This window comes from Mchenga conophoros, linkage group LG9, assembly GCF_057382185.1.
Source record: "Mchenga conophoros isolate Kocher_MC1m ecotype Shallow Benthic linkage group LG9, M_conophoros_male_GT1.1, whole genome shotgun sequence".
In the NCBI taxonomy this organism is placed as follows: domain Eukaryota; kingdom Metazoa; phylum Chordata; class Actinopteri; order Cichliformes; family Cichlidae; genus Mchenga; species Mchenga conophoros.
Genome location: NC_140534.1, coordinates 14,851,394 through 14,995,572, shown reverse-complemented (window position 1 = coordinate 14,995,572; position 144,179 = coordinate 14,851,394). Strand labels below are relative to the sequence as shown.

At 41.3% G+C, this 144,179-nt stretch overlaps 7 protein-coding genes, 1 long non-coding RNA gene and 3 pseudogenes across 11 annotated transcripts in view; 10 read left to right on the top strand and 1 right to left on the bottom strand.

Annotated features, from left to right (window-relative positions):
- The window catches only part of LOC146567058 (uncharacterized), a 21,227-nt gene extending 6,315 nt beyond the window's left edge, over positions 1-14,912 (top strand). Inside the window, exons 1-4 of one of the 2 annotated variants that reach the window (XM_085286612.1) lie at positions 3,661-3,739; positions 4,733-4,838; positions 10,950-11,546; positions 11,872-14,912. In XM_085286612.1, the coding sequence (XP_085142738.1) occupies positions 4,821-4,838; positions 10,950-11,546; positions 11,872-12,564 (1,308 nt within the window). In that variant the 5' untranslated portion in view covers positions 3,661-3,739; positions 4,733-4,820 and the 3' untranslated portion in view covers positions 12,565-14,912. Of the gene's footprint in view, positions 1-3,660; positions 3,740-4,732; positions 4,839-10,949; positions 11,547-11,871 lie in introns of those variants that run through there. The other variant, XM_085286611.1, reaches the window with a different exon arrangement.
- LOC146567057 (uncharacterized) lies at positions 14,548-17,849 on the top strand (annotated as a pseudogene).
- A 5,883-nt stretch (positions 17,850-23,732) lies between these two features.
- Positions 23,733-41,181, top strand: LOC146567056 (uncharacterized). Of its 2 annotated transcripts, none has more exons than XM_085286605.1 (4): positions 23,733-23,841; positions 34,526-34,631; positions 36,031-36,627; positions 36,956-41,181. In XM_085286605.1, the coding sequence occupies exons 2-4, from the start codon at positions 34,614-34,616 to the stop codon at positions 37,643-37,645; spliced, it is 1,305 nt and encodes a 434-aa protein (XP_085142731.1). In that variant the 5' UTR covers positions 23,733-23,841; positions 34,526-34,613; the 3' UTR covers positions 37,646-41,181. The 2 variants fall into 2 exon arrangements, with proteins under 2 accessions (XP_085142731.1, XP_085142730.1); XM_085286604.1 differs by having other exon boundaries at positions 36,953-41,181.
- Positions 40,503-48,518, top strand: LOC146567055 (uncharacterized; annotated as a pseudogene).
- A 1,102-nt stretch (positions 48,519-49,620) lies between these two features.
- LOC146567054 (uncharacterized) lies at positions 49,621-50,417 on the bottom strand. The gene is made up of 3 exons (XR_014893865.1): positions 50,231-50,417; positions 49,999-50,115; positions 49,621-49,775 (listed from the first exon to the last, which is right to left on the bottom strand). It is a non-coding gene; the product is annotated as an uncharacterized LOC146567054 (long non-coding RNA).
- Positions 50,418-55,240: 4,823 nt separating this feature from the next.
- LOC146567053 (uncharacterized) lies at positions 55,241-76,928 on the top strand. The gene is made up of 4 exons (XM_085286603.1): positions 55,241-55,343; positions 68,496-68,598; positions 74,713-75,309; positions 75,635-76,928. The coding sequence occupies exons 2-4, from the start codon at positions 68,581-68,583 to the stop codon at positions 76,325-76,327; spliced, it is 1,308 nt and encodes a 435-aa protein (XP_085142729.1). The 5' UTR covers positions 55,241-55,343; positions 68,496-68,580; the 3' UTR covers positions 76,328-76,928.
- A 2,939-nt stretch (positions 76,929-79,867) lies between these two features.
- On the top strand, positions 79,868-86,344 carry LOC146567052 (uncharacterized). The gene is made up of 2 exons (XM_085287822.1): positions 79,868-80,234; positions 83,294-86,344. The coding sequence occupies exons 1-2, from the start codon at positions 79,868-79,870 to the stop codon at positions 85,339-85,341; spliced, it is 2,415 nt and encodes an 804-aa protein (XP_085143948.1). The 3' UTR covers positions 85,342-86,344.
- A 6,286-nt stretch (positions 86,345-92,630) lies between these two features.
- On the top strand, positions 92,631-112,607 carry LOC146567050 (uncharacterized). Its single transcript, XM_085286665.1, has 4 exons — positions 92,631-92,721; positions 95,904-96,009; positions 107,073-107,669; positions 107,995-112,607. Exons 2-4 carry the CDS (start codon positions 95,992-95,994, stop codon positions 108,685-108,687), a joined length of 1,308 nt encoding a protein of 435 aa, XP_085142791.1. The 5' UTR covers positions 92,631-92,721; positions 95,904-95,991; the 3' UTR covers positions 108,688-112,607.
- On the top strand, positions 96,874-100,590 carry LOC146567051 (uncharacterized; annotated as a pseudogene). Its single transcript, XR_014893861.1, has 5 exons — positions 96,874-98,549; positions 98,884-98,975; positions 99,354-99,548; positions 99,637-99,713; positions 99,970-100,590. The product of XR_014893861.1 is annotated as an uncharacterized LOC146567051 (transcript).
- Positions 112,608-118,451: 5,844 nt separating the features above from the next.
- LOC146567049 (uncharacterized) lies at positions 118,452-139,143 on the top strand. The gene is made up of 4 exons (XM_085286606.1): positions 118,452-118,554; positions 129,185-129,287; positions 135,357-135,953; positions 136,279-139,143. Exons 2-4 carry the CDS (start codon positions 129,270-129,272, stop codon positions 136,969-136,971), a joined length of 1,308 nt encoding a protein of 435 aa, XP_085142732.1. The 5' UTR covers positions 118,452-118,554; positions 129,185-129,269; the 3' UTR covers positions 136,972-139,143.
- A 2,923-nt stretch (positions 139,144-142,066) lies between these two features.
- LOC146567048 (zinc finger MYM-type protein 1-like) lies at positions 142,067-143,335 on the top strand. Its single transcript, XM_085285838.1, has one exon. The coding sequence runs from the start codon at positions 142,067-142,069 to the stop codon at positions 143,291-143,293; it is 1,227 nt and encodes a 408-aa protein (XP_085141964.1). The 3' UTR covers positions 143,294-143,335.
- The last annotated feature ends 844 nt before the right edge of the window (positions 143,336-144,179 follow it).

The following is a 144,179-nucleotide window of genomic DNA, read 5'->3' as shown; positions in this document are numbered from 1 at the left end:
CACGCATTGACTCTGTCGGCTATGTTTTGCCATGCATGCTCCCTTTGTTTTGCAGCTGAGGCTGTGTTACTTTTTTCCTGCAAAATTTGCATGTTATCGGCATATGCTGCCATCAGAATTTCGGCCTCAAGCGCTGTAAGGTACGTTGACCGCGCCTTCTTTCCCTCCGTCTCCATGGTGACTCGCTTAATCTGTGCTCCACTAATCAGGGCTTTATGTATCCTCGTGCGCGCGCTTAACTCGAGGTTAAAGCAACTCCGCGTTGATTGAACTAATTGTTATCAGCCTTTCTGAAACCGAATATTCCGAGTTGGACAGTTCGGGGTTACTCAACCCTGAGTATCGTTTTTCACTCTGAGTTTTCTAAACCGGCTTCCTGAAATAGGGCCCTGATTTTGAACTGTTGTAGTCCTGTTTTAATTCCGGATCAGTTCTGGGTCTGGTTGAATTGGGGTTTAGTCCCTGTGTCTTGATACAGGCCCGACTTTGTTCTGCCTTGCTGCTTAATTAAAAAAACTAGTTTAAGGTGTCCTGCATAGAATAGCATCTGGCTGCAGTTTAAAGACTTTTTTTGTCTCGGTCTCGGTCTTGGTCTTGGTCTCGTCTTGTCTCGGTCTTGGTCTTGGTCTCGTCTTGACTCGGTCTCGGTCTTGGTCTCGTCTCAACTTGTTCTTGGTCTTGTCTTGGTCTCGATACCCTCTGGTCTTGGTCTTGTCTTGGTCTCGATACCCCCCTGGTCTTGGTCTTGTCTTGGTCTCGGATTAGGCGGTCTTGACTACAAGTCTAGTTACACATAAGGATGAGCCTCTGTTCTGGTGAAAGGTCAGAAGTGCAACGGGTGAGATGAGAGAGCATTTAAGGGCGAGACACACATACAGTTAGTGAGCGTTAGTAGGCAAGAGGTGACATACACATATACGCACACACATTAGTTAGACTCATTTATAGGTGAGAAGTTGGTCATGTTTGTCTCTGGAAAGAGGAACAGTTTCTTGTTGTCTCTGCAAGAAAGAGGAACAGCGTCTGGCAGGATGTGGGGCTCGTGTTCCAGACGAGATAGAAGACAACGTTCTTTTAAACCGTGTTAAAAGTCATTGTGCTTTTGATTTGACGTATGTATATATTCTGTCTGTGACGTATGAAGGGGCGTCATTAATTCAAACCCTGATGCTATAAAAATCTGTGTATGCTTTGATTAAGTCGGAGAACCGTTCCTGTCTGCGAACAGGCACTGGTCTTCCCACGCGTGTATTCATTAAAATCAATTGTTTTGACCAAGATCTTCTGGACCATGGTTGTTTGTACTCTCCTTCATCAATATTTGAACCTTAACACTTCTTTAAAAATCTCAGTTTTCAGTTAACGAAAACGCAGTTTACGTGTGGACAAAAGGTGCAAACACAAGTTAGGTGAGCGTGCAACGTAAAGTTTGAATTGAGTGCGAATTGAAGCGGGTGCTCTCCAATCATTAAAAGTAACAAAGTCATTGAACACATTTATACAGTTACCTTTACGTTTATCAATCATATATCACAGATTTACAATTTTTTGTAGTACTATGCTAAAAAGCAACTACAGAGCGAAAGTCTGGGTCAAGCGCCGAGGCGATGGCAAGAACAAAGGAATCCTCGACGCGTTAAAGCTAGCTTTGTAAGGGATTATAACAGCAAAGTATGAAACGAAAATGTTTTCTTTGTTGATAGACTTTGTTTGCAGTGCAATTTATTTGTTGCCAGATTGTAAGATGAAAGTAGACACAGTTTCAGGCTCCCACATTTTGTCCGAAACTGTACATTAACGAGTTTTTTTTTTTCCTTTTTTTTCTTTCTTTTTTTTGCTGTTATTCAAATGCAACCGTGGAAATAACGAATAGAAAAAAATTCATTCATTCTTACCTTATACTAATCGTGGTGCAGGCCAGTGCAGTGCATGAACTGATGCCTTCTCCGGTCAATTCCGCTGAGAGTAAATCTAATGTCCTCCTCTACTGTACAAGACAATGGTTACCTGGAGGGATGTACCAATGTGATAGGGGTGCTGCAGAATAGTCCAAGTGATCGCTGCTTTAATTTCCCGGTCAACTATACATAAATTGCATGTCGACACGATTTTTTAAAGCTGGTGCACTAGACCAAAAGTCATTGATAACAAAAGAACAATAAATCTACTTTCTCCGGTACTTTATACGCGCTCAGTTGCAATGCAATTTAACGCTCAACTACAGATCGATGGCTTTTTGATGGTGGCCAGCGCCGAATGATGGTCAACTATAAATAGATGTTTTCTCGACGTTGTTGTTGTCACCTGGTCGACTACAAATAGATCAAATATCAATGACAAAAAAACAACGGTAAATCAACTTCATTACAAGGGCAAACCTGGTAGGGTCCGTCAGACCGGTGACAGCCATCCAGGGAACCTGTTTCAGTTGCCGAAGATTCCGCGAATTCGCTCCACCGCAGCGAAGATGAGGTAAGAGAAGGCGGTAATGCTGAATCTCTTCAGCCAAGCCGACAACAGGTACCAGCCAGGTGCCAATAGGTTCCAGGAAGCGACAGGAGACAAAACGCCAGTGCAAAGGTCTGAATTCAGTCAGAGTGCATTCGGAAACTAATCTGTTACTGCCAGATGAAAGAGCCAAATATGATTTCAGTTTCACGAGTAGCCCGCTACGTTTTCCCCGACGTTTAAAGCGCTTCCTCTTATGAGATGTGGTAGGGGTGTAATCCAGGTGATGCGGTACTCCAGATAGTAGCAGAGGTAGAAAAAAGTCCTGTCCATCAGCGTTAGTCCTTCCCAAATTCTCTGTGGCAAATCGAATATTTAACAGAGCTTCACGATCGTAGGTCAATAGAGAGTCAGCGTTGTTCAATAAAAGTGACGAAAACAATAGAAACACGCAGAGCAAAAGTGGATCCGACAACCGTGGACGGCGAGCCATGCACACCGGCACCATCTTACACGGAAGAATATATATATTTCGAGATGATGGCAGCAGCAGCAGCCGTTCTTCTCAGCATGAGTAGCTTAATGTTGTTCGAGTGTAATTTACGTTGAGTAGGCTAACCACGTTATTACATTAATGCATGTAAGGTGAACTAGCAAACATCATCATAGCTACATGCGGCTGTCTTCTTGTTTGATGGCAGATACTCCCTTCACCCTGGCCAAAAAGGCTAAAATGACCAAAGAAAAAGTGGAAAACAGTTAAACATGAGAGGTTTTTGGACAAAGTTTGTGTGTTTGTTTTTTTTTTTTGTTTTTTGTTTTTTTGTTTTTTTTCCTTCATTGTTTAAGCACTGCTTCCAGCCAAGAGTGATACCATATATGCCTCATAGCTGTAGAAAAGGCTAAAATTGTTATCTTTTTACAAAAAACAGCTGAACATGAGAGGTTTTTGGACCAATTTTGTGTTCTCCATTCTTTAAGCACCGGTTTGAGCACCGTTTAAGCACCGGCACGGTTTCAAAAGTACCGGTTTGGCACCGGTATCGGATAAAACCTAAACGATACCCATCCCTAGTGTTGAGCGCTCAGTGCATCTGCGTTCGACTACTACGCCTAGGCTGCACTGTCGAGTGCAGATCCACTGAGCGTAGCGCAAGCTAGCAAGACAGAAGCTAAGCTCGTTGCAACATGGCAACTGCCTCAATGCTACCCGAAATTGAAGCTCCCCCACCCTCATTCAGATCTGGCGTTTGGAACTCTTTTGGTTTTCATGTGACGTATGACCCTGAAGGTAAGCGCGTCATGGACAAAAGTAAAACAGTATGTCGGCTGTGCCACGCAATGCTCAATTGGTGGGAACTAGTGTGTTAGCGCAGTTAGCTTGTTAATGTGTTGACGCCGTCCAGCCCCACGCACGGGGCGATCCGCAGTAACTCGTTAAGGGAGATTTGTGGCGTTAACGTCATTTTAACGAGATTAACGCTGACAGCACTAGTGGGAACACAACGAATATGACTGCACATTTATGCCGACATCATCCTAGTGCAAAGACAAGTGGAAGCAGACAAAAACAACAAGCACGCATGCCACAAACTTTACAGAGTGATTTAGACAGCTGTTAGCACATGATTCTCCTTATAGGGACCTGATATGTTTAATATGCTGCTGAGAATATAGCCAGAAGAAGAGTATAGTATAGCTTTTATTTTGGAAAGAGCCATTTCTCTGTAATAAACTCTCTTTCCAAAGATGAGTGATTCCTCAATCAGATTTATTTATTTATTCTTTGTTGTTTCAGCAACATTAAATTTAAAAACTGTACTTTTGAGTTAAAATATATATTTATAATTTTGATAAATGACAAATTAAAAAGGCATGAAAATTTTTGTCTCTAAAAAAATATTGAACCGTGACACCAAAGTATCGAACCGACTGAACTGTGAATTTTGTGTATCGTTGCACTCCTAGTGTGAGGTAAAAGTGCTACAATGAAAAACATTTCAAGAAAATGTAAAATAAATGTATTCCAGGATAAAACTCAGCTGTCTTTGTCTTGTGCAAATCGTTGTGTCGGCCCACTGGGCATTTGATTCCAATAACAGGCCTCAGTCTCTCCTGCTACTGGTCTGCCATACTGCTAAATTTGGTATCGGTGCTCAAACCTTTTGTGTCTGTTTGCACACCTCGGGAAGCAAAAATTTGTTTTTTTGTCAGATGAACATATGAGACACTTTGACTCTTCAGTGCAGTGTGGAGCCTAACAAAGATCTGCTTTGTGTCCCAGCTGATCAGCAGGAGGAGAAGAGTCTGACGGAGCAGCAGAGGAACATTTTCAGCTACTTGGACTCAGCTCAGCCACTACAGAGAAAACAATGAGCTCAACACAGAAGGTGACAGACAGAGCAGGGCGATATGACCAAAAATATTTATCACGATATACATTTGAAAATTTGCGATAACAATACAACTGACGATATAATTGACACTAGACAAAATACTTTACAACTCCACAACTTTATTAAAAATCCCATCAATGTATTTTCACTTAAACAAGCAGCTGTTTTTTATGTGCATTAAAGTTATATAAAAATTTAACAGTGCAAATACAAATGCCTTGGAGCAAATGTCGGCCAATTTCCTCTGGAAAATCCTTTTGGTTAAACTGTCAGCAAGCAATTTGCATTTGCACTGTTAAATTTTTATATAACTTTAATGCACATAAAAAAAACAGCTGCTTGTTTAAGTGAAAATATATTGATGGGATTTTTTGCACTAATAAAGTTGTGGAGTTGTAAAGTATTTTGTCTCGCGTCAATTATATCGTCAGTTATATCGTTATCACAAATTTTCAAATGTATATCGTGATAAATATTTTTGGTCATATCGCCCTGCTCTACTTTCATGTGTTACTGTTTAGGCTTAAATAGGTTTGATGTTTGGTGCCTTTTTCTTAATGTAAAAAAACCCTCAGGTTACAATCAGACATTTTTCTTCACTGAACCAAGCTGGTCATTTTACCAGCTCAGCTCTAATTCATATGACAGATAATTTATGGTATAAACATCTAGATGATGGGAAAGTGGTATTCTTGGACTTTAGTGCTGCATTTGATTTGATAAATGATGATCTTTTGATTGATAAACTAAAATGTTATGGATTTTCACCAGCTGCTTTGTGCTGGATGAAAAGTTATTTGGACAGAAGATAGCAGAAGGTTTATTGTAATGGTTATTTCTCAGTTATGAACTGCGGTTTACCCCAAGGCAGCTGCCTCGCTCCACTTCTCTATTCAGTTTTCACTGACGATCTGCAATATGTCTTGGCTTAATCTTGGGTATGCCAAAGATTCCACCTTGTTTTATTCAGCCAGTGACAATTCTGAACTGATCAGCGGGTCACAACAAAATTTGCTGAATGTGTTTGACTGGATAAGTAAAAACAACATGATTTTAAATGTATTTAAATCCAAATCTATGTTAATTACAGTGGGGCAAAAAAGTATTTAGTCAGCCACCGATTGTGCAAGTTCCCCCACCTAAAATGATGACAGAGGTCAGTAATTTGCACCAGAGGTACACTTCAACTGTGAGAGACAGAATGTGAAAAAAAAATCCATGAATTCACATGGTAGGATTTGTAAAGAATTTATTCGTAAATCAGGGTGGAAAATAAGTATTTGGTCACCTCAAACATGGAAAATCTCTGGCTCTCACAGACCTGTAACGTCTTCTGTAAGACGCTTTTCTGTCCACCACTCGTTACCTGTATGAATGGCACCTGTTTGAACTCATCATCTGTATAAAAGACACCTGTCCACAGCCTCAAACAGTCAGACTCCAAACTCCGCCATGGCCAAGACCAAAGAGCTTTCGAAGGACACCAGGAAAAGTATTGTAGACCTGCACCAGACTGGGAAGAGTGAATCTACAATAGGCAAGCAGCTTGGTGTGAAAAAATCAACTGTGGGAGCAATCATCAGAAAATGGAAGACATCAATCAATCAATCAATCAATCTTTATTTATAAAGCACTTTTCATACAAAAAAAATGTAGCACAAAGTGCTTTACATAGTTAAAAGCAGCCCACCCCACCCTCCAACTCACTCCCCACACTCTCAATACACATATATCCCCCCCCCCCCCCCCCCCCAAACACACACACATACACACACACGCGCACACTTAAAGAGTAAAAATTGGGCTGGGCTCGCATGAGCCAAGTGAGGAAACATTATAACAGAGAGCCATCTGCACCGGGAGCCGGTCACAGACCGCAGCCTCCAGGCTGGGCACACAGCAGGAGGGAGGCCAAGGAGCCCCCCAGCCAGGCTGAGAGGACCCCCAGAGACCCAGCAGCCACGGTCAATCACAGCCCCGGTGCAGAGAGCGCCCTCCGAGGAAACACTGGAGATATGACACAATACGATATATTCAGGGTAAAATGATAAAATAAATAAGAACAGGATACAATATAAATATAAATAGAGTAAGAAGATTAAAAAATGAATAAGAATAAAATCAAAAAATATTAGGTAAATCCTAAATTAATAATAGAATAACAGGATAGAATAAATAAGCATAAAATAAATAAACGCTAAGTAAAAGCTAAATTAAAAAGGTGGGTCTTGAGCCTGTTCTTAAAAACATGTACGTTCTCTGCGGCCCTGAGCTCCTCCGGCAGGCTGTTCCACAGACGAGGACCATACCACTGAAAAGCTGCCTCTCCGTGAGTATGTGTCCTGACTTTAGGGACAATCAAAAGGCCAGTACCAGAGGACCTCAGGGTCCGCGAGGGTTCGTATGGTAAAAGCAGATCTGAGAGATAAGAAGGCCCAAGACCATTAAGACATTTAAAAACCAATAAAAGAACTTTAAAATCGATCCTGAAACACACGGGGAGCCAGTGCAGCGATTCTAAAACCGGTGTAATGTGGGCCCGCCCTCTGGTCTTCGTCAGCACACGAGCTGCCGAGTTTTGCAAAAGTTGTAAAGTTGAAATATTCTTCTTAGGAAGACCAGAGAGCAGGGCATTACAGTAATCAATGCGACTGGTAATGAAAGCATGCATCAGCATCTCCGTGTTGGCCCGAGAGAGAATAGGGCGGACTCTGGCTATATTTTTTAGATGATAAAATCCAATTTTGGTTACATGTTTAACATGTGGGATAAAACCAAGCTCGGAGTCGAAAATAACACCCAGGTTTTTCACTTGTAGCGAAGGACATAGTGAAAATGCCTCTAATTTAGACAAGAGTTTCTCTCTCTGAGCCTCAGGACCGACGATTAAAACTTCAGTCTTGTCCTGGTTAAGCTGTAAAAAGTTTTCTGCCATCCAAGATCGTATATTTAAGATACAGTTAAAAAGGGCATCCATTGGTCTGGTGTCATCAGGAGACACGGAGATGTACAGCTGCGTGTCATCAGCGTAACTGGAAGTTCACTCCATGCCTCCTGATGACACTGCCGAGAGGGAGCATATACAAATTAAAAAGTACAGGGCCTAGAACCGACCCTTGAGGCACACCACATGTCATTTTATGGATCTTAGAGGAGCATGTATCCATACTCACCATAAAAGATCTGTCAGAGAGATAGGAAGTGAACCAGTTGTGTACAGCACCAGAGAGGCCCACCATGTGTTTCAATCTGTTTAAAAGAATAGCGTGGACATACAAGACCACTGATAACCTCCCACGATCTGGGGCTCCACGCAAGATCTCATCCCGTGGGGTCAAAATGATCATGAGAACGGTGAGCAAAGATCCCAGAACCACACGGGGGGACCTGGTGAATGACCTGCAGAGAGCTGGGACCAAAGTAACAAAGGTCACCATCAGTAACACACTACAACGGCAGGGAATCAAATCCCGCAGTGCCAGACGTGTTCCGCTGCTGAAGCCAGTGCATGTCCAGGCCCGTGTGAAGTTTGCCAGAGAGCACATGGATGATACAGCAGAGGATTGGGAGAATGTCATGTGGTCAGATGAAACCAAAGTAGAACTTTTTGGTATAAACTCAACTCGTCGTGTTTGGAGGACGAAGAATACTGAGTTGCATCCCAAAAACACCATACCTACTGTGAAGCATGGGGGTGGAAACATCATGCTATGGGGCTGTTTTTCTGCCAAGGGGACAGGACGACTGATCCGTGTTAAGGACAGAATGAATGGGGCCATGTATCGTGAGATTTTGAGCCAAAACCTCCTTCCATCAGTGAGAACTTTGAAGATGAAACGAGGCTGGGTCTTCCAACATGACAATGATCCAAAACACACCGCCCGGGCAACAAAGGAGTGGCTCCGTAAGAAGCATTTGAAAGTCCTGGAGTGGCCTAGCCAGTCTCCAGACCTCAACCCCATAGAAAATCTGTGGCGGGAGTTGAAAGTCCGTGTTGCTCGGCGACAGCCCCAAAACATCACTGCTCTCGAGAAGATCTGCATGGAGGAATGGGCCAAAATACCAGCTACTGTGTGTGCAAACCTGGTAAAGACCTATAGTAAACGTTTGACCTCTGTTATTGCCAACAAAGGTTATGTTAGAAAGTATTGAGTTGTATTTTTGTTATTGACCAAATACTTATTTTCCACCCTGATTTACGAATAAATTCTTTACAAATCCTACCATGTGGATTCATGGATTTTTTTTTTTTCCACATTCTGTCTCTCACAGTTGAAGTGTACCTCTGGTGCAAATTACTGACCTCTGTCATCATTTTAAGTGGGGGAACTTGCACAATCGGTGGCTGACTAAATACTTTTTTGCCCCACTGTAGAAGCAGATTAGTCAACAGCCCACAACTGAGTCTTTCCATAGCCAGTGTTAGAAATCGTCACCCAGATGAAACTACTCGGCATTACCATAAATCACCACCTTTCATGGTCTCAGCACATCAATTGTTTTTAAGAAAATGGGACAAGGCATAGCTATGGCTATGAAATGCTCTTTCTGTATCACTTCAATTATGAAAGATGTCATTAATGCACTAGTAATGTCTCATCTGGAGTATTGTTCAATCATTTGGTCAGCAGCTAATAAGACAGATCTTAACAGACTTCAGTTAGTCCAGAATAAAGCGTCCAGATTAGTGTTAAGATGTTCATACTATACTAATATTGATAAAATGCATAATCAACTTTCTTGGCTTCCTGTACAGACTAAAATATTCTATGGCTTACTTGTATTTATAAAGAAAGAAATTCTGTTAAACACACCACATTTATTTCTGCTCATCTGCAGTATCCAGATGAAATACATAATCATATTACACAGTTTTCAACAAACTGCAATTTAGTAAATGCTCGAGTTAAAAGTAACTTTTTGTAAAACTGTTACATTTAGAGCAACGTTTAAGTGGAATAAATTGCCTTATAAAATTAGAGAATTATTCAAACTATTCAAAACTTCAATGAACACTTAACTATGGAAGCCCGTTTCCGCCACTAAAAAAAAAAAAGGATCCATAACTCGAAATTTCGAGTTAGTGATGCCAATCAGTAATCTATGTGAATGACGTCATTTCCTCGTTACCCGGAAGCTGAAGCCCTCAGCTACAAATGCTACAACTAAGCTAACGGTATTACATCCAGTCGTGAATGCACAGATTGCTGAGTGTTTTCAGCCTGGCTTCACAAATGATGAAATCCCTGTGTTATTAGCTGAATCACATGGTGTTACTATCAGCAAACGTACTCGCGAAAGCGCCAATTTGTTGGGATCCGTTTTTGAGTGCACGTTCCTCTGCCATGTGCTTCCGGGTAACAAGAAAGCGACTTCATTCACCTATATTTTTGATTGGCAGAGCTAACTCGAAATTTCGAGTTATATTTCTCAAAAATTCAACTTATGGATACTAGCTGTTTTCTTTTTATTTAGTGGCGGAAACGGGCTTCCATACTTAAGATGATTTGTTTTTGAAATTTGTGTAATGTGCCTGAATGTTATTGATATTATTATTATTGATTGCTTATATTTTAACAATTGTGAAACCTCACTGTGGATGTAAGAGCCAAATCATGTGGATATCTTGAATCCACTTTATTGTATAATATTTTATGTGATAGTATTTGACGGAAGATGAGCAACATCTGTTGTGGAAGCTAATGGGGTTCTTTTTAAATAAACAAATAAACAAACATACGATTTAATATCACTGAATAATTATGTATAAATCTATAAAAATTAAAGAAATATGTAATAGGAAATGCACACATTTTTATATTATAAAATAATATAAAAGTGTGTGTGTGTGTGTGTGTGTGTGTGTACAATCAGGAGGGATGGGCATGATTTTAGTGTTTAAACAGTCATGAATTATTTTTAACAGCAGGTTGGATGTAATGTGTTAGAACTACCAGCAGGTGGGGATAAGAGACCTTTAAGGTGTTTGGTGCCACACTCCACCTTCAGGTTTAAAACTAGTGTTAATGGAGGGAGTTTGAAGGTTGAGTTTGTTCCACGACTGCATTTCACTCACTGCCTCTGTTTGTATCTCTGTCACTGCAGGACCAACATGGAGCGAGAAGTCAGCGCTCTCAGGAGGCCGACAAACCTCACAGAAGAAAGAGAGAGAAAACACACACCTGTGACGAGTGTGGGAAGGGTTTTATTTCCAAGTGTCATCTAAAACAGCATCAGGTCATCCACACTGGAGAGAGACCGTTCAGCTGTGACTTGTGTGGAAAGTCTTTTTCCTGGAAGGGTGCTCTAAAAAACCACCAACTCATCCACAGTGGAGTTAAAGCATACAGCTGTGATCAGTGTGGCAGAGCTTTTACTCAAATTGGCCACTTACAGAGTCATCTAGTTAGCCACTCTGGAATTAAGGCATACAGCTGTGACATCTGTGGAAAAACTTTCAGCCAGAGAGGGTACCGAAATAGACACCTACGCATTCACACCAGACATGATGTGTACTGCTGTGAACAGTGTGGCAAATACTTTACAACAGATGCACAGTTACAACAACACATGTTTATCCACACTGAGGAGAGACCTTATAAATGTGACCTGTGTGAGAAGACTTTTAAATCTCCACATTACCTGAGACGACACCAACTGATCCACACCAGAAAGAGACTCTACAAGTGCAGTTACTGTGAGGTATGTATTTATATTGTTATCTTGTCATTTTAGCCTGACTGTTTGGAACAACTCTGCTCATTAAACTGTGTTAGCATGTTAGCAATTCTACTGCATGGAAAAGCAGCTCTGAGTGATTATTCAGATTTTCATGTCAGTTGTGATTTTAGTATTACTGTAGTATTATGGTGGTAGTATTGTAGTTATTGCAGCCCAGTAAACTGAGTGTGTTAACTGAAACAGTCAAATGTAATTGGACGTCTGCAGAGATGCTCTTTATTTCAGGCGACGTTCAGGATAAAAATGTTGAAGGACTGACTTACACTGTCTTTGTGTCTTTGTTTAGAAGCAGAGTGACACAGATGGATCCAGTTCTCAACCCTGTCATCACTGTGGTGGTGGGAAAGACTTTCGTTGTGACCTTTGTGGAAAAACTTTCAGTCAGCAAAAGACCCTAAAAATACATCAACGTAGACACACTGGAGACAAACTGAAATACTGCAAAGAATGTGGGATAAGCTTCACCACATCAACTGACTTAAAACGACATGAACTGATTCACAGTGGGGTTAAAAAGCACCTCTGTGATCAGTGTGGGTCATCCTTCACCACTACAAATAAGCTTAAAAGACACAAACGAGTCCACACAGGAGAGAAACCATACAAGTGCAGACACTGTGACAAAAGCTTCTCAGATTCAGGTAATCGTAACAATCATGAACGTACACACATGGAAGGAAACTACAGCTGTGACCAGTGTGACAAGAGCTTCAGGAATCTCAGTTCATACTCCACACACAAACGATCCCACGTTACTAATAAACTGTTTCACTGTTACCAATGTGCCAAAACATTCACCTCATTGTCTGCTCTGTGCAAACATCAGCGTGATCACTCAGGGCTGAAATCACTCCCATCACTGGATCACAGTGAATCTGAAGAGACAGAAAGATCCTCTGGTTTCAGTGTCAGACTCAAAAAGCTTGAGATCAGGCTCCACAGAGTTCAGATAGAATCATTTAAACTTGTGTTGAACTGAACTGGTTGCTGGGCTGAACTTCTGCATTACCAATGCAAACTGAATAATACAGAAGATAAAAGAAGAGACTTTGATCAGTTAATAAAGCTCATGATCTTGATTCATTGTGGCTGCTACACAGATACTTCTGGGTCACTTCTCTCAGTTAGGAACCTTCCTCACCAAAACTGACTGTTGGACCACACCCCTGTTTTCATGAGAAGTTGTTTCAGCCATGATTTCTCTTCCTGTATTTCAGAGTAAAGACTGAAGTGACAAATGGAAACATGTTTAAAAAACGCAATGTGAGAGAGACGTTGAGGTCCCTGGAAGTTACCCTGGGTTTTTCTGTCACCCTGCTAGATGTTACACACCTTGTCATTGGACTGATTTCTACTGCTGGACTACTCCTGGGGAGAGTAACAATACTCTTACTAATTAGCTCCCTTTCACACCTTTGGGGATATTTATTTTTGTGCTTGCAGCGCTGTGAGCCAGAACAGCGAGAGAAAAACCTGCAACAGCGACGAGCCGAATGCTTAAGTGAATCCCAGCAGCTGCACATGTGCTACGCTGATTTAGAAGATATCTTTGCTCTTCATAATTCATAACTTCATAATTACACAGGGTGTAATTATGAAGTTATTGAGCAGCACATACTTTACGACCTGCTTAAGTTCGAGGTCACAGCGTCTGTAGAGCAGCTGGAACATAATGAAGTCTACAAGGTTAAAGTTTTATCTTCACTTGTTGTTCTCTCTGCTGCTTGGTTTGATGGATCTGAGAGCTTTTGTTTTTATTACTGTTATTATAATTATCATTAATATTTTACTCTTTAAAAGCTTTAAAATAGTGTTTGTGTTTTGAAAAGTTGATTTAAGAATTGAACAGAAACATCTGTCATAAAAATCGCCCAAAGGCACGGAGACAAACTCAAAGGATGCAACCTGTAACTTTCTCTTCCTTCATGTCAGCACCATCATCGATTATTTATAGTAAATGCATATAGCAACAGTAACACTTTAGTTTGGATTTCATAATTTCTGTAACTGGAAAATATTATTTTGTTTAAAGACAGAAGATACTGGGTAGTTGCAACATTAAAGTGAAATATTTAATAGTCTAATAACAGATTAAATGCTGTGTTGAGGCTGTCGTTTCAGGAGGAGAGAAGCTGCAGAGAGGCGTGTAAGACTGCAACTCTGCTTCCTGGTCCCAGCTCTGGATAGTCATATTTTAGGGGGTTTAATAAATGTGTCCATATTTCTAGAAATGAGAGCTGCTCCATCCAAAGTGGGATGGATGCCGTCTCTCCTAACAAGACCAGGTTTCCTCCAGAAGATTTGCCAATTATCTATGAAGCCCACATCGTTTCTTGGACACCACTCAGACAACCAGCAACTTAAGGAGAACATGTGGCTAAACATGTCACTCCTGGTCTGTATCCCAATTCAGGGTCTGCCGCGTTTTAAGGCCGATTACGTCACAGCAACGCGACGAAGGCTGTCCCAATTTCGAAGGCTGCTCGAAATGTGGCCCTCAAATGTGTCCTTCATTTCCCTGAATTCTAAGGATGTGTCGGTGTAGACTTCGTGGCCCAACATATCCCAGATTGCATAGCGCGGCTGTGGGTGTGGATAATTTTGCCGAAAAAAACGGTGGAAGCGGAGCAGCCAAAGAGTAAACGTTTAAAAGTAAGTACTGTTATGATGTCTCAACAGGACCTGGAAAAACTAGTCCATGCATTCATTTTTAGTAGGCTTGATTATTGTAACAGCATCTTTACAGGTCTACCTAAAAAATCAGTCAGACAACTGCAGCTCATTCAGAACTCTGCTGCTCGAGTCCTCACTAAGACCAAACAAGTGGACCACACCAGTCCAGCTCTGAGGTCTTTACTCTGGCTGCCTGTCCATCAGAGGATAGACTTTGAAGTTCTGATGCTGGTCTATAAAGCTCTGAATGGTTTAGGACCAAGATACATCAGTGACCTCCTGACCCAGTATGAACCTTCCAGATCCCTCAGGTCACCTGAATCCGTTTTTTTTATCAGTTCCCAGAGTCAGAACCAGACACGGAGAAGCTGCATTCAGATTTTATGCTCCATATATCTGGAACAAACTCCCAGAAACCTCAGATCAGCTGAAACACTCAGTTTATTTAAATCCAGGTTGAAGACTCACCTGTTCTCAGCTGCATTTGAATTACATTTTGAATTGCATTTGAATTGCATTTGAACTACACCTCTTATAAGGTGTAGTTACACACCTTATAAGAGAAGCACATGAGAAGAGAGGCGACCTAGCTGTATTGTGGCTGGACCTAACTAATGCGTATGGGTCGATCCCACACAAACTGGTTGAGCATGCTTTGCACCTCCACCATGTCCCCAGCAAGATCAAGGACCTAATCCTGGACTATTACGCCAATTTCAGGCTTAGGGTCACTTCTAGGGCAGTTACTTCAGACTGGCACCGACTCCAAAAAGGTATAATAACAGGCTGTACCATCTCAGTTACGCTCTTTGCCCTGGCAATGAACATGGTGGTAAAGGCTGCGGAGGTGGAGTGCAGAGGGCCGTTAACAAGGTCAGGTGTTCGTCAGCCCCCTATCAGAGCCTATATGGATGACCTCACCATTACAACATCATCAGTTCCCGGGTGTAGGTGGATCTTGCAAGGTCTTGAGAGACTCATCTCATGGGCAAGGATGAGTTTTAAACCTTCCAAGTCAAGATCGATGGTACTGAAGAAGGGCAAGGTGACGGACAAGTTCCGGTTCTCAATTTCAGGAACCATTATTCCATCCATAACGGAACAACCAGTTAAGAGCTTGGGGAAACGCTTTGACTCCAGCCTGAAAGACTCTACTGCTATTCAGAAGGCAAATGAGGAGCTGGGAGCGTGGCTTATTAAGGTGGATAAGTCCGGCTTGCCTGGAAGATTTAAAGCCTGGATCTACCAGCATTCCATCCTGCCCCGAATCCTGTGGCCCTTGCTTGTCTATACAGTTCCAATAACTACTGTGGAATCCCTTGAAAGAAAGATCAGTGGCTTTCTTCGTAAGTGGCTGGGACTTCCCCGCAGTCTCACCAGCACTGCCTTGTATGGGACAAGCAACAGCGTGCAGTTACCCTTCAGTGGTCTCACAGAAGAGTTCAAGGTGGCTCGCACACGAGAAGCCCTACAGTACAGAGATTCTAAAGACTGCAAGGTGGCATCAGCAGGCATTGAGGTAAGGACAGGAAGAAAGTGGAAGGCTGAGAAGGCAGTTGAGGTGGCGGAGTCACGCCTAAGGCAGAAAACACTAATGGGGGTCTTAGCAACAGGGGGAGCAGGCTTGGGGTACGTCCCAAAGGCCCAGGTCAGCAGGGCACAGGGAAAGGAGAGACACCAGCTACTCCAGGAAGAGGTCCGAGCAGGTGTGGAGGAGGAGCAAGTAAGCAGAGCTGTAGGCCTTGAGCGGCAGGGAGCATGGACAAGGTGGGAGGGCACCTTGCAGCGCAAGGTCACCTGGGCAAACATCATGCAGGCAGACTTCCACCGGATCCGATTCCTAGTGCAGGCAGTATACGACACTCTGCCAAGCCCAGCAAACCTCCATCTGTGGGGAAAGCGCGAGACACCTGCCTGTCCCCTGTGCTCTGGAAGAGGGACCCTAGAACACTTCCTTAGCAGCTGCCCAAGGGCCCTGGCCGATGGTCGGTATCGTTGGCGGCACGACCAGGTGCTCAGAGTAGTTGCTGAAAAGATTGCCTCAGCAATCAGCACCAGCAAGCATCATCATGCTCCGAGGAAGGCAATCTCTTTTATTAAGGCTGGAGAGAAACCCCAGGTGCACCCACATTTGACAACTGGCCTTCTCAACACAGCCTCTGATTGGCAGCTACAGGCTGACCTGGGTAAACAACTAAAGTTCCCTCAGAACATTGCAAAAACATCACTCCGGCCAGACTTGATAATTATTTCTGAGGCCTCAAATCATGCTGATCATGCTGGAACTCACAGTGCCCTGGGAAGAGCGGATTGAGGAGGCTAATGAAAGGAAACGAGGAAAGTACCAGGAACTAGTGCAAGAGTGCAGGGGAAGGGGCTGGAAGACTTTCTATGAGCCCATAGAAGTGGGTTGTAGGGGCTTTGCAGGACGATCACTCTGCAAAGTCCTAGGCCGGCTGGGCGTGGCTGGGGCAGCCAAGAAGAGGGCCATCCAGGCTGTGAGTGAAGCGGCAGAGAAAGCCACAAGGTGGCTGTGGATTAAGAGGGCTGATCCGTGGGTAGCTACTGGTACGCAAGTCGGGGCCTGATCACCCCCGGCTGGGTCGCCTGGGCGAGGGTGTATGATGTTGTGAGACCCGAAACACCTGATGACCCTAGGATACATCACTGAAGATGCGTACCAGTGCATCCAGGAGATGTGTCTTTATAGTTAAACTCTGGCTGAGCCAGTGACGCCTAGGAAGAGTCTAGGTGACAACCAAGAAAGTTTGGTGACGACTGGAGAGACAGATGACAGCTCGGAAAGACGGCTCCAGGGGCAGGGTGGGCTAGCATCCCGGTCTGCAGTTTTCGCGAGAAAGCACCCAAAAAGCTATGGAAAGCCCTAAAGAAAGATACCCCCAGGAGACCCCGAGAGGGGGGGGGGATGAGGTCTCCAATCGGACGGACTTAAGGTTAACGACTAATGCAATGGAAAGGACTACGAGTAAGACATGTATCTGCGGCAAGCTGTGCAAGAACCAGCGTGGCCTAAATGTCCATCAGGCTAGAATGAAATGTTTGGAGCGGGAGAGTGAGGTGCAACGCACAGGTCCTGAACCTGGTGAGACGCAGGAGGAGCCCGGCCAGGAGGCACCCCACAGAGCCCAGTCCCTCCATGCACAGGACTCTTCCAATCCAAGCAGTGTAGTTCCACAACAGCGGATTAAGTGGCCCCCAGCCAGCAGCCAGAGCGAGTGGCAGAAGTTTGATGAGGATGTCTCCAACATCATACAAGCTGTGGCCAAAAGAGAGAGACCCAAAACACCTGATGACCCTAGGATACATCACTGAAGATGCGTACCAGTGCATCCAGGAGATGTGTCTTTATAGAATAAAGCACCAAATCCACACTTTTAAGCTTAAATTCTTTTTAATCAATTTTAAATCATGCTTTTTATTTTTGTTTTTTAATGTCTCTGTAAAGCACTTTGAATGACCTTGTTGTTGAATTGTGCTATATAAATAAACTCGCCTTACTGAATACTATGTCACTTATTTATGTGCAAATGTTTAATAATGAAGAACATTAAAGCATTACTGTTGGCCACATGTCGGCAGAGTTATGTGACATTAGTGATGTTTGTACTGACTTGGTTTTAAAGCCTTTAAAATATTCGCTGTTCAATAGTCGACCTTAATCTTACAGAGAATGTGATGATTTTATGGATAATTAAAGTCAGTCATATATCCACAAACACAACAAGCTGAAAGTCAGTGATGCTGCTCGGTTTGCAGTCCTGAATATCACGGCACAAGCAGGATTCACTGCACTGTTAATGTTAGCTATGTTATATTGCTGCCTCTGTTCGGTGGTGTCGAGCCAAACGGACTTTAACGTGTGTTTGAACGAGCTGACGGTTCACTCGTTAAGCTGAAAGAAAGATGCCTCCGTGCAAGCTTGAACATGTTGCGTGTGCCGTCGGAACTGGATTTCAGTCTAAACTGGTGTCCGTGTTGGTCCTGCAGAGAATCAGAGTTGGAAAAGTTGTTAATGTAGCAAAAAACAAAATGTAATGCATTTTGTTCATAATCTCTTTAAAGTCATGATCTTTTTTTTTATCGCTGTCACTGGAGTGGGTAAATGAGTCTGCAAAGTTAAAAAAACAGATTTACATTTATTGTTTATTACTTTTATCGTCATCATCCCATTTATACACATTTAAGAAATAACGTGTAAAATAACCTTTTGTTTGCATTTGGAGACTCGGCGTTTGAACCATCCCAGATATCTGCACCAGGGAACCAACTTCTCAAGCCGGTAAAAAGGTCAAGGACACAGTTACACGATCGCTAAACTAACCTGTTTTTGAATAAAAGAAAACCATATAAGCATGATCCCTGGAATCTCGGTTTAAAAAAAGAGAAGCACTACAAATTACTTTTCTTATGTTTAGTATACAGGAGTTGCTGCTCACACTCTGAGTTGCACTAGTGTGTCTGTCAGACGCCCGCACGCGCAGTCACGCCGGACACTTCCTGACCTTATTTCCACGAGCCCTCGACTCAGCTGCAAAGTTCTTACGGGGTCAGTTTCATCAGAATTATCTGCCATCATTCAGACATAAGTTGAGCAATGGTTTAACCAATTTTTTCCATCAAGCCATGAAGGGATGCCGGAATTAAACAGAACATAGGATGTAAGTTAAGGAAATATAAGTTTGACCTTGGAGCACATCTCCTTCAGCGTTCACAATAATGGATTGCATTTCTCTCAGTCAACTGACTGTTTAGGGGGGAAAGCGGCTAATAGTTAGTGGGCTCTGTGTTTGTTGTTTTTTAATCACACTAGGAGTGAACAAAAGCAGAAAACAACCCTGTAAAGATGCAGACTGTGATAGTCTGGTTTATACCACAAATCTTACCAGCTGTAACTGAGTTTTTTGTGGTTTAAGTTATAAGTACGTGTCAAGACTTCTGTCTCGCAGCAACATTGCCGATGTGATCCTTCTTTTTTGTTCCCTATTAATGATCTACGGTAATATGTGATATTGCCCCCATAAAATAATAAGGCTTTAATGAAATCATTGTGATACAGAGATTTGGATTCTTGTGCGTGCAATGTGCATGAAGTAGATAAACAAGAAATTTAGTCAAGATTGGATGTACTTCTGTGTTTACCAACTGCTCCAAACTGACTTTATGCTTCATACGTGTCAACTCAGGGAACTCCTGTTGTGACCTCCCCTCTGTGAGCACACACGCACACACACGCACGCACGCATGCACGCACACACACACATGCACACACACACATGCACACACAGAAAGAGAGAAACAGAGATCATTAATGCAGAGGATTGCAGCAGTTCTTGTATTTTCACTCTCTGCTGGATTTTAGATGAACAGTCACATAAATCTCGCTCCAAATTATTTGAAAAAAACATCAAAGTATCACAGTATCGTGTTTTTTTGTTAGGGTCAAACTTCTCTTTGGGTAAAAATTAAGCCAACATCCAAGTGTCAAAGGTCGGTTCCAGGATGAAGGTCAAAGGGAAAGTCCCTGAGACGCTTCCGGTTATGTTTCCATCCGGCGTAGTCATCTGACGGGTCCGTGCTATATCGCCCTTCCTGACCCGGACTGGTATAACGTTTTGTAGAAAAGTTTGATCGATTCGCATGTCTGTCTGTGCTGTGCTTTACAAACACTCTTAAAGAAAAACAAACATCAGCCAAACACACGGTTCATCCTGATTGTCAGGTGTCGGCCATCCAGATTCCAGAGGTGCTGTGAAAGGTCATAAAGTTAACACTGTGCTGTAAAAAGAAGGCTGGAGTGCACAGAAACTGGTAGAGATGCAGGTATCTGGTCGTCCTGGGTTCCACAGACTATAAGCTAAAAAGAATAAACACATTAAGTTGCTGCACATTTGTAGAATAACATTTGAGATTACTTTAAAAATATTTTTTTATTACATTAAATGTAAACAGTCAAATGGAAGTCTTTGTAAAGTTATTTCATGATATTTATATTATGAAAAGCAGATTTTTGACAATTTAAGGTTTTTACATTTTTAGATAAAATAAACACAAAAAAACAAATAACAAGAACACAAAGCTGGCAAACCCAACCAAAACTGACCAAAATACTGAAAATACTCCCACACGACAGAACCTTTCCTCTGCCTCTCTGGCTCCATATCTCTCAATAGAACGATCTGTGGTTTGCTATCTCTCACCATCAGAACACTCCACAAATCCTGCGAATGACTCACTTCCTTATAAACAGTGTTGGCGAGTTATTTTGAAAAAGTAATTAATTATAGTTACTAGATACTTCTTCAAATAAGTCACTTAGTTAGTAACTGAGTTACAAGATTCTGAAAGTAATGAATTACTTGAAAAGTAACTATAGCGTTACTTTAAAAAAACGTTTAACCCTCTGGGCTCCAGGGGATAATTGGCCAATTTTAACTACTTTTGATTTTACCTCCATATTTCACCTTTACAAACGATTTACTTTGCCTTGTTTGGCATCATTCTTTTCAGCACAACCTCACATGTCTGAATTTACAGTCATGTTCTCATTTTGACATACTGTACTGACACAATTGATCTAAAATCAGACAAAAACATAAAATCCGAGTAGAAAAAGTTATATATTTTACTGTAACAACCACAAACATGTTTAATGAATCACATTTCATAATTTTACATGCAAATATTAATTGACAATTTTAAAATCATATGCAAAAGTTTTGCAAACAACAAAGTTTTTGCAGCCATTTACCTTTTACCCCTTTTTTATAACCATTTCAAACAATTTACAGAACAATCAGCTGTTCTGCATTCAATAAGATGCCACACAAATTATTTGTGCCACTCCAAATATTTCTGTCCACTATAAAGGAAAACATCACAGCCTGATACCTGCAGGTCTGACAGCAGCAGGTGTATCACTGCTGTTTCTACCTGGAGACAGCAGTCGCTACTACTAGACACTACCTTTGTTCAATAATTAGACACAATAACAGTACTTTCATTACAGCAAATATATATGGTTACAATAATAAATCTGAAAATGATAAATTACTTGACTCCTTAGAAGAAATAATGAATAACTCCTTACTAAAAGATAAAATGGTTAGAATGCAGATTAATAAATTAATGGCTCATTATGGAATAAAGCTAACAGAGAGAAGTCCTTTTGTACCAATTGGGAACTTTTTAAATTTGAAGCATGCAAATTCTTGAGAAGATATGGGAGTCAAATTATTAAATCAAGGAAAGCTGAAGAGGAAGAAGTGATCAGCAAAACTGCCTCTTATTACCAGAAATCCCCAGAAGAAATCTCAGAGGAAGATAAATTAACTTTACTAGACCTTCAAAATAAATTGGACGGTTTATATCAGAATCAGAATCAGAATCAGAATCAGAATACTTTATTGATCCCTGGGGGAAATTATTTTTTGTTACAGTGCTCCATTTTAAACCAATATTAAAACAATATATACGCTAATATATATCGATGCAAGGCTGAGGGTGCTTTTGTAAGATCCAGGAAGAGGTGGCTGGAGGAGGGAGAACAAAATTCTGCTTTTTCAGGCTTGAAAAATACAGATCCAAAACCAACTAAATATTAATGGCACTGTCTCTGACAATCCTAGAGAAATTTCACATTTCTGTGCCAAATTCTATACTAAACTGTACAACTCAAACTATGATGAGGATGTCTCAACACTGTTTCTCAATAATATTAAAAACCTAAAAACTATTGTTGTGGAAGATAGAAGTCTCTGTGACAGCCCTCTGACTGTGGAGGAAGTTTGTAATTCTATTTCTGCACTTAAGGCCAACAAATCTCCTGGCACAGATGGTTTAACTGCAGAGTTTTATAAATCATTTTCTAATCTCCTGGCTCCGTTCTTACTGCAGGTTTTCATAGAAAGTATGGAGAATAACACCCTCCCTCCTACTCTTACTCAGGGTCTCATAACACTTATTCCAAAGCCAAACAAAGACTTACTTCTTATTGATAGTTGGAGACCCATCTGTCTGCTCAATAATGACTATGAGATTATGGTTTTAGTACTTGCTAACAGAATTAAAGAGTTTTTGGATACAATTATCGATGAGACACAATCAGGCTTTATGAGAAATAGACACATTTCTAATAACATTAGACTGGTTTTGGATCTACACTCAACAAAAATATAAATGCAACACCTTTGTTACTGCTCCCATTCCCCATGGGATGGACGTAGAGACCTAAAATTCATTCCAGATACACAATATAACCATCCCTCCCAAACAGTGGTCACAAATCAGTCCAAATGTGTGGTAGTGGGCACATCTGCTATATTGAGATAATCCATCCCACCTCACAGGTGTGCCACATCAGGATGCTGATCTGACATCATGAGTAGTGCACAGGTGTACCTCAGACTGCCCACAACAAAAGGCCACCCTGGAATGTGCAGTTTTTTGCGCTATTGGGGGTCTGGGGACCCAGAACCGGTCAGTATCTGGTGTGACCACCATTTGCCTCATGCAGTGCAACACATCGTCGCATGGAGTCTATCAGATTGTCAATTGTGGCCTGTGGAATGTTGGTCCACTCCACTTCAATGGCTGTGCGAGGTTGTTGGATATTCGTGGGAACTGGTACACGCTGTCGTGAAAATTAGTAAAGACATCGACCGCATGCTCTTTAATTTTATATGGAAAAACCATAAGCAGGTCCTCTTAGCGTGGACCCTCATTTATAAACACAACTTCTCACCACACATATAACTCATCTGGAACAACAGAGATATTTTATTTCAAAACAAATCACTTTTCCTGGAAACTTAGGTCCAAAATGGGATCCTATTGGTGGCTCAGCTGGTTAATAAAGAGGGAGTACGACTTACTTACAATGAATTCCTTACACTATATAATTTCCCGTAAGTGTTTGGGAATTCTCCATGGTGCTTGGTGCCATACCCTCAGGTACTTTAATGTTATATAAAAACACTGACAGTTCAATATCTACCTCTGTCACTCTCCCTGATCCAGCTGAGTCAGCAGTGGGAAAAATCTGCTTTTCACAGGAACTTGGTAACAGCAATAAGAGAATACGTAGTTTATTCCAAGAAGATATCGTGTCTCTCCCATATATATAATATCTTACTGGAACCGACATGTTCCAGATATCACCTGGAAGACCGTCTGGATGATCCCATAAATATCTAATTGTAAACAAGGTGAAGGAAATCTCATGTAAAATTCTTCATAAATGTTACCCAGCCAGTCACTATATGGTAACATTTAAAAGAGACTCACGTACTCATATAATTATCTTTTTTTACCCCTGGTTTTGTATGTTCATGTTCTGTTCTTTCTTAAACTTCATGTGTTTGTATGTTGTATACTTATTGTGTGTTCAATAAAGTTCAGTAAAAAAGTACGTTCTAAATGACGCTTCAGACGTCACTAATCACGTGACTCTGGCCAAACGAATCAAGCCTCGACACGGTGCTTCTGAAGCAGTATGTTGATCTTTTTCACACACGCACCGGAGCGTCAGCTTCAAGCGGACCATTGCTACCTCTAACATCTAAAGGTAAGTGTCAAGGTAACTTTGAACTGAGTTCAGTCAATCTCGAGTTTTTCGAAGTTTTCTGAATGAAGTTTTCTGTTGCTCTCTGTGAGAGGAGACCGTTAAAGGCGAGGCTCTCCAGAGTGTAGCAAAACAGGAAACCTCAGCTGTGTGTGTGTAAGTGTGCAAACGAATATATTAGAAGTGCAAGTGAGCCACGAGTATAGAAAGGTCAAGTTTCGTGATTTGTTTTTCTCACCACTGATCACGCGCTCAACACTCTACACATACTTGCATCACACGCGCGCTCTCAAGCATCGGTATAGGGCTTTGAAGCTGACGTCACGCCGCAATGCATTGTGGGAGCGGATCTAGAAGGGTGGCAAGTGCCACCCTAAAATGATCCCTTGCCACCCCAAGTGCCACCCCAGTTTTGCATATGAAAGTGTTGTTTATTAAAATAAGATAGCATTAACAGTTTGAGCGTAGTTACAGTCAGCTGTGAATATAAATGTTAAAACTGAATATATTGCATAGCGTCCCCCCCCCCCCCCCCTCCATCAGTAACAAATGGTTCAGCCCATAGCAGGACCATACTCCAGGATGCGGATGGATGATGTGCGTCCTGCGCCACCCATACGATCTGGGGCGTATCGGAGCCATTTTTGGACTGCTTGTGCAAAGACAAACTCGGACATAGAGTTTGCCCCTAACTGCTGCGTCAGGCCATCTAGGACAAAAATACACACACAAACAAAAAAAGTGAATTAGAGCACATGAATAAGCTCTTGTTAACTGTCTTCAGCGGGGAGAAAGTATGTAAACTCCTAGGCTGATAAACATGAAAGTTACCAGGCGTAAATCTGCAAACTGCCGCATTTGATTCCCAAAGAGCTATGAGCGGAAAAAGTGATAAGTCTTAGCATGGTGTGTCGTGTATCCTTTAAAACAAAATAAACATGGGGGTCTTCGGGCTGTACAAACTACAACCTGAGGACTAAACAAGCTGAAGACCAAAGACTCCATCTCCAGATTAACCGGACATGAAAGTCTTGTTATTAAGAAAGACAAAGTAATATAGCAAAAACTGGACAGGAAATGTGAAACACACCCAGCAGATCAATTGATCCCTTTATTGTTCACTTTAGGCTCATAAAACTACAATAAACGGTAAAACTTACAGCGCTGTGCAGATGCATGTTTGGTATCTTTAAATGCCCTTTTTTGCTTTGTCTGGTCCTTGGTTTTTTTCCCTGCCCAGTTGAGTACCGAGGCTCGTTTGTAATGGCATAAGCCATTACACAGCGGACTCGCACCTCCAGTGTGGTCCCTCCAATCAAGGCAAAGCATCTCACCTATAGACACATTTTAAGAGATGTAATTAGCGTGTCTCGTGTCTTAAATGTGTATGCAAGTGCTTGTGTGTATAATCAACATGCCGTCGTTATGTATTTAAATCACATCTGACAGCTATTACACTTTATAGTTACAAAGTGTACATAACCTTTATATACTTACCATTGCCTTATTTGCCTCTTGTGATCTAAGAGCTGCCTCTGCATTGTTTAGCTCCTCAATGTTGTGCAAGGGCAAATCCAGAGGCAGTACCCCAGCATCTACCGATTCATTGCAGCAGGGATGGCGGATGGCTCTGACCTCCTCACGGAGTTCATTAACTGCTCTGGTCCGGTCTGACAGCATAGTTAACATCTTTTGTGAGGTCGCATCTGTTTCAAAGAACAATTCTAGAAAGATTAATGGCTTAAGCAGTGAGAGGCGAAAAACTAATATATCCATAAATGATGGTGTAACATTCTGCATTCAAGTATAAGTTGTTCTAACTGCTAAAAGTGTTTGCTAGTTTTTGCCTGTCACATATATTTGATATTTGTATATGTAGCTGCCATCACCAGTGTGTGAATTGTGTGTGAATGGGTGGATGACTGAATGTGTAAAGCGCTTTGGGGTCCTTAGGGACTAGTTAAAGCGCTGTACAAATACAGGCCATTTACCATTTATACCATGTAAAATCTGAAATTCCAAGATTTTCAAACTTGCCTTGTAATAGTGGCCTCACAGAGTCTCTGGACTCTACAGAAAAAAATCACAACAAGATGACATTCAGGAGTATAAATTTGTGCTTTGAAGATAAGAGCACAATGACATTGTGATTCAGCTTTAAAACAATTTGAAAAGCATACCATCTATAGGGAAGTCCTCGACATCAGACTCTGCATGCTGGGGAGATCGCAAAGCTGTGTCATTTTGTGTGTCCTGCCAGAGTGGCGAAAGGTGCCGGAAGCTGGGCGGGGCATTATGATGCTCGCTGTCAGTGGGCTGGGGGGAAGACTGCGGAGTGGTGAGGGCTGTTTAGAAAAAGTTAATTTTTGTTAAGTGGATGGTAGTTACCAAATCAGCTCTGAAAAAAAGAGGAAAAATAGGGCACAATGTCAATAAGGAGGGAAAACTAGATACAAAGACGGCTCATAGAAGCTGAACCGAGTCCTATGTGTGAAGGGACAGTAACTGCGTGTGCATATGTAAACATTTAAACACTGAAGATAGTAAAATTAACAGTATTTTGTCTAAGTCTGCCATTGTAGGAATTCATGGCACCAAGACAAAAACGTGGCGCACAGTGTGACGTCAAAATAGGCGCACACCTTTGACGCTGCGTTTTCTCCGTTTTCCTCGTCCACACGTAAATGCTAAAACGGAGTTTTCGAAAATATCCACCCTAGCAGGCTTCTGTGGAGATCAGGGAAATTATTTTACTGCTATTGTTAAATAATCATCATCATTACCATTGCATTAATAATATAATTTACAGTATTGATATTGCATTCAGATGTTTAAACAGTGTGTGTGTCTTTCAGAAAGACTAAGTTGCAGGCTGACAGGAAGTTGCAGGCTTTGCAGAAATGAAACAAGTTATTCTGAGGAGCTGGTTAGACGAGGCTATTTGAATTACTAGGTTATTCAAATTGTCTGGTATACTTTTATATTCTTTTATTAAGCTTTTAGTAGAGGTTCTTGATTAGAACATTTATTCAATATAGTACATATAGTTTCAGTTAGGTTGTTACACATAGAGTTGGATGTCTCGAGACCACTTTTACGTGGTCTTGGTCTCGTCTTGGTCTCGGCGGACTTTTGTCTTGGTCTTGGTCTCGCTGTTTCGGTCTTGCGTTCTCAAATCGACATAGTGTTCGGAAGATTTGGAGTCAACCATCAGCGGAGTAGGGGGGGTGGCTTACTGGGCTTAAGCCCGTGTCATTTTTTCAGAAGCATGGGGTCTTTTGGAGTGTAATTTTTTTAGTTAGATGCCTGACTGACAACTGTATAAAACAAAAACAACACACGAAGCACAGAGCGCACCGTCGTAAATTCCCCCTAATTTTGGTATGATCCGAGCTCAGGCACTAGGCGACTGAGCACAGCACCCATGTGAGCGAGGGGGGAGAAGCTGCTGCCTGCGAGTTTGCTGCAGACAGAGGAGAGCAAATCATTCGTACTGAACTAATAATGTAAATATGACGGTGCATCACAAAAGATTGATATCAAACTGATCACTTGGTTGCGTTACTTGCTCTTCGAGTGAATCAACAAATGGATAAATAAAAAGCCGAACAGCAATGCTGATTTTTTAGAGAGTCTTAGCTTACATTTCATATTTTCAGTTGTTTCCCTCCACGGCTAAACAAACTCTCTAAATCGGTTTCAATTGTGTACTGATGTACACAACAATGGACATAAGGAGCTTCTTTCAAAGAAAAAACTCAGGTAGATGTTATTTTATATATTGTGCTTTGGATGTTGTTCAGTATATCTATGCAAAACGAGGAATTTCAATACACAGCAGTATATTCACAGTTGAAACCAGATATTTACATACACTTTATGGAGAAAACATAAAAACTTTTTTTACTGTTAAACATCAATTTAGAGTAAACTTTTGTTTTAGATAAATAAATGTTGAAATATCTTTTGAATTAGTTAAATGTCAGAATAAAAAGAGGGAGCTGTCTATTTTAATCACTTTCATGAAATTTAGGAGTACATATACACTAAGTTTATTGTTAATTAATAAGAAAACTCCAGACGATTCGATTCTGAGCTGAAGAAGCTTCTGATAGGTTAGTAGAGTCCATGTGAGTAAATTGGTGGCACAGCTGTGGATGCATATAAGGCAAAACACAGAGCCTGTTTCTGTGACATGGGAAAATCAAGAGATGTCAACCAAAACACCAGGAAAAGAACTGTGGAGCTCCATAAGTGTGGCTCAATTTTGAATACAATTTGGTGCCATTTGCAATTAAGAAATACAGATAGTTTCTCTCTTTACTCTTAAAGTTAACAAATATGTTTTTTATATTTATCAATCTAAAAAAATAAACATTTAGTCTGATTTGATGTTACAATTAAAAACGTGTTTGTGTTTTTATCTGAAGAGTACATAAATATGTGGTTTCAACTGTATATTTTATGATGTTGGTGTTTGGCTTGTCAGCACAAAGAGGGAGAGAGAGGAGCAGAGAGGGAGAGAGAGGAGCAGAGAGGGAGAGAGAGGAGCAGAGAGGGAGAGAGAGGAGCAGAGAGGGAGAGAGAGGAACAGAGAGGGAGAGAGCAGAATGAGGACAGAACAGAGATGGAACAAGAGCAGGTGAGACACATGTTAGTCAAATGGTTGTTTGCCAAAACTCATCAGAACATGTATCTAGTACCTAGTGTTTCTTTTTAGATACCATTTGTTACTTTTCAAATTCTATATTTATTAAGTTATGCAGCTTGTTTGCACAACAAGGCTAAATAATTATATAAACTTTTCTCAATCTAAATATTGTACTTTGGTAGAATTAAAAAATAAGTGTAGTGCAGGTCTATGATGATTTTTAGTGCTACTATCATCTAGTTCTGATTCTGGTTCTGTCTTGGTTAAGTCCTCAGTAGTCCTGGGCCCTATTTCAGGAAGCCGGTTTAGTGCAAACTCTGAGTAAGTATACCCTGAGTTAACGAAAACTCTGGGTTATCGGTTTCACAAAGCGAGTTTAGATTAATCCTGAGTGAGTTACTATGACGACACACTCCGTGAAGCTAACCTGCCCCCTAGCAGGTTTACTTCAACTAACCCTGACGTTCTCCGCCTCTGTGTCGGAAACCTGACTGTAGGAAGTGTCAGACATGGCGTGCTCCTTCCTTGAAGAGCCAGTAGATGTTGAAGCCCAAATTCTCCGCAGAGCTCTCCGCTGGGAGAGAGTGATCAGAGCGCGTTTGGACATTTTATCATTTCCTGATGATTTTCTGTGTGAACGTCACCGTTTCTCAGCACAATCTATAATTCATTTGAATAACATCCTCAGGCCTAATATTGCTCATGTGACACATCGCGGACATTCTCTCAGTTCTGTACATATTATTTGTATTGCACTTCGGTTTTTTGCAAACGGGAGCTTTCTGTATAATATTGGTGATGCTGAGCACGTTTCCAAGGCTACAGTCTGTCGGGCAGTCAGGAATGTTACAGTTGCACTGAAACGTCTCCTGTACTTGTTTGTGGTGTTCCCATTATCACAAATGTGGAAGCCAACTGCTCAGCCTCTGTGAGTGGTGGTGGTGGAGGACCCCCACCTGTTTTTCGGGCCTCCGCTTTTTTTCTGTTGGCTATAACGGGTCACATTTGAGCATACAGAGTAATCAAATATGTACTTGTAATGTGCTCAGATAATTTCAATAAGTGCTTACAGAAAGAAAATTAATGTAGCCTCTAACTGCAATTGATTTACATCGGACAAACAGACCAAGCACTATGGCTCATAATACAATTACACCTTACCTGTTTGGACTATATTTTTATATTTCATTTTTACTTGCTGCCAGGCACGTTTGGGGCCTGTTGGGTTGCACCTGCGCTCACATCACATCACAAAATAAAATGTATGAGATAAAAAATAAAATAAAATATAATAAAATAACGTGTTAAATGGGTGGAAATCCCTAGATCAATGTTTAAATTAACACTCACGCATTGACTCTGTCGGCTATGTTTTGCCATGCATGCTCCCTTTGTTTTGCAGCTGAGGCTGTGTTACTTTTTTCCTGCAAAATTTGCATGTTATCGGCATATGCTGCCATCAGAATTTCGGCCTCAAGCGCTGTAAGGTACGTTGACCGCGCCTTCTTTCCCTCCGTCTCCATGGTGACTCGCTTAATCTGTGCTCCACTAATCAGGGCTTTATGTATCCTCGTGCGCGCGCTTAACTCGAGGTTAAAGCAACTCCGCGTTGATTGAACTAATTGTTATCAGCCTTTCTGAAACCGAATATTCCGAGTTGGACAGTTCGGGGTTACTCAACCCTGAGTATCGTTTTTCACTCTGAGTTTTCTAAACCGGCTTCCTGAAATAGGGCCCTGATTTTGAACTGTTGTAGTCCTGTTTTAATTCCAGATCAGTTCTGGGTCTGGTTGAATTGGGGTTTAGTCCCTGTGTCTTGTTACAGGCCCGACTTTGTTCTGCCTTGCTGCTTAATTAAAAAAACTAGTTTAAGGTGTCCTGCATAGAATAGCATCTGGCTGCAGTTTAAAGACTTTTTTTGTCTCGGTCTTGGTCTCGTCTTGACTCGGTCTCGGTCTTGGTCTCGTCTCAACTTGTTCTTGGTCTTGTCTTGGTCTCGATACCCTCTGGTCTTGGTCTTGTCTTGGTCTCGATACCCCCCTGGTCTTGGTCTTGTCTTGGCCTCGGATTAGGCGGTCTTGACTACAAGTCTAGTTACACATAAGGATGAGCCTCTGTTCTGGTGAAAGGTCAGAAGTGCAACGGGTGAGATGAGAGAGCATTTAAGGGCGAGACACACATACAGTTAGTGAGCGTTAGTAGGCAAGAGGTGACATACACATATACGCACACACATTAGTTAGACTCATTTATAGGTGAGAAGTTGGTCATGTTTGTCTCTGGAAAGAGGAACAGTTTCTTGTTGTCTCTGCAAGAAAGAGGAACAGCGTCTGGCAGGATGTGGGGCTCGTGTTCCAGACGAGATAGAAGACAACGTTCTTTTAAACCGTGTTAAAAGTCATTGTGCTTTTGATTTGACGTATGTATATATTCTGTCTGTGACGTATGAAGGGGCGTCATTAATTCAAACCCCGATGCTATAAAAATCTGTGTATGCTTTGATTAAGTCGGAGAACCGTTCCTGTCTGCGAACAGGCACTGGTCTTCCCACGCGTGTATTCATTAAAATCAATTGTTTTGACCAAGATCTTCTGGACCATGGTTGTTTGTACTCTCCTTCATCAATATTTGAACCTTAACACTTCTTTAAAAATCTCAGTTTTCAGTTAACGAAAACGCAGTTTACGTGTGGACAAAAGGTGCAAACACAAGTTAGGTGAGCGTGCAACGTAAAGTTTGAATTGAGTGCGAATTGAAGCGGGTGCTCTCCAATCATTAAAAGTAACAAAGTCATTGAACACATTTATACAGTTACCTTTACGTTTATCAATTATATATCACAGATTTAATTTTTTTGTAGTACTATGCTAAAAAGCAACTACAGAGCGAAAGTCTGGGTCAAGCGCCGAGGCGATGGCAAGAACAAAGGAATCCTCGACGCGTTAAAGCTAGCTTTGTAAGGGATTATAACAGCAAAGTATGAAACGAAAATGTTTTCTTTGTTGATAGACTTTGTTTGCAGTGCAATTTATTTGTTGCCAGATTGTAAGATGAAAGTAGACACAGTTTCAGGCTCCCACATTTTGTCCGAAACTGTACATTAACGAGTTTTTTTTTCCTTTTTTTTCTTTCTTTTTTTTGCTGTTATTCAAATGCAACCGTGGAAATAACGAATAGAAAAAAATTCATTCATTCTTACCTTATACTAATCGTGGTGCAGGCCAGTGCAGTACATGAACTGATGCCTTCTCCGGTCAATTCCGCTGAGAGTAAATCTAATGTCCTCCTCTACTGTACAAGACAATGGTTACCTGGAGGGATGTACCAATGTGATAGGGGTGCTGCAGAATAGTCCAAGTGATCGCTGCTTTAATTTCCCGGTCAACTATACATAAATTGCATGTCGACACGATTTTTTAAAGCTGGTGCACTAGACCAAAAGTCATTGATAACAAAAGAACAATAAATCTACTTTCTCCGGTACTTTATACGCGCTCAGTTGCAATGCAATTTAACGCTCAACTACAGATCGATGGCTTTTTGATGGTGGCCAGCGCCGAATGATGGTCAACTATAAATAGATGTTTTCTCGACGTTGTTGTTGTCACCTGGTCGACTACAAATAGATCAAATATCAATGACAAAAAAACAACGGTAAATCAACTTCATTACAAGGGCAAACCTGGTAGGGTCCGTCAGACCGGTGACAGCCATCCAGGGAACCTGTTTCAGTTGCCGAAGATTCCGCGAATTCGCTCCACCGCAGCGAAGATGAGGTAAGAGAAGGCGGGAATGCTGAATCTCTTCAGCCAAGCCGACAACAGGTACCAGCCAGGTGCCAATAGGTTCCAGGAAGCGACAGGAGACAAAACGCCAGTGCAAAGGTCTGAATTCAGTCAGAGTGCATTCGGAAACTAATCTGTTACTGCCAGATGAAAGAGCCAAATATGATTTCAGTTTCACGAGTAGCCCGCTACGTTTTCCCCGACGTTTAAAGCGCTTCCTCTTATGAGATGTGGTAGGGGTGTAATCCAGGTGATGCGGTACTCCAGATAGTAGCAGAGGTAGAAAAAAGTCCTGTCCATCAGCGTTAGTCCTTCCCAAATTCTCTGTGGCAAATCGAATATTTAACAGAGCTTCACGATCGTAGGTCAATAGAGAGTCAGCGTTGTTCAATAAAAGTGACGAAAACAATAGAAACACGCAGAGCAAAAGTGGATCCGACAACCGTGGACGGCGAGCCATGCACACCGGCACCATCTTACACGGAAGAATATATATATTTCGAGATGATGGCAGCAGCAGCAGCCGTTCTTCTCAGCATGAGTAGCTTAATGTTGTTCGTGTGTAATTCACGTTGAGTAGGCTAACCACGTTATTACATTAATGCATGTAAGGTGAACTAGCAAACATCATCATAGCTACATGCGGCTGTCTTCTTGTTTGATGGCAGATACTCCCTTCACCCTGGCCAAAAAGGCTAAAATGACCAAAGAAAAAATGGAAAACAGTTAAACATGAGAGGTTTTTGGACAAAGTTTGTGTGTTTGTTTTTTTTTTTGTTTTTTGTTTTTTTGTTTTTTTTCCTTCATTGTTTAAGCACTGCTTCCAGCCAAGAGTGATACCATATATGCCTCATAGCTGTAGAAAAGGCTAAAATTGTTATCTTTTTACAAAAAACAGCTGAACATGAGAGGTTTTTGGACCAATTTTGTGTTCTCCATTCTTTAAGCACCGGTTTGAGCACCGTTTAAGCACCGGCACGGTTTCAAAAGTACCGGTTTGGCACCGGTATCGGATAAAACCTAAACGATACCCATCCCTAGTGTTGAGCGCTCAGTGCATCTGCGTTCGACTACTACGCCTAGGCTGCACTGTCGAGTGCAGATCCACTGAGCGTAGCGCAAGCTAGCAAGACAGAAGCTAAGCTCGTTGCAACATGGCAACTGCCTCAATGCTACCCGAAATTGAAGCTCCCCCACCCTCATTCAGATCTGGTGTTTGGAACTGTCTTGATTTTCATGTGAAGCATGACCCTGATGGTAAGCGCGTCATGGACAAAAGTAAAACAGTATGTCGGCTGTGCCACGGAATGCTCAATTGGTGGGAACTAGTGTGTTAGCGCAGTTAGCTTGTTAATGTGTTGACGCCGTCCAGCCCCACGCACGGGGCGATCCATGGTAACTCGTTAAGGGAGATTTGTGGCGTTAACGTCATTTTAACGAGATTAACGCTGACAGCACTAGTGGGAACACAACGAATATGACTGCACATTTATGCCGACATCATCCTAGTGCAAAGACAAGTGGAAGCAGACAAAAACAACAAGCACGCATGCCACAAACTTTACAGAGTGATTTAGACAGCTGTTAGCACATGATTCTCCTTATAGGGACCTGATATGTTTAATATGCTGCTGAGAATATAGCCAGAAGAAGAGTATAGTATAGCTTTTATTTTGGAAAGAGCCATTTCTCTGTAATAAAAACTCTCTTTCCAAAGATGAGTGATTCCTCAATCAGATTTATTTATTTATTTTTTGTTGTTTCAGCAACATTAAATTTAAAAACTGTACTTTTGAGTTAAAATATATATTTATAATTTTAATAAATGACAAATTAAAAAGGCATGAAAATTTTTGTCTCTAAAAAAATATTGAACCGTGACACCAAAGTATCGAACCGACTGAACTGTGAATTTTGTGTATCGTTGCACTCCTAGTGTGAGGTAAAAGTGCTACAATGAAAAACATTTCAAGAAAATGTAAAATAAATGTATTCCAGGATAAAACACAGCTGTCTTTGTCTTGTGCAAATCGTTGTGTCGGCTCACTGGGCATTTGATTCCAATAACAGGCCTCAGTCTCTCCTGCTACTGGTCTGCATACTGCTAAATTTGGTATCGGTGCTCAAACCTTTTGTGTCTGTTTGCCCACCTCGGGAAGCAAAAATTTGTTTTTTTGTCAGATGAACATATGAGACACTTTGACTCTTCAGTGCAGTGTGGAGCCTAACAAAGATCTGTTTTGTGTCCCAGCTGATCAGCAGGAGGAGAAGAGTCTGACGGAGCAGCAGAGGAACATTTTCAGCTACTTGGACTCAGCTCAGCCACTACAGAGGAAACAATGAGCTCAACACAGAAGGTGACAGACAGAGCAGGGCGATATGACCAAAAATATTTATCACGATATACATTTGAAAATTTGCGATAACAATACAACTGACGATATAATTGACACTAGACAAAATACTTTACAACTGCACAACTTTATTAGTGCAAAAAAACCCATCAATGTATTTTTACTTAAACAAGCAGCTGTTTTTTATGTGTATTAAAGTTATATAAAAATGTAACAGTGCAAATACAAATGCCTTGGAGCAAATGTCAGCCAATTTCCTCTGGAAAATCCTTTTGGTTAAACTCTCAGCAAGCAATTTGCATTTACACTGTTAAATTTCGAGTTAGCGCTGCCAATCAGTAATCTATGTGAATGACGTCATTTCCTCGTTACCCGGAAGCTGAAGCCCTCAGCTACAAATGCTACAACTAAGCTAACGGTAGTACATCCAGTCGTGAATGCACAGATTGCTGAGTGTTTTCAGCCTGGCTTCACAAATGATGAAATCCCTGTGTTATTAGCTGAATCACATGGTGTTACTATCAGCAAACGTACTCGCGAAAGCGCCAATTTGTTGGGATCCGTTTTTGAGTGCACGTTCCTCTGCCATGTGCTTCCAGGTAACAAGAAAGCGACCTCATTCACCTATATTTTTGATTGGCAGAGCTAACTCGAAGTTTCGAGTTATATTTCTCAAAATTTCAACTTATGGATACTAGCTGTTTTGTTTTTATTTAGTGGCGGAAACGGGCTTCCATACTTAAAAGCCGATTCACAGAGCTTTTAGTTGTTGTAAATATTGTAAGAGATGATTTGTTTTTGAAATTTGTGTAATGTGCCTGAATGTTATTGATATTATTATTATTATTATTATTATTATTATTATTATTATTGATTGCTTATATTTTAACAATTGTGAAACCTCACTGTGGATGTAAGAGCCAAATTATGCGGATATCTTGAATCCACTTTATTGTATAATATTTTATGTGATAGTATTTGACGGAAGATGAGCAACATCTGTTGTGGAAGCTAATGGGGTTCTTTTTAAATAAACAAAAATACGATTTAATATCACTGAATAATTATGTATAAATCTATAAAAATTAAAGAAATATGTAATAGGAAACTACACTATAATATAAATTATAAAATAATATAAAAGTGTGTGTGCATGTGCGCGTGCAATCAGGAGGGATGGGCATGATTTTAGTGTTTGAACAGTCATGAATTATTTTTAACAGCAGGTTGGATGTAATGTGTTAGAACTACCAGCAGGTGGGGATAAGAGACCTTTAAGGTGTTTGGTGCCACACTCCACCTTCAGGTTTAAAACTAGTGTTAATGGAGGGAGTTTGAAGGTTGAGTTTGTTCCACGACTGCATTTCACTCACTGCCTCTGTTTGTATCTCTGTCACTGCAGGACCAACATGGAGCGAGAAGTCAGCGCTCTCAGGAGGCCGACAAACCTCACAGAAGAAAGGGAGAGAAAAAACACACCTGTGACGAGTGTGGGATGGGTTTTACTGAGAAGGGTAATCTAAAACAGCATCAGCTCATCCACACTGGAGAGAGACCGTTCAGCTGTGACTTGTGTGGAAAGTCTTTTTCCTGGAAGGAATCCCTAAAACAACACCATCTCATCCACAGTGGAGTTAAAGCGTACAGCTGTGATCAGTGTGGCAGAGCTTTTACTCACAGTAGCCACTTACAGAGGCATCTAGTTACCCACTCTGGAATTAAGGCATACAGCTGTGACATCTGTGGAAAAACTTTCAGCCACATAGAGACCCGAAATACACACATACGCATTCACACCAGACATGATGTGTACTGCTGTGAACAGTGTGGCAAAGAGTTTACAACAGGCTCACAGTTACAACAACACATGTTTATCCACACTGAGGAGAGACGTTATAAATGTGACCTGTGTGAGAAGACTTTTAAAGCTCCACATTACCTGAGACGACACCAACAGATCCACACCAGAAAGAGACTCTACAAGTGCAGTTACTGTGAGGTATGTATTTATATTGTTATCTTGTCATTTTAGCCTGACTGTTTGGAACAACTCTGCTCATTAAACTGTGTTAGCATGTTAGCAATTCTACTGCATGGAAAAGCAGCTCTGAGTGATTATTCAGATTTTCATGTCAGTTATGATTTTAGTATTACTGTAGTATTATGGTGGTAGTATTGTAGTTATTGCAGCCCAGTAAACTGAGTGTGTTAACTGAAACAGTCAAATGTAATTGGACGTCTGCAGAGATGCTCTTTATTTCAGGCGACGTTCAGGATAAAAGTGTTGAAGGACTGACTTACACTGTCTTTGTGTCTTTGTTTAGAAGCAGAGCGACACAGATGGATCCAGTTCTCAACCCTGTCATCACTGTGGTGGTGGGAAAGATTTTCGTTGTGACCTTTGTGGAAAAACTTTCAGTCAGCAAGCCACCCTAAAAAGACATCAACGTAGACACACTGGAGACAAACTGCAATACTGCAAAGAATGTGGGAGTAGCTTCCCCACATCAACTGAGTTAAAACAACATGAACTGATTCACAGTGGGGTTAAAAAGCACCTCTGTGATCAGTGTGGGTCATCCTTCACCACTGCATGGGAGCTTAAATCACACAAACGAGTCCACACAGGAGAGAAACCATACAAGTGCAGACACTGTGACAAAAGCTTCTCACAGTCAAATGGTCGTAACAATCATGAACGTACACACATGGAAGGAAACTACAGCTGTGACCAGTGTGACAAGAGCTTCAGGAATCTCAGTTCATACTCCAAACACAAACGATCCCACGTTACTAATAAACTGTTTCACTGTTACCAATGTGCCCAAACATTCACCTCATTGTCTGCTCTGTGCAAACATCAGCGTGATCACTCAGGGCTGAAATCACTCCCATCACTGGATCACAGTGAATCTGAAGAGACAGAAAGATCCTCTGGTTTCAGTGTCAGACTCAAAAAGCTTGAGATCAGGCTCCACAGAGTTCAGATAGAATCATTTGAACTTGTGTTGAACTGAACTGGTTGCTGGGCTGAACTTCTACATAATACAGATTTACATGAGATCTTATTTTCTGTCGTTTTACTGAGTCAGTTTTGTCCTTTTTTCTCTGTCCAGGGGCCCGTTCTTCGTACGTCGCTCACTACATCCAAGATCAAATGACACATCCAAGACCAAACCATCGCGCTAACCGTGAGCTCGCTAATCCGGTTCCCCGAACACACCTGCCGTTGACGATTAGTACAGCTGGACGCAGTAATGTGACATCACTGGGTGTCGTAAAAGGGGCTACGCATCGATAGTAGAAACATTGATCGGCAACCCCCTGATTGGTCAGCGAAAATGTCGAAGGAGCGCGCTCAGTATTGTTCGGCAGCAGAGCAAGAACTCTTGATTGAGGGATTTCAGGAGTTTCAGAGTTTAATTAAAACGCAAGGGAACACTGCAAAGGCTGCAAAAGCAAGGAGAGAGGGCTGGCAGAAGGTTGCTGACAAATTAAACTCGTAGGTGATTTAATAATAATAATAATAATAGATTGGATTTATATAGCGCTTTCCAAGGCACCCAAAGCGCTTTACAATGCCACTATTCAGTCACTCTCACATTCACACACTGGTGGAGCAGCTACGGTTGTAGCCACAGCTGCCCTGGGGCAGACTGACAGAAGCCAGGCTGCCATATCGCGCCATCGGCCCCTCCGGCCAACACCAGTAGGCGGTAGGGTAGATCTATCATATGACACTATATTATCCAATATTATATGGCATTATATTGTATTATAATATGTTATATTATATCCCCTTACACATTAGAGCCACAACAGGACCCACTAGAACATGGGAACAAATAAAAGTGAAATACAGGAGTATTCTACAGAATGGTAATATTTATCTCTTATATTGCTTTTCGTCTCTTGGAAAGAGACCCTGTAATAGTCTGTTAGTTTGTTCATAACAGCAACCAAGAAAAGGGCAGAGCAAAAAAAAGACAGGTGGTGGTCCTGCACCCCCTTGTCAACAAGTTGGTTAGGTAAATAATACCCTCACGGGAATATCGATATCTCTCAATGAGCACAGTGTCACGCTGAGCTGAAGGATCCTGTCTGTCCCGCAATATACGCTGAATTCTGAGGACTCTCCTTATCAATCTTGCACCTTCCTCAATGGGTTGGTTGCGTATACGGACAGGACATGGCTGCGACAGGCTTCCCAAATCCACCTTCGCTTTTATAGCCGTGGTCTCTCATCTTGATTACACGGAGTGATTTACAATTACTACTGTGAAATATGAATTACATCTGTAATAATCACATACACGTAATAGAATGTTAATAGTACATTTCCCTTTTTTAGGAAATGACCTGTATGTATCTGTGTGAAATCAATAAAAGGATCAAGTGCTGCATTGTCTTTAGTTACATTGATGTTATTTATTTATGGTGAAACAGTGGTGGAATATCGCTGTTGCTTTCGTATAAATGAAGCGGACATACCTGCATGGCCGCGATCTAATCCTGTTTACATAAAGTAAACCTGCTCCCGAGCAGGTTTATGCTTACGGCCCTGCTGCTATGACAGCAAGTCCCGGATGAGCTTCGGGGAACCGAACGATCCAGGATCACGTGAAATCGTCAACAATCAAATCCAGCTAACTTACTTAGCGAGGTACGAAGAACGGACCCCTGGTTTTGCTCGTCTGTAAATAATTGAAACTCAGTCAAATAGTTCATTGTTCTCCAGCAAAACGTTTTGGAAACTCATGTTTAACCTTTCAAACTCTGACATGTTTTAGCACACAAGGCTTCATCGGGGAGTTCACTCATGATTGGACCATGAGAATAAAGGTTTTTAGTTCTTTCAAAGAGAGTCTTGGAGGTGTTCGATGTTTCTGTTTTTTCTACATATAGGAAGAAACTATTTTTCTAGCTTTGTGTAGTGTGGAAGTTTTTAATGTTTCTTTCATCTGTGATGTTCTTGAATGTGTTGACATGAAGATGGTACAAATAAACTGTCCTTTTAGCTTTAGCTCCTAATTTATTCATTATTTATGGATGTAGCACAGCAGCAGTGTCTTGATTAACACATGGAGGGCTCGGGATCTGATGGTGTCATCTCTCTAATTTGCCCACTGCGTAAATCTCACTCTTTGCCAAGAAATTGAAATAAATCTTGTTTCCCTGCTGGATAGTGATCCACTGTAACTCTGCTCCTCCTTCCTGTTTAGGATTTCTGTGGCTGAAGTAAAATTCCCTCCATCCATCACTTATCCCAGCTAACCCAAAGTAAAAGAAAGTTTTGCTCATCGTAAAAAAGCATTACAATAATGGGCATTACCAATGCAAACTGAATAATACAGAAGATGAAAGAAGAGACTTGGATCAGTTAATAAAGCTCATGATCTTGATTCATTGTGGCTGCTACACAGATACTTCTGGGTCACTTCTCTCAGTTAGGAACCTTCCTCACCAGTGGCGTCGTTAGGCCTATTTTAGGGGTGCTGAAGCCTCCCTAAAATATTCTTAAGCCCCCCTAAATAATTTGGCGGGGTTTTTTTGTTTTTTTTTTAAACTTATTCGATTTTTGTTTTTTTACAGAACTTGCAGACAAATTCAATATAAAGATGCAGGAATATGAGTCTAAAGAAATAATAATATAAACCTGTCGCTATTCACACAAATATGATCATAACTCGGTTGGTCCCTTTCGCTTTACATTGTTAAGGTAGCGTCAGTGCTTCGTTATCCAATCCGTTCCAGTTGTTCACAGGGGACATCCACATGACTGAAAATCCAGTCCTCGTTTTCACTGCTACTTTACACTCCGCTCGTATACACCTGCGGACACACTAGCGTACATGTGGCAAACGGCAAGAAATCATGGATATACGCAAGTTTTTCAAGAAAGTAAGTCTTCATCACTGGCTGGTAGTAACAATTAGTTAGCTCCAGCTAACAGCGGAGTCCCATGTAAATAATGAACCAGGTGCTCCCCATTTTGATAAATAAAAACCTGGCTAGCACACTAAGTTAAATTCTTAGCATAATGTTAATTTCTGTCACTCGTTTTTGTTAGGTATTTTGATACCATAGTAGCATTTACAGGATATTGTTTTATACAGGAAAACTGTTACTCAATAAGGCCCAACTACTAGTTGTTTTTCTCTTTCTCTGTGACCCAAGAATTAATGTGTAGGACTCACAAGCTGGTACCCCAAGGTCGAAAACACCACAGAGATGAGACCACTTCCTTACTCCCATCCTCCCTTTTTCTTTATCTCCTGGAAAAGGCTCGTTAAAGGCTAGGTGGTTTGTTTCAGAATTCACTAATGAAAGAACTCTGTATTTTATGTCTAGGAGTGTATTTTGCTGGGATGATCATAAATTGTAGCTGAGCTGATAAACTACACACAGGATACTTCTTTGTTCACAAGGCAGGAAGACGTTTCCTTATTTGGTCTGTACCGGTTTGAACTGGGAAAGCTGACACACGAACCTTTTTTCATCTATATAAACTGCTGTGTATCAAATAAACCTTTGAGTCGATTTGGGAAGACAACCTGAAGCAGTCTGTGTTTCCTTGTTCTCCCAAGCTGCTCCCGACGTCGTAACTAACCCAGCTGAATGGCATACCTGAGTGTTACTTTAAATAATTAGGAATCTTAGAAGGAAAGGACAGAACTCTGCTTATCGCTCACGCCACGGAGGAAACCCGGGAAGGCAATTTCCTTCAGTTTTAGCTCTGAAAAATCGAGCTGTGGTATGGTTATCATCAGTGGAAATAATAATAATCACTCCATCCCCATTAACCTGTAGGAGTCAGGGCAGAGGAGCACAGAGAGGCAGAGGGGAGAGACGTCTGCTGGAGAGGTGAGTCAAAGGATGGAGTCATTTGTGATGCAGACAGTCTGATTAGAATTTTATGGGACTCAATATGGATATGAAATATGAAACATTTCAGTCACGGTACAACATATAAGACCTGTTTAACTTGAGCTTTTATTTAGGAGAGTCAAGGTTAGAAAGTGGAGAGAGCAAAGAGAGAGAGATATATATAAGTCAAATTAGCCTGACTCACATATTTTTGAGGGTTCTATTTTAATATTACTTCAATTCAAGTAATTTAGTAATATTTTTCAGGGCTTTAAATTGCAACCATTTTAGTCACATGCGTGCTCAAAATATAATGTTTGTAACTTCAAAATATTTGGGAGCAACAAATTACTGTGGAGCGGGAGCAGAAGTCATGATATTAGCAATTTACATTACAATTCAGTATGTTTTAATGTATCTTGAAGGGTGAGGCAGAAGGGGAGGCTGAGGGAGAAAAAGGTCAACAGGCAAGTTCAAGTCAGAGAGAGCAAGGAGAGACAGAGGAGCTGCAGCAAATGGATCGAGAGGCAGAGGAAGATCAAGTTATTACAGAGAGAGGAGAGCAAACAGGCCAAGAGAGGGAAAATGATGAAGCAGCTGCAGCAACTCATTCTACTACAGGGTTTGATTTAGGTGACAAAGACACAGGGCCCAGACAGGTGAAGCTGAAGAGCTATCCAGCTGATACTTTTGGTACACAGAAGCGGGCATTTAACCACAGCTGGTTTGAAAAGCACAACTGGTTAGAATATTCAGTCAACCAGAATGCAGCTTTCTGCTTCCCATGTAGAGTGTTTGGCAAAAACATCAAACATGATAGTTTGGTCAGTAGCGGTTGCAAGAACTGGAAGAAAGCTTTAGTCATCTTTGGCAAGCATGAGATGGCACAAACACATAAGGACAGTGTTGTTACATGGAAAAGCTACCAGGGAACTAGCAAACAGGGAAACGTTGCACAGGTGATAGCAACTGCAAATGTGAGTGAGATAGTCGAAAGAAGAGAGTATCTCAGACGAATTGTTGCAGTCACCTCTATGTTAGGGAGACAGGGACTCCCTTTTCGTGGCCATGATGAAGGTGAAGACAGCCCAAACAGAGGGAATTTTCTTGCGTGCATGGAGCTTTTGAAGGAGTTTGATGCTTTTCTTCAAAAACATAATCCCCCATCAAATGCACAGTATATCTCACCAACATCCCAGAATGACATGATTGGAGGTGTACAAGCACATTTTAGAAGGCTTCATCCTGAGGCTATCTATGTGCATTGTTATGCTCATCAACTCAACCTGGTTTTGTGCAATACTTGCAAGGCTGTCCCAGAGGCTGTGGAGCTTTTCAGCTTGTTGGAGTGTGTGTATTCTTTCTTCAGCACCTCCCTAGTCAATCATCATAAGTTCATGGAGACTCAGGCAAAGCTTGGATTGACAAAAACTGAGCTTGTGCAACTTTCAAACACTCGCTGGGCATGTCAGTTGCGATCAATCAGTGCAGTTCTTGAGACATTGCCTGCCATTTTGGAGTGCCTATCTGCAATTGGATCCCCCATAGCTGTTGGTCTCAGAGCAAAGCTCTACAAGTTCTCAGCAGTCTATGCACTACTGATGTTTTAGTCGATTCTGTCTGTAACCGAAGGACTCCACAAATTCCTGCAGAAAGAGACTTTAGACCTGGCAGAAGCGTTTATCTGCAAACAAGCTGTGTGTGACACAATTAAGGGAAAACACTCAGATGCATTTGCTACAGAGCTGTATGAGAAAACCAAGGCCCTGTGTAACACCCACAGTATCCCTGAACCAGGTGCCAAGACAAGGCACAAACAGAGGAAAATGGAGGATTTTGTCCTGGAGGCAACTGTGGGTTCACGCACTGAATTGAACAACTCAGACACATTGAAAAGAGAGTTACTTTTCCCTTGTGTGGATCGGATGGTTGGCGAGCTTGATCAAAGATTTTGCAGTGTAGATGCAGGGCTGCTAAAAGGTGTCCAGGCATGTAGTCCTGAATCTGAGAACTTCTTGAGTGAACCACACTTGAATGAACTTGCAAAGCACTACAGACTTGACCTGAAAAAAGAGGAGGTTCTGGTGGCCAGAAACTTTCTTACCCGGAAAACAGAGGCTGGATGTCCACCCAAAAATATGTTGTCTGTGTACAACCTCCTTGATTCAGACATGTTTCCCTCTCTGAAGGCAACCATCCAAGTTGCCCTAACAGTGCCTGTCAGCAGCTGCTCGTGCGAACGGTCCTTTAGTGCACTGCGTCGGCTGCACTCCTGGCTGCGTCAAACAATGGGTCAGAAAAGACTTCACAGTCTTGCAGTCATGTCTATTGAAAAAGACACGATTCAGCATCTGAGTCACAACAGAGTGATTGACCGATTTGCCACTCTTAAAAACAGACGTCATTCTTTGATGCTTCCACCCACCAAGTAACTGGTGATTGCAGCCAGAAAAATGTACTTTTTTATTTTCAGTTTTTTTTCTTGTTATTGATGCGGCAAACACATTTCCTCTGTTTTTTTGTTGTACTGTATTATAAAGCAGACTGAAATAAAACAATAGATCTATTGGTGGCCTAGGATGTTTAATCTGTCCAAAAAAGTAGGAAAACAATTTCTCAGTCTTTGTTTTCTGTTTGTGAAATTTTGTGCTCATTCACTACGTTCGTTCATGTCGTGTACATCTCTTGGGGGTTAAGCCCCCCCTGTCCTTAAAACCTAGTGACGCCCCTGTTCCTCACCAAAACTGACTGTTGGACCACACCCCTGGTTTCATGAGAAGTTGTTTCAGCCATGATTTCTCTTCCTGTATTTCAGAGTAAAGACTGAAGTGACAAATGGAAACATGTTTAAAAAACGCAATGTGAGAGAGACGTTGAGGTCCTTAGAAGTTACCCTGGGTTTTTCTGTCACCCTGCTAGATGTTACACACCTTGTCATTGGACTGATTTCTACTGCTGGACTACTCCTGGGGAGAGTAACAATACTCTTACTAATTAGCTCCCTTTCACACCTTTGGGGATATTTATTTTTGTGCTTGCAGCGCTGTGAGCCAGAACAGCGAGAGAAAAACCTGCAACAGCGACGAGCCGAATGCTTAAGTGAATCCCAGCAGCTGCACATGTGCTACGCTGATTTAGAGGATATCTTTGCTCTTCATAATTCATAACTTCATAATTACACAGGGTGTAATTATGAAGTTATTGAGCAGCACATACTTTACGACCTGCTTAAGTTCGAGGTCACAGCGTCTGTAGAGCAGCTGGAACATAATGAAGTCTACAAGGTTAAAGTTTTATCTTCACTTGTTGTTCTCTCTGCTGCTTGGTTTGATGGATCTGAGAGCTTTTGTTTTTATTACTGTTATTATAATTATCATTAATATTTTACTCTTTAAAAGCTTTAAAATAGTGTTTGTGTTTTGAAAAGTTGATTTAAGAATTGAACAGAAACATCTGTCATAAAAATCGCCCAAAGGCACAGAGACAAACTCAAAGGATGCAACCTGTAACTTTCTCTTCCTTCATGTCAGCACCATCATCGATTATTTATAGTAAATGCATATAGCAACAGTAACACTTTAGTTTGGATTTCATAATTTCTGTAACTGGAAAATATTATTTTGTTTAAAGACAGAAGTGAGTGCGTAGTTGCAACATTAAAGTGAAATATTTAATAGTCTAATAACAGATTATGTGTTGAAGCTGTCGTTTCAGGAGGAGAGAAGCTGCAGAGAGGCGTGTAAGACTGCAACTCTGCTTCCTGGTCCCAGCTCTGGATAGTCATATTTTAGGGGGTTTAATAAATGTGTCCATATTTCTAGAAATGAGAGCTGCTCCATCCAAAGTGGGATGGATGCCGTCTCTCCTAACAAGACCAGGTTTCCTCCAGAAGATTTGCCAATTATCTATGAAGTCCACATCGTTTCTTGGACACCACTCAGACAACCAGCAACTTAAGGAGAACATGTGGCTAAACATGTCACTCCTGGTCTGTATCCCAATTCAGGGTCTGCAGCCTTAAAGGCCGCGTTTTAAGGCCGATTACGTCACAGCAACGCGACGAAGGCTGTCCCAATTCGAAGGCTGCTCGAAATGCGGCCCTCAAATGTGTCCTTCATTTCCCTGAATTCTAAGGATGTGTCGGTGTAGACTTCGTGGCCCAACATATCCCAGATTGCATAGCACGGCGGTGGGTGTGGATAATTTTGCCGAAAAAAACGGTGGAAGCGGAGCAGCCAAAGTGTAAACGTTTAAAAGTAAGTACTGTTATGATGTCTCAACAGGACCTGGAAAAACTAGTCCATGCATTCATTTTTAGTAGGCTTGATTATTGTAACAGCATCTTTACAGGTCTACCTAAAAAAATCAGTCAGACAACTGCAGCTCATTCAGAACTCTGCTGCTCGAGTCCTCACTAAGACCAAACAAGTGGACCACACCAGTCCAGCTCTGAGGTCTTTACTCTGGCTGCCTGTCCGTCAGAGGATAGACTTTGAAGTTCTGATGCTGGTCTATAAAGCTCTGAATGGTTTAGGACCAAGATACATCAGTGACCTCCTGACCCAGTATGAACCTTCCAGATCCCTCAGGTCACCTGAATCCGTTTTTTTTATCAGTTCCCAGAGTCAGAACCAGACACGGAGAAGCTGCATTCAGATTTTATGCTCCATATATCTGGAACAAACTCCCAGAAACCTCAGATCAGCTGAAACACTCAGTTTATTTAAATCCAGGTTGAAGACTCACCTGTTCTCAGCTGCATTTGAATTACATTTTGAATTGCATTTGAATTGCATTTGAACTACACCTCTTATAAGGTGTAGTTACACACCTTATAAGAGAAGCACATGAGAAGAGAGGCGACCTAGCTGTATTGTGGCTGGACCTAACTAATGCGTATGGGTCGATCCCACACAAACTGGTTGAGCATGCTTTGCACCTCCACCATGTCCCCAGCAAGATCAAGGACCTAATCCTGGACTATTACGCCAATTTCAGGCTTAGGGTCACTTCTAGGGCAGTTACTTCAGACTGGCACCGACTCCAAAAAGGTATAATAACAGGCTGTACCATCTCAGTTACGCTCTTTGCCCTGGCAATGAACATGGTGGTAAAGGCTGCGGAGGTGGAGTGCAGAGGGCCGTTAACAAGGTCAGGTGTTCGTCAGCCCCCTATCAGAGCCTATATGGATGACCTCACCATTACAACATCATCAGTTCCCGGGTGTAGGTGGATCTTGCAAGGTCTTGAGAGACTCATCTCATGGGCAAGGATGAGTTTTAAACCTTCCAAGTCAAGATCGATGGTACTGAAGAAGGGCAAGGTGACGGACAAGTTCCGGTTCTCAATTTCAGGAACCATTATTCCATCCATAACGGAACAACCAGTTAAGAGCTTGGGGAAACGCTTTGACTCCAGCCTGAAAGACTCTACTGCTATTCAGAAGGCAAATGAGGAGCTGGGAGCGTGGCTTATTAAGGTGGATAAGTCCGGCTTGCCTGGAAGATTTAAAGCCTGGATCTACCAGCATTCCATCCTGCCCCGAATCCTGTGGCCCTTGCTTGTCTATACAGTTCCAATAACTACTGTGGAATCCCTTGAAAGAAAGATCAGTGGCTTTCTTCGTAAGTGGCTGGGACTTCCCCGCAGTCTCACCAGCGCTGCCTTGTATGGGACAAGCAACAGCGTGCAGTTACCCTTCAGTGGTCTCACAGAAGAGTTCAAGGTGGCTCGCACACGAGAAGCCCTACAGTACAGAGATTCTAAAGACTGCAAGGTGGCATCAGCAGGCATTGAGGTAAGGACAGGAAGAAAGTGGAAGGCTGAGAAGGCAGTTGAGGTGGCGGAGTCACGCCTAAGGCAGAAAACACTAATGGGGGTCTTAGCAACAGGGGGAGCAGGCTTGGGGTACGTCCCAAAGGCCCAGGTCAGCAGGGCACAGGGAAAGGAGAGACACCAGCTACTCCAGGAAGAGGTCCGAGCAGGTGTGGAGGAGGAGCGAGTAAGCAGAGCTGTAGGCCTTGAGCGGCAGGGAGCATGGACAAGGTGGGAGGGCACCTTGCAGCGCAAGGTCACCTGGGCAAACATCATGCAGGCAGACTTCCACCGGATCCGATTCCTAGTGCAGGCAGTATACGACACTCTGCCAAGCCCAGCAAACCTCCATCTGTGGGGAAAGCGCGAGACACCTGCCTGTCCCCTGTGCTCTGGAAGAGGGACCCTAGAACACCTCCTTAGCAGCTGCCCAAGGGCCCTGGCCGATGGTCGGTATCGTTGGCGGCACGACCAGGTGCTCAGAGTAGTTGCTGAAAAGATTGCCTCAGCAATCAGCACCAGCAAGCATCATCATGCTCCGAGGAAGGCAATCTCTTTTATTAAGGCTGGAGAGAAACCCCAGGTGCGCCCACATTTGACAACTGGCCTTCTCAACACAGCCTCTGATTGGCAGCTACAGGCTGACCTGGGTAAACAACTAAAGTTCCCTCAGAACATTGCGAAAACATCACTCCGGCCAGACTTGATAATTATTTCTGAGGCCTCAAATCATGCTGATCATGCTGGAACTCACAGTGCCCTGGGAAGAGCGGATTGAGGAGGCTAATGAAAGGAAACGAGGAAAGTACCAGGAACTAGTGCAAGAGTGCAGGGGAAGGGGCTGGAAGACTTTCTATGAGCCCATAGAAGTGGGTTGTAGGGGCTTTGCAGGACGATCACTCTGCAAAGTCCTAGGCCGGCTGGGCGTGGCTGGGGCAGCCAAGAAGAGGGCCATCCAGGCTGTGAGTGAAGCGGCAGAGAAAGCCACAAGGTGGCTGTGGATTAAGAGGGCTGATCCGTGGGTAGCTACTGGTACGCAAGTCGGGGCCTGATCACCCCCGGCTGGGTCGCCTGGGCGAGGGTGTATGATGTTGTGAGACCCGAAACACCTGATGACCCTAGGATACATCACTGAAGATGCATACCAGTGCATCCAGGAGATGTGTCTTTATAGTTAAACTCTGGCTGAGCCAGTGATGCCTAGGAAGAGTCTAGGTGACAACCAAGAAAGTTTGGTGACGACTGGAGAGACAGATGACAGCTCGGAAAGACGGCTCCAGGGGCAGGGTGGGCTAGCATCCCGGTCTGCAGTTTTCGCGAGAAAGCACCCAAAAAGCTATGGAAAGCCCTAAAGAAAGATACCCCCAGGAGACCCCGAGAGGGGGGGAGGATGAGGTCTCCAATCGGACGGACTTAAGGTTAACGACTAATGCAATGGAAAGGACTACGAGTAAGACATGTATCTGCGGCAAGCTGTGCAAGAACCAGCGTGGCCTAAATGTCCATCAGGCTAGAATGAAATGTTTGGAGCGGGAGAGTGAGGTGCAACGCACAGGTCCTGAACCTGGTGAGACGCAGGAGGAGCCCGGCCAGGAGGCACCCCACAGAGCCCAGTCCCTCCATGCACAGGACTCCTCCAATCCAAGCAGTGTAGTTCCACAACAGCGGATTAAGTGGCCCCCAGCCAGCAGCCAGAGCGAGTGGCAGAAGTTTGATGAGGATGTCTCCAACATCATACAAGCTGTGGCCAAAAGAGAGAGACCCGAAACACCTGATGACCCTAGGATACATCACTGAAGATGCGTACCAGTGCATCCAGGAGATGTGTCTTTATAGAATAAAGCACCAAATCCACACTTTTAAGCTTAAATTCTTTTTAATCAATTTTAAATCATGCTTTTTATTTTTGTTTTTTAATGTCTCTGTAAAGCACTTTGAATGACCTTGTTGTTGAATTGTGCTATATAAATAAACTCGCCTTACTGAATACTATGTCACTTATTTATGTGCAAATGTTTAATAATGAAGAACATTAAAGCATTACTGTTGGCCACATGTCGGCAAAGTTATGTGACATTAGTGATGTTTGTACTGACTTGGTTTTAAAGCCTTTAAAATATTCGCTGTTCAATAGTCGACCTTAATCTTACAGAGAATGTGATGATTTTATGGATAATTAAAGTCAGTCATATATCCACAAACACAACAAGCTGAAAGTCAGTGATGCTGCTCGGTTTGCAGTCCTGAATATCACGGCACAAGCAGGATTCACTGCACTGTTAATGTTAGCTATGTTATATTGCTGCTTCTGTTCGGTGGTGTCGAGCCAAACGGACTTTAACGTGTGTTTGAACGAGCTGACGGTTCACTCGTTAAGCTGAAAGAAAGATGCCTCCGTGCAAGCTTGAACATGTTGCGTGTGCCGTCGGAACTGGATTTCAGTCTAAACTGGTGTCCGTGTTGGTCCTGCAGAGAATCAGAGTTGGAAAAGTTGTTAATGTAGCAAAAAACAAAATGTAATGCATTTTGTTCATAATCTCTTTAAAGTCATGATCTTTTTTTTTATCGCTGTCACTGGAGTGGGTAAATGAGTCTGCAAAGTTAAAAAAACAGATTTACATTTATTGTTTATTACTTTTATCGTCATCATCCCATTTATACACATTTAAGAAATAACGTGTAAAATAACCTTTTGTTTGCATTTGGAGACTCGGCGTTTGAACCATCCCAGATATCTGCACCAGGGAACCAACTTCTCAAGCCGGTAAAAAGGTCAAGGACACAGTTACACGATCGCTAAACTAACCTGTTTTTGAATAAAAGAAAACCATATAAGCATGATCCCTGGAATCTCGGTTTAAAAAAAGAGAAGCACTACAAATTACTTTTCTTATGTTTAGTATACAGGAGTTGCTGCTCACACTCTGAGTTGCACTAGTGTGTCTGTCAGACGCCCGCACGCGCAGTCACGCCGGACACTTCCTGACCTTATTTCCACGAGCCCTCGACTCAGCTGCAAAGTTCTTACGGGGTCAGTTTCATCAGAATTATCTGCCATCATTCAGACATAAGTTGAGCAATGGTTTAACCAATTTTTTCCATCAAGCCATGAAGGGAATTAAACAGAACATAGGATGTAAGTTAAGGAAATATAAGTTTGACCTTGGAGCACATCTCCTTCAGCGTTCACAATAATGGATTGCGTTTCTCTCAGTCAACTGACTGTTTAGGGGGGAAAGCGGCTAATAGTTAGTGGGCTCTGTGTTTGTTGTTTTTTAATCACACTAGGAGTGAACAAAAGCAGAAAACAACCCTGTAAAGATGCAGACTGTGATAGTCTGGTTTATACCACAAATCTTACCAGCTGTAACTGAGTTTTTTGTGGTTTAAGTTATAAGTACGTGTCAAGACTTCTGTCTCCCAGCAACATTGCCGATGTGATCCTTCTTTTTTGTTCCCTATTAATGATCTACGGTAATATGTGATATTGCCGCCATAAAATAATAAGGCTTTAATGAAATCATTGTGATACAGAGATTTGGATTCTTGTGCGTGCAATGTGCATGAAGTAGATAAACAAGAAATTTAGTCAAGATTGGATGTACTTCTGTGTTTACCAACTGCTCCAAACTGACTTTATGCTTCATACGTGTCAACTCAGGGAACTCCTGTTGTGACCTCCCCTCTGTGAGCACACACGCACACACACGCACGCACGCACGCACGCACACACACACATGCACACACACACATGCACACACAGAAAGAGAGAAACAGAGATCATTAATGCAGAGGATTGCAGCAGCTCTTGTATTTTCACTCTCTGCTGGATTTTAGATGAACAGTCACATAAATCTCGCTCCAAATTATTTGAAAAAAACATCAAAGTATCACAGTATCGTGTTTTTTTGTTAGGGTCAAACTTCTCTTTGGGTAAAAATTAAGCCAACATCCAAGTGTCAAAGGTCGGTTCCAGGATGAAGGTCAAAGGGAAAGTCCCTGGGACGCTTCCGGTTATGTTTCCATCCGGCGTAGTCATCTGACGGGTCCGTGCTATATCGCCCTTCCTGACCCGGACTGGTATAACGTTTTGTAGAAAAGTTTGATCGATTCGCATGTCTGTCTGTGCTGTGCTTTACAAACACTCTTAAAGAAAAACAAACATCAGCCAAACACACGGTTCATCCTGATTGTCAGGTGTCGGCCATCCAGATTCCAGAGGTGCTGTGAAAGGTCATAAAGTTAACACTGTGCTGTAAAAAGAAGGCTGGAGTGCACAGAAACTGGTAGAGATGCAGGTATCTGGTCGTCCTGGGTTCCACAGACTATAAGCTAAAAAGAATAAACACATTAAGTTGCTGCACATTTGTAGAATAACATTTGAGATTACTTTAAAAATATTTTTTTATTACATTAAATGTAAACAGTCAAATGGAAGTCTTTGTAAAGTTATTTCATGATATTTATATTATGAAAAGCAGAGTTTTGACAATTTAAGGTTTTTACATTTTTAGATAAAATAAACACAAAAAAACAAATAACAAGAACACAAAGCTGGCAAACCCAACCAAAACTGACCAAAATCTACTGAAAATACTCCCACATGACAGAACCTCTCCTCTGCCTCTCTGGCTCCATATCTCTCAATAGAACGATCTGTGGTTTGCTATCTCTCACCATCAGAACACTCCACAAATCCTGCGAATGACTCACTTCCTTATAAACAGTGTTGGCAAGTTATTTTGAAAAAGTAATTAATTATAGTTACTAGATACTTCTTCAAATAAGTCACTTAGTTAGTAACTGAGTTACAAGATTCTGAAAGTAATGAATTACTTGAAAAGTAACTATAGCGTTACTTTAAAAAAACGTTTAACCCTCTGGGCTCCAGGGGATAATTGGCCAATTTTAACTACTTTTGATTTTACCTCCATATTTCACCTTTACAAACGATTTACTTTGCCTTGTTTGGCATCATTCTTTTCAGCACAACCTCACATGTCTGAATTTACAGTCATGTTCTCATTTTGACATACTGTACTGACACAATTGATCTAAAATCAGACAAAAACATAAAATCCGAGTAGAAAAAGTTATATATTTTACTGTAACAACCACAAACATGTTTAATGAATCACATTTCATAATTTTACATGCAAATATTAATTGACAATTTTAAAATCATATGCAAAAGTTTTGCAAACAACAAAGTTTTTGCAGCCATTTACCTTTTACCCCTTTTTTATAACCATTTCAAACAATTTACAGAACAATCAGCTGTTCTGCATTCAATAAGATGCCACACAAATTATTTGTGCCACTCCAAATATTTCTGTCCACTATAAAGGAAAACATCACAGCCTGATACCTGCAGGTCTGACAGCAGCAGGTGTATCACTGCTGTTTCTACCTGGAGACAGCAGTCGCTACTACTAGACACTACCTTTGTTCAATAATTAGACACAATAACAGTACTTTCATTACAGCAAATATATATGGTTACAATAATAAATCTGAAAATGATAAATTACTTGACTCCTTAGAAGAAATAATGAATAACTCCTTACTAAAAGATAAAATGGTTAGAATGCAGATTAATAAATTAATGGCTCATTATGGAATAAAGCTAACACAGAGAAGTCCTTTTGTACCAATTGGGAACTTTTTAAATTTGAAGCATGCAAATTCTTGAGAAGATATGGGAGTCAAATTATTAAATCAAGGAAAGCTGAAGAGGAAGAAGTGATCAGCAAAATTGCCTCTTATTACCAGAAATCCCCAGAAGAAATCTCAGAGGAAGATAAATTAACTTTACTAGACCTTCAAAATAAATTGGACGGTTTATATCAGAATCAGAATCAGAATACTTTATTGATCCCTGGGGGAAATTATTTTTTGTTACAGTGCTCCATTTTAAACCAATATTAAAACAAGACAGACAATACGCTAATATATATCGATGCAAGGCTGAGGGTGCTTTTGTAAGATCCAGGAAGAGGTGGCTGGAGGAGGGAGAACAAAATTCTGCTTTTTCAGGCTTGAAAAATACAGATCCAAAACCAACTAAATATTAATGGCACTGTCTCTGACAATCCTAGAGAAATTTCACATTTCTGTGCCAAATTCTATACTAAACTGTACAACTCAAACTATGATGAGGATGTCTCAACACTGTTTCTCAATAATATTAAAAACCTAAAAACTATTGTTGTGGAAGATAGAAGTCTCTGTGACAGCCCTCTGACTGTGGAGGAAGTTTGTAATTCTATTTCTGCACTTAAGGCCAACAAATCTCCTGGCACAGATGGTTCAACTGCAGAGTTTTATACATCATTTTCTAATCTCCTGGCTCCGTTCTTACTGCAGGTTTTCATAGAAAGTATAGAGAATAACACCCTCCCTCCTACTCTTACTCAGGGTCTCATAACACTTATTCCAAAGCCAAACAAAGACTTACTTCTTATTGATAATTGGAGACCCGTCTGTCTGCTCAATAATGACTATGAGATTATGGTTTTAGTACTTACTAACAGAATTAAAGAGTTTTTGGATACAATTATCGATGAGACACAATCAGGCTTTATGAGAAACAGACACATTTCTAATAACATTAGACTGGTTTTGGATCTACACTCAACAAAAATATAAACGCAACACCTTTGTTACTGCTCCCATTCCCCATGGGATGGATGTAGAGACCTAAAATTCATTCCAGATACACAATATAACCATCCCTCCCAAACAGTGGTCACAAATCAGTCCAAATGTGTGGTAGTGGGCACATCTGCCATATTGAGATAATCCATCCCACCTCACAGGTGTGCCACATCAGGATGCTGATCTGACATCATGAGTAGTGCACAGGTGTACCTCAGACTGCCCACAACAAAAGGCCACCCTGGAATGTGCAGTTTTTTGCGCTATTGGGGGTCTGGGGACCCAGAACCGGTCAGTATCTGGTGTGACCACCATTTGCCTCATGCAGTGCAACACATCGTCGCATGGAGTCTATCAGATTGTCAATTGTGGCCTGTGGAATGTTGGTCCACTCCACTTCAATGGCTGTGCGAGGTTGTTGGATATTCGTGGGAACTGGTACACGCTGTCGTGAAAATTAGTAAAGACATCGACCGCATGCTCTTTAATTTTATATGGAAAAACCATAAGCAGGTCCTCTTAGCGTGGACCCTCATTTATAAACACAACTTCTCACCACACATATAACTCATCTGGAACAACAGAGATATTTTATTTCAAAACAAATCACTTTTCCTGGAAACTTGGGTCCAAAATGGGATCCTATTGGTGGCTCAGCTGGTTAATAAAGAGGGAGTACGACTTACTTACAATGAATTCCTTACACTATATAATTTCCCGTAAGTGTTTGGGAATTCTCAATGGTGCTTGGTGCCATACCCTCAGGTACTTTAATGTTATATAAAAACACTGACAGTTCAATATCTACCTCAGTCACTCTCCCTGATCCAGCTGAGTCAGCAGTGGGAAAAATCTGCTTTTCACAGGAACTTGGTAACAGCAATAAGAGAATACGTAGTTTATTCCAAGAAGATATCATGTCTCTCCCATATATATAATATCTTACTGGAACCGACATGTTCCACATATCACCTGGAAGACAGTCTGGATGATCCCATAAATATCTAATTGTAAACAAGGTGAAGGAAATCTCATATAAAATTCTTCATAAATGTTACCCAGCCAGTCACTATATGGTAACATTTAAAAGAGACTCACGTACTCATATAATAATTTTTTTTACCCCTGGTTTTGTATGTTCATGTTCTGTTCTTTCTTAAACTTCATCTATTTGTATGTTGTATACTTATTGTGTGTTCAATAAAGTTCAGTAAAAAAGTACGTTCTAAATGAAGCTTCAGACGTCACTAATCACGTGACTCTGGCCAAACGAATCAAGCCTCGACACGGTGCTTCTGAAGCAGCGTGTTGATCTTTTTCACACAGGCACCGGAGCGTCAGCTTCAAGCGGACCATCGCTACCTCTAACATCTAAAGGTAAGTGTCAAGGTAACTTTGAACTGAGTTCAGTCAATCTCGAGTTTTTCGAAGTTTTCTGAATGAAGTTTTCTGTTGCTCTCTGTGAGAGGAGACCGTTAAAGGCGAGGCTCTCCAGAGTGTAGCAAAACAGGAAACCTCAGCTGTGTGTGTGTAAGTGTGCAAACGAATAGATTAGAAGTGCAAGTGAGCCACGAGTAAAGAAAGGTCACGTTTCGTGATTTGTTTTTCTCACCACTGATCACGCGCATCACACGCGCGCTCTCAAGCATCGGTATAGGGCTTTGAAGCTGACGTCACGCCGCAATGCATTGTGGGAGCGGATCTAGAAGGGTGGCAAGTGCCACCCTAAAATCAGAATCAGAATCAGAATACTTTATTGATCCCTGGGGGAAATTATTTTTTGTTACAGTGCTCCATTTTAAATCAACATTAAGACAAGACAGACAATACACTAACTAAGAATAGTACAATATATACATATATATACATACATACATACATAAGTCACTTATAAATAAATATTTGGAAAAGAAACATGTGTAGCTGTAGCAGCAAACAGTGTGTTAAGTGGATGCGTTGTACAGGGAGATGGCCACAGGCAGGAATGATTTCCTGTGTCGTTCAGTGGTGCTTTTCGGTAATCTCAGTCTCTCACTGAACGAGCTCCTGTGACTGACCAGCATGTCATGGAGTGGGTGGGAGGTGTTATCCAACATTGTCTTTATCTTGGACAGCATCCGCCTCTCCGACACCACCTTGAGGGAGTCCAGCTCCATCCCCACAACATTGCTGGCCTTACGGATCAGTTTATTAAGTCTGTTGGCATCTGCGACCCTCAGCCTGCTCCCCCAGCATTGCAACAGCATAGAGGATCGCACTGGCCACCACAGACTCATAGAAAATCTTGAGCATTTTCTGGCAGATGTTGAAGGACCTCAGTCGCCTCAAAAAATAGAGACGACTCTGGCCCTTCCTGTAAAGTGCTGTGGTGTTTTTTTTTTTTTAAATGATCCCTTGCCACCCCAAGTGCCACCCCAGTTTTGCATATGAAAGTGTTGTTTATTAAAATAAGATAGCATTAACAGTTTGAGCGTAGTTACAGTCAGCTGTGAATATAAATGTTAAAACTGAATATATTGCATAGCGTCGTGCCTGCCCAGTTGAGTACCGAGGCTCGTTTGTAATGGCATAAGCCATTACACAGCGGACTCGCACCTCCAGTGTGGTCCCTCCAATCAAGGCAAAGCGTCTCACCTATAGACACATTTTAAGAGATGTAATTAGCGTGTCTCGTGTCTTAAATGTGTATGCAAGTGCTTGTGTGTATAATCAACATGCCGTCGTTATGTATTTAAATCACATCTGACAGCTATTACACTTTATAGTTACAAAGTGTACATAACCTTTATATACTTACCATTGCCTTGTTTGCCTCTTGTGATCTAAGAGCTGCCTCTGCATTGTTTAGCTCCTCAATGTTGTGCAAGGGCAAATCCAGAGGCAGTACCCCAGCATCTACCGATTCATTGCAGCAGGGATGGCGGATGGCTCTGACCTCCTCACGGAGTTCATTAACTGCTCTGGTCCGGTCTGACAGCATAGTTAACATCTTTTGTGAGGTCGCATCTGTTTCAAAGAACAATTCTAGAAAGATTAATGGCTTAAGCAGTGAGAGGCGAAAAACTAATATATCCATAAATGATGGTGTAACATTCTGCATTCAAGTATAAGTTGTTCTAACTGCTAAAAGTGTTTGCTAGTTTTTGCCTGTCACATATATTTGATATTTGTATATGTAGCTGCCATCACCAGTGTGTGAATTGTGTGTGAATGGGTGGATGACTGAATGTGTAAAGCGCTTTGGGGTCCTTAGGGACTAGTTAAAGCGCTGTACAAATACAGGCCATTTACCATTTATACCATGTAAAATCTGAAATTCCAAGATTTTCAAACTTGCCTTGTAATAGTGGCCTCACAGAGTCTCTGGACTCTACAGAAAAAAATCACAACAAGATGACATTCAGGAGTATAAATTTGTGCTTTGAAGATAAGAGCACAATGACATTGTGATTCAGCTTTAAAACAATTTGAAAAGCATACCATCTATAGGGAAGTCCTCGACATCAGACTCTGCATGCTGGGGAGATCGCAAAGCTGTGTCATTTTGTGTGTCCTGCCAGAGTGGCGAAAGGTGCCGGAAGCTGGGCGGGGCATTATGATGCTCGCTGTCAGTGGGCTGGGGGGAAGACTGCGGAGTGGTGAGGGCTGTTTAGAAAAAGTTAATTTTTGTTAAGTGTATGGTAGTTACCAAATCAGATCTGAAAAAAAGAGGAAAAATAGGGCACAATGTCAATAAGGAGGGAAAACTAGATACAAAGACGGCTCATAGAAGCTGAACCGAGTCCTATGTGTGAAGGGACAGTAACTGCGTGTGCATATGTAAGCATTTAAACACTGAAGATAGTAAAATTAACAGTATTTTGTCTAAGTCTGCCATTGTAGGAATTCATGGCACCAAGACAAAAACGTGGCGCACAGTGTGACGTCAAAATAGGCGCACACCTTTGACGCTGCGTTTTCTCCGTTTTCCTCGTCCACACGTAAATGCTAAAACGGAGTTTTCGAAAATATCCACCCTAGCAGGCTTCTGTGGAGATCAGGGAAATTATTTTACTGCTATTGTTAAATAATCATCATCATTACCATTGCATTAATAATATAATTTACAGTATTGATATTGCATTCAGATGTTTAAACAGTGTGTGTGTCTTTCAGAAAGACTAAGTTGCAGGCTGACAGGAAGTTGCAGGCTTTGCAGAAATGAAACAAGTTATTCTGAGGAGCTGGTTAGACGAGGCTATTTGAATTACTAGGTTATTCAAATTGTCTGGTATACTTTTATATTCTTTTATTAAGCTTTTAGTAGAGGTTCTTGATTAGAACATTTATTCAATATAGTACATATAGTTTCAGTTAGGTTGTTACACATAGAGTTGGATGTCTCGAGACCACTTTTACGTGGTCTTGGTCTCGTCTTGGTCTCGACGGACTTTTGTCTTGGTCTTGGTCTCGCTGTTTCGGTCTTGCGTTCTCAAATCGACATAGTGTTCGGAAGATTTGGAGTCAACCATCAGCGGAGTGGGGGGGGTGGCTTACTGGGCTTAAGCCCGTGTCATTTTTTTCAGAAGCATGGGGTCTTTTGGAGTGTAATTTTTTAGTTAGATGCCTGACTGACAACTGTATAAAACAAAAACAACACACGAAGCACAGAGCGCACCGTCGTAAATTCCCCCTAATTTTGGTATGATCCGAGCTCAGGCACTAGGCGACTGAGCACAGCACCCATGTGAGCGAGGGGGGAGAAGCTGCTGCCTGCGAGTTTGCTGCAGACAGAGGAGAGCTTAAGTTTGACCAGGTACCAAAGCAAATCATTCGTACTGAACTAATAATGTAAATATGACGGGTGTATCACAAAAGATTGATATCAAACTGATCACTTGGTTGCGTTACTTGCTCTTCGAGTGAATCAACAAATGGATAAATAAAAAGCCGAACAGCAATGCTGATTTTTTTAGAGAGTCTTAGCTTACATTTCATATTTTCAGTTGTTTCCCTCCACGGCTAAACAAACTCTCTAAATCAGTTTCAATTGTGTACTGATGAACACAACAATGGACATAAGGAGCTTCTTTCAAAGAAAAAACTCAGGTAGATGTTATTTTATATATTGTGCTTTGGATGTTGTTCAGTATATCTATGCAAAACAAGAGGAATTTCAATACACAGTCCAGGGCCTATTATATGCCACAGCCTAAAGGCAGCAGAGTTGCAGAGGCTTGAGTGACCACTGACTATATGCTTGCAGGGTGGTGGGTCTCCAAGGACGACTTCTAACCCTGTTAAAGGCAACATGTGGAGTGCAACTTGGCTGTGTGGCATAGCTGGCTCTGGCCTTGGGACTGTGTGTTTTTATACAATTCTTAAGTGGGACACTGGACTGTTTTATCTTTTATCTCTTGATATATTTTTTGTCAATAAATTATCTTTTAGAATTTTATTGACTGACATCTTTTTGCCCACGACTGAGACGGTTGGTCAGACCTAGAGTCTTTCTTTGGGTGTGTTACAGCAGCTTCTGCTCTAAAAGAAACAAATAAATAAAAAGAAAAGAAAATGTGTAACATGCTCATCAGCTTAGCAGTGTCTACATATTTAATTCAGCTTCTCAATCCTGTAGTTTTAGCTGTTGTCTACAGGGTTTTGCTTATTGGTTGTTATTATAGGTGTGCTCTATCTCAGCAATGTGTCATTCTAGGATGATAGGTTTCAAGCTGGTCAAGTGCCTCTATGCACTTCATTAGTTAGTTATTCTCTGTATTGTCTTCATCTCACATGTCATTACACTGAGTTTCAGCAAACCTTAAGCTTGATGCAGACTACTGCTTAACAATTATTCACCTCCATCATAACCGATTAAGGTGCCTCTTCATATTAATATTATGTCATTGTTCATATTATACCCTTTGTCTTATATAACAGCAATAGCATATTATAATATTTTATCAGTGTGTACCACTATACTACTACTGAGCCAATTTGATAGTTAGGATCATCTTATTCAGCAAACAGATAATTTTGAATTCATCCAATCTGCGGTCACATTTGTTCTCTCTGTGGCATGGCGGACCAGGCAGTTCTATTATAATATATTATTTATATTTTATTTTGTATCCATCAAGGGCTTCAGATGACCTGCAGAATCATCCTTTTCCCAGGGTGGAGACAGTTACCTTTTCACACACTGTCCTTGGCTGAACAGTGACACAGCCTTAATATACCTTATTTATTTTATTAAAATATTTTCGTGTGAATTATTTGCTTTATATTCATTTTATACATGCTGGGCATGGTCATCATGCCAACTGTGTTTCATTGTTAATATCACTTTACAGGTTGTTATCCTTGCTATTATTAATTTCAAATACTCTAAAGATAATTTCTACTGTAAATTTCCCTTTGTTCATCTTTATTTCGTACTTTTTATATTTATATCTACTCAGTGGGGTCTGTTTTCAACCCTTTTAAACTACTTCAAACTACTGTGATCTCTAGTTTTCACTTAATAAGGGATTATTAAGTTCTTCCTGATATGGGTGGTGCTGCAGATGCGGCTGCAGGAATGGGTGATGGTTTACTAAAAGGATTGTGGGAACTGCACAGTGTCTCGTCTTCTGGTTTTACTAAACTGGCAGTTGAGTTCTGTTCTTCTGACTGTTTATATTTTGTTTTCTTAAATCTCTCAGTTTACAGACACTGTTTTTGTCCGGCGTCTGGACTTTTCTTTTCTCACCACTGCTCGTCAGCAGGAGTGAGTTTTAATTTCACTTGCGTGATTACCCATCTTATTTATGTATTTACTTATTTTTGTTTAAGTAATATATACACAATACAGCTGCTATCACCTTCGCTGGTATTAGAGACGAGAGTGGTTGCTCACACGCCCTTCTACTTTCGGACTATTTCCAAAAGCGGTGTGAACTTTACGAGACGGAACTCGACCGTTCTCTCAACTCACCAGCACGTCAGTGAATAGCAGTAAAAGAAAAACACAGTAGGAGCAGCTCAGTCTCTTATTGGACCGTGAAAATTCAGCTTGCTCCATTAATTAAAACAATACACACACACACACACACATTCACATTCACAGCTTCGACGCGCGCGCGACCGGAACCCTTATGATAAGGGGAGCTCCCAGAGCTACTTACAGTCTAGACCCAGCTGGGGGAGCTACCCAGAGCTCCAAAGCTACCAGTCGACGAGCTCCCAGAGCTACCAGTCGACGAGCTACGCTACCAGTCGACGAGCTCCCAGAGCTACCAGTCGACGAGCTACTTCCGCTATTTTAAATTCCCTGAATTCAAAATGCGCTTTTACGCAAGATTGTGTCAGTGTGTCTGTATCTACCTGGTCAGTGTCGCCGGGTCTGGTCCACCTCGATCGGGCCCCACCACCGTGGGTCGCTTTCTAAGAACGTTGGCCAAGACTCGAATTTAACGCTCTTGGTCTTTTATCACACACCTAGTATGTGAGCTGTCGACAGGCGAGCAACGTGGACTGGTCACGGAGATGGGACACGATGGAGGTGCTCCGGCTCCGAAGGACCAAGAAATGTTGGGAGAAAACTCTGTAAAAAACCCAGGAGAAATAAAGACACAATGAGACAAAGTTACTTTCTTTATCAAACGTGTACACGGGTGAGCTGCTAAGAACAACTCACACCATGCACAGTGGCTTGGTAATTTTTATAGGCACAGAGCACAGAGACAGTGAGAACAGGATAACAAATAATAAACAGATAAAATAAAACAACTCCATATATGGTGCTAGTCTCGTCAGCAGAGAGCTAGGGAAGATAAAACAATCTAAAACAATATGTCCCAGAAACAAGATGTATTTGCTGGGAAAGTCTAAAAAGATAATTCTAAACTAATCTAACCATAGGCAAAGGGCAGACAAAAGGCATCTTTGTACATTTAAAAGAAGGTAAAGAAACATAGAAACATTTTTCCTGTAACAAGTATATTCACAGTTGAAACCAGATATTTACATACACTTTATGGAGAAAACATAAAAACTTTTTTTACTGTACAACATCAATTTAGAGTAAACTTTTGTTTTAGATAAATAAATGTTGAAATATCTTTTGAATTAGTTAAATGTCAGAATAAAAAGAGGGAGCTGTCTATTTTAATCACTTTCATGAAATTTAGGAGTACATATACACTAAGTTTATTGTTAATTAATAAGAAAACTCCAGACGATTCGATTCTGAGCTGAAGAAGCTTCTGATAGGTTAGTAGAGTCCATGTGAGTAAATTGGTGGCACAGCTGTGGATGCATATAAGGCAAAACACAGAGCCTGTTTCTGTGACATGGGAAAATCAAGAGATGTCAACCAAAACACCAGGAAAAGAATTGTGGAGCTCCATAAATGTGGCTCAATTTTGAATACAATTTGGTGCCATTTGCAATTAAGAAATACAGATAGTTTCTCTCTTTACTCTTAAAGTTAACAAATATGTTTTTTATATTTATCAATCTAAAAAATAAACATTTAGTCTGATTTGATGTTACAATTAAAAAAGTGTTTGTGTTTTTATCTGAAGAGTACATAAATATGTGGTTTCAACTGTATATTTGATGATGTTGGTGTTTGGCTTGTCAGCACAAAGAGGGAGAGAGAGGAGCAGAGAGGGAGAGAGAGGAGCAGAGAGGGAGAGAGAGGAGCAGAGAGGGAGAGAGAGGAGCAGAGAGGGAGAGAGAGGAACAGAGAGGGAGAGAGAGAATGACGACAGAACAGAGATGGAACAAGAGCAGGTGAGACACACATGTTAGTCAAATGGTTGTTTGCCAAAACTCATCAGAACATGTATCTAGTACCTAGTGTTTCTTTTTAGATACCATTTGTTACTTTTCAAATTCTATATTTATTAAGTTATGCAGCTTGTTTGCACAACAAGGCTAAATAATTATATAAACTTTTCTCAATCTAAATATTGTACTTTGGTAGAATTAAAAAATAAGTGTAGTGCAGGTCTATGATGATTTTTAGTGCTACTATCATCTAGTTCTGATTCTGGTTCTGTCTTGGTTAAGTCCTCAGTAGTCCTGGGCCCTATTTCAGGAAGCCGGTTTAGTGCAAACTCTGAGTAAGTATACCCTGAGTTAACGAAAACTCTGGGTTATCGGTTTCACAAAGCGAGTTTAGATTAATCCTGAGTGAGTTACTATGACGACACACTTCGTGAAGCTAACCTGCCCCCTAGCAGGTTTACTTCAACTAACCCTGACGTTCTCCGCCTCTGTGTCGGAAACCTGACTGTAGGAAGTGTCAGACATGGCGTGCTCCTTCCTTGAAGAGCCAGTAGATGTTGAAGCCCAAATTCTCCGCAGAGCTCTCCGCTGGGAGAGAGTGATTAGAGCGCGTTTGGACATTTTATCATTTCCTGATGATTTTCTGTGTGAACGTCACCGTTTGTCAGCACAATCTATAATTCATTTGAATAACATCCTCAGGCCTAATATTGCTCATGTGACACATCGCGGACATTCTCTCAGTTCTGTACATATTATTTGTATTGCACTTCGGTTTTTTGCAAACGGGAGCTTTCTGTATAATATTGGTGACGCTGAGCACGTTTCCAAGGCTACCGTCTGTCGGGCAGTCAGGAATGTTACAGTTGCACTGAAACGTCTCCTGTACTTGTTTGTGGTGTTCCCATTATCACAAATGTGGAAGCCAACTGCTCAGCCTCTGTGAGTGGTGGTGGTGGAGGACCCCCACCTGTTTTTCGGGCCTCCGCTTTTTTTCTGTTGGCTATAACGGGTCACATTTGAGCATACAGAGTAATCAAATATGTACTTGTAATGTGCTCAGATAATTTCAATAAGTGCTTACAGAAAGAAAATTAATGTAGCCTCTAACTGCAATTGATTTACATCGGACAAACAGACCAAGCACTATGGCTCATAATACAATTACACCTCACCTGTTTGGACTATATTTTTATATTTAATTTTTACTTGCTGCCAGGCACGTTTGGGGCCTGTTGGGTTGCACCTGCGCTCACATCACATCACAAAATAAAATGTATGAGATAAAAAATAAAATAAAATATAATAAAATAACGTGTTAAATGGGTGGAAATCCCTAGATCAATGTTTAAATTAACACTCACGCATTGACTCTGTCGGCTATGTTTTGCCATGCATGCTCCCTTTGTTTTGCAGCTGAGGCTGTGTTACTTTTTTCCTGCAAAATTTGCATGTTATCGGCATATGCTGCCATCAGAATTTCGGCCTCAAGCGCTGTAAGGTACGTTGACCGCGCCTTCTTTCCCTCCGTCTCCATGGTGACTCGCTTAATCTGTGCTCCACTAATCAGGGCTTTATGTATCCTCGTGCGCGCGCTTAACTCGAGGTTAAAGCAACTCCGCGTTGATTGAACTAATTGTTATCAGCCTTTCTGAAACCGAATATTCCGAGTTGGACAGTTCGGGGTTACTCAACCCTGAGTATCGTTTTTCACTCTGAGTTTTCTAAACCGGCTTCCTGAAATAGGGCCCTGATTTTGAACTGTTGTAGTCCTGTTTTAATTCCGGATCAGTTCTGGGTCTGGTTGAATTGGGGTTTAGTCCCTGTGTCTTGATACAGGCCCGACTTTGTTCTGCCTTGCTGCTTAATTAAAAAAACTAGTTTAAGGTGTCCTGCATAGAATAGCATCTGGCTGCAGTTTAAAGACTTTTTTTGTCTCGGTCTCGGTCTTGGTCTTGGTCTCGTCTTGACTCGGTCTCGGTCTTGGTCTCGTCTCAACTTGTTCTTGGTCTTGTCTTGGTCTCGATACCCTCTGGTCTTGGTCTTGTCTTGGTCTCGATACCCCCCTGGTCTTGGTCTTGTCTTGGTCTCGGATTAGGCGGTCTTGACTACAAGTCTAGTTACACATAAGGATGAGCCTCTGTTCTGGTGAAAGGTCAGAAGTGCAACGGGTGAGATGAGAGAGCATTTAAGGGCGAGACACACATACAGTTAGTGAGCGTTAGTAGGCAAGAGGTGACATACACATATACGCACACACATTAGTTAGACTCATTTATAGGTGAGAAGTTGGTCATGTTTGTCTCTGGAAAGAGGAACAGTTTCTTGTTGTCTCTGCAAGAAAGAGGAACAGCGTCTGGCAGGATGTGGGGCTCGTGTTCCAGACGAGATAGAAGACAACGTTCTTTTAAACCGTGTTAAAAGTCATTGTGCTTTTGATTTGACGTATGTATATATTCTGTCTGTGACGTATGAAGGGGCGTCATTAATTCAAACCCTGATGCTATAAAAATCTGTGTATGCTTTGATTAAGTCGGAGAACCGTTCCTGTCTGCGAACAGGCACTGGTCTTCCCACGCGTGTATTCATTAAAATCAATTGTTTTGACCAAGATCTTCTGGACCATGGTTGTTTGTACTCTCCTTCATCAATATTTGAACCTTAACACTTCTTTAAAAATCTCAGTTTTCAGTTAACGAAAACGCAGTTTACGTGTGGACAAAAGGTGCAAACACAAGTTAGGTGAGCGTGCAACGTAAAGTTTGAATTGAGTGCGAATTGAAGCGGGTGCTCTCCAATCATTAAAAGTAACAAAGTCATTGAACACATTTATACAGTTACCTTTACGTTTATCAATTATATATCACAGATTTAATTTTTTTGTAGTACTATGCTAAAAAGCAACTACAGAGCGAAAGTCTGGGTCAAGCGCCGAGGCGATGGCAAGAACAAAGGAATCCTCGACGCGTTAAAGCTAGCTTTGTAAGGGATTATAACAGCAAAGTATGAAACGAAAATGTTTTCTTTGTTGATAGACTTTGTTTGCAGTGCAATTTATTTGTTGCCAGATTGTAAGATGAAAGTAGACACAGTTTCAGGCTCCCACATTTTGTCCGAAACTGTACATTAACGAGTTTTTTTTTCTTTCTTTTTTTTGCTGTTATTCAAATGCAACCGTGGAAATAACGAATAGAAAAAAATTCATTCATTCTTACCTTATACTAATCGTGGTGCAGGCCAGTGCAGTGCATGAACTGATGCCTTCTCCGGTCAATTCCGCTGAGAGTAAATCTAATGTCCTCCTCTACTGTACAAGACAATGGTTACCTGGAGGGATGTACCAATGTGATAGGGGTGCTGCAGAATAGTCCAAGTGATCGCTGCTTTAATTTCCCGGTCAACTATACATAAATTGCATGTCGACACGATTTTTTAAAGCTGGTGCACTAGACCAAAAGTCATTGATAACAAAAGAACAATAAATCTACTTTCTCCGGTACTTTATACGCGCTCAGTTGCAATGCAATTTAACGCTCAACTACAGATCGATGGCTTTTTGATGGTGGCCAGCGCCGAATGATGGTCAACTATAAATAGATGTTTTCTCGACGTTGTTGTTGTCACCTGGTCGACTACAAATAGATCAAATATCAATGACAAAAAAACAACGGTAAATCAACTTCATTACAAGGGCAAACCTGGTAGGGTCCGTCAGACCGGTGACAGCCATCCAGGGAACCTGTTTCAGTTGCCGAAGATTCCGCGAATTCGCTCCACCGCAGCGAAGATGAGGTAAGAGAAGGCGGTAATGCTGAATCTCTTCAGCCAAGCCGACAACAGGTACCAGCCAGGTGCCAATAGGTTCCAGGAAGCGACAGGAGACAAAACGCCAGTGCAAAGGTCTGAATTCAGTCAGAGTGCATTCGGAAACTAATCTGTTACTGCCAGATGAAAGAGCCAAATATGATTTCAGTTTCACGAGTAGCCCGCTACGTTTTCCCCGACGTTTAAAGCGCTTCCTCTTATGAGATGTGGTAGGGGTGTAATCCAGGTGATGCGGTACTCCAGATAGTAGCAGAGGTAGAAAAAAGTCCTGTCCATCAGCGTTAGTCCTTCCCAAATTCTCTGTGGCAAATCGAATATTTAACAGAGCTTCACGATCGTAGGTCAATAGAGAGTCAGCGTTGTTCAATAAAAGTGACGAAAACAATAGAAACACGCAGAGCAAAAGTGGATCCGACAACCGTGGACGGCGAGCCATGCACACCGGCACCATCTTACACGGAAGAATATATATATTTCGAGATGATGGCAGATGTTTTTTTTCCTTCATTGTTTAAGCACTGCTTCCAGCCAAGAGTGATACCATATATGCCTCATAGCTGTAGAAAAGGCTAAAATTGTTATCTTTTTACAAAAAACAGCTGAACATGAGAGGTTTTTGGACCAATTTTGTGTTCTCCATTCTTTAAGCACCGGTTTGAGCACCGTTTAAGCACCGGCACGGTTTCAAAAGTACCGGTTTGGCACCGGTATCGGATAAAACCTAAACGATACCCATCCCTAGTGTTGAGCGCTCAGTGCATCTGCGTTCGACTACTACGCCTAGGCTGCACTGTCGAGTGCAGATCCACTGAGCGTAGCGCAAGCTAGCAAGACAGAAGCTAAGCTCGTTGCAACATGGCAACTGCCTCAACGCTACCCGAAATTGAAGCTCCCCCACCCTCATTCAGATCTGGTGTTTGGAACTGTCTTGATTTTCATGTGAGGCATGACCCTGATGGTAAGCGCGTCATGGACAAAAGTAAAACAGTATGTCGGCTGTGCCACGGAATGCTCAATTGGTGGGAACTAGTGTGTTAGCGCAGTTAGCTTGTTAATGTGTTGACGCCGTCCAGCCCCACACACGGGGCGATCCATGGTAACTCGTTAAGGGAGATTTGTGGCGTTAACGTCATTTTAACGAGATTAACGCTGACAGCACTAGTGGGAACACAACGAATATGACTGCACATTTATGCCGACATCATCCTAGTGCAAAGACAAGTGGAAGCAGACAAAAACAACAAGCACGCATGCCACAAACTTTACAGAGTGATTTAGACAGCTGTTAGCACATGATTCTCCTTATAGGGACCTGATATGTTTAATATGCTGCTGAGAGTATAGCCAGAAGAAGAGTATAGTATAGCTTTTATTTTGGAAAGAGCCATTTCTCTGTAATAAACTCTCTTTCCAAAGATGAGTGATTCCTCAATCAGATTTATTTATTTATTTTTTGTTGTTTCAGCAACATTAAATTTAAAAACTGTACTTTTGAGTTAAAATATATATTTATAATTTTAATAAATGACAAATTAAAAAGGCATGAAAATTTTTGTCTCTAAAAAAATATTGAACCGTGACACCAAAGTATCGAACCGACTGAACTGTGAATTTTGTGTATCGTTGCACTCCTAGTGTGAGGTAAAAGTGCTACAATGAAAAACATTTCAAGAAAATGTAAAATAAATGTATTCCAGGATAAAACACAGCTGTCTTTGTCTTGTGCAAATCGGTGTGTCGGCTCACTGGGCATTTGATTCCAATAACAGGCCTCAGTCTCTCCTGCTACTGGTCTGCATACTGCTAAATTTGGTATCGGTGCTCAAACCTTTTGTGTCTGTTTGCCCACCTCGGGAAGCAAAAATTTGTTTTTTTGTCAGATGAACATATGAGACACTTTGACTCTTCAGTGCAGTGTGGAGCCTAACAAAGATCTGTTTTGTGTCCCAGCTGATCAGCAGGAGAAGAGTCTGACGGAGCAGCAGAGGAACATTTTCAGCTGCTTGGACTCAGCTCAGCCACTACAGAGGAAACAATGAGCTCAACACAGAAGGTGACAGACAGAGCAGGGCGATATGACCAAAAATATTTATCACGATATACATTTGAAAATTTGCGATAACAATATAGCTGACGATAAAATTGACACTAGACAAAATACTTTACAACTGCACAACTTTATTAGTGCAAAAAAACCCCATCAATGTATTTTCACTTAAACAAGCAGCTGTTTTTTATGTGTATTAAAGTTATATAAAAATGTAACAGTGCAAATACAAATGCCTTGGAGCAAATGTCAGCCAATTTCCTCTGGAAAATCCTTTTGGTTAAACTCTCAGCAAGCAATTTGCATTTGCACTGTTAAATTTTTATATAACTTTAATGCACATAAAAAAACAGCTGCTTGTTTAAGTGAAAATACATTGATGGGATTTTTTGCACTAATAAAGTTGTGGAGTTGTAAAGTATTTTGTCTCGCCTCAATTATATCGTCAGTTATATTGTTATCACAAATTTTCAAATGTATATCCTGATAAATATTTTTGGTCATATCGCCCTACTCTACTTTCATGTTGTTACTGTTTAGGCTTAAATGTGTTTGATGTTTGGTTTCTTTTTCTTAATGTAAAAAAACCCTCAGGTTACAATCAGACATTTTTCTTCACTGAACCAAGCTGGTCATTTTACCAGCTCAGCTCTAATTCATATGACAGATAATTTATGGTATAAACATCTAGATGATGGGAAAGTGGTATTCTTGGACTTTAGTGCTGCATTTGATTTGATAAATGATGATCTTTTGATTGATAAACTAAAATGTTATGGATTTTCACCAGCTGCTTTGTGCTGGATGAAAAGTTATTTGGACAGAAGATAGCAGAAGGTTTATTGTAATGGTTATTTCTCAGTTATGAACTGCGGTTTACCCCAAGGCAGCTGCCTCGCTCCACTTCTCTATTCAGTTTTCACTGACGATCTGCAATATGTCTTGACTTAATCTTGGGTATGCCAAAGGTTCCACCTTGTTTTATTCAGCCAGTGACAATTCTGAACTGATCAGCGTGTCACAACAAAATTTGCTGAATGTGTTTGACTGGATAAGTAAAAACAACATGATTTTAAATGTATTTAAATCCAAATCTATGTTAATTACAGTGGGGCAAAAAAGTATTTAGTCAGCCACCGATTGTGCAAGTTCCCCCACCTAAAATGATGACAGAGGTCAGTAATTTGCACCAGAGGTACACTTCAACTGTGAGAGACAGAATGTGAAAAAAAAAGAATTTATTCGTAAATCAGGGTGGAAAATAAGTATTTGGTCACCTCAAACATGGAAAATCTCTGGCTCTCACAGACCTGTAACGTCTTCTGTAAGACGCTTTTCTGTCCACCACTCGTTACCTGTATGAATGGCACCTGTTTGAACTCATCATCTGTATAAAAGACACCTGTCCACAGCCTCAAACAGTCAGACTCCAAACTCCGCCATGGCCAAGACCAAAGAGCTTTCGAAGGACACCAGGAAAAGTATTGTAGACCTGCACCAGACTGGGAAGAGTGAATCTACAATAGGCAAGCAGCTTGGTGTGAAAAAATCAACTGTGGGAGCAATCATCAGAAAATGGAAGACATCAATCAATCAATCAATCAATCTTTATTTATAAAGCACTTTTCATACAAAAAAAATGTAGCACAAAGTGCTTTACATAGTTAAAAGCAGCCCACCCCACCCTCCAACTCACTCCCCACACTCTCAATACACATATATCCCCCCCCCCCCCCCCCCCCCCCCCCCCCAAACACACACACATACACACACACGCGCACACTTAAAGAGTAAAAATTGGGCTGGGCTCGCATGAGCCAAGTGAGGAAACATTATAACAGAGAGCCATCTGCACCGGGAGCCGGTCACAGACCGCAGCCTCCAGGCTGGGCACACAGCAGGAGGGAGGCCAAGGAGCCCCCCAGCCAGGCTGAGAGGACCCCCAGAGACCCAGCAGCCACGGTCAATCACAGCCCCGGTGCAGAGAGCGCCCTCCGAGGAAACACTGGAGATATGACACAATACGATATATTCAGGGTAAAATGATAAAATAAATAAGAACAGGATACAATATAAATATAAATAGAATAAGAAGATTAAAAAATGAATAAGAATAAAATCAAAAAATATTAGGTAAATCCTAAATTAATAATAGAATAACAGGATAGAATAAATAAGCATAAAATAAATAAACGCTAAGTAAAAGCTAAATTAAAAAGGTGGGTCTTGAGCCTGTTCTTAAAAACATGTACGTTCTCTGCGGCCCTGAGCTCCTCCGGCAGGCTGTTCCACAGACGAGGACCATACCACTGAAAAGCTGCCTCTCCGTGAGTATGTGTCCTGACTTTAGGGACAATCAAAAGGCCAGTACCAGAGGACCTCAGGGTCTGCGAGGGTTCGTATGGTAAAAGCAGATCTGAGAGATAAGAAGGCCCAAGACCATTAAGACATTTAAAAACCAATAAAAGAACTTTAAAATCGATCCTGAAACACACGGGGAGCCAGTGCAGCGATTCTAAAACCGGTGTAATGTGGGCCCGCCCTCTGGTCTTCGTCAGCACACGAGCTGCCGAGTTTTGCAAAAGTTGTAAAGTTGAAATATTCTTCTTAGGAAGACCAGAGAGCAGGGCATTACAGTAATCAATGCGACTGGTAATGAAAGCATGCATCAGCATCTCCGTGTTGGCCCGAGAGAGAATAGGGCGAACTCTGGCTATATTTTTTAGATGATAAAATCCAATTTTGGTTACATGTTTAACATGTGGGATAAAACCAAGCTTGGAGTCGAAAATAACACCCAGGTTTTTCACTTGTAGCGAAGGACATAGTGAAAATGCCTCTAATTTAGACAAGAGTTTCTCTCTCTGAGCCTCAGGACCGACGATTAAAACTTCAGTCTTGTCCTGGTTAAGCTGTAAAAAGTTTTCTGCCATCCAAGATCGTATATCTAAGATACAGTTAAAAAGGGCATCCATTGGTCTGGTGTCATCAGGAGACACGGAGATGTACAGCTGCGTGTCATCAGCGTAACTGTGGAAGTTCACTCCATGCCTCCTGATGACACTGCCGAGAGGGAGCATATACAAATTAAAAAGTACAGGGCCTAGAACCGACCCTTGAGGCACACCACATGTCATTTTATGGATCTTAGAGGAGCATGTATCCATACTCACCATAAAAGATCTGTCAGAGAGATAGGAAGTGAACCAGTTGTGTACAGCACCAGAGAGGCCCACCATGTGTTTCAGTCTGTTTAAAAGAATAGCGTGGACATACAAGACCACTGATAACCTCCCACGATCTGGGGCTCCACGCAAGATCTCATCCCGTGGGGTCAAAATGATCATGAGAACGGTGAGCAAAGATCCCAGAACCACACGGGGGGACCTGGTGAATGACCTGCAGAGAGCTGGGACCAAAGTAACAAAGGTCACCATCAGTAACACACTACAACGGCAGGGAATCAAATCCCGCAGTGCCAGACGTGTTCCGCTGCTGAAGCCAGTGCATGTCCAGGCCCGTCTGAAGTTTGCCAGAGAGCACATGGATGATACAGCAGAGGATTGGGAGAATGTCATGTGGTCAGATGAAACCAAAGTAGAACTTTTTGGTATAAACTCAACTCGTCGTGTTTGGAGGACGAAGAATACTGAGTTGCATCCCAAGAACACCATACCTACTGTGAAGCATGGGGGTGGAAACATCATGCTATGGGGCTGTTTTTCTGCCAAGGGGACAGGACGACTGATCCGTGTTAAGGACAGAATGAATGGGGCCATGTATCGTGAGATTTTGAGCCAAAACCTCCTTCCATCAGTGAGAACTTTGAAGATGAAACGAGGCTGGGTCTTCCAACATGACAATGATCCAAAACACACCGCCCGGGCAACAAAGGAGTGGCTCCGTAAGAAGCATTTGAAAGTCCTGGAGTGGCCTAGCCAGTCTCCAGACCTCAACCCCATAGAAAATCTGTGGCGGGAGTTGAAAGTCCGTGTTGCTCGGCGACAGCCCCAAAACATCACTGCTCTCGAGAAGATCTGCATGGAGGAATGGGCCAAAATACCAGCTACTGTGTGTGCAAACCTGGTAAAGACCTATAGTAAACGTTTGACCTCTGTTATTGCCAACAAAGGTTATGTTACAAAGTATTGAGTTGTATTTTTGTTATTGACCAAATACTTATTTTCCACCCTGATTTACGAATAAATTCTTTACAAATCCTACCATGTGGATTCATGGATTTTTTTTTTTTCACATTCTGTCTCTCACAGTTGACGTGTACCTCTGGTGCAAATTACTGACCTCTGTCATCATTTTAAGTGGGGGAACTTGCACAATCGGTGGCTGACTAAATACTTTTTTGCCCCACTGTAGAAGCAGATTAGTCAACAGCCCACAACTGAGTCTGTCCATAGCCAGTGTTAGAACACGTCACCCAGATGAAACTACTCGGCATTACCATAAATCACCACCTTTCATGGTCTCAGCACATCAATTGTTTTTAAGAAAATGGGACAAGGCATAGCTATGGCTATGAAATGCTCTTTCTGTATCACTTCTTCAATTATGAAAGATGTCATTAATGCACTAGTAATGTCTCATCTGGAGTATTGTTCAATCATTTGGTCAGCAGCTAATAAGACAGATCTTAACAGACTTCAGTTAGTCCAGAATAAAGCGTCCAGATTAGTGTTAAGATGTTCATACTATACTAATATTGATAAAATGCATAATCAACTTTCTTGGCTTCCTGTACAGACTAAAATATTCTATGGCTTACTTGTATTTATAAAGAAAGCAATTCTGTTAAACACACCACATTTATTTCTGCTCAGCTGCAGTATCCAGATGAAATACATAATCATATTACACAGTTTTCAACAAACTGCAATTTAGTAAATGCTCGAGTTAAAAGTAACTTTTTGTAAAACTGTTACATTTAGAGCAACGTTTAAGTGGAATAAATTGCCTTATAAAATTAGAGAATTATTCAAACTATTCAAAACTTCAATGAACACTTAACTGTGGAAGCCCGTTTCCGCCACTAAAAAAAAAAAAAAAGGATCCATAACTCGAAATTTCGAGTTAGTGATGCCAATCAGTAATCTATGTGAATGACGTCATTTCCTCGTTACCCGGAAGCTGAAGCCCTCAGCTACAAATGCTACAACTAAGCTAACGGTATTACATCCAGTCGTGAATGCACAGATTGCTGAGTGTTTTCAGCCTGGCTTCACAAATGATGAAATCCCTGTGTTATTAGCTGAATCACATGGTGTTACTATCAGCAAACGTACTCGCGAAAGCGCCAATTTGTTGGGATCCGTTTTTGAGTGCACGTTCCTCTGCCATGTGCTTCCGGGTAACAAGAAAGCGACCTCATTCACCTATATTTTTGATTGGCAGAGCTAACTCGAAGTTTTGAGTTACTTTTCTCAAAATTTCGAGTTATATTTCTCAAAATTTCATCTTATGGATACTAGCTGTTTTGTTTTTATTTAGTGGCGGAAACGGGCTCCCATACTTAAGATGATTTGTTTTTGAAATTTGTGTAATGTGCCTGAATGTTATTGATATTATTATTATTATTGATTGCTTATATTTTAACAATTGTGAAACCTCACTGTGGATGTAAGAGCCAAATCATGTGGATATTTTGAATCCACTTTATTGTATAATATTTTATGTGATAGTATTTGACGGAAGATGAGCAACATCTGTTGTGGAAGCTAATGGGGTTCTTTTTAAATAAACAAACATACGATTTAATATCACTGAATAATTATGTATAAATCTATAAAAATTAAAGAAATATGTAATAGGAAACTACACTATAATATAAATTATAAAATAATATAAAAGTGTGTGTGCATGTGCGTGTACAATCACGAGGGATGGGCATGATTTTAGTGTTTGAACAGTCATGAATTATTTTTAACAGCAGGTTGGATGTAATGTGTTAGAACTACCAGCAGGTGGGGATAAGAGACCTTTAAGGTGTTTGGTGCCACACTCCACCTTCAGGTTTAAAACTAGTGTTAATGGAGGGAGTTTGAAGGTTGAGTTTGTTCCACGACTGCATTTCACTCACTGCCTCTGTTTGTATCTCTGTCACTGCAGGACCAACATGGAGCGAGAAGTCAGCGCTCTCAGGAGGCCGACAAACCTCAACCAAGAAAGAGAGAGAAAAAACACACCTGTGACGAGTGTGGGAAGGATTTTACTATCAAGGCTGAACTAAAACGTCATCAGGTCATCCACACTGCAGAGAGACCGTTCAGCTGTGACTTGTGTGGAAAGTCTTTTTCCTGGAAGGGTAACCTAAAAAGACACCATCTCATCCACAGTGGAGTTAAAGCGTACAGCTGTGATCAGTGTGGCAGAGCTTTTACTCACAGTAGCAACTTACAGAATCATCTAGTTACCCACTCTGGAATTAAGGCATACAGCTGTGACATCTGTGGAAAAACTTTCAGCCAGAGAGGGAAACGAAATATACACCTACGCATTCACACCAGACATGATGTGTACTGCTGTGAACAGTGTAGCAAATACTTTACAACAGACACACAGTTACAACGCCACATGTTTATCCACACTGAGGGACGACCTTATAAATGTGACCTGTGTGAGAAGACTTTTAAAGCTCCACATTACCTGAGAGAACACCAACAGATCCACACCAGAAAGAGACTCTACAAGTGCAGTTACTGTGAGGTATGTATTTATATTGTTATCTTGTCATTTTAGCCTGACTGTTTGGAACAACTCTGCTCATTAAACTGTGTTAGCATGTTAGCAATTCTACTGCATGGAAAAGCAGCTCTGAGTGATTATTCAGATTTTCATGTCAGTTATGATTTTAGTATTACTGTAGTATTATGGTGGTAGTATTGTAGTTATTGCAGCCCAGTAAACTGAGTGTGTTAACTGAAACAGTCAAATGTAATTGGACGTCTGCAGAGATGCTCTTTATTTCAGGCGACGTTCAGGATAAAAGTGTTGAAGGACTGACTTACACTGTCTTTGTGTCTTTGTTTAGAAGCAGAGCGACACAGATGGATCCAGTTCTCAACCCTGTCATCACTGTGGTGGTGGGAAAGACTTTCGTTGTGACCTTTGTGGAAAAACTTTCAGTCACCAAGCCACCCTAAAAATACATCAACGTAGACACACTGGAGACAAACTGAAATACTGCAAAGAATGTGGGAGAAGCTTCACCACATCAGGTGACTTAAAACAACATGAACTGATTCACAGTGGGGTTAAAAAGCACCTCTGTGATCAGTGTGGGTCATCCTTCACCACTACAAATAAGCTTAAATCACACAAACGAGTCCACACAGGAGAGAAACCATACAAGTGCAGACACTGTGACAAAAGCTTCTCACAGTCAAATGGTCGTAACTATCATGAACGTACACACATGGAAGGAAACTACAGCTGTGACCAGTGTGACAAGAGCTTCAGGAATCTCAGTTCATACTCCGAACACAAACGATCCCACGTTACTAATAAACTGTTTCACTGTTACCAATGTGCCCAAACATTCACCTCATTGTCTGCTCTGTGCAAACATCAGCGTGATCACTCAGGGCTGAAATCACTCCCATCACTGGATCACAGTGAATCTGAAGAGACAGAAAGATCCTCTGGTTTCAGTGTCAGACTCAAAAAGCTTGAGATCAGGCTCCACAGAGTTCAGATAGAATCATTTAAACTTGTGTTGAACTGAACTGGTTGCTGGGCTGAACTTCTACATAATACAGATTTACATGGGATCTTATTTTCTGTCGTTTTACTGAGTCAGTTTTGTCCTTTTTTCTCTGTCCTGGTTTTGCTCGTCTGTAAATAATTGAAACTCAGTCAAATAGTTCATTGTTCTCCAGCAAAACGTTTTGGAAACTCATGTTTAACCTTTAAACTCTGACATGTTTTAGCACACAAGGCTTCATCGGGGAGTTCACTCATGATTGGACCATGAGAATAAAGGTTTTTAGTTCTTTCAAAGAGAGTCTTGGAGGTGTTTGATGTTTCTGTTTTTTCTACAGAAAGGAAGAAACTATTTTTCTAGCTTTGTGTAGTGTGGAAGTTTTTAATGTTTCTTTCATCTGTGATGTTCTTGAATGTGTTCACATGAAGATGGTACAAATAAACTGTCCTTTTAGCTTCTGCTCCTAATTTATTCATTATTTATGGATGTAGCACAGCAGCAGTGTCTTGATTAACACATGGAGGGCTCGGGATCTGATGGTGTCATCTCTCTAATTTGCCCACTGCGTAAATCTCACTCTTTGCCAAGAAATTGAAATAAATCTTGTTTCCCTGCTGGATAGTGATCCACTGTAACTCTGCTCCTCCTTCCTGTTTAGGATTTCTGTGGCTGAAGTAAAATTCCCTCCATCCATCACTTATCCCAGCTAACCCAAAGTAAAAGAAAGTTTTGCTCATCGTAAAAAAGCATTACAATAATGGGCATTACCAATGCAAACTGAATAATACAGAAGATGAAAGAAGAGACTTGGATCAGTTAATAAAGCTCATGATCTCGATTCATTGTGGCTGCTACACAGATACTTCTGGGTCACTTCTCTCAGTTAGGAACCTTCCTCACCAGTGGCGTCGTTAGGCCTATTTTAGGGGTGCTGAAGCCTCCCTAAAATATTCTTAAGCCCCCCTAAATAATTTGGCGTTTTGGTTTTTTTGTTTTTTTTTAAACTTATTCGATTTTTGTTTTTTTACAGAACTTGCAGACAAATTCAATATAAAGATGCAGGAATATGAGTCTAAAGAAATAATAATATAAACCTGTCGCTATTCACACAAATATGATCATAACTCGGTTGGTCCCTTTCGCTTTACATTGTTAAGGTAGCGTCAGTGCTTCGTTATCCAATCCGTTCCAGTTGTTCACAGGGGACATCCACATGACTGAAAATCCAGTCCTCGTTTTCACTGCTACTTTACACTCCGCTCGTATACACCTGCGGACACACTAGCGTACATGTGGCAAACGGCAAGAAATCATGGATATACGCAAGTTTTTCAAGAAAGTAAGTCTTCATCACTGGCTGGTAGTAACAATTAGTTAGCTCCAGCTAACAGCGGAGTCCCATGTAAATAATGAACCAGGTGCTCCCCATTTTGATAAATAAAAACCTGGCTAGCGCACTAAGTTAAATTCTTAGCATAATGGTAATTTCTGTCACTCGTTTTAGCTCTGAAAAATCGAGCTGTGGTATGGTTATCATCAGTGGAAATAATAATAATCACTCCATCCCCATTAACCTGTAGGAGTCAGGGCAGAGGAGCACAGAGAGGCAGAGGGGAGAGACGTCTGCTGGAGAGGTGAGTCAAAGGATGGAGTCATTTGTGATGCAGACAGTCTGATTAGAATTTTATGGCACTCAATATGGATATGAAATATGAAACATTTCAGTCACGGTACAACATATAAGACCTGTTTAACTTGAGCTTTTATTTAGGAGAGTCAAGGTTAGAAAGTGGAGAGAGCAAAGAGAGATATATATATATAAGTCAAATTAGCCTGACTCACATATTTTTGAGGGTTCTATTTTAATATTACTTCAATTCAAGTAATTTAGTAATATTTTTCAGGGCTTTAAATTGCAACCATTTTAGTCACATGCGTGCTCAAAATATAATGTTTGTAACTTCAAAATATTTGGGAGCAACAAATTACTGTGGAGCGGGAGCAGAAGTCATGATATTAGCAATTTACATTACAATTCAGTATGTTTTAATGTATCTTGAAGGGTGAGGCAGAAGGGGAGGCTGAGGGAGAAAAAGGTCAACAGGCAAGTTCAAGTCAGAGAGAGCAAGGAGAGACAGAGGAGCTGCAGCAAATGGATCGAGAGGCAGAGGAAGATCAAGTTATTACAGAGAGAGGAGAGCAAACAGGCCAAGAGAGGGAAAATGATGAAGCAGCTGCAGCAACTCATTCTACTACAGGGTTTGATTTAGGTGACAAAGACACAAGGCCCAGACAGGTGAAGCTGAAGAGCTATCCACATGATACGTTTGGTACACAGAAGCGAGCATTTAACCACAGCTGGTTTGAAAAGCACAACTGGTTAGAATATTCAGTCAACCAGAATGCAGCTTTCTGCTTCCCATGTAGAGTGTTTGGCAAAAACATCAAACATGATAGTTGGTCAGTAGCGGTTGCAAGAACTGGAAGAAAGCTTTAGTCATCTTTGGCAAGCATGAGATGGCACAAACACATAAGGACAGTGTTGTTACATGGAAAAGCTACCAGGGAACTAGCAAACAGGGAAACGTTGCACAGGTGATAGCAACTGCAAATGTGAGTGAGATAGTCGAAAGAAGAGAGTATCTCAGACGAATTGTTGCAGTCACCTCTATGTTAGGGAGACAGGGACTCCCTTTTCGTGGCCATGATGAAGGTGAAGACAGCCCAAACAGAGGGAATTTTCTTGCGTGCATGGAGCTTTTGAAGGAGTTTGATGCTTTTCTTCAAAAACATAATCCCCCATCAAATGCACAGTATATCTCACCAACATCCCAGAATGACATGATTGGAGGTGTACAAGCACATTTTAGAAGGCTTCATCCTGAGGCTATCTATGTGCATTGTTATGCTCATCAACTCAACCTGGTTTTGTGCAATACTTGCAAGGCTGTCCCAGAGGCTGTGGAGCTTTTCAGCTTGTTGGAGTGTGTGTATTCTTTCTTCAGCACCTCCCTAGTCAATCATCATAAGTTCATGGAGACTCAGGCAAAGCTTGGATTGACAAAAACTGAGCTTGTGCAACTTTCAAACACTCGCTGGGCATGTCAGTTGCGATCAATCAGTGCAGTTCTTGAGACATTGCCTGCCATTTTGGAGTGCCTATCTGCAATTGGATTCCCCATAGCTGTTGGTCTCAGAGCAAAGCTCTACAAGTTCTCAGCAGTCTATGCACTACTGATGTTTTAGTCGATTCTGTCTGTAACCGAAGGACTCCACAAATTCCTGCAGAAAGAGACTTTAGACCTGGCAGAAGCGTTTATCTGCAAACAAGCTGTGTGTGACACAATTAAGGGAAAACACTCAGATGCATTTGCTACAGAGCTGTATGAGAAAACCAAGGCCCTGTGTAACACCCACAGTATCCCTGAACCAGGTGCCAAGACAAGGCACAAACAGAGGAAAATGGAGGATTTTGTCCTGGAGGCAACTGTGGGTTCACGCACTGAATTGAACAACTCAGACACATTGAAAAAAGAGTTACTTTTCCCTTGTGTGGATCGGATGGTTGGCGAGCTTGATCAAAGATTTTGCAGTGTAGATGCAGGGCTGCTAAAAGGTGTCCAGGCATGTAGTCCTGAATCTGAGAACTTCTTGAGTGAACCACACTTGAATGAACTTGCAAAGCACTACAGACTTGACCTGAAAAAAGAGGAGGTTCTGGTGGCCAGAAACTTTCTTACCCGGAAAACAGAGGCTGGATGTCCACCCAAAAATATGTTGTCTGTGTACGACCTCCTTGATTCAGACATGTTTCCCTCTCTGAAGGCAACCATCCAAGTTGCCCTAACAGTGCCTGTCAGCAGCTGCTCGTGCGAACGGTCCTTTAGTGCACTGCGTCGGCTGCACTCCTGGCTGCGTCAAACAATGGGTCAGAAAAGACTTCACAGTCTTGCAGTCATGTCTATTGAAAAAGACACGATTCAGCATCTGAGTCACAACAGAGTGATTGACCGATTTGCCACTCTTAAAAACAGACGTCATTCTTTGATGCTTCCACCCACCAAGTAACTGGTGATTGCAGCCAGAAAAATTTACTTTTTTATTTTCAGTTTTTTTTCTTGTTATTGATGCGGCAAACACATTTCCTCTGTTTTTTTGTTGTACTGTATTATAAAGCAGACTGAAATAAAACAATAGATCTATTGGTGGCCTAGGATGTTTAATCTGTCCAAAAAAGTAGGAAAACAATTTCTCAGTCTTTGTTTTCTGTTTGTGAAATTTTGTGCTCATTCACTACGTTCGTTCATGTCGTGTACATCTCTTGGGGGTTAAGCCCCCCCTGTCCTTAAAACCTAGTGACGCCCCTGTTCCTCACCAAAACTGACTGTTGGACCACACCCCTGGTTTCATGAGAAGTTGTTTCAGCCATGATTTCTCTTCCTGTATTTCAGAGTAAAGACTGAAGTGACAAATGGAAACATGTTTAAAAAACGCAATGTGAGAGAGACGTTGAGGTCCTTAGAAGTTACCCTGGGTTTTTCTGTCACCCTGCTAGATGTTACACACCTTGTCATTGGACTGATTTCTACTGCTGGACTACTCCTGGGGAGAGTAACAATACTCTTACTAATTAGCTCTCTTTCACACCTTTGGGGATATTTATTTTTGTGCTTGCAGCGCTGTGAGCCAGAACAGCGAGAGAAAAATCTGCAACAGCGACGAGCCGAATGCTTAAGTGAATCCCAGCAGCTGCACATGTGCTACGCTGATTTAGAAGATATCTTTGCTCTTCATAATTCATAACTTCATAATTACACAGGGTGTAATTATGAAGTTATTGAGCTGCACATACTTTACGACCTGCTTAAGTTCGAGGTCACAGCGTCTGTAGAGCAGCTGGAACATAATGAAGTCTACAAGGTTAAAGTTTTATCTTCACTTGTTGTTCTCTCTGCTGCTTGGTTTGATGGATCTGAGAGCTTTTGTTTTTATTACTGTTATTATAATTATCATTAATATTTTACTCTTTAAAAGCTTTAAAATAGTGTTTGTGTTTTGAAAAGTTGATTTAAGAATTGAACAGAAACATCTGTCATAAAAATCGCCCAAAGGCACAGAGACAAACTCAAAGGATGCAACCTGTAACTTTCTCTTCCTTCATGTCAGCACCATCATCGATTATTTATAGTAAATGCATATAGCAACAGTAACACTTTAGTTTGGATTTCATAATTTCTGTAACTGGAAAATATTATTTTGTTTAAAGACAGAAGTGAGTGCGTAGTTGCAACATTAAAGTGAAATATTTAATAGTCTAATAACAGATTATGTGTTGAAGCTGTCGTTTCAGGAGGAGAGAAGCTGCAGAGAGGCGTGTAAGACTGCAACTCTGCTTCCTGGTCCCAGCTCTGGATAGTCATATTTTAGGGGGTTTAATAAATGTGTCCATATTTCTAGAAATGAGAGCTGCTCCATCCAAAGTGGGATGGATGCCGTCTTTCCTAACAAGACCAGGTTTCCTCCAGAAGATTTGCCAATTATCTATGAAGCCCACATCGTTTCTTGGACACCACTCAGACCGCCAGCAACTTAAGGAGAACATGTGGCTAAACATGTCACTCCTGGTCTGTATCCCAATTCAGGGTCTGCCGCGTTTTAAGGCCGATTACGTCACAGCAACGCGACGAAGGCTGTCCCAATTCGAAGGCTGCTCGAAATGCGGCCCTCAAATGTGTCCTTCATTTCCCTGAATTCTAAGGATGTGTCGGTGTAGACTTCGTGGCCCAACATATCCCAGATTGCATAGCGCGGCGGTGGGTGTGGATAATTTTGCCGAAAAAAACGGTGGAAGCGGAGCAGCCAAAGTGTAAACGTTTAAAAGTAAGTACTGTTATGATGTCTCAACAGGACCTGGAAAAACTAGTCCATGCATTCATCTTTAGTAGGCTTGATTATTGTAACAGCATCTTTACAGGTCTACCTAAAAAAATCAGTCAGACAACTGCAGCTCATTCAGAACTCTGCTGCTCGAGTCCTCACTAAGACCAAACAAGTGGACCACACCAGTCCAGCTCTGAGGTCTTTACTCTGGCTGCCTGTCCGTCAGAGGATAGACTTTAAAGTTCTGATGCTGGTCTATAAAGCTCTGAATGGTTTAGGACCAAGATACATCAGTGACCTCCTGACCCAGTATGAACCTTCCAGATCCCTCAGGTCACCTGAATCCATTTTTTTTATCAGTTCCCAGAGTCAGAACCAGACACGGAGAAGCTGCATTCAGATTTTATGCTCCATATATCTGGAACAAGCTCCCAGAAACCTCAGATCAGCTGAAACACTCAGTTTATTTAGTATTTAGTATTTATTTATTTATTGTCATTGTCAAGAACAATGAAATTGCGTTTGGGGCTTCCATACAACCCAAAAAAAAAAAAAAAAAAAAAAAAAAAAGAAGAAAATAATAAATACCCCTTAAAACCCAAGTGTACATATTTAACCCAGTGTGACTCCAATGCAATAAGACAATCCTTAGCAATAATGTTCGTAGAAATTCAGACAAAGACCTGAGAAACATGACAAAATACAACAATGCAACCCATTCAATATTATTGTACTGTGAGATATGATATCAGATATGATAGTTATCTATTTAAGAAAGAGGGGGGGGGGGGCAGGAGGGGGAAGAGAATAAAGATATGATGCACCAATGCAGACCAGTTCATTGCTATTAAGAAGTTGGATATGGTTATTGTCCGTGAGAGGGGGGCAGAGAGTTCAGGAGCCTCACAGCCTGTGGATACAGGCTGTTGGCCAGTCTGGATGTTCTGGCCTGTATAGACCTGTACCTTCTCCCTGAGGGCAGCAGATGGAAAAGGTGGCGCGCAGGGTGATGTTTAAATCCAGGTTGAAGACTCACCTGTTCTCAGCTGCATTTGAATTACATTTTGAATTGCATTTGAATTGCATTTGAACTACACCTCTTATAAGGTGTAGTTACACACCTTATAAGAGAAGCACATGAGAAGAGAGGCGACCTAGCTGTATTGTGGCTGGACCTAACTAATGCGTATGGGTCGATCCCACACAAACTGGTTGAGCATGCTTTGCACCTCCACCATGTCCCCAGCAAGATCAAGGACCTAATCCTGGACTATTACGCCAATTTCAGGCTTAGGGTCACTTCTAGGGCAGTTACTTCAGACTGGCACCGACTCCAAAAAGGTATAATAACAGGCTGTACCATCTCAGTTACGCTCTTTGCCCTGGCAATGAACATGGTGGTAAAGGCTGCGGAGGTGGAGTGCAGAGGGCCGTTAACAAGGTCAGGTGTTCGTCAGCCCCCTATCAGAGCCTATATGGATGACCTCACCATTACAACATCATCAGTTCCCGGGTGTAGGTGGATCTTGCAAGGTCTTGAGAGACTCATCTCATGGGCAAGGATGAGTTTTAAACCTTCCAAGTCAAGATCGATGGTACTGAAGAAGGGCAAGGTGACGGACAAGTTCCGGTTCTCAATTTCAGGAACCATTATTCCATCCATAACGGAACAACCAGTTAAGAGCTTGGGGAAACGCTTTGACTCCAGCCTGAAAGACTCTACTGCTATTCAGAAGGCAAATGAGGAGCTGGGAGCGTGGCTTATTAAGGTGGATAAGTCCGGCTTGCCTGGAAGATTTAAAGCCTGGATCTACCAGCATTCCATCCTGCCCCGAATCCTGTGGCCCTTGCTTGTCTATACAGTTCCAATAACTACTGTGGAATCCCTTGAAAGAAAGATCAGTGGCTTTCTTCGTAAGTGGCTGGGACTTCCCCGCAGTCTCACCAGCGCTGCCTTGTATGGGACAAGCAACAGCGTGCAGTTACCCTTCAGTGGTCTCACAGAAGAGTTCAAGGTGGCTCGCACACGAGAAGCCCTACAGTACAGAGATTCTAAAGACTGCAAGGTGGCATCAGCAGGCATTGAGGTAAGGACAGGAAGAAAGTGGAAGGCTGAGAAGGCAGTTGAGGTGGCGGAGTCACGCCTAAGGCAGAAAACACTAATGGGGGTCTTAGCAACAGGGGGAGCAGGCTTGGGGTACGTCCCAAAGGCCCAGGTCAGCAGGGCACAGGGAAAGGAGAGACACCAGCTACTCCAGGAAGAGGTCCGAGCAGGTGTGGAGGAGGAGCGAGTAAGCAGAGCTGTAGGCCTTGAGCGGCAGGGAGCATGGACAAGGTGGGAGGGCACCTTGCAGCGCAAGGTCACCTGGGCAAACATCATGCAGGCAGACTTCCACCGGATCCGATTCCTAGTGCAGGCAGTATACGACACTCTGCCAAGCCCAGCAAACCTCCATCTGTGGGGAAAGCGCGAGACACCTGCCTGTCCCCTGTGCTCTGGAAGAGGGACCCTAGAACACCTCCTTAGCAGCTGCCCAAGGGCCCTGGCCGATGGTCGGTATCGTTGGCGGCACGACCAGGTGCTCAGAGTAGTTGCTGAAAAGATTGCCTCAGCAATCAGCACCAGCAAGCATCATCATGCTCCGAGGAAGGCAATCTCTTTTATTAAGGCTGGAGAGAAACCCCAGGTGCGCCCACATTTGACAACTGGCCTTCTCAACACAGCCTCTGATTGGCAGCTACAGGCTGACCTGGGTAAACAACTAAAGTTCCCTCAGAACATTGCAAAAACATCACTCCGGCCAGACTTGATAATTATTTCTGAGGCCTCAAAACAGCTGATCATGCTGGAACTCACAGTGCCCTGGGAAGAGCGGATTGAGGAGGCTAATGAAAGGAAACGAGGAAAGTACCAGGAACTAGTGCAAGAGTGCAGGGGAAGGGGCTGGAAGACTTTCTATGAGCCCATAGAAGTGGGTTGTAGGGGCTTTGCAGGACGATCACTCTGCAAAGTCCTAGGCCGGCTGGGCGTGGCTGGGGCAGCCAAGAAGAGGGCCATCCAGGCTGTGAGTGAAGCGGCAGAGAAAGCCACAAGGTGGCTGTGGATTAAGAGGGCTGATCCGTGGGTAGCTACTGGTACGCAAGTCGGGGCCTGATCACCCCCGGCTGGGTCGCCTGGGCGAGGGTGTATGATGTTGTGAGACCCGAAACACCTGATGACCCTAGGATACATCACTGAAGATGCGTACCAGTGCATCCAGGAGATGTGTCTTTATAGTTAAACTCTGGCTGAGCCAGTGACGCCTAGGAAGAGTCTAGGTGACAACCAAGAAAGTTTGGTGACGACTGGAGAGACAGATGACAGCTCGGAAAGACGGCTCCAGGGGCAGGGTGGGCTAGCATCCCGGTCTGCAGTTTTCGCGAGAAAGCACCCAAAAAGCTATGGAAAGCCCTAAAGAAAGATACCCCCAGGAGACCCCGAGAGGGGGGGGGGATGAGGTCTCCAATCGGATGGACTTAAGGTTAACGACTAATGCAATGGAAAGGACTACGAGTAAGACATGTATCTGCGGCAAGCTGTGCAAGAACCAGCGTGGCCTAAATGTCCATCAGGCTAGAATGAAATGTTTGGAGCGGGAGAGTGAGGTGCAACGCACAGGTCCTGAACCTGGTGAGACGCAGGAGGAGCCCGGCCAGGAGGCACCCCACAGAGCCCAGTCCCTCCATGCACAGGACTCTTCCAATCCAAGCAGTGTAGTTCCACAACAGCGGATTAAGTGGCCCCCAGCCAGCAGCCAGAGCGAGTGGCAGAAGTTTGATGAGGATGTCTCCAACATCATACAAGCTGTGGCCAAAAGAGAGAGACCCGAAACACCTGATGACCCTAGGATACATCACTGAAGATGCGTACCAGTGCATCCAGGAGATGTGTCTTTATAGAATAAAGCACCAAATCCACACTTTTAAGCTTAAATTCTTTTTAATCAATTTTAAATCATGCTTTTTATTTTTGTTTTTTAATGTCTCTGTAAAGCACTTTGAATGACCTTGTTGTTGAATTGTGCTATATAAATAAACTCGCCTTACTGAATACTATGTCACTTATTTATGTGCAAATGTTTAATAATGAAGAACATTAAAGCATTACTGTTGGCCACATGTCGGCAGAGTTATGTGACATTAGTGATGTTTGTACTGACTTGGTTTTAAAGCCTTTAAAATATTCGCTGTTCAATAGTCGACCTTAATCTTACAGAGAATGTGATGATTTTATGGATAATTAAAGTCAGTCATATATCCACAAACACAACAAGCTGAAAGTCAGTGATGCTGCTCGGTTTGCAGTCCTGAATATCACGGCACAAGCAGGATTCACTGCACTGTTAATGTTAGCTATGTTATATTGCTGCCTCTGTTCGGTGGTGTCGAGCCAAACGCACTTTAACGTGTGTTTGAACGAGCTGACGGTTCACTCGTTAAGCTGAAAGAAAGATGCCTCCGTGCAAGCTTGAACATGTTGCGTGTGCCGTCGGAACTGGATTTCAGTCTAAACTGGTGTCCGTGTTGGTCCTGCAGAGAATCAGAGTTGGAAAAGTTGTTAATGTAGCAAAAAACAAAATGTAATGCATTTTGTTCATAATCTCTTTAAAGTCATGATCTTTTTTTTTATCGCTGTCACTGGAGTGGGTAAATGAGTCTGCAAAGTTAAAAAAACAGATTTACATTTATTGTTTATTACTTTTATCGTCATCATCCCATTTATACACATTTAAGAAATAACGTGTAAAATAACCTTTTGTTTGCATTTGGAGACTCGGCGTTTGAACCATCCCAGATATCTGCACCAGGGAACCAACTTCTCAAGCCGGTAAAAAGGTCAAGGACACAGTTACACGATCGCTAAACTAACCTGTTTTTGAATAAAAGAAAACCATATAAGCATGATCCCTGGAATCTCGGTTTAAAAAAAGAGAAGCACTACAAATTACTTTTCTTATGTTTAGTATACAGGAGTTGCTGCTCACACTCTGAGTTGCACTAGTGTGTCTGTCAGACGCCCGCACGCGCAGTCACGCCGGACACTTCCTGACCTTATTTCCACGAGCCCTCGACTCAGCTGCAAAGTTCTTACGGGGTCAGTTTCATCAGAATTATCTGCCATCATTCAGACATAAGTTGAGCAATGGTTTAACCAATTTTTTCCATCAAGCCATGAAGGGATGCCGGAATTAAACAGAACATAGGATGTAAGTTAAGGAAATATAAGTTTGACCTTGGAGCACATCTCCTTCAGCGTTCACAATAATGGATTGCATTTCTCTCAGTCAACTGACTGTTTAGGGGGGAAAGCGGCTAATAGTTAGTGGGCTCTGTGTTTGTTGTTTTTTAATCACACTAGGAGTGAACAAAAGCAGAAAACAACCCTGTAAAGATGCAGACTGTGATAGTCTGGTATATACCACAAATCTTACCAGCTGTAACTGAGTTTTTTGTGGTTTAAGTTATAAGTACGTGTCAAGACTTCTGTCTCGCAGCAACATTGCCGATGTGATCCTTCTTTTTTGTTCCCTATTAATGATCTACGGTAATATGTGATATTGCCCCCATAAAATAATAAGGCTTTAATGAAATCATTGTGATACAGAGATTTGGATTCTTGTGCGTGCAATGTGCATGAAGTAGATAAACAAGAAATTTAGTCAAGATTGGATGTACTTCTGTGTTTACCAACTGCTCCAAACTGACTTTATGCTTCATACGTGTCAACTCAGGGAACTCCTGTTGTGACCTCCCCTCTGTGAGCACACACGCACACACACACACATGCACGCACGCACACACACACATGCACACACAGAAAGAGAGAAACAGAGATCATTAATGCAGAGGATTGCAGCAGTTCTTGTATTTTCACTCTCTGCTGGATTTTAGATGAACAGTCACATAAATCTCGCTCCAAATTATTTGAAAAAAACATCAAAGTATCACAGTATCGTGTTTTTTTGTTAGGGTCAAACTTCTCTTTGGGTAAAAATTAAGCCAACATCCAAGTGTCAAAGGTCGGTTCCAGGATGAAGGTCAAAGGGAAAGTCCCTGGGACGCTTCCGGTTATGTTTCCATCCGGCGTAGTCATCTGACGGGTCCGTGCTATATCGCCCTTCCTGACCCGGACTGGTATAACGTTTTGTAGAAAAGTTTGATCGATTCACATGTCTGTCTGTGCTGTGCTTTACAAACACTCTTAAAGAAAAACAAACATCAGCCAAACACACGGTTCATCCTGATTGTCAGGTGTCGGCCATCCAGATTCCAGAGGTGCTGTGAAAGGTCATAAAGTTAACACTGTGCTGTAAAAAGAAGGCTGGAGTGCACCGAAACTGGTAGAGATGCAGGTATCTGGTCGTCCTGGGTTCCACAGACTATCAGCTAAAAAGAATAAACACATTAAATTGCTGCACATTTGTAGAATAACATTTAAGATTACTTTAAAAATATTTTTTTATTACATTAAATGTAAAGAGTCAAATGGAAGTCTTTCTAAAGTTATATCATGATATTTATATTATGAAAAGCAGAGTTTTGACAATTTAAGGTTTTTACATTTTTAGATAAAATAAACACAAAAAAACAAATAACAAGAACACAAAACTGGCAAACCCAACCAAAACTGACCAAAATCTACTGAAAATACTCCCACACGACAGAACCTCTCCTCTGCCTCTCTGGCTCCATATCTCTCAATAGAACGATCTGTGGTTTGCTATCTCTCACCATCAGAACGCTCCACAAATCCTGCGAATGACTCACTTCCTTATAAACAGTGTTGGCAAGTTATTTTGAAAAAGTAATTAATTATAGTTACTAGATACTTCTTCAAATAAGTCACTTAGTTAGTAACTGAGTTACAAGATTCTGAAAGTAATGAATTACTTGAAAAGTAACTATAGCGTTACTTTAAAAAAACGTTTAACCCTCTGGGCTCCAGGGGATAATTGGCCATTTTTAACTACTTTTGATTTTACCTCCATATTTCACCTTTACAAACGATTTACTTTGCCTTGTTTGGCATCATTCTTTTCAGCACAACCTCACATGTCTGAATTTACAGTCATGTTCTCATTTTGACATACTGTACTGACACAATTGATCTAAAATCAGACAAAAACATAAAATCCGAGTAGAAAAAGTTATATATTTTACTGTAACAACCACAAACATGTTTAATGAATCACATTTCATAATTTTACATGCAAATATTAATTGACAATTTTAAAATCATATGCAAAAGTTTGTCGATGCAAGGCTGAGGGTGCTTTTGTAAGATCCAGGAAGAGGTGGCTGGAGGAGGGAGAACAAAATTCTGCTTTTTCAGGCTTGAAAAATACAGATCCAAAACCAACTAAATATTAATGGCACTGTCTCTGACAATCCTAGAGAAATTTCACATTTCTGTGCCAAATTCTATACTAAACTGTACAACTCAAACTATAATGAGGATGTCTCAACACTGTTTCTCAATAATATTAAAAACCTAAAAACTATTGTTGTGGAAGATAGAAGTCTCTGTGACAGCCCTCTGACTGTGGAGGAAGTTTGTAATTCTATTTCTGCACTTAAGGCCAACAAATCTCCTGGCACAGATGGTTTAACTGCAGAGTTTTATAAATCATTTACTAATCTCCTGGCTCCGTTCTTACTGCAGGTTTTCTTTCATAGAAAGTATGGAGAATAACACCCTCCCTCCTACTCTTACTCAGGGTCTCATAACACTTATTCCAAAGCCAAACAAAGACTTACTTCTTATTGATAATTGGAGACCCGTCTGTCTGCTCAATAATGACTATGAGATTATGGCTTTAGTACTTACTAACAGAATTAAAGAGGTCTTGGATACAATTATCGATGAGACACAATCAGGCTTTATAAGAAATAGATACATTTCTAATGACATTAGACTGGTTTTAGATCTACTTGATTACTCTGATTTGGTATCTGACAATAGCTTCATTCTCTTCCTGGATTTTTAAAAGGCTTTTGATACAATTGAACATCAATTTATTTTCCAGTCTTTGGAAAAATTCAGCATTTTTCTGTAAAGCTTCAAAACCTTGTACACAAATGGCAATAGCTCAATTAAAATGACTAACGGCTCCACCCCGAGATTTGACCTGTTATACAAGGAATCACCATAGCTGATAAGGAGCTCATCATCAGCCAGCTAGCTGATGACACCACACTCTTCTTGAAGAATGCAAATCAAATCCGTCCAGCCCTTAGTGTTATTAGTGATTTCTCTGAGGCATCTGGTTTATGTCTAAATCTAAAAAATGTGAATTACTAGCAATTAAAGGCTGCACTGCAAATGCTATCTGTAACATTTCTGTTAAAAAAGAAGTCACATACCCAGGACTGTTAATATCCCAAGACCAAAAGTCAAGATGCTCATCAAACTTCACTCCGATTATACAAAGTGTCGCGGTTCGAATTTTGAGGAAGAGACCTACGACTGAAAGTCCAGAGTGGGTCAACACAAAATATTTTATTAAAACACCTATAAATGGTGAAAATAGACACTGCAAAACATCAGGCTCCATCTCCCTCCGCAGGGAGCGCAGACAGAGTCCTCGGAGGTGTTCAAAAAGTGTTTTATTACACACACACAGTACACGTACAGTGTGCGGGGAAGCCTTGATCTTTCGTCTTCTCCTTTCTGCTCTTTACAGAAAGCTTTATAGCCTTTAATGACGTCAGGACAATTCCCAGACCTCCTCTATGTTCAGAACAACAAGACTTTCCCAGAATTAATACCAGATGTTTCCACTCATGTTTCCTGGGAACCTAACCAATAGTGTGTAGAGTGTGTAGTTTTGTGAAATTGTGGGTTCAGGCCAAAGAGAGTTGACTATCCTTATCTGACCTGGGCCTGCCTGGACCTGCAGCCAAGCTGGTGCTTTCTAGAATGTGTTTTATTCTGCGTGCTCTGAAATAACTGATAAATGATACATGATAAACTGATGATAAGCTGATGATAAGTAATACAGACTAATGAAGTAATGATGAAATAATGACAGTGCATGTAAATGATAACACAGTGACAGTAAAATAACATGTTTTTCTTGACAAAAGAAACACAAAAAAAAGTTCAACCAGTGGCTGCAAAGGGATTTATCTCTGAAAGGTAGAGTTTTAATTACTAAAGCTGAAGGGATATCCCGACTGGCATATGCTGCTCTCTCCTTACATCTGGATAAGAAAATTAGTAAAGACATCGACCGCATGCTCTTTAATTTTATATGGAAAAACCATAAGCAGGTCCTCTTAGCGTGGACCCTCATTTATAAACACAACTTCTCACCACACATATAACTCACCTGGAACAACAGAGATATTTTATTTCTTTTATTATCACTTTTCCTGGAAACTTGGGTCCAAAATGGGATCCTATTGGTGGCTCAGCTGGTTAATAAAGAGGGAGTACGACTTACTTACAATGAATCCCTTACACTATATAATTTCCCGTAAGTGTTTGGGAATTCTCAATGGTGCTTGGTGCCATACCCTCAGGTACTTTAATGTTATATAAAAACACTGACAGTTCAATATCTACCTCAGTCACTCTCCCTGATCCAGCTGAGTCAGCAGTGGGAAAAATCTGCTTTTCACAGGAACTTGGTAACAGCAATAAGAGAATACGTAGTTTATTCCAAGAAGATATCGTGTCTCTCCCATATATATAATATCTTACTGGAACCAACATGTTCCAGATATCACCTGGAAGACAGTCAGGATGAGCCCATAAATATCTAATTGTAAACAAGGTGAAGGAAATCTCATATAAAATTCTTCATAAATGTTACCCAGCCAGTCACTATATGGTAACATTTAAAAGAGACATAAATACTAATTGAACTTTCTGTGGGCATCATCCAGAAACTGTAGCACATCTTTTTTGGTACTGTTCCTCTACACAGAGATTCTGGAAGAATTTAGCAGTTTTGTTATTGTCCATATTTTAAGGGAGTTTTCTTAATGATGGGAAAATGTTTTTATTCTGTTTCTTTAAGTTCACCAGGAAGAATGATAAATGTTTTTTATAATACATTTCTTAATACGTTTAGCTAAATGTTCTATCCATAAATGTAAGTTTATTAATAAAACACCATATTTCTGCTTTTTTATAAGGATATGGAATTGTACATACAATCAATATCAGACTCAACCAACAAAAAGGAGCAATATTTATATATGTTGATTTTTGCACGTACTCATATAATTATTTTTTTTACCCCTGGTTTTGTATGTTCATGTTCTGTTCTTTCTTAAACTTCATGTGTTTGTATGTTGTATACTTATTGTGTTTCAATAAAGTTCAGTAAAAAAGTACGTTCTAAATGAAGCTTCAGACGTCACTAATCACGTGACTCTGGCCAAACGAATCAAGCCTCGACACAGTGCTTCTGAAGCAGTTAATCTTTTTGACACACGCACCGGAGCGTCAGCTTCAAGCGGACCATCGCTACCTCTCACATCTAAAGGTAAGTGTCAAGGTAACTTTGAACTGAGTTCAGTCAATCTCGAGTTTTTCGAAGTTTTCTGAATGAAGTTTTCTGTTGCTCTCTGTGAGAGGAGACCGTTAAAGGCGAGGCTCTCCAGAGTGTAGCAAAACAGGAAACAGCTGCTGGGTGTGTAAGTGTGCAAACGAATAGATTAGAAGTGCAAGTGAGCCACGAGTAAAGAAAGGTCAAGTTTCGTGAGTTGTTTTTCTCAACACTGATCACGCGCTCAACACTCTACACATACTTGCATCACACGCGCGCTCTCGAGCATCCGTATTGTACAATTCTGGGCGTCACGTGAGTTGCAGGCGTTACCATATAACGGAAATCTCCATTGTTCTGTAGCTGAAGGCTTTTCAGTGAGTTTTTTGGACATCCTGATAATAATGAATTACAGTCGTTCAGCCTGGAAGTAATAAATGCATGAACTAGTTTTTCAGCGTCACTCTGAGACAGGATATTTCTAATTTTAGAGATGTTGCGCAAATGGAAGAACGCAGTCTTGCATATTTGTTTAATATGTGCATTGAAGGACATGTCCTGGTCAAAAATGACTCCAAGGTTCCTCACAGCGTTACTGGAGGCCAAGGTAATGCCATCCAGAGTAAGAATCTGGTTAGATACCATATTTCTAAGCTTTTCAGGGCCGAGTACAATAACCTCAGTTTTATCTGAATTAAGAAGCAGAAAGTTAGCGGCCATCCAGGTCTTTATGTCTTTAAGACATTCCTGCAGTTAATCGACCTCTGTTGGGGGTAGCGTTCAGATAGCTGCTCTGCTCTATGTTGGTACAGGGCATTGAAGATGATAACAGTGGGTGGATTATATTCTTAAACTTAGTTACAGCGCTTTCAGAAAGACATCTACTTTGATAAAGTCTACTCTCCACCGCTGTCTAATCAATTATTGTAAATGTAAATGTTATCAGGAAATGATCAGACAGGAGAGGGTTTTCAGGAAACACTGTTAAATGTTCAGTTTCTATGCCATATGTTTAAACAAGATCTAGAGTGTGATTAAAGTGGTGGGTGGCTTCTTTTACATTTTGAGAGAAGCCAATTGAGTCTAATAACAGATTAAATGCCATGCTGAGGCTGTAATTTTTAGCATCTACATGGATGTTAAAATCACCCACAATAATTATTTTTATCTGAGCTCAGAACTAAATTAGATGTAAAGTCTGAGAAGTCAGACAAACTCTGTGTAAGGCCCAGGTGGACGATAGATGATAACAAGTAAGACTGGTTTTACAGCTGGGGTGGACAATGTTAAGCATCAGGCTTTCAAATGAATTAAAAGTCTGTCTTGGTCTTTCATTAATTAATAGGCTAGTGTGAAAAATTGCTGCCACACCGCCCCCTCGGCCTGTGCTTCGAGATTTCTGGTAGTTAGAATGACTCGGGGGTGTTGATTTATTTAAACTAACATAATCATCCTGCTGCAACCAGGTTTCTGTAAGGCAGAGTAAATCAATTTGTTGATCAATTATTAAGTCATGTACTAACAGAGACTTGGAGGAGAGAGACCTAATATTTAATAATCCACATTTCACTGTTTTACTCTTTGGTTCAGAGGTGGATACTGTATTGTTCTTTCTTTGTGATTGTTTATGTTTAAGTTGTTTGTTGCTGGTTTTTAGTTTGTTTTTGTCTTTTTGGAAGCTGACACAGTCTCTATGGAGATGGGTTTTTGGGGGGGTAGCAGGAGGAGAGAAGTTGCAGGGAGGCGTGTAAGACTGCAACTCTGCTTCCTGGTCCCAACTCTGGATAGTCATATTTTGGGGGGTTTAATAAATTTGTCCATATTTCTAGAAATGAGAGCTGCTCCATCCAAAGTGGGATGGATGCCGTCTCTCCTAACAAGATCAGGTTTCCTCCAGAAGGTTTGCCAATTATCTATGAAGCCCACATCATTTCTGGGACACCACTCAGACAGCCAGCAATTTAAGGAGAACATGTGGCTAAACATGTCACTCCTGGTCTGATTGGGGAGGGGACCAGAGAAAACTACAGAGTCCGACATTGTTTTGGCAAAGTTGCACACCGATTCAATATTGATTTTAGTGACCTCCGATTGGTGTAACCGGGTGTCATTACTGCTGATGTGAATTATGATCTTACTGAATTTATGTTTACCCTTAGCCAGCAGTTTTAAATTTCCTTCAATGTCGCCTGCTCTGGCCCCTGGAAGACAATTGACTATGGTTGCTGGTGTCTCTAGCTTCACATGTCTGAGAACAGAATCACCAATTACCAGAGTTCAACCCCCGGCGGGTGTGTCGCCGAGTGGGGAAAAACGGTTAGACACATGAACGGGTTGGTGGTGTACCTGGAGCTTCTGTTTAGGACTATGCTTCCTCCTCACCGTCACCCAGCCGCCCTCTTTCCCCAGCTGCTTGGGGTCTGCCGGGGAACAGCTAGCGGGGCCTACGCTATCTTCGGCTGCACCAGCTACAGGGGCCTGGCTAGCTATGGGTGAATGAAGGGTGCGAAGCCTCCTGAGTCTCCAATTCAGTAATCCTGGCCTCCAGCGCTGCAAATATGCTACATTTGTTACAGATATCATTACTGCTAAAGGAGGCCGAGGAGTAACTAAACATCTGACACAATGAGCAAGAAAGTGCAGGAGGGACAGGTGAAGTAGCCATGGTGCTAACGAGTCGGCTACGAGCTAAGCTAGCGAAACAGTACAGAGAAAGTGAGTGAATACTTTGGCTATAAATTAGGTAGTGAGTACACAGAAAGTGTGCTTCGGATGAAGCACGTGAAGATTATACTATGAAAAAGAATGTATTTAAAAGTTGTTAATTAAATTGCTAAGCAAATAAGCTACTCAGAAACACCACTGTGTTTGAGCAGGAACAGGAAGTGATACTCTACCGCAGAGCGAGCGAACACCAAGTGACAGCGCCACCAAGAGTCGTATCGTTGGAAATCGGTGTGTCGGCCCACTGGGCATTTGATTCTAATAACAGGCCTCAGTCTCTCCTGCTACTGGTCTGCCATACTGCTAATTTTGGTATCGGTGCTCAAACCTTTTGTGTCTGTTTGCCCACTTGGGGAAGCAAAATTCTTTTGTTTTTTGTTGTCAGATGAACATATGAGACACTTTGACTCTTCAGTGCAGTGTGGAGCCTAACAAAGATCTGCTTTGTGTCCCAGCTGATCAGCAGGAGGAGAAGAGTCTGACGGAGCAGCAGAGGAACATTTTCAGCTACTTGGACTCAGCTCAGCCACTACAGAGAAAACAATGAGCTCAACACAGAAGGTGACAGACAGAGCAGGGCAATATGACCAAAAATATTTATCACGATATACATTTGAAAATTTGCGATAACAATATAACTGACGATATAATTGATGCAAGACAAAATACTTTACAACTCCACAACTTTATTAGTGCAAAAAAAAACCCCATCAATGTATTTGCACTTAAACAAGTATGGGCTCAAAATGTGGTCATAAATATTTTGTACTTGTAAAAAAGATTTGTGTGTGCGTAAAAAAGATTTGTGTGTGCGTAAAAAAGATTTGTGTGTGCGTAAAAAAGATTTGTGTGTGCGTAAAAAAGATTTGTGTGTGCGTAAAAAAGATTTGTGTGCGGACTTAGAAAAAAAACCCCTGCAAGTTACAAGTGCGGATTTTGACCCTATTTTTCTTCCTTTCATCTGATTGGTCAATGTCATGTCAATCACAAATGTAACAATCAGATGAAAGGAAGAAAAATAGGGTCAAAATCCGCACTTGTAACTTGCAGGGGTTTTTTTTCTAAGTCTGCACACAAATCTTTTTTACGCACACACAAATCTTTTTTACGCACACACAAATCTTTTTTACGCACACACAAATTCTTTTTTACAAGTACAAAATATTTATGACCACATTTTGAGCCCATAAACAAGCAGCTGTTTTTTATGTGTATTAAAATTATATAAAAATTTAACAATGCAAATGTCAGCCAATTTCCACTGGAAATTCCTTTTGGTTAAACTGTCAGCAAGCAATTTGCATTTGCACTGTTAAATTTTTATATAACTTTAATGCACATAAAAAACAGCTGCTTGTTTAAGTGAAAATACATTGATGGATTTTTTGCACTAATAAAGTTGTGGAGTTGTAAAGTATTTTGTCTAGTGTCAATTATATCGTTATCGCAAATTTCCAAATGTATATCGTGATAAATATTTTTGGTCATATCGACCTGCTCTACTTTCATGTGTTACTGTTTAGGCTTAATTTGGTTTGATGTTTGGTGCCTTTTTCTTAATGTAAAAAAACCCCTTAGGTTACAATCAGACATTTTTCTTGCATTTGATTTGATAAATTTTGATCTTTTGATTGATAAACTAAAATGTTATGGATTTTCACCAGCTGCTTTGTGCTGGAAAAAAAAGTTATTTGGACAGAAGATAGCAGAAGGTTTATTGTAATGGTTATTTCTCAGTTATGAACTGCGGTTTACCCCAAGGCAGCTGCCTCGCTCCACTTCTCTATTCAGTTTTCACTGACGATCTGCAATATGTCTTGACTTAATCTTGGGTATGCCAATGATTCCACCATGTTTTATTCAGCCAGTGACAATTCTGAATTGACCAACGTGTCACAACAAAATTTGCTGAATGTGTTTGACTGGATAAGTAAAAACAACATGATTTTAAATGTATCTAAATCCAAATCTGTTAATTAGAAGCAGATTAGTCAACAGCCCACAACTGAGTCTTTCCATAGCCAGTGTTAGAACACGTCACCCAGATGAAACTACTCGGCGTTACCATAAATCACCACCTTTCATGGTCTCAGCACATCGACGCTGGTATTAAGAAAATGGGACATGGCATAGCTATGGCTATGAAATGCTCTTTGTGTATCAGTTCTTCAATTATGAAAGATGTCATTAATACACTAGTAATGTCTCATCTGGAGTATTGTTCAATCATTTGGTCAGCAGCTAATAAGACAGATCTTAACAGACTTCAGTTAGTCCAGAATAAGGCGTCCAGATTAGTGTTAAGATGTTCATGCTATAATAATATTGATAAAATGCATAATCAACTTTCTTGGCTTCCTGTACAGACTAAAATATTCTATGGCTTACTTGTATTTAGGGCTGCTCGATTATGGCAAAAATGATAATCACGATTATTTTCACTGAAATTGAGATCTCGATTATTTGACGATATTTATTTAACCCTTGAAGACCTACCATAGAACCAAGTCCGCCAGAGCTTATATTTTTTTTTTTACATGTTGTAGTGCCATTTGTGGGAGCATTTCAAGTTGCTATACATCAATACAACTGTTATAGCCCATATTTTAATAACATGTATGCATTAAGTCCATAGTAACTACATTAATTGCAAAAAAGTGCAATAAACTACAAATAAAATTGAAAATCGTTTTTGTTTTGTTACATATATTTCTACTTGGAGAAATTTAAGAAGCTTATCCCTCAAAACTTTAAATACAAAAAAGTTGCAAAAAATAGTTTACAACAGGAAATTTATTTTGAGTGTCTTCATAGTTTTATTTTGGAGATACAGCAATTTTTATATACTGCAGGAAAAACAAAAACAATCCTATGATGCAAATGGACTACTTGCACTAACACTTCCGCGTTCTATGTAGTCCTGCCCCAGTGCTTCCGGTGCGGTTAAACCATGGCGACGTTCTACACTCGCTGCCTACAAGAGCTCCCAAAATTGAACATCACCGATGTTCATCGGATTTGCAGAGTGACGACTACCCCCGCCAGCAAATTAGATAAAGGATTTAAGTTATATGCTGCATCATATATACACAACTACGAAGGTAAGAAAACGTAAATTAACCGACAAAGAAACGCTAGCTAACGTCAAATGCAAACACTACGTTACTCCGCTATGTCCTTCATTTGATGTCAGTTCTCTACATTACATGTTTTCTTAAACGGTGTTTTATGTCGTCCTAAACTATAGTTGAGGTTTTCTTAACTAATGTCACTTTTGTAGTTAGACACTGTTATAATGGCGTTAGGTAGTTGGCTAACTATGGAGGTAGTTAACTACCTAATGCTACTCTTGCTAAGTGTAAAATATATATGTTTAAGACATGCTGAAATGAGTAATACAGAAATAATGCTAATGGTACTTGTATCTTTATTCAGTGTCCAATAAAGACAGGTTGTCAGGGGAGGTCGGTGTGAGAGCCCTGTGCTACAGGTCAATGAGGAAGAGTGAGGCACCACACAGACTAAGTGTAGGCAGGAAGCTGTGCAAAGTTGTTAATCCCCGTTCAGTGGGGTTCAGTTCATTTAAGCATTAGTTAAGTTCATTCCTAAAGGCCCATCAACTTGAATGTTTTCCTTGTCTCCCTGCTTTATCACTCCTAATTTGACTAGTCAGATAGTTAAATCAACGTGTGTTTGGGTGATCAGAAACATTTGACAACAAGTTAATACTGCAAATATACACAATCTAAGTTATTACAGTTATCAAGCATGGTTAAGTTGTTTTAATAGGAAGAGAAGGAAACACTAAGCATTCAGGAGGGTGCGTAACCATAACACTGAACTATGTTCCTGTTCGGCTCTTCCATGAAGATGTTACATTTTTAATTTTCGTTCTTTCTTCTTAGATTAAGCTTCTGGATTCATCGCCGGTGATACTGACACATAGCCAGTGCTCCTGTGTGGCAGGCGCTGTTATGTGCAATCACACAGTGGCACTGCTCTTCCAAACAGCACACTACTCACAACTCAGAGTGCCGGTTGTCCCCCCTGTGCATAGCTGCACGGAATCTGAACAGCAATGGCACAAGCCACGGACAGTGGTAATTTAAATGAGGTTAAAGTTTTTGAATTAGTCCATGTTTACATATGAACAGCAACACCATCCATAGTAAATGTGTCTTCTGTTAGGGTGTGAAGCCAGGACCCATCAACTCCATGGTCTTCACTAAGCCGGTACCAAATAGGATGGCCCAGACTGGAGTACGGTAATTACATTTGTAAAATTTGGTTTCACGTGTTACAAATGTATGTTGCTATTTTTTTCATACATACATGTGTCAGAATAGGTATTAATTTACATACAACATTACACTTTCTGAAGACGGCTAACTCAGTCATGTACATATACATCCCAGTCTCTAACTTATGCACCACTGTTTTACACCTTTTAGTTTTTAGTTTAGTTGTTGTTCAGTATAATAACCTTCTCCTTTACATTATTGTCATTGATGTTTTCTTTAGGAGTGGCTTCTACAGAGGCATGGTGGGTCCGTTACCAGATCCCTGCTTGTTCAGAATAACGGAGGCATATGCAAAATTTAATATTGAGGACAGGCCACTTGTGACCACAATGAACATGAGACCTGACAAGCCCCTTGTGGAAAGTGCCTTTGGGCTGGTGCAGGAGGGCAGTGTTCTGTCATATCAGCAGCCGGTTTTGACAACCCGGTACATCACACTACACCGCGATGCACCACCAACACCGCACTTGCCTCTGGAGGGGTATGACATCTTGCCATCAGATTGTGTGTTTGTGTGCTCAGAAGAAGAGCTTCTGCATCTGAAAAGCTTGTCTGTAACTCTGGAAATGGCTCACAAAATAGAGGAAGCTACACGTGAGCAAAGCTCTTCGTCTGAGTGGCATCAGCTCCGCAGGCCCAGAGTGACTGCCTCTAGGTTTCGGGAGGTGTGTCACGTCAGAGGCCAGAGCTCGGCCGAGTCACTAGCAGAGCGTATATTGAAGGGAACAAGGCAGACAGCAGACATCATCATCATCATCATCATCATCATCGTTTATTTGTATAGCACTTTAAGAACACACCAGGCAGACCAAAGTGCTGAACAACACAGATCAAAACAACAACCAACCAAATTAAAAATACCATAAAATCATTACAAACAATAAAATAAATAAGAAGGTGTCAGTTTCCTACAGAGTTAAAAGCCAGGGAATAAAAATAGGTTTTCAATCTGGACTTAAAGACCTGCACTGATGACGCTTGTCTAATTTGGAGGGGAAGGTTATTCCAGAGCATCGGAGCCGCAATTGAAAAGGCACGGTCTCCTCTGCATTTCAGCCGCGACTTAGGGACCGACAGCAGCAGCTGCTCAGCTGAACGGAGCGAGCGAGGAGGAACATGTGACTTCAGCAAGTCAGTTAAGTACACAGGAGCCAGACCATTTAAAGATTTAAAAACCAATAAAAGGACCTTAAAACGAACCCTAAAATCAATGGGAAGCCAATGCAAGGAAGCCAGAACCGGAGTGATGTGATCGAATTTCCTACTACCGGTTAAAAATCGCGCTGCCGCGTTTTGCACTAACTGCAGGCGTGACAAGGTGCCCGACCCGACCCCTATTAAAAGGGAATTACAATAGTCCAGACGTGAGGTGATAAAAGCATGAATAAGAGTTTCCAAATTGGGTTTGGAAAGGAAAGGCTTAACCTTCGACAGGCGTCTGAGGTGATGGAATGAGGAGAGGAACTGAGATGGAGCCTGCAATAGCAGCAGAGTATAGTAGGCTAATGAATGTTAACTACTCACCCTGTGGTCTGGTCATTCACCCCATTGCTTGCTGCATCTCCTGATGGTGTTGTTTTTGACCCCAATGAATACCCCCAGTTTGGCTTCGTCGAATTCAAATGTCCCAATGTACAAAACTTTATTGACTGCAAATATGTGCAGATGGAATGTGGTACCCCTAAACTAAAAAAGAGCCACGCATATTACTGGCAAGTGCAAGGACAACTGCTCATCAGTGGGATGCAGTGGTGTGACTTTGTTGTGTGGGCACAAGAGGACTACCTAGTGCAAAGAATATACATGGATACAGATGTGCACAATGCAATCAGAGAAAAGGCAGACTATTTCTTTTTTTACATATATATGCCAAGATACCTGTGTTTGAAAAAATGAACAGTGAAAACATAGCAAAAAGAAAAACAGATCCTTCAGGCTGGCTGGAACAAAATAACTGATGTTTTATTTTCAATATATTTCATGAATTCTTTTGTTGTTACATGTTACTTTTATGTGACATCAATAAACTGTTATTTAAGCAATGGCATCAATTTAATTTTTAAAAACACACATTAAAACGTTGAATTTGTGCAGAACTTATTTACATGGTAAGTATTTAAAACTCCATGCCTAGCATACTGATATACATTTAGACAATAACACAACTGAACTGTAGAAAATGACAAATGGTATTTTTGATGTTCCAAAAGCTCAATGTCACTTATGATTTTAAAACGATTTAGTGATTTACTTTATAATTTTGATAAACAGTTTTGTTGAATCTGAATAGTAATATAGTAATATAATTAAACAGTATTATTAACATTAAACATTTGCAATGAATTTGAATTATCAATAACTGAAACTCAACTATCAGCACTCAAGTACCAGTTCTGTAATCAAGTATTGTCAGCTGAGAAGGAAGAAATGCAACTGTAGTGGCCTCAGCTGCAGGTCATTTTCCATAAGTTACTGGCACTGGTGTCTTGGGAAAAATCCATCTTGTCTCACTTAACCCATTTTTTAACTAATGCTGTGTTCTGGTAATTTGACAGCATACATGCCACTGCAAACAGTTGGTTGATATTATAAACATGTGACATGGTAATGATGCTATCAAAAAGTTTGTTCTGTTTGATCCTCCTAATGACTCGCTCCACATGTACCCTGAGTCTGGCTATGGCCTGCGTCTCCTTAACCTGGTATGCTGGCATCTGCTTCTGCTTAGATAGAAAAGGTGGGCAGTACACTTTGCATTTACAACAATCAGTGATTAGGAAGCCCTTATCTACCATCACTGCCATGTCTTCAGTCAACTTCTCAGCAATGCCTGATTGTTTGAATAGTTCCTTGTCACTAACCGAACCAGCATACAGATTAGAGATGAAAAGTAAATATCTATTTTGTTTTCATTAAGACTGGAAAAACTTTCGAAATTTAACTGATGGTGACCTTGGTATATTTTAAACAGTTAGCTTGAATAGAACTTAGGTGTACCTGGTATAGAATCGGATGTCAGTGTCGGAGCCAGCAAAACGCTGTAACCCAAATTCTCGCTGGACACGTAACTCCTGTATTTCCTTCCTCAGAGTCTCCACGTCTTTGGACAGGTCTTCTGCAGCTGATGCAGATATGTCCAATGCAGACGGCTCAGGGACTGAGCAGTAGTCATGATCTCTTGTAAGACTTTGCTCTTCTTGATCGTCAGGAGGAACTAGTTCAGGGCGTCGCTCCGTTCTCTCCCAAACACTACGCCGCGGTGGTTCAACTTTATAGCCATTCCACTCAAAAAGTGTTGGTACAGCACCTTTAATAAGCCTCCTTCGACCATCGAGGGTTGTTGGCTCTATGAGTTGATCACTGGCAAAGTGTCTGCAGCAGACCCTGGTGTGAGAGGTGATCGTGAAATGATCCCGGCGTATGTTTACCGGCCATTGTCTTCTCAAGTCGGAATGGGTCGGAAAGGCATGAAAACTTAGTATGCCATTAAATTTGGCTGAAGCTGATCAAAGTGGGACACAGCAATGCTCGGAGTATTTCTTCTCCTGTTTTTGAAAATGTTCTGTTTTAAATACTTTCCTTTTTATACTCATTCTGAAGCGACATTAGCATAGCTACCGATAGATAAGCAAACGTACCGGAAACGCACAAGCGGTACTATTTGGAAACGGAAATACGTCACATGCCCTAGTGCAAGTAGTCTATTTGCAAAGAAAACAGCTTGTGCATCAAAATAAACTATTTAAAGCAGTGCAATTCGAGTTTTAAGCATCCCAGCAACTATTCAGAAAAGTATAGAGTTAAACATGACTTATAAAAACATCAGTATTGGCTTTTAAGGCCTACAAGTAAAAAACTTCATTTTCCGCGAAAATGACGTCACTTCCTGTTTCGGGCAGGAAATGACGTACATGCGATAGTTCGCGTTGACGTCTTGTTCAATGTGGGAAGTGTTATGAACAGCTGATTGGATCGGCAAAGCGTGTTTCTGGAATATTATGTTTTTGTTCCTGCAAGTGCTTTTTATGCAATTTTTGCAAAGCTATATGTGGAAGGAAACCGTGACAGAGGACAAGCTGATGGCATAAGATGTAAGTACAACTCCTCCGGTTTCATATGCAAAAAAAATTATTGCGCTAGCTTACGCGGTTCAGGTTCTACAGGGATTTAAAAATAGTTACGCAAAACGGAGCGTGCTGCTCTGACCGGCTTTAAAGGGTTAACAATAACAATGTATTGAATAATGACTTTAAAAAAATAATATAAAATAGTGTGCAAATACTGATAACAGCGCAAATGTTTGCAATATAAAAAATAAATGAAAAATGTAAACATCTATGTTTAGTGAACTTTGCAGTGTTGCTCTGTGGTGCAGCTACGACACCGTAGCAAAGTTTACACACTGTCTACTTGATCCACGTCTGACTCCGCGAACCCATAATGTTTCCACACCACTGAAGTTTTATTTTTTTTACCTCTCTTTTCAACCAACGGCAGTCACTCTTCTTTCCAAATAAGCTCTGCTTAACTTTCCGAGCTTCCCTCGGTCCTCTTAATTGTTGTGACGTCTGTTCGAAATGCAGAGAAGTGCGCTCGATTTGCCACACGGAGCAGCGCGAGAGTAAAGCACGAGGGAGGTGCTAATAATCGGCTCAGTCATTTTTAATGATCGCTGAAAGCCCAGATCGTAATTGTGATTAAAATGCGATTAATTGAGCAGCCCTACTTGTATTTATAAAGAAAGCAATTCTGTTAAACACACCACATTTATTTCTGCTCAGCTGCAGTATCCAGATGAAATACATAATCATATTACACAGTTTTCAACAAACTGCAATTTAGTAAATGCTCGAGTTAAAAGTAACTTTTAGAGCAACGTTTAAGTGGAATAAATTGCCTTATAACATTAGAGAATTATTCAAACTATTCAGAACTTCAATGAACACTTAACTATGGAAGCCCGTTTCCGCCACTAAAAAAAAAAAAAAAAAAAAGGATCCATAACTCAAAATTTCGAGTTAATTTCTCGAAATTTCGACATATTAACTTGAAATTTCGACATACACTCAACAAAAATATAAACGCAACACCTTTGTTACTGCTCCCATTCCCCATGGGATGGACGTAGAGACCTAAAATTCATTCCAGATACACAATATAACCATCCCTCCCAAACAGTGGTCACAAATCAGTCCAAATGTGTGGTAGTGGGCACATCTGCTATATTGAGATAATCCATCCCACCTCACAGGTGTGCCACATCAGGATGCTGATCTGACATCATGAGTAGTGCACAGGTGTACCTCAGACTGCCCACAACAAAAGGCCACCCTGGAATGTGCAGTTTTTTGCGCTATTGGGGGTCTGGGGACCCAGAACCGGTCAGTATCTGGTGTGACCACCATTTGCCTCATGCAGTGCAACACATCGTCGCATGGAGTCTATCAGATTGTCAATTGTGGCCTGTGGAATGTTGGTCCACTCCACTTCAATGGCTGTGCGAGGTTGTTGGATATTCGTGGGAACTGGTACACGCTGTTGTATACGCCGGTCAAGCACATCCCGAACATGCTCAATGGGTGACATGTCCGGTGAGTATGCTGGCCATGCAAGAACTGGGACATTCTCAGCTGCCATCTGCCCTGAACAATGTGAACCATGATTCATCCGTGAAGCGCACACCTCTCCAACGTGCCAGACGCCATCGAATGTGACCATTTGCCCACACAAGTCTGTTACGGCGACGAGCTGGAGTCAGGTCAAGACCCCGATGAGGACGACGGGCATGCAGTTGAGCGTCCCTGAGACGGTTTCTGACAGTTTGTGCAGAAATTGTTTGGTTGTGCAAACCAATTGTTCCAGCAGCTGTCTGGGTGGCTGGTCTCAGACGATCTTGGAGGTGAACCTGCTGGATGTGGAGGTCCTGGGCTGGTGTGGTTACATGAGGTCTGCGGTTGTGAGGCCGGTTGGATGTGCTGCCATATTCTCTGAAACGCCTGTGGAGACGGCTTATGGTTGAGAAATGAACATTCAATGCACGGGCGAAAGATCTGGTTGACATTCCTGCTGTCAGCATGCCAATTGCATGCTCCCTCATTGCTTGTGGCATCTGTGGCATTTTGCTGTGAGACAAAACTGCACATTCCAGGGTGGCCTTTTGTTGTGGGCAGTCTGAGGTACACCTGTGCACTACTCATGATGTCAGATCAGCATCCTGATGTGGCACACCTGTGAGGTGGGATGGATTATCTCAATATAGCAGATGTGCCCACTACCACACATTTGGACTGATTTGTGACCACTGTTTGGGAGGGATGGTTATATTGTGTATCTGGAATGAATTTTAGGTCTCTACGTCCATCCCATGGGGAATGGGAGCAGTAACAAAGGTGTTGCATTTATATTTTTGTTGAGTGTATTAACCCGAAATTTCGATTTATTAACTCGAAATTTCGAGTTAGCGCTGCCAATCAGTAATTTCCTCGTCATTTCCTCATTACCCGGAAGCTGAAGCCCTCAGCTACAAATGCTACAGCTAAGCTACCGGTATTACATCCAGTCGTGAATGCACAGATTGCTGAGTGTTTTCAGCCTGGCTTCACAAATGATGAAATCCCTGTGTTATTAGCTGAATCACATGGTGTTACTATCAGCAAACGTACTCGCGAAAGCGCCAATTTGTTGGGATCCGTTTTTGAGCTTTTAGTTGTTGTAAATATTGTAAGAGATGATTTGTTTTTGAAATTTGTGTAATGTGCCTGAATGTTATTGATATTATTATTATTGTTATTATTGATTGCTTATATTTTAACAATTGTGAAACTTCACTGTGGATGTAAGAGCCAAATCATGTTGATATTTTGAATCCACTTTATTGTATAATATTTTATGTGATAGTATTTGACGGAAGATGAGCAACATCTGTTGTGGAAGCTAATGGGGTTCTTTTTGAATAAACAAAAATACGATTTAATATCACTGAATAATTATGTATAAATCTATAAAAATTAAAGAAATATGTAATAGGAAACGCACACATTTTTATATTATAAAATAATATAAAAGTGTGTGTGCATGTGCGCGTGCAATCAGCAGGAATGGGCATGATTTTAGTGTTTGAACAGTCATGAATTATTTTTAACAGCAGGTTGGATGTAATGTGTTAGAACTACCAGCAGGTGGGGATAAGAGACCTTTAAGGTGTTTGGTGCCACACTCCACCTTCAGGTTTAAAACTAGTGTTAATGGAGGGAGTTTGAAGGTTGAGTTTGTTCCACGACTGCATTTCACTCACTGCCTCTGTTTGTATCTCTGTCACTGCAGGACCAACATGGAGCGAGAAGTCAGCGCTCTCAGGAGGCCGACAAACCTCACAGAAGAAAGGGAGAGAAAAAACACACCTGTGACGAGTGTGGGAAGGATTTTACTTTGAAGGCTAATCTAAAACAGCATCAGGTCATCCACACTGGAGAGAGACCGTTCAGCTGTGACTTGTGTGGAAAGTCTTTTTCCTGGAAGGATTCCCTAAAACAACACCAACTCATCCACAGTGGAGTTAAAGCGTACAGCTGTGATCAGTGTGGCAGAGCTTTTACTCACAGTAGGAGCTTACAGAAGCATCTAGTTACCCACTCTGGAATTAAGGCATACAGCTGTGACATCTGTGGAAAAACTTTCAGCCGGCAAGAGCACAGAAATATACACCTACGCATTCACACCAGACATGATGTGTACTGCTGTGAACAGTGTGGCAAAGAGTTTACAACAGATGCACAGTTAAAACAACACATGTTTACCCACACTGAGGAGAGACCTTATAAATGTGACCTGTGTGAGAAGACTTTTAAATCTCCACATGACCTGAGACGACACCAACAGATCCACACCAGAAAGAGACTCTACAAGTGCAGTTACTGTGAGGTATGTATTTATATTGTTATCTTGTCATTTTAGCCTGACTGTTTGGAACAACTCTGCTCATTAAACTGTGTTAGCATGTTAGCAATTCTACTGCATGGAAAAGCAGCTCTGAGTGATTATTCAGATTTTCATGTCAGTTGTGATTTTAGTATTACTGTAGTATTATGGTGGTAGTATTGTAGTTATTGCAGCCCAGTAAACTGAGTGTGTTAACTGAAACAGTCAAATGTAATTGGACGTCTGCAGAGATGCTCTTTATTTCAGGCGACGTTCAGGATAAAAATGTTGAAGGACTGACTTACACTGTCTTTGTGTCTTTGTTTAGAAGCAGAGCGACACAGATGGATCCAGTTCTCAACCCTGTCATCACTGTGGTGGTGGGAAAGACTTTCGTTGTGACCTTTGTGGAAAAACTTTCAGTCAGCAAGCCACCCTAAAAAGACATCAACGTAGACACACTGGAGACAAACTGAAATACTGCAAAGAATGTGGGAGAAGCTTCACCACACCAACTGAGTTAAAACAACATGAACTGATTCACAGTGGGGTTAAAAAGCACCTCTGTGATCAGTGTGGGTCATCCTTCACCACTGCAAGGGAGCTTAAAAGACACAAACGAGTCCACACAGGAGAGAAACCATACAAGTGCAGACACTGTGACAAAAGCTTCTCACAGTCAAATGGTCGTAACTATCATGAACGTACACACATGGAAGGAAACTACAGCTGTGACCAGTGTGACAAGAGCTTCAGGAATCTCAGTTCATACTCCAAACACAAACGATCCCACGTTACTAATAAACTGTTTCACTGTTACCAATGTGCCCAAACATTCACCTCATTGTCTGCTCTGTGCAAACATCAGCGTGATCACTCAGGGCTGAAATCACTCCCATCACTGGATCACAGTGAATCTGAAGAGACAGAAAGATCCTCTGGTTTCAGTGTCAGACTCAAAAAGCTTGAGATCAGGCTCCACAGAGTTCAGATAGAATCATTTAAACTTGTGTTGAACTGAACTGGTTGCTGGGCTGAACTTCTACATAATACAGATTTACATGGGATCTTATTTTCTGTCGTTTTACTGAGTCAGTTTTGTCCTTTTTTCTCTGTCCAGGGGCCCGTTCTTCGTACGTCGCTCACTACATCCAAGATCAAATGACACATCCAAGACCAAACCATCGCGCTAACCGTGAGCTCGCTAATCCGGTTCCCCGAACACACCTGCCGTTGACGATTAGTACAGCTGGACGCAGTAATGTGACATCACTGGGTGTCGTAAAAGGGGCTACGCATCGATAGTAGAAACATTGATCGGCAACCCGCTGAGTGGTCAGCGAAAATGTCGAAGGAGCGCGCTCAGTATTGTTCGGCAGCAGAGCAAGAACTCTTGATTGAGGGATTTCAGGAGTTTCAGAGTTTAATTAAAACGCAAGGGAACACTGCAAAGGCTGCAAAAGCAAGGAGAGAGGCCTGGCAGAAAGTTGCTGACAAATTAAACTCGTAGGTGATTTAATAATAATAATAATAATAATAATAGATTGGATTTATATAGCGCTTTCCAAGGCACCCAAAGCGCTTTACAATGCCACTATTCAGTCACTCTCACATTCACACACTGGTGGAAGCAGCTACGGTTGTAGCCACAGCTGCCCTGGGGCAGACTGACAGAAGCCAGGCTGCCATATCGCGCCATCGGCCCCTCTGGCCAACACCAGTAGGCGGTAGGGTAGATTTATTATATTACACTATATTATCCAATATTATATGGCATTATATTGTATTATAATATGTTATATTATATCCCCTTACACATTAGAGCCACAACAGGACCCACTAGAACATGCGAACAAATAAAAGTGAAATACAGGAGTATTCTACAGAATGGTAATATTTATCTCTTATATTGCTTTTCGTCTCTTGGAAAGAGACCCTGTAATAGTCTGTTAGTTTGTTCATAACAGCAACCAAGAAAAGGGCAGAGCAAAAAAAGACAGGTGGTGGTCCTGCACCCCCTTGTCAACAAGTTGGTTAGGTAAATAATACCCTCACGGGAATATCGATATCTCTCAATGAGCACACTGTCACGCTGAGCTGAAGGATCCTGTCTGTCCCGCAATATACGCTGGATTCTGAGGACTCTCCTTATCAATCTTGCACCTTCCTCAATGGGTTGGTCGCGTATACGGACAGGACATGGCTGCGACAGGCTTCCCAAATCCACCTTCGCTTTTATAGCCGTGGTCTCTCATCTTGATTACACGGAGTGATTTACAATTACTACTCTGAAATATGAATTACATCTGTAATAATCACATACACGTAATAGAATGTTAATAGTACATTTCCCTTTTTTAGGAAATGACCTGTATGTATCTGTGTGAAATCAATAAAAGGATCAAGTGCTGCATTATCTTTAGTTACATTGATGTTATTTATTTATGGTGAAACAGTGGTGGAATATCGCTGTTGCTTTCGTATAAATGAAGCGGACATACCTGCATGGCCGCGATCTAATCCTGTTTACATAAAGTAAGAGATAAGATAAGATAAGATAGAACTTTATTAATCCCTCGGGTGGGTTCCTCTGGGAAATTCGATTTCCAAAAAAGCACAGCACCGACAGAAGTTACAGAGTTATACACACACACACATATATAAATACAGAGACAATATAAATAAAATATACGAAGGGGATAAATAGAATAAATAGGAATAAAAATAAAAATACAAGTGAATTGCACATTTCAAGTATTGAGTCTATTGCACCGTTGACTATTTACAAAAGTATTGCACAAAAGGTATTGCACAGTGAGGTGAAGAGGCACTACAGCTTAGTTGTTCCCCCCACCTTTGTCCTCCTGTTTCCCCTCCCTCTCCCCTCCAGAGAGGAGTTAAAAAGTTTGATGGCGTGTGGGACAAAGGAGTTTTTAAGTCTGTTAGTTCTTGTCTTTGGGAGAAGCAACCTGTCACTGAACAGACTCTTCTGATTGTTTATGGCCGTGTGCTGAGGATGCCTGGCATTGTCCATAATGTCCATCAGTTTCTTTAATGTCCTTTTCTCTGCCACTGTCACCAGAGTGTCCAGCTTCATGCCGACCACAGAGCTAGCCTTCCTGATCAGTTTCTCCAGCCTGGATGAGTCCTTGCTGTGCTGCTCCCCCAGCACACCACAGCATAGAAAAGTACTCCAGCAACCACCGACTGGTAAAACATCCTCAGGAGCTTCCTGCAGATGTTAAAAGACCTCAGCCTCCTGAGGAAGTACAGTACAGTACAGTACTGCTCCCGAGCAGGTTTATGCTTACGGCTGCCCAAGGGCCCTGGCCGATGGTCGGTATCGTTGGCGGCACGACCAGGTGCTCAGAGTAGTTGCTGAAAAGATTGCCTCAGCAATCAGCACCAGCAAGCATCATCATGCTCCGAGGAAGGCAATCTCTTTTATTAAGGCTGGAGAGAAACCCCAGGTGCGCCCACATTTGACAACTGGCCTTCTCAACACAGCCTCTGATTGGCAGCTACAGGCTGACCTGGGTAAACAACTAAAGTTCCCTCAGAACATTGCAAAAACATCACTCCGGCCAGACTTGATAATTATTTCTGAGGCCTCAAAACAGCTGATCATGCTGGAACTCACAGTGCCCTGGGAAGAGCGGATTGAGGAGGCTAATGAAAGGAAACGAGGAAAGTACCAGGAACTAGTGCAAGAGTGCAGGGGAAGGGGCTGGAAGACTTTCTATGAGCCCATAGAAGTGGGTTGTAGGGGCTTTGCAGGACGATCACTCTGCAAAGTCCTAGGCCGGCTGGGCGTGGCTGGGGCAGCCAAGAAGAGGGCCATCCAGGCTGTGAGTGAAGCGGCAGAGAAAGCCACAAGGTGGCTGTGGATTAAGAGGGCTGATCCGTGGGTAGCTACTGGTACGCAAGTCGGGGCCTGATCACCCCCGGCTGGGTCGCCTGGGCGAGGGTGTATGATGTTGTGAGACCCGAAACACCTGATGACCCTAGGATACATCACTGAAGATGCGTACCAGTGCATCCAGGAGATGTGTCTTTATAGTTAAACTCTGGCTGAGCCAGTGACGCCTAGGAAGAGTCTAGGTGACAACCAAGAAAGTTTGGTGACGACTGGAGAGACAGATGACAGCTCGGAAAGACGGCTCCAGGGGCAGGGTGGGCTAGCATCCCGGTCTGCAGTTTTCGCGAGAAAGCACCCAAAAAGCTATGGAAAGCCCTAAAGAAAGATACCCCCAGGAGACCCCGAGAGGGGGGGGGGATGAGGTCTCCAATCGGATGGACTTAAGGTTAACGACTAATGCAATGGAAAGGACTACGAGTAAGACATGTATCTGCGGCAAGCTGTGCAAGAACCAGCGTGGCCTAAATGTCCATCAGGCTAGAATGAAATGTTTGGAGCGGGAGAGTGAGGTGCAACGCACAGGTCCTGAACCTGGTGAGACGCAGGAGGAGCCCGGCCAGGAGGCACCCCACAGAGCCCAGTCCCTCCATGCACAGGACTCTTCCAATCCAAGCAGTGTAGTTCCACAACAGCGGATTAAGTGGCCCCCAGCCAGCAGCCAGAGCGAGTGGCAGAAGTTTGATGAGGATGTCTCCAACATCATACAAGCTGTGGCCAAAAGAGAGAGACCCGAAACACCTGATGACCCTAGGATACATCACTGAAGATGCGTACCAGTGCATCCAGGAGATGTGTCTTTATAGAATAAAGCACCAAATCCACACTTTTAAGCTTAAATTCTTTTTAATCAATTTTAAATCATGCTTTTTATTTTTGTTTTTTAATGTCTCTGTAAAGCACTTTGAATGACCTTGTTGTTGAATTGTGCTATATAAATAAACTCGCCTTACTGAATACTATGTCACTTATTTATGTGCAAATGTTTAATAATGAAGAACATTAAAGCATTACTGTTGGCCACATGTCGGCAGAGTTATGTGACATTAGTGATGTTTGTACTGACTTGGTTTTAAAGCCTTTAAAATATTCGCTGTTCAATAGTCGACCTTAATCTTACAGAGAATGTGATGATTTTATGGATAATTAAAGTCAGTCATATATCCACAAACACAACAAGCTGAAAGTCAGTGATGCTGCTCGGTTTGCAGTCCTGAATATCACGGCACAAGCAGGATTCACTGCACTGTTAATGTTAGCTATGTTATATTGCTGCCTCTGTTCGGTGGTGTCGAGCCAAACGCACTTTAACGTGTGTTTGAACGAGCTGACGGTTGCGTGTGCCGTCGGAACTGGATTTCAGTCTAAACTGGTGTCCGTGTTGGTCCTGCAGAGAATCAGAGTTGGAAAAGTTGTTAATGTAGCAAAAAACAAAATGTAATGCATTTTGTTCATAATCTCTTTAAAGTCATGATCTTTTTTTTTATCGCTGTCACTGGAGTGGGTAAATGAGTCTGCAAAGTTAAAAAAACAGATTTACATTTATTGTTTATTACTTTTATCGTCATCATCCCATTTATACACATTTAAGAAATAACGTGTAAAATAACCTTTTGTTTGCATTTGGAGACTCGGCGTTTGAACCATCCCAGATATCTGCACCAGGGAACCAACTTCTCAAGCCGGTAAAAAGGTCAAGGACACAGTTACACGATCGCTAAACTAACCTGTTTTTGAATAAAAGAAAACCATATAAGCATGATCCCTGGAATCTCGGTTTAAAAAAAGAGAAGCACTACAAATTACTTTTCTTATGTTTAGTATACAGGAGTTGCTGCTCACACTCTGAGTTGCACTAGTGTGTCTGTCAGACGCCCGCACGCGCAGTCACGCCGGACACTTCCTGACCTTATTTCCACGAGCCCTCGACTCAGCTGCAAAGTTCTTACGGGGTCAGTTTCATCAGAATTATCTGCCATCATTCAGACATAAGTTGAGCAATGGTTTAACCAATTTTTTCCATCAAGCCATGAAGGGATGCCGGAATTAAACAGAACATAGGATGTAAGTTAAGGAAATATAAGTTTGACCTTGGAGCACATCTCCTTCAGCGTTCACAATAATGGATTGCATTTCTCTCAGTCAACTGACTGTTTAGGGGGGAAAGCGGCTAATAGTTAGTGGGCTCTGTGTTTGTTGTTTTTTAATCACACTAGGAGTGAACAAAAGCAGAAAACAACCCTGTAAAGATGCAGACTGTGATAGTCTGGTTTATACCACAAATCTTACCAGCTGTAACTGAGTTTTTTGTGGTTTAAGTTATAAGTACGTGTCAAGACTTCTGTCTCGCAGCAACATTGCCGATGTGATCCTTCTTTTTTGTTCCCTATTAATGATCTACGGTAATATGTGATATTGCCCCCATAAAATAATAAGGCTTTAATGAAATCATTGTGATACAGAGATTTGGATTCTTGTGCGTGCAATGTGCATGAAGTAGATAAACAAGAAATTTAGTCAAGATTGGATGTACTTCTGTGTTTACCAACTGCTCCAAACTGACTTTATGCTTCATACGTGTCAACTCAGGGAACTCCTGTTGTGACCTCCCCTCTGTGAGCACACACGCACACACGCACGCACGCACGCACACACACACATGCACACACACACACATGCACACACACACATGCACACACAGAAAGAGAGAAACAGAGATCATTAATGCAGAGGATTGCAGCAGCTCTTGTATTTTCACTCTCTGCTGGATTTTAGATGAACAGTCACATAAATCTCGCTCCAAATTATTTGAAAAAAACATCAAAGTATCACAGTATCGTGTTTTTTTGTTAGGGTCAAACTTCTCTTTGGGTAAAAATTAAGCCAACATCCAAGTGTCAAAGGTCGGTTCCAGGATGAAGGTCAAAGGGAAAGTCCCTGGGACGCTTCCGGTTATGTTTCCATCCGGCGTAGTCATCTGACGGGTCCGTGCTATATCGCCCTTCCTGACCCGGACTGGTATAACGTTTTGTAGAAAAGTTTGATCGATTCGCATGTCTGTCTGTGCTGTGCTTTACAAACACTCTTAAAGAAAAACAAACATCAGCCAAACACACGGTTCATCCTGATTGTCAGGTGTCGGCCATCCAGATTCCAGAGGTGCTGTGAAAGGTCATAAAGTTAACACTGTGCTGTAAAAAGAAGGCTGGAGTGCACAGAAACTGGTAGAGATGCAGGTATCTGGTCGTCCTGGGTTCCACAGACTATAAGCTAAAAAGAATAAACACATTAAGTTGCTGCACATTTGTAGAATAACATTTGAGATTACTTTAAAAATATTTTTTTATTACATTAAATGTAAACAGTCAAATGGAAGTCTTTGTAAAGTTATTTCATGATATTTATATTATGAAAAGCAGAGTTTTGACAATTTAAGGTTTTTACATTTTTAGATAAAATAAACACAAAAAAACAAATAACAAGAACACAAAGCTGGCAAACCCAACCAAAACTGACCAAAATCTACTGAAAATACTCCCACATGACAGAACCTCTCCTCTGCCTCTCTGGCTCCATATCTCTCAATAGAACGATCTGTGGTTTGCTATCTCTCACCATCAGAACACTCCACAAATCCTGCGAATGACTCACTTCCTTATAAACAGTGTTGGCAAGTTATTTTGAAAAAGTAATTAATTATAGTTACTAGATACTTCTTCAAATAAGTCACTTAGTTAGTAACTGAGTTACAAGATTCTGAAAGTAATGAATTACTTGAAAAGTAACTATAGCGTTACTTTAAAAAAACGTTTAACCCTCTGGGCTCCAGGGGATAATTGGCCAATTTTAACTACTTTTGATTTTACCTCCATATTTCACCTTTACAAACGATTTACTTTGCCTTGTTTGGCATCATTCTTTTCAGCACAACCTCACATGTCTGAATTTACAGTCATGTTCTCATTTTGACATACTGTACTGACACAATTGATCTAAAATCAGACAAAAACATAAAATCCGAGTAGAAAAAGTTATATATTTTACTGTAACAACCACAAACATGTTTAATGAATCACATTTCATAATTTTACATGCAAATATTAATTGACAATTTTAAAATCATATGCAAAAGTTTTGCAAACAACAAAGTTTTTGCAGCCATTTACCTTTTACCCCTTTTTTATAACCATTTCAAACAATTTACAGAACAATCAGCTGTTCTGCATTCAATAAGATGCCACACAAATTATTTGTGCCACTCCAAATATTTCTGTCCACTATAAAGGAAAACATCACAGCCTGATACCTGCAGGTCTGACAGCAGCAGGTGTATCACTGCTGTTTCTACCTGGAGACAGCAGTCGCTACTACTAGACACTACCTTTGTTCAATAATTAGACACAATAACAGTACTTTCATTACAGCAAATATATATGGTTACAATAATAAATCTGAAAATGATAAATTACTTGACTCCTTAGAAGAAATAATGAATAACTCCTTACTAAAAGATAAAATGGTTAGAATGCAGATTAATAAATTAATGGCTCATTATGGAATAAAGCTAACACAGAGAAGTCCTTTTGTACCAATTGGGAACTTTTTAAATTTGAAGCATGCAAATTCTTGAGAAGATATGGGAGTCAAATTATTAAATCAAGGAAAGCTGAAGAGGAAGAAGTGATCAGCAAAATTGCCTCTTATTACCAGAAATCCCCAGAAGAAATCTCAGAGGAAGATAAATTAACTTTACTAGACCTTCAAAATAAATTGGACGGTTTATATCAGAATCAGAATCAGAATACTTTATTGATCCCTGGGGGAAATTATTTTTTGTTACAGTGCTCCATTTTAAACCAATATTAAAACAAGACAGACAATACGCTAATATATATCGATGCAAGGCTGAGGGTGCTTTTGTAAGATCCAGGAAGAGGTGGCTGGAGGAGGGAGAACAAAATTCTGCTTTTTCAGGCTTGAAAAATACAGATCCAAAACCAACTAAATATTAATGGCACTGTCTCTGACAATCCTAGAGAAATTTCACATTTCTGTGCCAAATTCTATACTAAACTGTACAACTCAAACTATGATGAGGATGTCTCAACACTGTTTCTCAATAATATTAAAAACCTAAAAACTATTGTTGTGGAAGATAGAAGTCTCTGTGACAGCCCTCTGACTGTGGAGGAAGTTTGTAATTCTATTTCTGCACTTAAGGCCAACAAATCTCCTGGCACAGATGGTTCAACTGCAGAGTTTTATACATCATTTTCTAATCTCCTGGCTCCGTTCTTACTGCAGGTTTTCATAGAAAGTATAGAGAATAACACCCTCCCTCCTACTCTTACTCAGGGTCTCATAACACTTATTCCAAAGCCAAACAAAGACTTACTTCTTATTGATAATTGGAGACCCGTCTGTCTGCTCAATAATGACTATGAGATTATGGTTTTAGTACTTACTAACAGAATTAAAGAGTTTTTGGATACAATTATCGATGAGACACAATCAGGCTTTATGAGAAACAGACACATTTCTAATAACATTAGACTGGTTTTGGATCTACACTCAACAAAAATATAAACGCAACACCTTTGTTACTGCTCCCATTCCCCATGGGATGGATGTAGAGACCTAAAATTCATTCCAGATACACAATATAACCATCCCTCCCAAACAGTGGTCACAAATCAGTCCAAATGTGTGGTAGTGGGCACATCTGCCATATTGAGATAATCCATCCCACCTCACAGGTGTGCCACATCAGGATGCTGATCTGACATCATGAGTAGTGCACAGGTGTACCTCAGACTGCCCACAACAAAAGGCCACCCTGGAATGTGCAGTTTTTTGCGCTATTGGGGGTCTGGGGACCCAGAACCGGTCAGTATCTGGTGTGACCACCATTTGCCTCATGCAGTGCAACACATCGTCGCATGGAGTCTATCAGATTGTCAATTGTGGCCTGTGGAATGTTGGTCCACTCCACTTCAATGGCTGTGCGAGGTTGTTGGATATTCGTGGGAACTGGTACACGCTGTCGTGAAAATTAGTAAAGACATCGACCGCATGCTCTTTAATTTTATATGGAAAAACCATAAGCAGGTCCTCTTAGCGTGGACCCTCATTTATAAACACAACTTCTCACCACACATATAACTCATCTGGAACAACAGAGATATTTTATTTCAAAACAAATCACTTTTCCTGGAAACTTGGGTCCAAAATGGGATCCTATTGGTGGCTCAGCTGGTTAATAAAGAGGGAGTACGACTTACTTACAATGAATTCCTTACACTATATAATTTCCCGTAAGTGTTTGGGAATTCTCAATGGTGCTTGGTGCCATACCCTCAGGTACTTTAATGTTATATAAAAACACTGACAGTTCAATATCTACCTCAGTCACTCTCCCTGATCCAGCTGAGTCAGCAGTGGGAAAAATCTGCTTTTCACAGGAACTTGGTAACAGCAATAAGAGAATACGTAGTTTATTCCAAGAAGATATCATGTCTCTCCCATATATATAATATCTTACTGGAACCGACATGTTCCACATATCACCTGGAAGACAGTCTGGATGATCCCATAAATATCTAATTGTAAACAAGGTGAAGGAAATCTCATATAAAATTCTTCATAAATGTTACCCAGCCAGTCACTATATGGTAACATTTAAAAGAGACTCACGTACTCATATAATAATTTTTTTTACCCCTGGTTTTGTATGTTCATGTTCTGTTCTTTCTTAAACTTCATCTATTTGTATGTTGTATACTTATTGTGTGTTCAATAAAGTTCAGTAAAAAAGTACGTTCTAAATGAAGCTTCAGACGTCACTAATCACGTGACTCTGGCCAAACGAATCAAGCCTCGACACGGTGCTTCTGAAGCAGCGTGTTGATCTTTTTCACACAGGCACCGGAGCGTCAGCTTCAAGCGGACCATCGCTACCTCTAACATCTAAAGGTAAGTGTCAAGGTAACTTTGAACTGAGTTCAGTCAATCTCGAGTTTTTCGAAGTTTTCTGAATGAAGTTTTCTGTTGCTCTCTGTGAGAGGAGACCGTTAAAGGCGAGGCTCTCCAGAGTGTAGCAAAACAGGAAACCTCAGCTGTGTGTGTGTAAGTGTGCAAACGAATAGATTAGAAGTGCAAGTGAGCCACGAGTAAAGAAAGGTCACGTTTCGTGATTTGTTTTTCTCACCACTGATCACGCGCATCACACGCGCGCTCTCAAGCATCGGTATAGGGCTTTGAAGCTGACGTCACGCCGCAATGCATTGTGGGAGCGGATCTAGAAGGGTGGCAAGTGCCACCCTAAAATCAGAATCGGAATCAGAATACTTTATTGATCCCTGGGGGAAATTATTTTTTGTTACAGTGCTCCATTTTAAATCAACATTAAGACAAGACAGACAATACACTAACTAAGAATAGTACAATATATACATATATATACATACATACATACATAAGTCACTTATAAATAAATATTTGGAAAAGAAACATGTGTAGCTGTAGCAGCAAACAGTGTGTTAAGTGGATGCGTTGTACAGGGAGATGGCCACAGGCAGGAATGATTTCCTGTGTCGTTCAGTGGTGCTTTTCGGTAATCTCAGTCTCTCACTGAACGAGCTCCTGTGACTGACCAGCATGTCATGGAGTGGGTGGGAGGTGTTATCCAACATTGTCTTTATCTTGGACAGCATCCGCCTCTCCGACACCACCTTGAGGGAGTCCAGCTCCATCCCCACAACATTGCTGGCCTTACGGATCAGTTTATTAAGTCTGTTGGCATCTGCGACCCTCAGCCTGCTCCCCCAGCATTGCAACAGCATAGAGGATCGCACTGGCCACCACAGACTCATAGAAAATCTTGAGCATTTTCTGGCAGATGTTGAAGGACCTCAGTCGCCTCAAAAAATAGAGACGACTCTGGCCCTTCCTGTAAAGTGCTGTGGTGTTTTTTTTTTTTTTAAATGATCCCTTGCCACCCCAAGTGCCACCCCAGTTTTGCATATGAAAGTGTTGTTTATTAAAATAAGATAGCATTAACAGTTTGAGCGTAGTTACAGTCAGCTGTGAATATAAATGTTAAAACTGAATATATTGCATAGCGTCGTGCCTGCCCAGTTGAGTACCGAGGCTCGTTTGTAATGGCATAAGCCATTACACAGCGGACTCGCACCTCCAGTGTGGTCCCTCCAATCAAGGCAAAGCGTCTCACCTATAGACACATTTTAAGAGATGTAATTAGCGTGTCTCGTGTCTTAAATGTGTATGCAAGTGCTTGTGTGTATAATCAACATGCCGTCGTTATGTATTTAAATCACATCTGACAGCTATTACACTTTATAGTTACAAAGTGTACATAACCTTTATATACTTACCATTGCCTTGTTTGCCTCTTGTGATCTAAGAGCTGCCTCTGCATTGTTTAGCTCCTCAATGTTGTGCAAGGGCAAATCCAGAGGCAGTACCCCAGCATCTACCGATTCATTGCAGCAGGGATGGCGGATGGCTCTGACCTCCTCACGGAGTTCATTAACTGCTCTGGTCCGGTCTGACAGCATAGTTAACATCTTTTGTGAGGTCGCATCTGTTTCAAAGAACAATTCTAGAAAGATTAATGGCTTAAGCAGTGAGAGGCGAAAAACTAATATATCCATAAATGATGGTGTAACATTCTGCATTCAAGTATAAGTTGTTCTAACTGCTAAAAGTGTTTGCTAGTTTTTGCCTGTCACATATATTTGATATTTGTATATGTAGCTGCCATCACCAGTGTGTGAATTGTGTGTGAATGGGTGGATGACTGAATGTGTAAAGCGCTTTGGGGTCCTTAGGGACTAGTTAAAGCGCTGTACAAATACAGGCCATTTACCATTTATACCATGTAAAATCTGAAATTCCAAGATTTTCAAACTTGCCTTGTAATAGTGGCCTCACAGAGTCTCTGGACTCTACAGAAAAAAATCACAACAAGATGACATTCAGGAGTATAAATTTGTGCTTTGAAGATAAGAGCACAATGACATTGTGATTCAGCTTTAAAACAATTTGAAAAGCATACCATCTATAGGGAAGTCCTCGACATCAGACTCTGCATGCTGGGGAGATCGCAAAGCTGTGTCATTTTGTGTGTCCTGCCAGAGTGGCGAAAGGTGCCGGAAGCTGGGCGGGGCATTATGATGCTCGCTGTCAGTGGGCTGGGGGGAAGACTGCGGAGTGGTGAGGGCTGTTTAGAAAAAGTTAATTTTTGTTAAGTGGATGGTAGTTACCAAATCAGCTCTGAAAAAAAGAGGAAAAATAGGGCACAATGTCAATAAGGAGGGAAAACTAGATACAAAGACGGCTCATAGAAGCTGAACCGAGTCCTATGTGTGAAGGGACAGTAACTGCGTGTGCATATGTAAGCATTTAAACACTGAAGATAGACAAAATACTGTTAATTTTACTAAGTCTGCCATTGTAGGAATTCATGGCACCAAGACAAAAACGTGGCGCACAGTGTGACGTCAAAATAGGCGCACACCTTTGACGCTGCGTTTTCTCCGTTTTCCTCGTCCACACGTAAATGCTAAAACGGAGTTTTCGAAAATATCCACCCTAGCAGGCTTCTGTGGAGATCAGGGAAATTATTTTACTGCTATTGTTAAATAATCATCATCATTACCATTGCATTAATAATATAATTTACAGTATTGATATTGCATTCAGATGTTTAAACAGTGTGTGTGTCTTTCAGAAAGACTAAGTTGCAGGCTGACAGGAAGTTGCAGGCTTTGCAGAAATGAAACAAGTTATTCTGAGGAGCTGGTTAGACGAGGCTATTTGAATTACTAGGTTATTCAAATTGTCTGGTATACTTTTATATTCTTTTATTAAGCTTTTAGTAGAGGTTCTTGATTAGAACATTTATTCAATATAGTACATATAGTTTCAGTTAGGTTGTTACACATAGAGTTGGATGTCTCGAGACCACTTTTACGTGGTCTTGGTCTCGTCTTGGTCTCGGCGGACTTTTGTCTTGGTCTTGGTCTCGCTGTTTCGGTCTTGCGTTCTCAAATCGACATAGTGTTCGGAAGATTTGGAGTCAACCATCAGCGGAGTGGGGGGGGGTGGCTTACTGGGCTTAAGCCCGTGTCATTTTTTCAGAAGCATGGGGTCTTTTGGAGTGTAATTTTTTTAGTTAGATGCCTGACTGACAACTGTATAAAACAAAAACAACACACGAAGCACAGAGCGCACCGTCGTAAATTCCCCCTAATTTTGGTATGATCCGAGCTCAGGCACTAGGCGACTGAGCACAGCACCCATGTGAGCGAGGGGGGAGAAGCTGCTGCCTGCGAGTTTGCTGCAGACAGAGGAAAGCTTAAGTTTGACCAGGTACCAAAGAAAATCATTCGTACTGAACTAATAATGTAAATATGACGGTGTATCACAAAAGATTGATATCAAACTGATCACTTGGTTGCGTTACTTGCTCTTCGAGTGAATCAACAAATGGATAAATAAAAAGCCGAACAGCAATGCTGATTTTTTTAGAGAGTCTTAGCTTACATTTCATATTTTCAGTTGTTTCCCTCCACGGCTAAACAAACTCTCTAAATCGGTTTCAATTGTGTACTGATGAACACAACAATGGACATAAGGAGCTTCTTTCAAAGAAAAAACTCAGGTAGATGTTATTTTATATATTGTGCTTTGGATGTTGTTCAGTATATCTATGCAAAACAAGAGGAATTCCAATACACAGCAGTATATTCACAGTTGAAACCAGATATTTACATACACTTTATGGAGAAAACATAAAAACTTTTTTTACTGTTAAACATCAATTTAGAGTAAACTTTTGTTTTAGATAAATAAATGTTGAAATATCTTTTGAATTAGTTAAATGTCAGAATAAAAAGAGGGAGCTGTCTATTTTAATCACTTTCATGAAATTTAGGAGTACATATACACTAAGTTTATTGTTAATTAATAAGAAAACTCCAGACGATTCGATTCTGAGCTGAAGAAGCTTCTGATAGGTTAGTAGAGTCCATGTGAGTAAATTGGTGGCACAGCTGTGGATGCATATAAGGCAAAACACAGAGCCTGTTTCTGTGACATGGGAAAATCAAGAGATGTCAACCAAAACACCAGGAAAAGAATCGTGGAGCTCCATAAGTGTGGCTCAATTTTGAATACAATTTGGTGCCATTTACAATTAAGAAATACAGATAGTTTCTCTCTTTACTCTTAAAGTTAACAAATATGTTTTTTATATTTATCAATCTAAAAAAATAAACATTTAGTCTGATGTTACAATTAAAAAAGTGTTTGTGTTTTTATCTGAAGAGTACATAAATATGTGGTTTCAACTGTATATTTGATGATGTTGGTGTTTGGCTTGTCAGCACAAAGAGGGAGAGAGAGGAGCAGAGAGGGAGAGAGAGGAGCAGAGAGGGAGAGAGAGGAGCAGAGAGGGAGAGAGAGGAACAGAGAGAGAGAGAGAGGAGCAGAGAGGGAGAGAGAGAATGACGACAGAACAGAGATGGAACAAGAGCAGGTGAGACACACATGTTAGTCAAATGGTTGTTTGCCAAAACTCATCAGAACATGTATCTAGTACCTAGTGTTTCTTTTTAGATACCATTTGTTACTTTTCAAATTCTATATTTATTAAGTTATGCAGGCTTGTTTGCACAACAAGGCTAAATAATTATATAAACTTTTCTCAATCTAAATATTGTACTTTGGTAGAATTAAAAAATAAGTGTAGTGCAGGTCTATGATGATTTTTAGTGCTACTATCATCTAGTTCTGATTCTGGTTCTGTCTTGGTTAAGTCCTCAGTAGTCCTGGGCCCTATTTCAGGAAGCCGGTTTAGTGCAAACTCTGAGTAAGTATACCCTGAGTTAACGAAAACTCTGGGTTATCGGTTTCACAAAGCGAGTTTAGATTAATCCTGAGTGAGTTACTATGACGACACACTTCGTGAAGCTAACCTGCCCCCTAGCAGGTTTACTTCAACTAACCCTGACGTTCTCCGCCTCTGTGTCGGAAACCTGACTGTAGGAAGTGTCAGACATGGCGTGCTCCTTCCTTGAAGAGCCAGTAGATGTTGAAGCCCAAATTCTCCGCAGAGCTCTCCGCTGGGAGAGAGTGATTAGAGCGCGTTTGGACATTTTATCATTTCCTGATGATTTTCTGTGTGAACGTCACCGTTTGTCAGCACAATCTATAATTCATTTGAATAACATCCTCAGGCCTAATATTGCTCATGTGACACATCGCGGACATTCTCTCAGTTCTGTACATATTATTTGTATTGCACTTCGGTTTTTTGCAAACGGGAGCTTTCTGTATAATATTGGTGATGCTGAGCACGTTTCCAAGGCTACCGTCTGTCGGGCAGTCAGGAATGTTACAGTTGCACTGAAACGTCTCCTGTACTTGTTTGTGGTGTTCCCATTATCACAAATGTGGAAGCCAACTGCTCAGCCTCTGTGAGTGGTGGTGGTGGAGGACCCCCACCTGTTTTTCGGGCCTCCGCTTTTTTTCTGTTGGCTATAACGGATCACATTTGAGCATACAGAGTAATCAAATATGTACTTGTAATGTGCTCAGATAATTTCAATAAGTGCTTACAGAAAGAAAATTAATGTAGCCTCTAACTGCAATTGATTTACATCGGACAAACAGACCAAGCACTATGGCTCATAATACAATTACACCTTACCTGTTTGGACTATATTTTTATATTTAATTTTTACTTGCTGCCAGGCACGTTTGGGGCCTGTTGGGTTGCACCTGCGCTCACATCACATCATAAAATAAAATGTATAAAATAAAAAATAAAATAAAATATAATAAAATAACGTGTTATTAGATCAATGTTTAAATTAACACTCACGCATTGACTCTGTCGGCTATGTTTTGCCATGCATGCTCCCTTTGTTTTGCAGCTGAGGCTGTGTTACTTTTTTCCTGCAAAATTTGCATGTTATCGGCATATGCTGCCATCAGAATTTCGGCCTCAAGCGCTGTAAGGTACGTTGACCGCGCCTTCTTTCCCTCCGTCTCCATGGTGACTCGCTTAATCTGTGCTCCACTAATCAGGGCTTTATGTATCCTCGTGCGCGCGCTTAACTCGAGGTTAAAGCAACTCCGCGTTGATTGAACTAATTGTTATCAGCCTTTCTGAAACCGAATATTCCGAGTTGGACAGTTCGGGGTTACTCAACCCTGAGTATCGTTTTTCACTCTGAGTTTTCTAAACCGGCTTCCTGAAATAGGGCCCTGATTTTGAACTGTTGTAGTCCTGTTTTAATTCCGGATCAGTTCTGGGTCTGGTTGAATTGGGGTTTAGTCCCTGTGTCTTGATACAGGCCCGACTTTGTTCTGCCTTGCTGCTTAATTAAAAAAACTAGTTTAAGGTGTCCTGCATAGAATAGCATCTGGCTGCAGTTTAAAGACTTTTTTTGTCTCGGTCTCGGTCTTGGTCTTGGTCTCGTCTTGTCTCGGTCTTGGTCTTGGTCTCGTCTCAACTTGTTCTTGGTCTTGTCTTGGTCTCGATACCCTCTGGTCTTGGTCTTGTCTTGGTCTCGATACCCCCCTGGTCTTGGTCTTGTCTTGGTCTCGGATTAGGCGGTCTTGACTACAAGTCTAGTTACACATAAGGATGAGCCTCTGTTCTGGTGAAAGGTCAGAAGTGCAACGGGTGAGATGAGAGAGCATTTAAGGGCGAGACACACATACAGTTAGTGAGCGTTAGTAGGCAAGAGGTGACATACACATATACGCACACACATTAGTTAGACTCATTTATAGGTGAGAAGTTGGTCATGTTTGTCTCTGGAAAGAGGAACAGTTTCTTGTTGTCTCTGCAAGAAAGAGGAACAGCGTCTGGCAGGATGTGGGGCTCGTGTTCCAGACGAGATAGAAGACAACGTTCTTTTAAACCGTGTTAAAAGTCATTGTGCTTTTGATTTGACGTATGTATATATTCTGTCTGTGACGTATGAAGGGGCGTCATTAATTCAAACCCTGATGCTATAAAAATCTGTGTATGCTTTGATTAAGTCGGAGAACCGTTCCTGTCTGCGAACAGGCACTGGTCTTCCCACGCGTGTATTCATTAAAATCAATTGTTTTGACCAAGATTTTCTGGACCATGGTTGTTTGTACTCTCCTTCATCAATATTTGAACCTTAACACTTCTTTAAAAATCTCAGTTTTCAGTTAACGAAAACGCAGTTTATGTGTGGACAAAAGGTGCAAACACAAGTTAGGTGAGCGTGCAACGTAAAGTTTGAATTGAGTGCGAATTGAAGCGGGTGCTCTCCAATCATTAAAAGTAACAAAGTCATTGAACACATTTATACAGTTACCTTTACGTTTATCAATTATATATCACAGATTTAATTTTTTTGTAGTACTATGCTAAAAAGCAACTACAGAGCGAAAGTCTGGGTCAAGCGCCGAGGCGATGGCAAGAACAAAGGAATCCTCGACGCGTTAAAGCTAGCTTTGTAAGGGATTATAACAGCAAAGTATGAAACGAAAATGTTTTCTTTGTTGATAGACTTTGTTTGCAGTGCAATTTATTTGTTGCCAGATTGTAAGATGAAAGTAGACACAGTTTCAGGCTCCCACATTTTGTCCGAAACTGTACATTAACGAGTTTTTTTTTCCTTTTTTTTCTTTCTTTTTTTTGCTGTTATTCAAATGCAACCGTGGAAATAACGAATAGAAAAAAAATTCATTCATTCTTACCTTATACTAATCGTGGTGGAGGCCAGTGCAGTGCATGAACTGATGCCTTCTCCGGTCAATTCCGCTGAGAGTAAATCTAATGTCCTCCTCTACTGTACAAGACAATGGTTACCTGGAGGGATGTACCAATGTGATAGGGGTGCTGCAGAATAGTCCAAGTGATCGCTGCTTTAATTTCCCGGTCAACTATACATAAATTGCATGTCGACACGATTTTTTAAAGCTGGTGCACTAGACCAAAAGTCATTGATAACAAAAGAACAATAAATCTACTTTCTCCGGTACTTTATACGCGCTCAGTTGCAATGCAATTTAACGCTCAACTACAGATCGATGGCTTTTTGATGGTGGCCAGTGCCGAATGATGGTCAACTATAAATAGATGTTTTCTCGACGTTGTTGTTGTCACCTGGTCGACTACAAATAGATCAAATATCAATGACAAAAAAACAACGGTAAATCAACTTCATTACAAGGGCAAACCTGGTAGGGTCCGTCAGACCGGTGACAGCCATCCAGGGAACCTGTTTCAGTTGCCGAAGATTCCGCGAATTCGCTCCACCGCAGCGAAGATGAGGTAAGAGAAGGCGGTAATGCTGAATCTCTTCAGCCAAGCCGACAACAGGTACCAGCCAGGTGCCAATAGGTTCCAGGAAGCGACAGGAGACAAAACGCCAGTGCAAAGGTCTGAATTCAGTCAGAGTGCATTCGGAAACTAATCTGTTACTGCCAGATGAAAGAGCCAAATATGATTTCAGTTTCACGAGTAGCCCGCTACGTTTTCCCCGACGTTTAAAGCGCTTCCTCTTATGAGATGTGGTAGGGGTGTAATCCAGGTGATGCGGTACTCCAGATAGTAGCAGAGGTAGAAAAAAGTCCTGTCCATCAGCGTTAGTCCTTCCCAAATTCTCTGTGGCAAATCGAATATTTAACAGAGCTTCACGATCGTAGGTCAATAGAGAGTCAGCGTTGTTCAATAAAAGTGACGAAAACAATAGAAACACGCAGAGCAAAAGTGGATCCGACAACCGTGGACGGCGAGCCATGCACACCGGCACCATCTTACACGGAAGAATATATATATTTCGAGATGATGGCAGCAGCAGCAGCCGTTCTCAGCATGAGTAGCTTAATGTTGTTCGTGTGTAATTCACGTTGAGTAGGCTAACCACGTTATTACATTAATGCATGTAAGGTGAACTAGCAAACATCATCATAGCTACATGCGGCTGTCTTCTTGTTTGATGGCAGATACTCCCTTCACCCTGGCCAAAAAGGCTAAAATGACCAAAGAAAAAGTGGAAAACAGTTAAACATGAGAGGTTTTTGGACAAAGTTTGTGTGTTTGTTTTTTTTTTGTTTTTTGTTTTATTGTTTTTTTTCCTTCATTGTTTAAGCACTGCTTCCAGCCAAGTGTGATACCATATATGCCTCATAGCTGTAGAAAAGGCTAAAATTGTTATCTTTTTACAAAAAACAGCTGAACATGAGAGGTTTTTTGGACCAATTTTGTGTTCTCCATTCTTTAAGCACCGGTTTGAGCACCGTTTAAGCACCGGCACGGTTTCAAAAGTACCGGTTTGGCACCGGTATCGGATAAAACCTAAACGATACCCATCCCTAGTGTTGAGCGCTCAGTGCATCTGCGTTCGACTACTACGCCTAGGCTGCACTGTCGAGTGCAGATCCACTGAGCGTAGCGCAAGCTAGCAAGACAGAAGCTAAGCTCGTTGCAACATGGCAACTGCCTCAATGCTACCCGAAATTGAAGCTCCCCCACCCTCATTCAGATCTGGTGTTTGGAACTGTCTTGATTTTCATGTGAAGCATGACCCTGAAGGTAAGCGCGTCATGGACAAAAGTAAAACAGTATGTCGGCTGTGCCACGGAATGCTCAATTGGTGGGAACTAGTGTGTTAGCGCAGTTAGCTTGTTAATGTGTTGACGCCGTCCAGCCCCACGCACGGGGCGATCCATGGTAACTCGTTAAGGGAGATTTGTGGCGTTAACGTCATTTTAACGAGATTAACGCTGACAGCACTAGTGGGAACACAATGAATATGACTACACATTTATGCCGACATCATCCTAGTGCAAAGACAAGTGGAAGCAGACAAAAACAACAAGCACGCATGCCACAAACTTTACAGAGTGATTTAGACAGCTGTTAGCACATGATTCTCCTTATAGGGACCTGATATGTTTAATATGCTGCTGAGAATATAGCCAGAAGAAGAGTATAGTATAGCTTTTATTTTGGAAAGAGCCATTTCTCTGTAATAAACTCTCTTTCCAAAGATGAGTGATTCCTCAATCAGATTTATTTATTTATTTTTTGTTGTTTCAGCAACATTAAATTTAAAAACTGTACTTTTGAGTTAAAATATATATTTATAATTTTAATAAATGACAAATTAAAAAGGCATGAAAATTTTTGTCTCTAAAAAAAATATTGAACCGTGACACCAAAGTATCGAACCGACTGAACTGTGAATTTTGTGTATCGTTGCACTCCTAGTGTGAGGGAGAAGTGCTACAATGAAAAACATTTCAAGAAAATGTAAAATAAATGTATTCCAGGATAAAACACAGCTGTCTTTGTCTTGTGCAAATCGTTGTGTCGGCTCACTGGGCATTTGATTCCAATAACAGGCCTCAGTCTCTCCTGCTACTGGTCTGCCATACTGCTAAATTTGGTATCGGTGCTCAAACCTTTTGTGTCTGTTTGCCCACCTCGGGAAGCAAAAATTTTTTTTTTGTCAGATGAACATATGAGACACTTTGACTCTTCAGTGCAGTGTGGAGCCTAACAAAGATCTGTTTTGTGTCCCAGCTGATCAGCAGGAGAAGAGTCTGACGGAGCAGCAGAGGAACATTTTCAGCTACTTGGACTCAGCTCAGCCACTACAGAGGAAACAATGAGCTCAACACAGAAGGTGACAGACAGAGCAGGGTGATATGACCAAAAATATTTATCACGATATACATTTGAAAATTTGCGATAACAATACAACTGACGATATAATTGACACTAGACAAAATACTTTACAACTGCACAACTTTATTAGTGCAAAAAAACCCATCAATGTATTTTTACTTAAACAAGCAGCTGTTTTTTATGTGTATTAAAGTTATATAAAAATGTAACAGTGCAAATACAAATGCCTTGGAGCAAATGTCAGCCAATTTCCTCTGGAAAATCCTTTTGGTTAAACTCTCAGCAAGCAATTTGCATTTGCACTGTTAAATTTTTATATAACTTTAATGCACATAAAAAAACAGCTGCTTGTTTAAGTGAAAATACATTGATGGGATTTTTTGCACTAATAAAGTTGTGGAGTTGTAAAGTATTTTGTCTCGCCTCAATTATATCGTCAGTTATATCGTTATCACAAATTTTCAAATGTATATCCTGATAAATATTTTTGGTCATATCGCCCTACTCTACTTTCATGTGTTACTGTTTAGGCTTAAATAGGTTTGATGTTTGGTGCCTTTTTCTTAATGTAAAAAAACCCTCAGGTTACAATCAGACATTTTTCTTCACTGAACCAAGCTGGTCATTTTACCAGCTCAGCTCTAATTCATATGACAGATAATTTATGGTATAAACATCTAGATGATGGGAAAGTGGTATTCTTGGACTTTAGTGCTGCATTTGATTTGATAAATGATGATCTTTTGATTGATAAACTAAAATGTTATGGATTTTCACCAGCTGCTTTGTGCTGGATGAAAAGTTATTTGGACAGAAGATAGCAGAAGGTTTATTGTAATGGTTATTTCTCAGTTATGAACTGCGGTTTACCCCAAGGCAGCTGCCTCGCTCCACTTCTCTATTCAGTTTTCACTGACGATCTGCAATATGTCTTGACTTAATCTTGGGTATGCCAAAGATTCCACCTTGTTTTATTCAGCCAGTGACAATTCTGAACTGATCAGCGGGTCACAACAAAATTTGCTGAATGTGTTTGACTGGATAAGTAAAAGCAACATGATTTTAAATGTATTTAAATCCAAATCTATGTTAATTACAGTGGGGCAAAAAAGTATTTAGTCAGCCACCGATTGTGCAAGTTCCCCCACCTAAAATGATGACAGAGGTCAGTAATTTGCACCAGAGGTACACGTCAACTGTGAGAGACAGAATGTGAAAAAAAAAGAATTTATTCGTAAATCAGGGTGGAAAATAAGTATTTGGTCACCTCAAACATGGAAAATCTCTGGCTCTCACAGACCTGTAACGTCTTCTGTAAGATGCTTTTCTGTCCACCACTCGTTACCTGTATGAATGGCACCTGTTTGAACTCATCATCTGTATAAAAGACACCTGTCCACAGCCTCAAACAGTCAGACTCCAAACTCCGCCATGGCCAAGACCAAAGAGCTTTCGAAGGACACCAGGAAAAGTATTGTAGACCTGCACCAGACTGGGAAGAGTGAATCTACAATAGGCAAGCAGCTTGGTGTGAAAAAATCAACTGTGGGAGCAATCATCAGAAAATGGAAGACATCAATCAATCAATCAATCTTTATTTATAAAGCACTTTTCATACAAAAAAAATGTAGCACAAAGTGCTTTACATAGTTAAAAGCAGCCCACCCCACCCTCCAACTCACTCCCAACACTCTCAATACACATATATCCCCCCCCCCCCACACACACACACGCACACACTTAAAGAGTAAAAATTGGGCTGGGCTCGCATGAGCCAAGTGAGGAAACACTATAACAGGGAGCCGTCTGCACCGGGAGCCGGTCACAGACCGCAGCCTCCAGGCTGGGCACACAGCAGGAGGGAGGCCAAGGAGCCCCCCAGCCAGGCTGAGAGGACCCCCAGAGACCCAGCAGCCACGGTCAATCACAGCCCCGGTGCAGAGAGCGCCCTCCGAGGAAACACTGGAGATATGACACAATACGATATATTCAGGGTAAAATGATAAAATAAATAAGAACAGGATACAATATAAATATCAATAGAGTAAGAAGATTAAAAAATGAATAAGAATAAAATCAAAAAATATTAGGTAAATCCTAAATTAATAATAGAATAACAGGATAGAATAAATAAGCATAAAATAAATAAACGCTAAGTAAAAGCTAAATTAAAAAGGTGGGTCTTGAGCCTGTTCTTAAAAACATGTACGTTCTCTGCGGCCCTGAGCTCCTCCGGCAGGCTGTTCCACAGACGAGGACCATACCACTGAAAAGCTGCCTCTCCGTGAGTATGTGTCCTGACTTTAGGGACAATCAAAAGGCCAGTACCAGAGGACCTCAGGGTCCGCGAGGGTTCGTATGGTAAAAGCAGATCTGAGAGATAAGAAGGCCCAAGACCATTAAGACATTTAAAAACCAATAAAAGAACTTTAAAATCGATCCTGAAACACACGGGGAGCCAGTGCAGCGATTCTAAAACCGGTGTAATGTGGGCCCGCCCTCTGGTCTTCGTCAGCACACAAGCTGCCGAGTTTTGCAAAAGTTGTAAAGTTGAAATATTCTTCTTAGGAAGACCAGAGAGCAGGGCATTACAGTAATCAATGCGACTGGTAATGAAAGCATGCATCAGCATCTCCGTGTTGGCCCGAGAGAGAATAGGGCGGACTCTGGCTATATTTTTTAGATGATAAAATCCAATTTTGGTTACATGTTTAACATGTGGGATAAAACCAAGCTCGGAGTCGAAAATAACATCCAGGTTTTTCACTTGTAGCGAAGGACATAGTGAAAATGCCTCTAATTTAGACAAGAGTTTCTCTCTCTGAGCCTCAGGACCGACGATTAAAACTTCAGTCTTGTCCTGGTTAAGCTGTAAAAAGTTTTCTGCCATCCAAGATCTTATATCCAAGATACAGTTAAAAAGGGCATCCATTGGTCTGGTGTCATCAGGAGACACGGAGATGTACAGCTGCGTGTCATCAGCGTAACTGTGGAAGTTCACTCCATGCCTCCTGATGACACTGCCGAGAGGGAGCATATACAAATTAAAAAGTACAGGGCCTAGAACCGACCCTTGAGGCACACCACATGTCATTTTATGGATCTTAGAGGAGCATGTATCCATACTCACCATAAAAGATCTGTCAGAGAGATAGGAAGTGAACCAGTTATGTACAACACCAGAGAGGCCCACCATGTGTTTCAATCTGTTTAAAAGAATAGCGTGGACATACAAGACCACTGATAACCTCCCACGATCTGGGGCTCCACGCAAGATCTCATCCCGTGGGGTCAAAATGATCATGAGAACGGTGAGCAAAGATCCCAGAACCACACGGGGGGACCTGGTGAATGACCTGCAGAGAGCTGGGACCAAAGTAACAAAGGTCACCATCAGTAACACACTACAACGGCAGGGAATCAAATCCCGCAGTGCCAGACGTGTTCCGCTGCTGAAGCCAGTGCATGTCCAGGCCCGTCTGAAGTTTGCCAGAGAGCACATGGATGATACAGCAGAGGATTGGGAGAATGTCATGTGGTCAGATGAAACCAAAGTAGAACTTTTTGGTATAAACTCAACTCGTCGTGTTTGGAGGACGAAGAATACTGAGTTGCATCCCAAGAACACCATACCTACTGTGAAGCATGGGGGTGGAAACATCATGCTATGGGGCTGTTTTTCCGCCAAGGGGACAGGACGACTGATCCGTGTTAAGGACAGAATGAATGGGGCCATGTATCGTGAGATTTTGAGCCAAAACCTCCTTCCATCAGTGAGAACTTTGAAGATGAAACGAGGCTGGGTCTTCCAACATGACAATGATCCAAAACACACCGCCCGGGCAACAAAGGAGTGGCTCCGTAAGAAGCATTTGAAAGTCCTGGAGTGGCCTAGCCAGTCTCCAGACCTCAACCCCATAGAAAATCTGTGGCGGGAGTTGAAAGTCCGTGTTGCTCGGCGACAGCCCCAAAACATCACTGCTCTCGAGAAGATCTGCATGGAGGAATGGGCCAAAATACCAGCTACTGTGTGTGCAAACCTGGTAAAGACCTATAGTAAACGTTTGACCTCTGTTATTGCCAACAAAGGTTATGTTAGAAAGTATTGAGTTGTATTTTTGTTATTGACCAAATACTTATTTTCCACCCTGATTTACGAATAAATTCTTTACAAATCCTACCATGTGGATTCATGGATTTTTTTTTTTCACATTCTGTCTCTCACAGTTGACGTGTACCTCTGGTGCAAATTACTGACCTCTGTCATCATTTTAAGTGGGGGAACTTGCACAATCGGTGGCTGACTAAATACTTTTTTGCCCCACTGTAGAAGCAGATTAGTCAACAGCCCACAACTGAGTCTTTCCATAGCCAGTGTTAGAAATCGTCACCCAGATGAAACTACTCGGCATTACCATAAATCACCACCTTTCATGGTCTCAGCACATCAATTGTTTTTAAGAAAATGGGACAAGGCATAGCTATGGCTATGAAATGCTCTTTCTGTATCACTTCTTCAATTATGAAAGATGTCATTAATGCACTAGTAATGTCTCATCTGGAGTATTGTTCAATCATTTGGTCAGCAGCTAATAAGACAGATCTTAACAGACTTCAGTTAGTCCAGAATAAAGCGTCCAGATTAGTGTTAAGATGTTCATACTATACTAATATTGATAAAATGCATAATCAACTTTCTTGGCTTCCTGTACAGACTAAAATATTCTATGGCTTACTTGTATTTATAAAGAAAGCAATTCTGTTAAACACACCACATTTATTTCTGCTCAGCTGCAGTATCCAGATGAAATACATAATCATATTACACAGTTTTCAACAAACTGTTAAAAGTAACTTTTTGTAAAACTGTTACATTTAGAGCAACGTTTAAGTGGAATAAATTGCCTTATAAAATTAGAGAATTATTCAAACTATTCAAAACTTCAATGAACACTTAACTATGGAAGCCCGTTTCCGCCACTAAAAAAAAAAAAAAAAGGATCCATAACTCGAAATTTCGAGTTAGCGCTGCCAATCAGTAATCTATGTGAATGACGTCATTTCCTTGTTACCCGGAAGCTGAAGCCCTCAGCTACAAATGCTACAACTAAGCTTACATCCAGTCGTGAATGCACAGATTGCTGAGTGTTTTCAGCCTGGCTTCACAAATGATGAAATCCCTGTGTTATTAGCTGAATCACATGGTGTTACTATCAGCAAACGTACTCGCGAAAGCGCCAATTTGTTGGGATCCGTTTTTGAGTGCACGTTCCTCTGCCATGTGCTTCCGGGTAACAAGAAAGCGACCTCATTCACCTATATTTTTGATTGGCAGAGCTAACTCGAAGTTTCGAGTTACTTTTCTCAAAATTTCATCTTATGGATACTAGCTGTTTTGTTTTTATTTAGTGGCGGAAACGGGCTTCCATACTTAAAAGCCGATTCACAGAGCTTTTAGTTGTTGTAAATATTGTAAGAGATGATTTGTTTTTGAAATTTGTGTAATGTGCCTGAATGTTATTGATATTATTATTATTGATTGCTTATATTTTAACAATTGTGAAACCTCACTGTGGATGTAAGAGCCAAATTATGCGGATATCTTGAATCCACTTTATTGTATAATATTTTATGTGATTGTATTTGACGGAAGATGAGCAACATCTGTTGTGGAAGCTAATGGGGTTCTTTTTAAATAAACAAAAATACGATTTAATATCACTGAATAATTATGTATAAATCTATAAAAATTAAAGAAATATGTAATAGGAAACTACACTATAATATAAATTATAAAATAATATAAAAGTGTGTGTGCATGTGCGCGTGCAATCAGGAGGGATGGGCATGATTTTAGTGTTTGAACAGTCATGAATTATTTTTAACAGCAGGTTGGATGTAATGTGTTAGAACTACCAGCAGGTGGGGATAAGAGACCTTTAAGGTGTTTGGTGCCACACTCCACCTTCAGGTTTAAAACTAGTGTTAATGGAGGGAGTTTGAAGGTTGAGTTTGTTCCACGACTGCATTTCACTCACTGCCTCTGTTTGTATCTCTGTCACTGCAGGACCAACATGGAGCGAGAAGTCAGCGCTCTCAGGAGGCCGACAAACCTCACAGAAGAAAGGGAGAGAAAAAACACACCTGTGACGAGTGTGGGAAGGGTTTTACTTTGAAGGCTAATCTAAAACAGCATCAGGTCATCCACACTGGAGAGAGACCGTTCAGCTGTGACTTGTGTGGAAAGTCTTTTTCCTGGAAGGAATCCCTAAAACAGCACCAACTCATCCACAGTGGAGTTAAAGCGTACAGCTGTGATCAGTGTGGCAGAGCTTTTACTCAAAGTGGCCACTTACAGAGGCATCTAGTTACCCACTCTGGAATTAAGGCATACAGCTGTGACATCTGTGGAAAAACTTTCAGCCAGAGAGGGTTCCTAAATATACACCTACGCATTCACACCAGACATGATGTGTACTGCTGTGAACAGTGTGGCAAAGAGTTTACAACAGGCTCACAGTTACAACAACACATGTTTATCCACACTGAGGAGAGACGTTATAAATGTGACCTGTGTGAGAAGACTTTTAAAGCTCCACATTACCTGAGACTACACCAACAGATCCACACCAGAAAGAGACTCTACAAGTGCAGTTACTGTGAGGTATGTATTTATATTGTTATCTTGTCATTTTAGCCTGACTGTTTGGAACAACTCTGCTCATTAAACTGTGTTAGCATGTTAGCAATTCTACTGCATGGAAAAGCAGCTCTGAGTGATTATTCAGATTTTCATGTCAGTTATGATTTTAGTATTACTGTAGTATTATGGTGGTAGTATTGTAGTTATTGCAGCCCAGTAAACTGAGTGTGTTAACTGAAACAGTCAAATGTAATTGGACGTCTGCAGAGATGCTCTTTATTTCAGGCGATGTTCAGGATAAAAGTGTTGAAGGACTGACTTACACTGTCTTTGTGTCTTTGTTTAGAAGCAGAGCGACACAGATGGATCCAGTTCTCAACCCTGTCATCACTGTGGTGGTGGGAAAGATTTTCGTTGTGACCTTTGTGGAAAAACTTTCAGTCAGCAAGCCACCCTAAAAAGACATCAACGTAGACACACTGGAGACAAACTGCAATACTGCAAAGAATGTGGGAGAAGCTTCCCCACATCAACTGAGTTAAAACAACATGAACTGATTCACAGTGGGGTTAAAAAGCACCTCTGTGATCAGTGTGGGTCATCCTTCACCACTGCATGGGAGCTTAAATCACACAAACGAGTCCACACAGGAGAGAAACCATACAAGTGCAGACACTGTGACAAAAGCTTCTCACAGTCAAATGGTCGTAACAATCATGAACGTACACACATGGAAGGAAACTACAGCTGTGACCAGTGTGACAAGAGCTTCAGGAATCTCAGTTCATACTCCAAACACAAACGATCCCACGTTACTAATAAACTGTTTCACTGTTACCAATGTGCCCAAACATTCACCTCATTGTCTGCTCTGTGCAAACATCAGCGTGATCACTCAGGGCTGAAATCACTCCCATCACTGGATCACAGTGAATCTGAAGAGACAGAAAGATCCTCTGGTTTCAGTGTCAGACTCAAAAAGCTTGAGATCAGGCTCCACAGAGTTCAGATAGAATCATTTGAACTTGTGTTGAACTGAACTGGTTGCTGGGCTGAACTTCTACATAATACAGATTTACATGGGATCTTATTTTCTGTCGTTTTACTGAGTCAGTTTTGTCCTTTTTTCTCTGTCCAGGGGCCCGTTCTTTGTACGTCGCTCACTACATCCAAGATCAAATGACACATCCAAGACCAAACCATCGCGCTAACCGTGAGCTCGCTAATCCGGTTCCCCGAACACACCTGCCGTTGACGATTAGTACAGCTGGACGCAGTAATGTGACATCACTGGGTGTCGTAAAAGGGGCTACGCATCGATAGTAGAAACATTGATCGGCAACCCGCTGATTGGTCAGCGAAAATGTCGAAGGAGCGCGCTCAGTATTGTTCGGCAGCAGAGCAAGAACTCTTGATTGAGGGATTTCAGGAGTTTCAGAGTTTAATCAGAACGCAAGGGAACACTGCAAAGGCTGCAAAAGCAAGGAGAGAGGGCTGGCAGAAAGTTGCTGACAAATTAAACTCATAGGTGATTTAATAATAATAATAATAATAATAGATTGGATTTATATAGCGCTTTCCAAGGCACCCAAAGCGCTTTACAATGCCACTATTCAGTCACTCTCACATTCACACACTGGTGGAAGCAGCTACAGTTGTAGCCACAGCTGCTCTGGGACAGACTGACAGAAGCCAGGCTGCCATATCGCGCCATCGGCCCCTCCGGCCAACACCAGTAGGCGGTAGGGTAGATCTATCATATGACACGATATTATCCAATATTATATGGCATTATATTGTATTATAATATGTTATATTATATCCCCTTACACATTAGAGCCAGAACAGGACCCACTAGAACATGGGAACAAATAAAAGTGAAATATAAGAATATTCTACAGAATGGTAATATTTATCTCTTATATTGCTTTTCGTCTCTTGGAAAGAGACCCTGTAATAGTCTGTTAGTTTGTTCATAACAGCAACCAAGAAAAGGGCAGAGCAAAAACAGACAGGTGGTGGTCCTGCACCCCCTTGTCAACAAGTTGGTTAGGTAAATAATACCCTCACGGGAATATCGATATCTCTCAATGAGCACACTGTCGCGCTGAGCTGAAGGATCTTGTCTGTCCCGCAATATACGCTGGATTCTGAGGACTCTCCTTATCAATCTTGCACCTTCCTCAATGGGTGGCTCGCGTATACGGACAGGACATGGCTGCGACAGGCTTCCCAAATCCACCTTCGCTTTTATAGCCGTGGTCTCTCATCTTGATTACACGGAGTGATTTACAATTACTACTGTGAAATATGAATTACATCTGTAATAATCACATACACGTAATAGAATGTTAATAGTACATTTCCCTTTTTTAGGAAATGACCTGTATGTATCTGTGTGAAATCAATAAAAGGATCAAGTGCTGCATTATCTTTAGTTACATTGATGTTATTTATTTATGGTGAAACAGTGGTGGAATATCGCTGTTGCTTTCGTATAAATGAAGCGGACATACCTGCATGGCCGCGATCTAATCCTGTTTACATAAAGTAAACCTGCTCCCGAGCAGGTTTATGCTTACGGCTCTGTTGCTATGACAGCAAGTCCCGGATGAGCTTCGGGGAACCGAACGATCCAGGATCACGCGAAATCGTCAACAATCAAATCCAGCTAACTTACTTAGCGAGGTACGAAGAACGGACCCCTGGTTTTGCTCGTCTGTAAATAATTGAAACTCAGTCAAATAGTTCATTGTTCTCCAGCAAAACGTTTTGGAAACTCATGTTTAACCTTTCAAACTCTGACATGTTTTAGCACACAAGGCTTCATCGGGGAGTTCACTCATGATTGGACCATGAGAATAAAGGTTTTTAGTTCTTTCAAAGAGAGTCTTGGAGGTGTTCGATGTTTCTGTTTTTTCTACATATAGGAAGAAACTATTTTTCTAGCGTTGTGTAGTGTGGAAGTTTTTAATGTTTCTTTCATCTGTGATGTTCTTGAATGTGTTCACATGAAGATGGTACAAATAAACTGTCCTTTTAGCTTCAGCTCCTAATTTATTCATTATTTATGGATGTAGCACAGCAGCAGTGTCTTGATTAACACATGGAGGGCTCGGGATCTGATGGTGTCATCTCTCTAATTTGCCCACTGCGTAAATCTCACTCTTTGCCAAGAAATTGAAATAAATCTTGTTTCCCTGCTGGATAGTGATCCACTGTAACTCTGCTCCTCCTTCCTGTTTAGGATTTCTGTGGCTGAAGTAAAATTCCCTCCATCCATCACTTATCCCAGCTAACCCAAAGTAAAAGAAAGTTTTGCTCATCTTAAAAAAGCATTACAATAATGGGCATTACCAATGCAAACTGAATAATACAGAAGATGAAAGAAGAGACTTGGATCAGTTAATAAAGCTCATGATCTTGATTCATTGTGGCTGCTACACAGATACTTCTGGGTCACTTCTCTCAGTTAGGAACCTTCCTCACCAGTGGCGTCGTTAGGCCTATTTTAGGGGTGCTGAAGCCTCCCTAAAATATTCTTAAGCCCCCCTAAATAATTTGGCGGGTTTTTTTTGTTTTTTTTTTAAAACTTATTCGATTTTTGTTTTTTTACAGAACTTGCAGACAAATTCAATATAAAGATGCAGGAATATGAGTCTAAAGAAATAATAATATAAACCTGTCGCTATTCACACAAATATGATCATAACTCGGTTGGTCCCTTTCGCTTTACATTGTTAAGGTAGCGTCAGTGCTTCGTTATCCAATCCGTTCCAGTTGTTCACAGGGGACATCCACATGACTGAAAATCCAGTCCTCGTTTTCACTGCTACTTTACACTCCGCTCGTATACACCTGCGGACACACTAGCGTACATGTGGCAAACGGCAAGAAATCATGGATATACGCAAGTTTTTCAAGAAAGTAAGTCTTCATCACTGGCTGGTAGTAACAATTAGTTAGCTCCAGCTAACAGCGGAGTCCCATGTAAATAATGAACCAGGTGCTCCCCATTTTGATAAATAAAAACCTGGCTAGCGCACTAAGTTAAATTCTTAGCATAATGTTAATTTCTGTCACTCGTTTTAGCTCTGAAAAATCGAGCTGTGGTATGGTTATCATCAGTGGAAATAATAATAATCACTCCATCCCCATTAACCTGTAGGAGTCAGGGCAGAGGAGCACAGAGAGGCAGAGGGGCGAGACGTCTGCTGGAGAGGTGAGTCAAAGGATGGAGTCATTTGTGATGCAGACAGTCTGATTAGAATTTTATGGGACTCAATATGGATATGAAATATGAAACATTTCAGTCACGGTACAACATATAAGACCTGTTTAACTTGAGCTTTTATTTAGGAGAGTCAAGGTTAGAAAGTGGAGAGAGCAAAGAGAGATATATATATATAAGTCAAATTAGCCTGACTCACATATTTTTGAGGGTTCTATTTTAATATTACTTCAATTCAAGTAATTTAGTAATATTTTTCAGGGCTTTAAATTGCAACCATTTTAGTCACATGCGTGCTCAAAATATAATGTTTGTAACTTCAAAATATTTGGGAGCAACAAATTACTGTGGAGCGGGAGCAGAAGTCATGATATTAGCAATTTACATTACAATTCAGTATGTTTTAATGTATCTTGAAGGGTGAGGCAGAAGGAGTGGCTGAGGGAGAAAAAGGTCAACAGGCAAGTTCAAGTCAGAGAGAGCAAGGAGAGACAGAGGAGCTGCAGCAAATGGATCGAGAGGCAGAGGAAGATCAAGTTATTACAGAGAGAGGAGAGCAAACAGGCCAAGAGAGGGAAAATGATGAAGCAGCTGCAGCAACTCATTCTACTACAGGGTTTGATTTAGGTGACAAAGACACAAGGCCCAGACAGGTGAAGCTGAAGAGCTATCCAGCTGATACTTTTGGTACACAGAAGCGGGCATTTAACCACAGCTGGTTTGAAAAGCACAACTGGTTAGAATATTCAGTCAACCAGAATGCAGCTTTCTGCTTCCCATGTAGAGTGTTTGGCAAAAACATCAAACATGATAGTTTGGTCAGTAGCGGTTGCAAGAACTGGAAGAAAGCTTTAGTCATCTTTGGCAAGCATGAGATGGCACAAACACATAAGGACAGTGTTGTTACATGGAAAAGCTACCAGGGAACTAGCAAACAGGGAAACGTTGCACAGGTGATAGCAACTGCAAATGTGAGTGAGATAGTCGAAAGAAGAGAGTATCTCAGACGAATTGTTGCAGTCACCTCTATGTTAGGGAGACAGGGACTCCCTTTTCGTGGCCATGATGAAGGTGAAGACAGCCCAAACAGAGGGAATTTTCTTGCGTGCATGGAGCTTTTGAAGGAGTTTGATGCTTTTCTTCAAAAACATAATCCCCCATCAAATGCACAGTGTTAGGTATTTTAGTACCATGGTAGCATTTACTGGATATTGTTTTATAGTGACATTATGCAGGAAAACTCTGTCATTCAATAAGGCCCCTTTGTTTTAGTTATTTTTCTCTTTGACCCAAGAATTGATGTGTGAGAATCACAGGCTGGTACAAGGTTGAAATACCACAGAGATCACTCCCTCAGCTACATTAGTTTCTTAATCTTTTAGGAGACGCCTGTTGAGGCCAAATGGTTTGTTTCAGATTTCACTAATGTAAGAACTCTTCGTTTTGTGCCTTGAAAATATGTCGCTGAGATAATCACAATTGTAGCTGAACTGATACACTACACAAAGGATGCTTCTTCACCCATGGGCAGGAAGACGCTGCCTTATCTTGGTCTGTACTGGTTTAAACTGATAATCTGCTGTCTCATGAATTTTACCCTCTATATAAACTGTTGGACTTGTGAATAAAGTTGAGTCAATTTGGGAAGACAACCTGAAGCAGTCTCTGTTTTCTTGTTCTCCCAAGCTGCTCCCGAGCTCGTACTAACACGCTGAATGGCATGCTTGAATATTACTTGAGAATATATTTGACTGTGTTACAGACTAAGGGACATTCTCTGCTGATAGGTGAAGGTACATTCTCTGCTGATAGACGTCCACGCCTCGAAGGAAGTCGATCCACGGATTAGGCCCTGGAAACCGTTTCCTTCACACAGTATATCTCACCAACATCCCAGAATGACATGATTGGAGGTGTACAAGCACATTTTAGAAGGCTTCATCCTGAGGCTATCTATGTGCATTGTTATGCTCATCAACTCAACCTGGTTTTGTGCAATACTTGCAAGGCTGTCCCAGAGGCTGTGGAGCTTTTCAGCTTGTTGGAGTGTGTGTATTCTTTCTTCAGCACCTCCCTAGTCAATCATCATAAGTTCATGGAGACTCAGGCAAAGCTTGGATTGACAAAAACTGAGCTTGTGCAACTTTCAAACACTCGCTGGGCATGTCAGTTGCGATCAATCAGTGCAGTTCTTGAGACATTGCCTGCCATTTTGGAGTGCCTATCTGCAATTGGATCCCCCATAGCTGTTGGTCTCAGAGCAAAGCTCTACAAGTTCTCAGCAGTCTATGCACTACTGATGTTTCAGTCGATTCTGTCTGTAACCGAAGGACTCCACAAATTCCTGCAGAAAGAGACTTTAGACCTGGCAGAAGCTTTTATCTGCAAACAAGCTGTGTGTGACACAATTAAGGGAAAACACTCAGATGCATTTGCTACAGAGCTGTATGAGAAAACCAAGGCCCTGTGTAACACCCACAGTATCCCTGAACCAGGTGCCAAGACAAGGCACAAACAGAGGAAAATGGAGGATTTTGTCCTGGAGGCAACTGTGGGTTCACGCACTGAATTGAACAACTCAGACACATTGAAAAGAGAGTTACTTTTCCCTTGTGTGGATCGGATGGTTGGCGAGCTTGATCAAAGATTTTGCAGTGTAGATGCAGGGCTGCTAAAAGGTGTCCAGGCATGTAGTCCTGAATCTGAGAACTTCTTGAGTGAACCACACTTGAATGAACTTGCAAAGCACTACAGACTTGACCTGAAAAAAGAGGAGGTTCTGGTGGCCAGAAACTTTCTTACCCGGAAAACAGAGGCTGGATGTCCACCCAAAAATATGTTGTCTGTGTACGACCTCCTTGATTCAGACATGTTTCCCTCTCTGAAGGCAACCATCCAAGTTGCCCTAACAGTGCCTGTCAGCAGCTGCTCGTGCGAACGGTCCTTTAGTGCACTGCGTCGGCTGCACTCCTGGCTGCGTCAAACAATGGGTCAGAAAAGACTTCACAGTCTTGCAGTCATGTCTATTGAAAAAGACACGATTCAGCATCTGAGTCACAACAGAGTGATTGACCGATTTGCCACTCTTAAAAACAGACGTCATTCTTTGATGCTTCCACCCACCAAGTAACTGGTGATTGCAGCCAGAAAAATGTACTTTTTTATTTTCAGTTTTTTTTCTTGTTATTGATGCGGCAAACACATTTCCTCTGTTTTTTTGTTGTACTGTATTATAAAGCAGACTGAAATAAAACAATAGATCTATTGGTGGACTAGGATGTTTAATCTGTCCAAAAAAGTAGGAAAACAATTTCTCAGTCTTTGTTTTCTGTTTGTGAAATTTTGTGCTCATTCACTACGTTCGTTCATGTCGTGTACATCTCTTGGGGGTTAAGCCCCCCCTGTCCTTAAAACCTAGTGACGCCCCTGTTCCTCACCAAAACTGACTGTTGGACCACACCCCTGGTTTCATGAGAAGTTGTTTCAGCCATGATTTCTCTTCCTGTATTTCAGAGTAAAGACTGAAGTGACAAATGGAAACATGTTTAAAAAACGCAATGTGAGAGAGACGTTGAGGTCCTTAGAAGTTACCCTGGGTTTTTCTGTCACCCTGCTAGATGTTACACACCTTGTCATTGGACTGATTTCTACTGCTGGACTACTCCTGGGGAGAGTAACAATACTCTTACTAATTAGCTCCCTTTCACACCTTTGGGGATATTTATTTTTGTGCTTGCAGCGCTGTGAGCCAGAACAGCGAGAGAAAAACCTGCAACAGCGACGAGCCGAATGCTTAAGTGAATCCCAGCAGCTGCACATGTGCTACGCTGATTTAGAGGATATCTTTGCTCTTCATAATTCATAACTTCATAATTACACAGGGTGTAATTATGAAGTTATTGAGCAGCACATACTTTACGACCTGCTTAAGTTCGAGGTCACAGCGTCTGTAGAGCAGCTGGAACATAATGAAGTCTACAAGGTTAAAGTTTTATCTTCACTTGTTGTTCTCTCTG

What these genes read in the sequence shown, in the direction of transcription:
- LOC146567056 (XM_085286604.1), top strand. An exon ending in ACAAGTGCAGTTACTGTGAG is followed by an intron (nt 36,628 to 36,952) that starts GTATGTATTTAT and finishes GTCTTTGTTTAG; the next exon opens with AAGCAGAGCGACACAGATGG.
- LOC146567053 (XM_085286603.1), top strand. An exon ending in ACAAGTGCAGTTACTGTGAG is followed by an intron (nt 75,310 to 75,634) that starts GTATGTATTTAT and finishes GTCTTTGTTTAG; the next exon opens with AAGCAGAGCGACACAGATGG.
- LOC146567052 (XM_085287822.1), top strand. Translation starts at nt 79,868, where the DNA reads ATGGTTGGCGAGCTTGATCAAAGATTTTGCAGTGTAGATGCAGGGCTG. An exon ending in CTGGCTGCGTCAAACAATGG is followed by an intron (nt 80,235 to 83,293) that starts GTCAGAAAAGAC and finishes ACCTCTTATAAG; the next exon opens with GTGTAGTTACACACCTTATA.
- LOC146567050 (XM_085286665.1), top strand. An exon ending in ACAAGTGCAGTTACTGTGAG is followed by an intron (nt 107,670 to 107,994) that starts GTATGTATTTAT and finishes GTCTTTGTTTAG; the next exon opens with AAGCAGAGCGACACAGATGG.
- LOC146567049 (XM_085286606.1), top strand. An exon ending in ACAAGTGCAGTTACTGTGAG is followed by an intron (nt 135,954 to 136,278) that starts GTATGTATTTAT and finishes GTCTTTGTTTAG; the next exon opens with AAGCAGAGCGACACAGATGG.
- LOC146567048 (XM_085285838.1), top strand. Translation starts at nt 142,067, where the DNA reads ATGATTGGAGGTGTACAAGCACATTTTAGAAGGCTTCATCCTGAGGCT.